The sequence below is a fragment of the Erythrolamprus reginae genome, chromosome 1, assembly GCF_031021105.1.
Source record: "Erythrolamprus reginae isolate rEryReg1 chromosome 1, rEryReg1.hap1, whole genome shotgun sequence".
NCBI lineage: Eukaryota > Metazoa > Chordata > Lepidosauria > Squamata > Dipsadidae > Erythrolamprus > Erythrolamprus reginae.
This window is the reverse complement of record NC_091950.1, coordinates 125899258-126021153: the sequence shown is the minus strand read 5'-3', so window position 1 is coordinate 126021153 and position 121896 is coordinate 125899258. Positions and strand designations below refer to the sequence as shown.

General features: G+C 42.5%; 2 protein-coding genes and 1 long non-coding RNA gene across 3 annotated transcripts; 1 reads left to right on the top strand and 2 right to left on the bottom strand.

Moving 5' to 3' along the window:
• Window positions 1-5965: 5965 nt before the first annotated feature.
• LOC139173944 (uncharacterized) lies at window positions 5966-53092 on the bottom strand. The gene is made up of 11 exons (XM_070763910.1): window positions 52875-53092; window positions 46486-46836; window positions 32007-32333; window positions 30696-30800; window positions 29335-29760; window positions 16889-17197; window positions 15117-15431; window positions 12006-12317; window positions 9642-9937; window positions 7922-7971; window positions 5966-6846 (listed from the first exon to the last, which is right to left on the bottom strand). The coding sequence occupies exons 1-11, from the start codon at window positions 53011-53013 to the stop codon at window positions 6816-6818; spliced, it is 2661 nt and encodes an 886-aa protein (XP_070620011.1). The 5' UTR covers window positions 53014-53092; the 3' UTR covers window positions 5966-6815.
• Window positions 53093-59397: 6305 nt separating this feature from the next.
• LOC139173941 (uncharacterized) lies at window positions 59398-63184 on the top strand. Its single transcript, XR_011560275.1, has 2 exons — window positions 59398-60249; window positions 60990-63184. It is a non-coding gene; the product is annotated as an uncharacterized lncRNA (long non-coding RNA).
• NUCB2 (nucleobindin 2) lies at window positions 61858-113801 on the bottom strand. The gene is made up of 13 exons (XM_070763896.1): window positions 113526-113801; window positions 88089-88229; window positions 83955-84062; window positions 82978-83104; window positions 81101-81204; window positions 76255-76440; window positions 73723-73813; window positions 73290-73348; window positions 71973-72065; window positions 69220-69309; window positions 67523-67693; window positions 65538-65619; window positions 61858-63521 (listed from the first exon to the last, which is right to left on the bottom strand). The coding sequence occupies exons 1-13, from the start codon at window positions 113547-113549 to the stop codon at window positions 63397-63399; spliced, it is 1401 nt and encodes a 466-aa protein (XP_070619997.1). The 5' UTR covers window positions 113550-113801; the 3' UTR covers window positions 61858-63396.
• Between the last annotated feature and the right edge of the window lie 8095 nt (window positions 113802-121896).

The following is a 121896-nucleotide window of genomic DNA, read 5'->3' as shown; positions in this document are numbered from 1 at the left end:
ATAGAAATCTAACACCTAAAACAGTGCCAAGAAGATGATCAGGCGTATCCACTTGGACAGAACTAATCTATCTGGAGTGTAGGAGGCGCTATCTAGACCAGCATTCTTTCTTAGTGACAGCACCATCCGCTGATTCAGTTTTGCCTGGAGAAAGATCGTTACATCTGGCACAGCATATCCATTAATGTTGAAATCAGCCTTCCCCAACCTAAAATCATTCAGGCCGATTGGATCACTTCTCTCATCACTCCACACCAGTCTGAGCACATTGAATTGTTGGGATAGCAGTTTGACATATCCAGAGAGCGTCATGGAATGGAGAAGGAGGCATGGTTGAAACTTCCTGTCTCCTTTACTAGGTAGGCATCAACTTAATAAGAGCTTCGGCGGTGCAGTGGTTAGCGTGCAGTACTGCAGGCTACTTCTGCTGACCACCAGCTGCCAGCAGTTTGGCAGAATCTCAGTAGCCTCAAGGTTGACTCAGCCTTCCATCCTTCCAAGGTCAGTAAAATTGGGACCCAGATTGTTCGGGGCAATATGCTGACTCTGTAAACTGCTTAGAAAGGGCTGTAAAGCACTGTGAAGCGATATATAAGTCTAAATGCTATTGCTATTGCTATTCCTTCTGGGCTGAATAAGGCTGAGCCTGAAACATGTAAGTACCTGGTTTGTCATGCAGGAATCCAGAAACCCTCCCATATTTGGAAGTTCAGCACAGCTGATATCCCCTAATAGGGAGGCCTGACAGGCTGTTAAGATAACAACTTGTATGCTTGGAACTGAATACAAAGGTGGGAGAGGGATCTCACACAATAGCATCTCTGTTGTTCTCACTTGTTAGTTATTGTGTGTGAGTTTCTGGCTGAGCTCCGAGGCAGAGAATTGCAGTGGGCACTCTTGTCTTCTAATGCATTTTTGGGGGAGATCTTTATGAAGGGGGTAATCTCTCACCATGGCCAACTTGATCATTGGACAACTCCTGAAAGAACCTGCAGGGATGTGTGAACCATAAGAACCAAACACGGTGCCTCCTTTACTAGGTAGGTATTGAGACCATCACAACATGATCCAAAGGCCCTCTGCATCAAGTTAGGTGACACAATTCCAGCCATGTGAGAAACAGATGAACGTTTGTGAGGGAAGAAGAATTGACTAAAACGTTAACACAAATAAAAGGTGAGATGCAGAGTTTGTTTGCCTTGGTTAAAGTAAGTTTCCTTGCTTATGTTTTCCTTCTGTTAAAGGTACACATATTAGAAGGCCACAGGCTAGACAGTCCCTTGGTGCTTCATGGATTGCAAATGCAAAGAATCCAGAGTTGGTGTAATAGGAGCAGAGTTGCTCAAAGCAGTGGAGTGAGTAAACACTTTGGCATGTCCTCAAGACATGGCCTCTAGTCAGAGGAGCCCTCACCACACAGGGGGCATTCCAGCAGCTGTTTCTTGATGGACTTCTGAGTCACGTCATAACTAAGTGGGAATAAACAAGCACACACTCCTCAATAAGGAGGTTGAGGAAAATAACCCTAAACTCCTGCCTCCTTTGTTAAATGTTTAAATTTAAACTTGACTCAACTTCATTAAACATTAAACAGATTTATTTTCGGTAGCAAAGCAAAAATAATTTCTCCTCAGAAATCACCACATGGATATTTTACATAATTGGATTCCCAGTCTGTTACCTTCCATTCTGGATTTTTTTTCCTCATTATGAAATATTGCAGCAATAATTCATGTTACCTGTTGCTCACCTTGCTCCTACTAGAAAAGCTCAACTGCTTTCCTTCAGCCTTGAAAGAGAGAAGCAATCAGAGAAACAAAGAAGGTGTTCTATCTAGGCAAGCCACTGACCAGAATAAAACTCACACCCAAACTGCAACCCAAACTTAAAAGGTTTGCCATCACTGTCCTATGCTGTTTGAAGCTTATAATTCAAGAAAACATCTTTAGAAAAGAGAAAGTCAAAATACCAGGTTTATTGGGTGCTGAAGTCACCCATTGCTCTAACCCAGTGTTTCCCAACCTTGGCAACTTGAAGATATTTGGACTTCAACTCCCAGAATTCCCCAGCCAGCGAATGCTGGCTGGGGAATTCTGGGAGTTGAAGTCCAAATATCTTCAAGTTGCCAAGGTTGGGAAACACTGCTCTAACCAGTGGGTTATTTTAACCACGGTTTCTTGAGCAAGCCACAGTGCAGGGGTGGGTTCTAACCTGCCTTGCCGCCGGTTTGCTTCCTCTCACACTGCGGGGTTGCATTGCATGTGTGTGCATGCACAATACCAAAATTTCTTTAAAAATTAAAAAATATATATTTGAAAACAAGATGGCAGTGCATGAGCAGTGCCGGAAGCTCAGTTTCTGCACATGCACAGAAAGAAAAAAAAATCAGAAAAAAATCCCCTCCCCCCAAAAAAGATGGCGACATCAACAGACTGGCACTGACAGAACTGATTCTGTGATGTCACTATGACTTCACCAGTAGTTTGCTACAAGTTCTATGGAACCGGTGCAATCTAGGAGGAACCCACCTCGGCCACAGTGACATCCTGAAGAAAGACATCCTGAAGAAGGACTGAACTAACACCGGTTTCTTTAAATTAAATCCATGGATTAAATACAGTATATCCCATTTCTGAGGCAGTGTATTCTGAGGCATTTTGATTAATGAGAAGACAACTCTGCAAATTTGAAATGTGTTTAGACATTACTGTGCAGTCACTGTGCAGCAAATGATGCTGTGTACTATTTTTGATTATGTGACAAGAAGGGGTTATATAATACAAAATTATAGGTTCTGTCCCAGAATGTGGCTAATAAAAGATAGAATATCAAATTCAGTTTGTGGCTCTTCAATTTAATGAGCAATAACTTCAGAAGCATAGATTTCTTACATGTACAAACAGTTCCTAGCAGGGTGTTCTTTCTATGTGTGGAGGGTTTTTTCGGCAATTTTTTTTAAAAAAATTCTCCAATCACAATACAAAGTAAAATACCAACAACATCAAATTGCTTCACAATAGTTCAGTTTTAAGAATACAGTCTACAGATCCAGTGCTACCTCCTTTACTTTTGACATCTGGACAAAAAAATAGCTGCTCAACTTTCTTATATTGTACTAATATGCTATCAGCTAATACACCTTTTAAACTGTTTCACATTTTTTATTCATCTTAGATTAATTAGGCTGTAATAATTCAAATTTCTCTATAACTCCTCAATATCAATTTTCATGTATAGTTATTAACCTTTTTTAGAGGTAATTGCCCAGAAAATCTCTAAAGAACCCCCCCCTCAAATACCTTCCAGTTATTTCCTTCAAGGGGAAAAAAGCCGAATAATATCTCAAAATATTGCCAAATTAACCAAATTACTAAACCTAATTAAAAATAATTCCTTTATAAAGGAATTATGAAAGGAAAAAGTAAAAGAAAAAAATTTAAGGTAAGGAAAAAAGAATTTTTTAAAAATGGGAAAATTGTGAAAAAATAGAGAAAACCCAAATAGTGAGGAAAAGAAAAGAAGACCCTTTGACATTATAATTTTTTGTAGTCAAAACCAATTGAAAATTAAATTTATTATTATTATTATTATTATTATTATTATTATTATTATTATTGTTATTATTGTTATTATTGTTATTATTATTATTAATTGGATTTGTATGCCGCCCCTCTCCACAGACTCGGGGCAGCTAACAACAATGATTTATTTTATTTATTTATTGGATTTTGATAAAAAAAAAAACGTAACAATCCAATTTAATAAAACAACAAAAAACCCTTATTATAAAAACCTGTTGAATTATCATCTTTACCTCATTGCCTCTTTATATCATTACATCTTTTTATACATTTTTAATTCTTATAAGAAACCATATTGTAACATCCTTAAAACTTTTTCCTTAAAATTGCTGTTATATATTGTCAGACATATTTCACCCCATAGTTCTTTTTCTAAATTTAACTCCAAACATAATTTCAAACTATCTCTGATGTAAAAGAAAACAATATATAAAAATTTATTCTCTTATCCTCTTATGTAAGCATATTTCTGCAAGATACCTTTGTTCCCCACCTAAATATATATCACTACATCCTTATAACATAATTAATATATTTATAAATCCTTTACATCCTTATATCATTACTTCATTTCATATATTTTAAATTCTTAATTTAATTTCTGTACGTAATAGTAATTTATCATCCTTTCAATTTTTTTTCTTTAAGTCTTTCTGCTGTTATTTTGTGCTCCAATCTGTTTTTTTATAGAGGGAAAAAAGAACACTATGTAAAGTTTTATTCTCTTGCCAAATTATGTAACCACGTCTCTGCAAAGTTCCTTCGCAAAGTTCCTCTGTTCCAAAACAATGCTGATATCATTCTTGAAGGGAAAGTACATAACAATGAAAGCCGATCCTTCCAAACCCGAAACCATGTGTTGTGTTCTTTTACAAATACAAATCTCAAGTCTCGATGTAATGTCTCCTCAGATCCAGAAGATGGCAGACCATACACGAAGCTTACCTCTCTTCCTTAAGTACAAAGGGAAATAGTTTCGAGAAACAAAGAAGAAACATAATCCAAATAATATCCGAATAGAGCCCAGATTCAAGTGTGATATTTTAAGCCTCTAAAACTCTTCGAAAAAGAAGAGAAAATATATCGGGCAATTATGCTAAAATTTCCACGCTTCCTCTATATGCCTCCATAATGAGCAGTTGCTGCGATCTCATTTCCGGCGTTCTGTTTCCGTTTGTAAAAAATATTCAAAATATCCTTTTCAAATGTCTTAGCGCTCCAACCTCTCCAGCACAATGCTTATAGTTTTCTTCTCTTCCCAGATATTATTGCTCTTCTTCAATCTCCTGCGTTGCATTGTCTCCCGTGGCTGGTGTTGGCACAGGCATGGCAGCCTCGCACCACCACCGGCGTGAAACCAGGTTGGTTCAGCTGGTGGGGATTTGCCGACCCCCTAGCAGGCACCCGATAGCATCCCCTTTGCCACCTACCCTTTGGGGAGGATCGGGCCTGGTTCAGCAGAACCGAGACCCCCGGACGGTGGGGATTCAGAGCTGCCCTCAAGAGGGCGAGGGCAGCTCCATGTTGCTGCGGCCATTGACCCCACCCCTCTCCTCTATGTGTGTTTTTTAAGTAAGATGGCTGGATCGGCAAGGCTGGGATGGATGCTTGATAAAAAGCATCTGCTATTCCTGTTCTAATTAGATAATTTGCAGAATTTTGATTAGCTTTATATGTTGGTGTTCTGCTTTGGCAGCCTCTGCTGTCTTCACCACAGATGAAGGGACTTGATGTAGACCATTGAACTAGTCTCTCTCTTCCATCTTCTCCGAGTCTTAATGCCGCCCGGTGTCGGGTCAGTGCTTAGGGCTCAGTATCCTGGACAGCACCCCAGAAATCAAGGAGCTGGTTAAAGTTTTCATGGAGATTCAGGTTAATGTGCGGGTTCCAAGTAACACCCCCAATGAAAGAAGACTCCAAAGTTAGAAATTCCTCCATTTTATTAGAGATGTCATATTGGCACATCTGGGAAACCCTGAATCTGAAAGCTTCCAGGTTTTCCCCACCCAAAAGCCCAAGTCCCTTCCCCTGCACCCAAATGTCCATCACATAGTCCAATCAAGGCACCATCCCAACTGGAGATGCCTCATAGTCATGCCACTCCAGGTGCAGGCCAAATGTCCTTGGCTCTCAGGGACAGGAATGTTGTTATGGCTAGATATCCCCACAACTCCATGCACTCCCCCTCCCAGTTTCCCACAGCATTAAGTGTGGCAGCCCTGAAGTTCCAAAGAAAAAGATGGCCTCTAGGACTGACACTTGACTGGTACTTCCTATTGAAAATCTTGCACTGTATTACAGGAGTTTACAATTTTAATTAAATGAACTGTACTTGAAACAAGTATAAAACTGCCCATTAAAAAAGAATGGAGGACAAAAGTGGCAATTTTTAAATAAATGTATAAATTTAATGTTTTAATTTTTTTATTAAAAGTACAAATATAATTACTTTTCAAATTTTTTCAAAATTTTAAATTGATAGCATCCTGTAAACAAAACATATTAATATCTTTTCAAATGGTTTGAAAAATGGTATATACAAAAAAGTATAATAATCAATTAAAAATTAAAAAAACTTAAAAGGAGCTATTTCAATAAAATGTCTCTGGTTTTACTAGAATACAAACGTACATGAAATTTGTAGGGCTACCAAACTTTTTACTACCTCACTGTGGGCGTGGCTTATGCAGGATGCCCTGCATTTTCTTTCAACATCTTTCAGTGCAAATTGGGTGCTCTGGAGTGGAGCTCCATTTTCGCTACTCCACTGAGTCCTCCCCCCCCGGTCCAAGCAGTAGCCCACACCTCATCGAAATGGGATTAAGAGTAAAAGGAATGTAAACTGTGATTGTCCAATACTGCTCCATCCAGCAAAGTTCATCCTGCGGAGGGGATGGACTACTACCTCTTTAAACTTCTATTATTTTAAAGGTAATAAAAGCATTTATTTTTGCTGGGAACAATTATATATCCCCACTTGGAAGACATAATCCAACCAGGTAAACATGGATCTAGTATACAGTTGGCTACACTTACAGTACTGAAGACTTTATCCATTTCCTGTGATCCAGCAGGTTCAAATTCTTCACAATATAACTACATTAGCCCAGTCCAAGGATTTTGCACAGCTGAAGTCTAACTCAAAGTGAATTCAAAACATTTTATCCAACAGATGGTTGCAATGGCCTTTGTAGATGTTTGTAGGTTCTTCCTTCTCCAGGGAAGATTGAACTATTAGAGATAAGTCAGGTGGCTGGACAGCTCACTGCAGATGCAATAACAGTGGGAAAATAATTGTGTTTTGCTCCTCTTCTTGCCACAAACTAATGCTTCAAAGAATTCCTATCTTGGCTCAACCACACAGCTGAGGTCTCTGAAATCAACTCTAGCCATTGGACTCACTGCTTCTGCTCTGGGGTAGCAGCTGTGGCTATATTGAAAGCCCAGGTGGTACCTTTCCAGAAAAGGAATTCTCTGTGCCAAACCAAGTCTAAAATCAATTAATCCATCCATCTATCCATCTATCCATCTATCCATCTATCCATCTATCCATCTATCCATCTATCCATCTATCCATCTATCCATCTATCCATCTATCCATCTATCTATCTATCTATCTATCTATCTATCTATCTATCTATCTATCTAGAGAACCGGAGCCACAACAGAGAAGGCCCTTCCCCCCGGTCCTGCCAGCCAGCATTGTTGGCTGATGGGACCCAGAGAAAGCCAACTCTGTGTGATCTAATCGGTCACTGGGATATGTAAGGCAGAAAACGGTTCCATAAATAATCTGGTCCTAAGACATGTAGAGCTTTATAACCAGTGCCTTAAATTGCATTCAGAGACTGATCGGAAGCCAGTGCAGCTCGTGGAGTGCTGGACTGATATAGGAATATCTGGATAACCCCATAATGGCTCAGGTGGCTGCATGCTGGACTAAATGAAGGCTCTGAACATTCTTCAAGGGTAGACCCAAGAAGAGCGTGTTGCAGTAGTCAAGCCTACAATTAATGAGGGCATGAGTGACTGTGAGAAGAGACTCCGTATCCAAATAGGGCCACAACTGGCACCCCTGGCGAACCTGTGCAAAAGTCCAGCTAGCCACAGCTGAGAGATGTCCATCAATTTGCTAGGAAAAATGAACTTGATTTACTATAAATTCCCGCTCCCAGATTATTTTTTGCTCTGCCTACAAAGACCATCTTCCCCCTTGTCTGGATCATATTTTTTCTTACTGTCAAGGATAAATCTGAGTCCCAAATTAACACAGATTATAACCAATAAGATAATTTATGCACATATCTGTATTTTACTTGTATTCAAAGTTTAATACTCACCTTGTAAGAGTACGTAATGGTAATGGCTCATCGTGATAGTGTTGGATTTCCTTAAGTTCAAAGAAATTTTGGAATTGGAAGAGAAAGAACAATCAAGTCAACTCATTTAAGCTTTGGAACATATTTTAAGTCATATCACAATAATCTACCAGTAAGTATAGTAAATCAGTCAACCACTCTCAATTGTCTTTCAGAAAGAGCATTCCATGTTGTTGTAGGATCAAGAACCATGGAAGGAATATTTATTTAAAAAAATAAATTGCTGTTTGATATATTCAACATTTAACTGCAAAAGGAAAAGAATGGTGTACTTAAGCTTCCTATTAGGATTTTTATATTTCTTAATAACCACAGTTGTGGGTGACAATAAAATCCAGTGACTGTTTTTGTTAAAATAATAGCATATTGTGCCACAAATTCTCCTTTTCAACCTGTGTGCAGTGTCATAATTAACATATAAAAAGGGCAAGACTTATATCATGTTAATGGGATGTTTTCATCAGATGGATTCAGCATTGGGTTGCTACCGGAACAGTAAAGGACACCGCACCAATGGCAAAAGTTGAGCTGCATGCGCAGCTTTGCTTCTCCTGTGCGCATGTATCCCAGCGAGATTTTGAGATGTTCGCAATTTTTCGCTTCTGCACAATGCATGGAAGCAAAAAAAATAATTTCACCAAAATGTCTCTCTTGCGCATGTCCCAACACAAGATTTTGCTTCCTGCGCATGCACAGAAGCAAAATCTCGCTGGGACATGTGCGTGCACACACAGAAGTGAAGCTTCATGTGCAGTGCACCGGTAGCAGCAGTAATGGGAATCTGCCCCTGTATGGATTGGTTTGAGCATCATTGCAGATGCCACTGCTTCTGAGTAGAATCCATTCTAGCAAGCATACTAAGAATCTTCTGATTGTTAGAAATTAACATGGTACAAACATTTATGGACTAGAGACACTTCACCAACAATTTTTCATTATCTTCAGTCTGTCAGTCTATTACATTGATGGTGAACCGGTGGCATGTGTGCCACAGGTAGCATGCGGAGCCATATCGGAGAGTACACAAGGTGTTGCCCTAGCTCAGCTCCAGCATACATGCATGTGCTAGCCAGTTGATTTTCGGCCTTGGGGAAGGCTGTTTCGCCCTCCGGAGTGCAAAAAACAGTCCAACAGGCAAACCAGAAGTTCGGAAAAGTTTTTCGCACTGTGGGGCTTCAGAAAGTTTCCCTGAAATCTGTTTCTCCGAACTGCCTGTTTGCCCATTTTTCACCATTCCAGGCTTCATCCTTTTGGCACATGAACCAAAAAAGTTTGCAATCACTGGTCTATGCCATTCCACTTCCTGCCCACCCCTTACTATGCCCCTACGAGTCCCCCAAAACCCTCTCAGAGGTCTGCCAATTCAATTATATTTATTAAATTAACACTGATGTGGGTCACAGATATCAACAGCCTATATAAACAGATATAGCAAAAGACTTGCTTTCACTCAATAATGTTAATGATGGAGTGACTAATAAGCACTACAGAGCCCTTTTCTTTATACAGCTAACACTGCTTACATTACAGTTTTCTCTTTCCATTGTTATTATTTAGTGAGAATTTTGGGTTTATTACAACAATTGGGAGACAACTGACTATTCAGTTTTTGGAAAATAGTCACTGGTCTGGATACTACTCCAATAAATAGACTATTTATGTATGAATCCAACCAACCTACCTTTTCATTTAGTGTTAAGCTTTTTTCTTCAATACATGTTGAATGTTTAACTTCACATTGTATTGTCTTCACAGGGCCCAGTGTTTTTGGATCTAATTGTACTTTACTAACAAAGTACCATAAGTGATCTTCTCCAATCTCAATATTCTTGGGATTGATATTTTCAGATATTTGTCTCCAGTCGTGATACCATCTGACTTGTATATCACAAGGGGCAAATTGTGATATGGAAATTTCAAGGAGGATATGCTGATGATCTGTAGTTGCCTTTATTTCAGACAAAACAGGCCCTTTGCCTAAATGAGAAGGAAAAATAATGGAGCAGATATGACAATGTAAATAATATGTTTCCAGGACTTGGCTTAATATGATTAATGAAAGAACAATTTTTAATATAAGAAAACACTTTAAGGGTTGATCCTCTGGAATCTTGCATGATGGAATGATTGCATATGAACTTGGCATAAGTCCAACTGCACAATTTTTACCAACCATAAAGTGAAGACACTTTCTACACCATTTGTAACAAAACCCAAAGAATGGAAATCATGTCTGCAGCCTTCTCTATGACTGACTGTTTAAGCTGGACATAGCAAACATTTTGTTGTTGTGTTTCCAGCACTTGCTTGAAATTCAGTAACAGCATTACATACAATAGTATAGGCATCTGCAGTGGAAGGAGAATGTAGGTTTGTATTGGGATGTGCAATTTGAGTTAGAAAGGACAAGGGTTGTGTTGTGTCGTCATGTTTCATTATTTGGGTGCCATTGCGGTTGGAAATGGTTGTCTATCATCTTACTAATAAGTAAGATAACCGTATCCCATAAATATTTTTCCACATGTGATAAAAAGCCAGGGGATCCAGGTGGCATGGTCAAAGAAAATGAGACGAATTCACAGAGTGATGTTGAGCATCTCTGTTTCCAGAGATGTCACATCTGGGCCACTGTGGACATCTAGAAACTAGCCTTCATCAACAAACATATCCCAGCCATAAAAACTGACACCAGATCCAGAACAACACAGGACACCACCACCAATCACCCTTGCCAGACCTAAACCCACACCCACCCTACAGACAAAATACAACCACCACCCAGAAGTCAAACCCCAGCAGCGCCTCCAACTGCTGCACCCCCCCCTCTGACACACACACACAAAGCAAACTGACACATACCATAAGCACATGACTAGACCACAAACTTGCAGCCAAACCAAAACCACGATGTTACACCACAGACATAAAAAAACAGCTGACTAGTCTGCAGGCTCCAACTGCCACAACTACTCAGAATGTCACACCTAATCCGCAAACTTCAACTAACCTGCATACATCAATTGCATCAATTACTCAAGGTGTTACCACACCAACTAACCAGGAAGTTTCAACATAGCATTCAGCAGCTGAGCCAGCACGCCACACCCACCCACCAATATTTATAGAGGGATGGCAGCTCAGATCACACTTTGTTCGCCCGAGCACAAAGCTGAAAACATCAGCCTGAAGATGACGAGTGGGACCTTGTCGAAACGTCACCAGGAATCTCTGAAACATACACGGGAAGAAACCCAAATATGCCAAGACCTACCTACAGACAGACAGACAGACAAGATAGATAGTTAGATAGATAGACAGACAGACAGAGATAGACAGACAGACAGACAGACAGACAGACAGACAGACATAGATATATGCCGCTCACTTCAAAATGGACTCAGAGTGGTTAACAGCAGAAATAAATACCACAGCAATAAAAAAAGTTAAAATCTAATAATAAATCAACACTACAATAAAAACAGTAATGTCATAAAAAACCATACATACTTGCAATCAACCTTATTCCAGACCTGCTGCAAAAGCCGGGTCTTAGTGCGGATCTCTGGGGGCAGTTGATTCCAAAGGGCCAGAGCTGCCACAGAGAAGCTCCTCTCCAAGGCCCCGCCAATCGACATTGTTTTGAGGACGGGACCTAGAGAAGGCCCCCTCTGTGAGCCCTTATTGACCACAGCAAGGTATGAGGGAGGAGGCAGTCCCATAAATAGTCTGGCCCTGAGCCATTTAGGACTTTAAAGGTAATAACCAACACCTTGAATTGCGTTCGGAGACCAACTGGAAACCAATGTAGCTCGTGTAAAATTGGAGTAATACAGGCATAACTTGGTACACACGTTATTGTACGCGCTGCTGCATTTTGCACCAGATGAAGACTCTGAACACTTTTCAAGGGTAACTTATAAGAAATGAGGCTGTGCCACACTCCTCACCTGTTAAAATTCTATTCCTTTTAATAAAGCCTAAAAAACATAAAAGCTTCACCAATGAACATCAGAAAAAAACTATTTTTTAAAAAAATGGTACATACCTGGAAGTTTTAGATACACTTCTCTTATAATAGGTTTTGTCAAACTTTCATGGTGCACCTTGAAACAAATGGCCTTATCACAAACTGAAGCAGTAGCTTTAAATTCAAATATAGAAGTTAATTTGTAACAATCTTTATAGATCATGTCTAAATCCTCTGTGATTGCACCATTCAGTTTTGAATTATCTCCCAGGAACCACTGAGTACCAATTTCTTTAGAATTGAAATATGTGACATCACAAGTTAAAGTTACCCATTCTCCATAATCTGCATCACTTGGTTCAATAACAATATTTGAAAGTTTGGGAAAATCTATAAATGTGACAAAACAGAGAAATCAACATTAGACAAGGAATCACTGTTAAATGCAAACAATACCCTAATATACAGAGCATCAAATGTGATAAGAATAATTGTTAACATTATATTTTTACCGCAACAAAGAAGGAATCATCATTCAACCAGAACTTGTGCTGTTATAAATGATTAACAACACTATTTCCCATAGAACAGTGCTAATACATGAAACCAGCTCTCAACTGATTTAGGCAAATAGCAATTATTTCTGTTTCCCTGCTTTTGGTGTACATATGTTGGTCATGCAGTAAGATATCAGTGCTTCTCACTATTTGGTATGTTTCCACCCATTAATAGATGGCATGTTATTGTATATTGATATGAACTTAGAAGTTAAATATGTGTAACAATACCATAAAGTTTGTTTATCTATTTATCATCTATTTGATCTATCTATCTATCTATCTATCTATCTATCTATCTATCTATCTATCTATCTATCTATCTATCTGTCATCTTTCCTTCCTTCCTTCCTTCCTTCCTTCCTTCCTTCCTTCCTTCCATCCTTCCTTGCTTGCTTGCTTGCTTGCTTGCTACAGCTGTGGTAGTACAGAAATTAGACTGCAGTACTGCAAGCTACTTCTGTTGCCAGTAGTTTGGCAGTTCAAATCTCACCAGGCTCAAAATTGACTCAGCCTTCCATCTTTACGAGATCAGTAAAATGAGGACCCAGATTGTTGGGGGCAATATGCTGACTCTGTAAATCACTTAAGAGAGGGCTATAAAGCACTGTAAAGCAGTATAACTGTCCACGTGCTATTGCTATTGCTCTCTGTCATCTATCTATCTTGACAACTGGTTCCTATTTATGACAGTTGCAGAATCCCAGTGTGATGTGATCAGTTTTTGTGACCTTTTGACAAGTAAAGTTAATGGGAAATCCAGATTTAACAATCAGGTTACTACCTTAACAACTGTCTATGGAGATTCACAGTCATCTAGGTCATGGTTGGTCATATTACGCTGCCTTGGGGTATACCACTGTTAACAGGAATGGGATTAGATAGGGTGCTCCCTATTTTAACCACTTGTCATCTGTTTGACAGGAACACAGTAATCCAGTCATATAGGGGTCCAAAGATGCCACAGGATTTCAGTTTCAGAAGTAGTTTATCATGAACTACTGAGTCGAAGGCTTTACAGAAGTCTATATAAATTGCATCTATGGTTTTGTCCTGGTCAGGTTTTGAGGTCCATATGTTTTTGCAGTGTAGTAGTTGTAGATTGCAGGATAATTTTTTCCTGAAACTGAATTGCTTGTTTGAAAGTAGGTTGTTGTTTCTAGGTGGAGGGTAATGGATTGGTTTATGATTGATTCCATGACTTTGCATGCGATGCAGCATAGAGATATTGGTCTGTAGTTTTCTACTAGACTGGGATCTCCCTTTTTGAAGATGGGGATGACCATGGCAAGTGACCATAAGTTTGGTAGGGAATTGGTCAGGTGGGGGTTGCAACTTACTTCTACTAGTGGTGCTGATGTGCATGCAGTTCTGGGTTACAGGCGTGCACACACACATCAGAGCGGGATTTGGCTTCTGAGCATGCACAGTTAGCAAATCTTGCGAGAAGACACATGGGCACATATGATTTCAGCAATTTTTTTGCTTCTGTGCAAATATTGCCAAAAATCACCAAAATCTCTCGTAGTCATGCATCCTCTCACAAAATTTTGCTTCCTGCGCATATACAGAAGCCAAATCTTGCTCCGATGCAAGTGCCCGCCCACCGGTCATCTGGAGCTGTGCGCGCAGCTCCATTTTTGCTACTGAAACTACACACACATGTCCAGGTAGGAACCCAATACTGGAACAGGTCCTATTAGATTTTTCAAAGATTATGCTTAGTGGTTCACCTATGGCTATGAAGAGCTTTTTTAGGAAGTATACACATAATGCATCAGGTCCGATTGACAGAGAAGGTTTTACGCTGCACAATGCTTTTTCAATGTTGTCTTCAGTGAAGTCTATTTGGGTTAAATCATCAGGGAATTTGGGGCATGAGCCGTTGCTGTTTACAAAGACTGAGCCAAAGAACATGTTGAAGAGGTTAACTTTGACTGTTTTATTGTAGCATTCTTTGTTGTTCAGTCTTTTTAATGAAGGGAAGGATCTCAAGTCCTTGAGTTTGTTATTTATGAAGTTGTAGAAGGCACGGTTGGATTTTGTGCACAGAAGATTTTGTTATACAAGTGGTTGTTGTACATTGGGGAAACAAAACAAACACTTCATAAACACATGGCACAACATAAGAGAACAAACACACCAGGACTAGATTCAGCAGTCCATCTGCATTTAAAAGACACAGGCCATTCATTTGAAGACAACATATTTTGGACAGAGAGGAACACTAGTTTGAAAGAAGACTTAAAAAGGCTATTTACTGAACAGCCCTCTCTCGACAGAGGGGGATGGATATGACATCATCTATCTCCTTTCTACAACAAAGTTATTTCAACAGTTCCAAGGCAGCTCCACACCTATTTGCACCAGTCAGGTGACTCTGATGATACAGATAAACCTCCAGGTGACCTTAACAATCCACTGTCTGCAAGGAGTATAAATCCATTTCCAAGCATCCTGTCAGAAGTGAAGAAGCTTCTTGAATGAAAAACAAAATGTGTTCAAAGAAAAACCAGAAAGCCCAGTTGCCTGTTGAAAAAAGTACCTTTTGGACAACCATGACCTGGATGACTGAGAATATCCATAGATACTACAAGGGACATAGATTATTTGAAACAATGATAGCAATCACCTTTCAGCAGGACTATATACCCATTCCGTAAAATTATGTTGCAATGATGTATTTCAACAAAGAAGTCCATTTCATGGTCTTCTGCACTGGGTGTAAAGGTTATTTCACTTGCCCTGGAGTACCACTTTGATACTCTGTCCAACTGCGGTGGCTCTGTTTTAATTGTAGCATCCGTGAGCTTTTCAAAGCCCTTTGTCCAACAAATGTCACACTCAGGTGGATGGTATTCTGTCAATAAGCATCTCAGTGTGAGGGGTTTCCCACACTCAGGTACAGGGGGCTTACATTCAATTTTGTAAATTTTGGGGGTCAGAACTGTAAGTAAAACACAACAGCAAATGACAGAGTTAGTATTCAATACAGAGATGTGAAGTCAAAGCACAAACTTCTCTTTCCACATAACTGTTTAGCTTACACAACTGTGTTAAAGTCATCATGCAAACACAATAAAGTGTCAAATGGATATAATCTGGTGAAAAAAATGAAATAGAAAATGGCCTCAATGATAAAATAATATCAGATGAAAATTTCTAATTTGGTGAGGAATTAGATTTTTGGTTATTTATGGAACATTGCAGAAAGAGGACATGTACACACTTTAAAAAAGGAGATCCTGTAATCTGCATATAGATGCAACTAATGTTATTAGCATATATTTGCCCATTTTGCACATCCAAATTCTAGCTATTTGGCAGTGGCAAATGAAGTAAAGTCACACCATAAGTCATAAAAAATAACCTGCTCAGTAATATCTCTTTCTGCTTCAGAAGAATATTGCATGAAAGAATTGAGTTGATTTCGGATACCAAAGTCAAACACTATCTTGAGAGAATGTATGTCTTTCCCTTCTATTACCAGGTTGGTCCTTGTGATAGCTCAGAATTCTGCTGTGGGTGTTTATAGCTTTCAGAAATCTAATATCTGCCCAATTGTATAGGGGGAAAGGAAGGAAGGAAGGAAGGAATTTTGTAACCTAAATATTGATAGATGTATTTTTTACACATATATTGTAAGAGGAGTCTTATTCTTAGATGTAGGGAATATTATTCTGAGAAAGAAAAATTTAATTGAATTCAAACCTTGTGGCAATGTAGGAAGAGAATAATTGAAAGACAGAGCAACAAGGTAAAATATAAGGGATTGAAGGGATTGTGACTATTAAAGTACAGCAGCAGTAAAAGTTTAGAAGTATCAGTTGCTAAAAGAGAGGAATTATATCAGGAACAGGATTATTTATTTATTTATTTTTGCAAAAAGGAGCAGCACTTTACTTGAACTACCCTATACCTTAGCCCAGTGATGGCAAACCTTGTTTTCCTCGGATGCCAAAAGAGCATGTGTGTGTGCTAGCGTGCATGCCCGAGTGCCCATACCCATAATTCAATGCGTGGGGCAAAAACAGCTTCCCCCAGCCCCCGGAGGTCCTTTGGAGACTGGAAACGCTCTGTTTCCCAACTTCTGGTGGACCTAGTAAACTCGGGTTTTGCCCTCCCATGCTCCAAAAAAACCCCACCCCCACCCCCTGGAGGCCCTTTGGAAGCCAAAAATGCCCTCCCAGAGCCTGTGTGAGCCAAAAATCAGCTAGCCGGGACATACATGCATGTTGGAGCTGAGCTAGGGCAATGGCTCACGTGCTAGCAGATATTGCTCCGTGTGCCATCTGTGGCACCCGTGCCATAGGTTCACCATCACTGCCTTAGCCCTTAAGAGTAAAAATATGCAATATACAATATAGGATAATAACAAAATTGTAGTTTTTATGCTCCACTTACCCACAGAATTCATCTGCCACGAAGATTCTTTGTATACCTGTGATCCTTCAAGCCTAGCTCTGCAGATGAACCTCTTTCCAGAATCTTTCACTTGAGGGCAATAGTTGATCTTGCTGATACAAGAGTAAAGCCCATCATCACCTTTTGTGGGTGAAGTTGAAAAGGAACTCTCTAGAATTCCATCGTCATTATTCCAACAGACTTCCAGAGTTTCCGGAAAATAAGAATGAAGTTGGCAACTAAGTGTGAGAAGTTCATTTGATCTTGGCACATTTGTGGAACAATGAATTTCATGAAGCACTAGTAAGGCTAGGAAGAAAACCAAAAAGGTTTCAGTTCAAGCAGCAAAAATGTGATGTGCAGAGATACGCCCAGATACTAGTAAAGAGCCTTCAAAGCCATTTCATGAGTCTTCCAAAGCTTTGATGACATCTCTTACTATTTTTCCTTGCCTGCTATTCCATAGCTGATTATTTACACAAGCAAGGTGTATGTTAGGACGCTGTCCATAACTGTTGGATTGGCAATATATTGACTGCAGATATTGCAGACTGCCACAAGAGGGAGCTAGAGATTATAGCTTATTTCTCTTAGTCACCCTCTCTGTTTTTCTTTGTCTGGCTACTCACTGTTAATGGCTATTCACTGTTTGTAGTTATGTATATCAGCTAAAATGTGTTTAGGCTTGATATCTTAGAAACATAGAAACATAGAAGACTGATGGTCCATCTAGTTTACTATTATACCCAGGGCTGCAATCAGGAATTTTGGGACCCCATACAGCCTAAGTGTCTGCCCCCCCCCCCCCCGCCATTTTAAAACTACTGCCCCCAAATACCGTGCAATGCCACCATGGCCACACACCCTGGGCAGGGCCTCCCCCGGCCCTCTGAGGTCAAACACAGCCCTGATGTGGCCCTCAATGAAATTGAGTTTGACACCCCTGGCCTAGAGGCTAAATCCTATGACCAAGGGCTAAGAGAACGAGTATGTTTAGCTCAACAAATAGAAAACTGAGGGGGAATATAATAGTAGTTTCCCAATCCTTAAAGGGCTGCCACAGAGCAGATGGCATCTATTTATTCTCCATGCCACCTGAAGGTAGTACAAGAAGCAATGGGCGGAACCTCACCAAGAGGAAATGCAATCTGGAAATAAGGAAAAACTTGGGACTGGGCGGCATATATATATCAATATATCAATATATCAATATATCAATATATCAATATGTCAATAAATAAATAAATAAATCCCTTCATTTTTATTAAAAGAAATTAATAATTAAAAAAAGCCAAAATCCATTACTATTAAAACTAAAACAACCAGCAAAACTATTAATAAAAACAGGTGAGGGCTGGGGGGTTTTTCTGTTATTATTTAAGTGCTTTTACCATATGTTTTAAATCAAGAGTCACCGCTCTCTTTCCTGTCATTCTCTGCCTCAATCATTTTCTCATTTCTCTTTTTTCTCCCCTTTATTCTATCATTTCTCTCTCTCTTCCTTCCTCTCATCTCTTTCTTTCTCTTTCTCTATCTTGCTTTCTTCCTCTCTCTCTCTTCCTTCCTCTCTCATCTCTTTCTTTCTTTCTTTCTTTCTCTTTCTCTTTCTCTATCTTGCTTTCTTCCTCTCTCACTCTCTTCCTTCCTCTCTCATCTCTCTTTCTTTCTTTCTTTCTCTTTCTCTATCTTGCTTTCTTAATTAAGCTGTTCCACCCCAGATGCCTGATGGATCCAGAGGGCTTTCAGAAGGCGCTTGGGATTATTCCAGATACATTCGTACACAGTTCGGCGGAGTCTCTGGCTGAAGCCTGGAACAAGGCTGCAGCGGAGGCTCTTGACCGAATTGCGCCGTTGCGACCTCTCCGCGGCACTAGACCCTGTAGAGCTCCATGGTTCAATGAGGAGCTCCGGGAGTTGAAACGCCAGAAGAGACGTCTAGAGAAGCGATGGAGGAAGAGTAAGTCCGAATCCGATCGAATACTTGTAAGAGCACATGTTAAGACTTACAAAGTGGTGCTCAAGGCGGCAAGATGCGCATATCATTCCGCCTTGATTGCATCAGCGGAATCCCGCCCGGCCGCTCTGTTTAGGGTGACCCGCTCCCTTCTTAATCAGGGGGGAGTTGGGGAGCCCTTGCAGAGTAGTGCCGAGGATTTTAACACGTTTTTTGCTGATAAAATCGCTCGGATCCGAGCGGACCTTGACTCTAATTGGAATACAGAGTCGACTGACAACGAGTCAGTTGAGGTGACTGGGGCACGTATTTGTCCACCTGTCTGGGAAGAGTTTGATCTGGTGACACCTGATGAAGTGGACAAGGCCATTGGAGCTGTGAGTTCCGCCACCTGTTTACTGGATCCGTGTCCCTCCTGGCTGGTTTCGGCCAGCAGGGAGGTGACACGGAGCTGGGTCCAGGAGATTGTCAACGCTTCTTTGGGGAGGGGGTCCTTCCCGGATCCCTACAAGGAGGCACTTGTGTGCCCCCTCCTCAAGAAGCCTTCCCTGGACCCAGCCATTCTCAATAACTATCGACCAGTCTCCAACCTTCCCTTTATGGGGAAGGTTGTTGAGAAGGTGGTGGCGCTCCAGCTCCAGCGGTCCTTGGAAGAAGCCGATTATCTAGGTCCTCAGCAGTCAGGATTCAGGCCCGGCTACAGCATGGAAACTGCTTTGGTCGCGCTGATGGATGATCTCTGGCGGGCCCGGGACAGGGGTTTATCCTCTGTCCTGGTGCTTCTTGACCTCTCAGCGGTTTTCGATACCATCGACCATGGCATCCTTCTGCGCCGGCTGGAGGGGTTGGGAGTGGGAGGCACTGTTCTTCAGTGGTTCTCTTCCTACCTCTCTGGTCGGTCGCAGTCAGTGTTAGTGGGGGGTCAGATGTCGACCTCTAGGTTACTGCCTTGTGGGGTGCCTCAGGGGTCGGTCCTCTCCCCCCTACTATTTAATATCTACATGAAACCGCTGGGTGAGATCATCCAAGGGCATGGGGTGAGGTATCATCAGTATGTAGATGATGCCCAGCTTTACATCTCCACCCCTTGTCCAGTCGGCGAAGCAGTGGAAGTGATGTGCCGGTGCCTGGAGGCTGTTGGGATCTGGATGGGTGTCAACAGACTCAAGCTCAACCCGGATAAGACGGAGTGGCTGTGGCTTTTGCCTCCCAAGGACAATTCCATCTGTCCGTCCATCACCCTGGGGGGGGAGTCACTAACCCCCTCAGACAGGGTTTGCAACTTGGGCGTCCTCCTCGATCCACAACTCACATTAGAGAAACATCTTTCAGCTGTGACAAGGGGGGCGTTTGCCCAGGTTCGCCTGGTGCACCAGTTGCGGCCCTATTTGGACCGGGAGTCACTGCTCACAGTCACTCATGCCCTCATCACCTCGAGGCTCAACTACTGTAATGCTCTCTACATGGGGCTACCTTTGAAAAGTGTTCGGAAACTTCAGATTGTGCAGAATGCAGCTGCGAGAGCTATCATGGGCTTTCCTAAATTTGCCCATGTCACACCAACACTCCGCAGTCTGCATTGGTTGCCGATCAGTTTCCGGTCACAATTCAAAGTGTTGGTTATGACCTATAAAGCCCTTCATGGCACTGGACCAGAATATCTCTGGGACCGCCTTCTGCCGCACGAATCCCAGCGACCAGTCAGGTCCCACAGAGTTGGCCTTCTCCGGGTCCCGTCAACTAAACAATGTCGTTTGGCGGGACCCAGGGGAAGAGCCTTCTCTGTGGTGGCCCCGACCCTTTGGAACCAACTCCCCCCAGATATCAGAGTTGCCCCCACCCTCCTAGCCTTTCGTAAGCTCCTTAAAACCCACCTCTGTCATCAGGCATGGGGGAATTGACATGTTCCCTCCCCCTAGGCTTATAAAATTTATGCATGGTACGCTAGTGTGTATGATTGGTTTTAATTTGTGGTGTTTTTTAAATTAATTTAAATATTGGATTTGTCTTATATTGTATTGCTATTGCTGTGAGCCGCCCTGAGTCTCCGGAGAGGGGCGGCATACAAATCTGATTAAACTTAAACTTAAACTTAAACTTTCTTCCTCTCTGGCTTTCTTCCTCTCTCTCACTCTCTTCCTTCCTCTCTCCTCTCTCACTCTTTCTTTCCCTCTCTCATTCTCTTTTCCTTCCTATCTTCTCTTTCTTTCTCTCTCCCTTTCTTTCCTTCTCTCTTCCACTTTTTTCTCTTTCTCTCTCTCTTTTCCTTCCTTCCCCTCTTCCCCTCCCTCTCTTTCTCCCTCTCTCCCTTTATATTTATCTCTTCCTTCCTTCCTCTCTCCCTCTTGTTCACTTTTCTCTCCCTTCCCTCCCTCCCTCCTTCTTTCCTCTCCTCTTTTCCTCCCTCTCTTTCCTTTCTCTCCACGTCTCCGGCTTTGCTGACCAGCAAAAGGCTCAAGCCAGGCTGCCAGCTGCCCAGGAAAGCCAGGAAGGTCCTCCTGCCCCCCCTCAGCCAAAAACACAACGGAGGTCTTCCGCCACCAGCTTGGCTTGAGCCTTGCATTGCTCCACCCCGCTTCACCTGTCATCCTGGACCTCCGTTGTGTTTTAAGGGGAGAGCGTCAGGAAAGCCCTGTGCCGGCCAGGAAAGCCGGGTTTGCTTTCCATGAAAGCAGTGCGCCTTTTAAACACGCTGCTTTCTTGCAACTCTTTCCTGTGGGGGGGGGGAGGAGGCCACTCCCCCCCCCCCGGAAAGAGGTGCAGGAAAGAAACCCGGCTTTCCTGGCTTTCCCGCCACTCTCCCCCAAAAACACAACGGATGATGACAGGCAGGACAATGCGGGGTGGAGCAACGCAAGGCTGAAGCAGGCAGGAAGAGGAGGAGAGGGAGCGGATCAGACGGGGGCAGCGCCTTCTACTGCCGGTGCCTCCCCGCCCCCGCCCCCCGCGGGCTGGCAGGGGGATGGGGACTGCATGCCCATGGAAAAGGGCATGTGGGGCAGTATTTTGGGGTGCGCGCGCGCTCACGCGCGCAGCCTACAGGGAACACTGCATCAAGTATAGCAGCAGATATGCCTATGGGGGTGGTGGAAAGCAAGGACGCCCAACTCATGCCGCGCGTGCCGGCCAGGGCCCGGATGAGGCGAACGCCCTGCCGCCCAAAAGCCTCGTTTCCAAATTCCAATTACCAACGCCGCGCCGCCGCCACCCCGAAGGGGCTCCTACCTTGCATGTTGAAATCACCCATAACCACAATATCTCCCTTGACTGCCATATGGGTAATTTCATCCACCATTTTGTTGTCATAGTCCTCAGGTTGCCCTGGAGGCCTATAGACCACCCCAATTCTAATGACAGAACCTTCTTTATTTTGCATGCTAATCCAGAGACTCTCCAGATCTTTACATGTATTTTGAATTAGTGTTGTTTTTAGACTTTCCTTAATATAAATGGCTACTCCAACTCCCCTTCTCTCTATTCTATCCTTCCTATACAATGTATATCCTGGTATGGATATTTCCCATTCATTAGAATCCTTAAACCATGTCTCAGTTATGGCAACCAGATCCAAATTATCTCTAGATATTATGGCCATTAACTCACAGAGCTTGTTGCTCAAGCTTCGAGCATTCGTGCACATTACCCGAAGAACATTATTTTCATTATATGTTTGTGCTGATTATGACAAAGACAACTGGTAAGAAAGACTATGTACTTGATAATATTTGGATTGTTATTCTGACTATTATGGATATGACTTTAGACAGTTTATAGGAATACAGTGATCCCTCTATTATCGCGAGGGTTCCGTTCCAAGACCCCTCGCGATAATCGCTTTTTCGGGATGTAGTGGTGCGGAAGTAAAAACACCATCTGCGCATGCGTGCCCCTTTTTCCATGGCCGCGCATGCGCAGATGGTGTTTTTACATCCGCAGCTGGGAAGTCCCAGCAGCTGAGGAGCTGCCTGCCTGCCCGCTTGTCTGCCGCTTGTCCGGCCGCCGCTTGTCCGGCCGCCGCTTTTCCGCCGCTTGTCCGCTTGTCCGGCCGCCGCTTTTCCGCCGCTTGGCCGCCGCTTTTCCGCTTGTCCAGCCGCCGCATTTCCGCCGCTTTTCAGCTTGTCCGGCCGCCGCTTTTCCGCCGCTTGGCTGCCGCTTTTCCGCTTGTCCGGCCGCCGCTTCTCCGCCGCTTGTCCGCTTGTCCGCCCGCCGCAGCTGATCTGCTCGGCAGCGCAGTAGCAGCGAGGAGCCGAAGATGGGGTTTCCCCGTTGCCCACGCCGGGGTGCCGCCCGCCGCTCAAGAGCAAGAGGGGGAGAGATAGAGAAAGAGAGAGAAGGAAAGAAAGAGATGAGAGAGGGAGGAAGAGAGTGTGAGAGAGGAAGAAGCAAGATAGAGAAAGAGAGAGAGAAAGAAAGATGAGAAAGGAAGGGAGTGACGTCATCGGGTGGAAAAATCGCGATACAGTGATCCCCTGCTCGTTGCGAGGGTTCCGTTCCAGGACCCCCCGCAACGAGCGGGTTTTCGCGAAGTAGCGCTGCGGAAGTAAAAACACCATCTGCGCATGTGCAGATGGTGTTTTAAACTTCCGCAGCGCTAGCGAGGAGCCGAAGATTGGGGGGCGGCGCGGCTCTTTTAAAACATCGCCGCCGACATGGGGGGCTCGCTAGCACCCCCCCGAACCCCCAACCCGGGTTTGGGGGGGTGCTAGCAAGCCCCCCATGTCGGCGGCGATGTTTTAAAAGAGCCGCTCCGCCCCCAATCTTCGGCTCCTCAGCGGCGAGCGAGCGAGCGAAGCCAAGCCGGCAGCAATGTCGCCGCCGCTGCAGCCAATGCAAGCTACGATCTTCCGGGCCAGCCAGGCTCAGTCACGGAAGGCAGCCGCTTGGCCCGGGATGCTGGGCCGAGAGGAGCCGGGCTTGATCCGCTGAGCCTGGTTGGCCCGGAAGATCGTAGCGCGCATTGGCTGCAGCGGCGGCGACATTGCTGCCGGCTTGGCTTCGCTTGCCGCGCCACCCCCCAATCTTCGGCTCCTCAGCGGCGAGCGAGCGAAGCCAAGCCGGCAGCAATGTCGCCGCCGCTGCAGCCAACGCGCGCTACGATCTTCCGGGCCAGCCAGGCTCAGCGGATCAAGCCCGGCTCCTCTCGGCCCAGCATCCCGGGCCAAGCGGCTGCCTTCCGTGACTGAGCCTGGCTGGCCCAGAAGATCGTAGCGCGCATTGGCTGCAGCGGCGGCGACATTGCTGCCGGCTTGGCTTCGCTCGCCGCTGCAGCCAACGCGCGCTACGATCTTCCGGGCCAGCCAGGCTCAGTCACGGAAGGCAGCTGCTTGGCCCGGGATGCTGGGCCGAAAGGAGCCGGGCTTGAAGATCGCAGCGCGCGTTGGCTGCGGTGGCGAGGGCTTGCGATGGAGGGTGGAGGAAGCGGCCATGGGAGGGCGAGCTGCCTCAGGGAGGAGGATTGGGCGGGGACCAGGTGGGGGCTGGAATTTCTCCGCCAGGGCGAAGGGCGGGCGAGCGGCGAAGGGCGGGCGAGCGGGTGCTGGGGATGGCTTCTCGCCCTCCCGCCAGCAAGAGGGGGAGCGAACGGCGTGGGCAGGCGAAGGGCGGGCGAGCGGCAGCGAGGAGTTTGCGTGGGCGGTGGGGAAACTCCTCGCTGATGCCAGCAAGAGGGGGAAGACCCAGGGAAGCCGCCCAGCAGCTGATCTCCCGGTTGCCATCTATGCATGCGTGCCCATAGAAAAAAAAAGGGCACGCATGCGTAGATGGTATTTTGACTTCCGGGTTGAAAAATCGCAAATTACCCTGTTCGCAATGGTCGGGGACGCAATAACCGGGGGATCACTGTATAGCGTTTCGCAAAGATCGAGATCGCGAAACTCGAGGGATCACTGAGTGATCCCCCGATCATTGCGAGGGTTCCGTTCCAGGACCCCTCGCAATGATCGGTTTTGCGCAAAGTAGCGCTGCGGAAGTAAAAACACCATCTGCGCATGCGCAGATGGTGTTTTTACTTCCCAGCAGCGAGGAGCCGAAGATTGGGGTTTCCCCCCCGCCCACGCAAACTCCTCGCTGCTACAGCGCCCGCCGCTCGCCCGCCCTTCGGCGGCCACCCGCCGTTCGCTTCGCTGCTCGCCCGGCCACCCGGGTTCGTTTGGCTTCGGGACATGCCGGCGGCGACGTTTTAAAACAGCCGCACGGCTTCCCAACTGAGTCCCGAAGTTCGCCTTTGACTTCGGGACTCAGTTGTGAAGCCGCGCGGCTGTTTTAAAACGCCGCCGCCGGCATGTCCCGAAGCCAAACGAACCCGGGTGGCCGGGCGAGCAGCGAGCGAACGGCGGGTGGCTGGGCGAAGGGCGGGGCGAACGGCGGGTGGCCGGGCGAAGGGCGGGGCGAGCGGCGAGCGGCGGGCGTGCCGGGCGAGCGGCGGGCGAATGGCGGGTGGCCGGGCGAAGGGCGGGCGAGCGGCGAACGGCGGGTGGCCAGGCGAAGGGCGGGCGAACGGGTGCTGGGGGGGCTTCGCCCTCCCGCCAGCAAGAGGGGGAAGACCCAGGGAAGCCGCCCACCAGCTGATCTGCCTGGCGCCATCTACGCATGCGTGCCCATAGAAAAAAAGGGTGCGCATGCGCACATGCGCAGATGGTGTTTTTACTTCTGGGTTCAAAAATCGCCATATAGCCATTTCGCAATGATCGGGCTCGCAATATCCGGGGGATCACTGTAAAGAGATTGCCTGGAATTTACTGTGTGCAAACTAAACTGAAAATCACCCACAATATTTTTCCAATAATCTTCAGTTGCTCAATGTTAGGAAATGTATCTGATCTGGATCTCTATCAGTATTCAGATCTGATACTAGTACCAGAGCGTCGTGGGATCTTGATTCTGTCCCTTTATTAATGTAATCCTTGTACTGCCTTACAAAGTAAGACCACACTTGAAATACTGCATCCAATTCTGGCCACTACAATACAAAAAAGATGTCGCGACTCTGGAAAGAGTTCAGAGAAGAGCAATAAAAATGATTAGGGGGCTGGAGGCCAAAACGTACAAAGCACACTTACAAGACTATGGCCCGTTGGACAGATATTGCCTACCCACACATTCTATCTGGCCCACCCACAGTAGTGGTTAAGCCCCGCCTCCATTCTGCCATTGCTGTTATCTTCCAGCTCATGGGGGTCTGCTCCCTGCTAAGATAAAGCTGAAAGGCACGGGTGGGCGGGTGAGGGACAGCTGATGAGGCGATGCTGGCAGTGCAATCATGTGATCCCTGGCTGCCCCAGATGCTGTTCTGTGGAGAGTTTGGGTGAAGATGTGGGCTGGGGGAGAGAGTGAGTGCCATCAGCTTCATCTTCCAGCCCACAGGGCTTGTAAAGCTCATCGCAGTGCCCGCAAATGACAGGAGAGGGAGACACACTCAATTATCCCTTTCTTTTCCTTGCCTTCCCCGAGCAGCGATGTCTGGGGCCCTGAGGGGGGAGCAGAGGCGTCAGGGCTGCTTCCCCCACCCAACCAAGCTGGATCTGGAAGAGTCCAAAGAGTTGCGGGCAAGCACCAGCTTCTGTGCCTGCCTGTTGTTCTTGCAGTGCCTTGCATAACACAGTGAAAGCTAGCATGCTTAACAATAAGGGAGACTGGATCCCCTCCTCCTTTGGGAGCTCTTTCCCTGCCACAAACATCCCTGGCAACTCTCTCTCTCTCTCTCTCTCTCTCTCCCCTCTTCCTCTCCCTCTCTCTCTGAGGCTGATAGAAGATCCGGTTATAGCTGCCCACCATTTCCCACCAGTCAGGCAGAGAGAGTAGAGGATAAAGTCTCTTCGGAGAGGGGCGGCATACAAATCTAATAAATTATTATTAATTATTATTATTATTATAAAGAGACAGATTCACCAAAGACGCTCATCCGTGTGTGTGTGTGTGTGTGTGTCGCTCTTTCTTGCTCACTCAGAAACCTTGTGTTCTTTTCACTACCCATTTTTCTTTCTTCCTTTTAGAAATCCAAGTTTGCTGAGGAATGAACAGCAGAGGCTTCCCATCTCCTCCTCCTCTTCCTCTCATGCACACACTCCCATTCAACAATCCCCAAGGCAAACATGCATGTCTTTTTGAGAGAGTGAGAACAGACACAGAGATTGGGGGGAGGAGACTGAGAGAAAGAAAGAAAGAGAGAAATGAAGAGGGAGAGAAGGATGAGGGGGAGAGAGGGAGAGAGGGAAATAGAGGGAGAGAAAAAAGAAAGAGATGGGAGGAAGGAAAGGGGGAAGGAGAGAGGGAGAGAGAAAAAGAAGAGAGAGATGAGAAGGAGTGTTTAAGGTTGCAGACACCTGAGCCAGGAGAAGGAACAATAAGAAGCAATAGAATCTTTGTCTTCAAGTCTTTAAAGAACAAATGGATTTGCTTCATGTTTCAGAACCGTGAGTTCATATTATGAGGAAGGGGTTTATATGAGGACTGTGCTAATCATAAAACCTTTTGGCTTTCAATAAAATAAAAGATGCCACTAAACTCCTTCTGAAAGAAGGTGATCAAGTCCAATTTTATGTAGATACACTGGATTTGCATACCGGCCACAGACTGGGTAAGCCGCGGCCAGAAAATTCAAGGGGCTGTCAAGCCACGCCTCCACAGGAAAAAAATTTAAAAAGGACAACACAGCCGCGTGCCTTCATCTTTTTACTTCACTGCACCATTTTTGTTCTGTTGTAAGTTTGTTACCATTACAGCCAATTCCTAATAAAACGAATCAGGCTACAACGTGTCTATTGCCTTATTCTGATCTAACAACTGGCAACGAGAGATGAGAACCAATGCACAAAGAACAATGGAAGCCTCATTGGTCGCAAAAGCCCCTGAATTCTTCGATCCAGAGAAGGGCAGCTGGCAAACGTATATGGAGAAATTTGATATATCCGGTCTTCAGAATGCCGAAAGCAATAGGCAAAGGGCCAACTTCTTAAATCACTGCGGCTCACACATCTATGATCTGGCATAGACATTAACAGATCCAGACCCAGTAAATTCTGTTTCATGGGCCACACTGAAAAACACGACATACAGATACAGCATCATGCCCTGGCACAAACTAAAAATATACAGGGGTGGACAAAAAAATGGCATCATAATGTTTGAACATGTTCAAATCAATCAAAACTTGACATATTTGAATTTTTAAAAAAATTCTGTTATTTGATATGTTTTTTAAAACTACCTTTTTTTTTTACAGAAATTTAAGGAAATTGGTTATAACCTTCTAGAAATGGCAGACCTCTCAGACCAAATGGTTGGTGCTCAAATGGCAGGCCTAGTGTAACACAAAATGTGCCCGAATGTTTGGCATTTCAAGAGGTAATGTCTCAAAAGTATTGGCTGCTTTTGAAAGAGAAGGGAAAACGTCCTCAGCTAAGCACAGGTCTGGTCGAAATTGTCTGAGAGAGACCGTCGGACTCTAAAGCGAATTGTTAGACTGCAGCTCCTAAAATCACTGCAGAGCTCAATAGACAAGTACAGAACCCAGTTTCCACAAAAACTGTTCGAAGGGAGCTTCACAAATCTGGATTCTACGGAAGAGCTGCAAGGTGTTTCCATTTTATTGTCCACCCCCTGTATATACCAAACTTAAAAAGAGAACAATTAGATCCTATTTCCACAATTATACGGGACTTCCAGGGAAATAGGATTCCAGTATTAGGGAGAGTGGGGTGCCAATAACTTTTAAGAATAAGGTATTAACGTTGTCATTGGTTGTGGTTGATGGGACTAGAAATACACTATTGGGGATGGAATGGAAGAGACCGTTGTATATAAGGGTAACGGGGCTCCATAAGATACAGGAAGTCAACAGTACCAACTTTAAGGAATTTCCAGACATTTTCGTTGCTGGGTTGGGAACGTACAAAGGGCCCCCAATATCTTAACCTAGACCCGACAATAACCCTACTGAGACTGAAACCCTACAGAGTGCCCCTGCCACTCCTCCCGAAGCTCGACGCCCAAGTAGACAAACTTATAGGCCAAGGAATCCTAGTTCCAGTAGATTATGTGCCCTGGGAGACCCCTATCATGACCCCCCTTAAGCCACATGGGTCAATAAGAGTGTGCGCCGACTACAAATCAACCTTGAATAGAGCACTCCAACACAATTGGAACTATCAATCCTAAGGGGAAATAGTGGTTATTCCCCCAGTCCTAAGAAAAAGAGTAATGGAAATTCTTCACAAGGGTCATCCAGGGATAGTGAGAATGAAAAGTCTAGCTAGAAGCCACTTGTGGTGGCCAGGATTGGACCCAGACATTGAACAGTGGGTAGCCACGTCACAATTAATATTCAATGCATGGATTGTAGTCAAAGGTATCTTCTGGGATCCTGGCTGGACCAAAATTAGCTAAGCCTCCTCTATTTCCATACAATTTGAAACAGAGCAGTTCTCATAAGAAAACCATGAAATAACTTTAAAATTTCAACATCATTTAGTATTCTGCCATTATCCACACTTACCTATGACTTTATATGATTTTCTTTTAGTACACAATCCATGCTGAAAGCCCTTATGTTTAACTTCTAATAAAAGTTCAAATTTTTTCAGCTTCTGTATATCTGGATTCATGCAGATTTTCCACTGGAAGTCATAAAAGTTCATTGGTTTTGATTTTAACACTGGATAAACTTTAAATATGTGCTCCATGTTCCCAAGGAGAGGAATATTTTCATCATCTTCCGTAGGTTCTTCAACTTCATTTGAAGAAGGGGAGCTGGCAGTTGAAGACCAAGAGGCTATTTTCTGTTTTGGATTCTGAAGTTCAGTTACTAAGAAGAGGTCTATTTGCAAAGGCTTGGGTCGAAAGTGTGAAATCAAGCAATGCAACTCTGTTTCTTCCAAATCCTTCAGTTCCTCACTTCCAACCATTTCCACAGATGGCGGATCTATGAAAAAAATAATGGAAAAAGAAACCCTGTTGTTTGAAATGTTGCATCAATTTTTTAGAATTATTCTTTCAACATTTTACAAAGCATTATTCTATTATTAAAAACAGTATGCATATCTATCCAGTGTATTTCACTGCTGTGTGCATTTCTTAGATTGGCAAACAAAAAATTCAGGGACACTTTGCCCTGCTCCAATAACTAAACCCTACTCTGGCTCATAAATGAGACAAAAGATGGGGAGAGAAGTTAAGAAATCTGATTGTTGGGTTCTCTGGCTTTATTTTCATTTTCACCAAGAACAGACATTCCTCCATCATTCTTTTTTAATACTGGACAGAGGGAGCAGAGTGAAGGTGAGTTCACACAAGTGGTCAGACCGGCAAGTTTACTCATCTGCCAAAATTTGCTCTGATTTTGTACTTGTGTTCTGTACAGGTGCTAGAGTCTTGTTCCAGCTAATAATTGGATTTCTTTTGGACAACAGTTTAATGCTGTTCTGGAAAAATGGTGTCTAAAAAGATTATATAGCAAATCTTGATTTAGTAATAGCCTTGTTTAGTGATCGTTCACAGTTACAATGCTGGTAAGAAAATAATTTTATAATCAGTTCTTGCATACATGACCTTCACAGATCTATAAAGTAAAAGGAAGGATAAAGTAAGATCATAAATGCCATTTTACTTAGTGAATGCTTCACTTAATGGCTGAGTTACCAGACCCAAATGTGATCACTAAACGATGACTACCTGTAATTTAATAAATGCAACATATTTAGTCTATTTTCCATTTTCCTCTATTGGTCTTTGCCTCTGTGTGGCTCTGAGAATTTTCCAATAATGATACTTTAAAATTAACTTTCACAAATGGAAATTTTGGCTGCAATTTTATAGACAAATAACAGTACTGATAAAGACATATTTAGAATGACTTACATTTCTTTAAAAAGTGAATGTACAGAAATGATCCAATTATAGGGAAAAAAATCAGAAGGAAACCTAAAACCAGCCCAATTATTAATCCAGTAGTTGAGTTCGGTTCTGTAGAAAGACAATAAGAAAAGAAATTATGTTGTTTCTGATAAACTCAAAATATTTATTGCTCTTGTTGCTTTTAATAAGCAAGCATTTTACATGTAATTACATAATAAGAAATAATGCTGAAACAGGGTAGACTGTCATAAGCAAAATACTAAGTCAGGGGTGTCAAACTTGAGGCCCAGGTGCTGGATTCGGGCCACGAGGTGCTTAAATCTGGCCTGCAGGGCTGCCTGGAAACAGTGAAGGACTGGATCACAGTGCCTCTGCAGGTAAAAATGGATGCCCCCCCTTGAGCAGCCCTCCTAAGCTCCATTTTCACTGACAGAGTTTTGCAGGAGGCTATTGCAACTGAAAAAGACGCCCAGGAGCCTGTTTTCACTAGCAGAGTGCTTGGGCCACCACACGCATCCCCAACATGAGTGATGTCAAGCTGGCCACGTCCATCTCAACCCCCCGAAGTCAAACACAACCATGATGTGGCCCCCAATGAAATCAAGTTTGTCACCCCTGCATTAAGTTATGAAAATAAATTATTGCACCATCTAATAGCACAATCTAGTTGAGTCTGGGGCATAATCTAATCTCATATTTCATCAGTAGATTTTAAAAGCAGGATCTTAAAATATGTCTAGAATTTATGAGATGTGGACCAGTTCTAGTCAGCCACCACAAGCCTATCAGTGCATACAATATATTTGGGGGTGGGGTTTGCCCCCAATAATATACTAAATAATAAATATTTCCTTACTCTGAAGCACAGATGCCATTTTATTGCCTATTAATGCTCTATGCTTTAAGTGTTATTTTGTGGAATGTTTTATCATCATGAACAATTTGAGGTCATGTAGAAAAATTGCCAAACCACCTTGGAAACCTGGTTTGGAATGGTGGCTCCAATGCACTTGACTTTATATTTCTATTTCTCGTCTATTACTTATCTCATTTTTTCATAAACACTTCCTTCTTAGATAAAATATTGTAGACATTTTCATAATTATTTGGTGAAGGGGCATATGATTCTACCTCAGACTGTAAATTTATAGGTAAACATTGTACACCACTGAGATCAACCCTGCTGAGAAGTCAATAGGATAATTTATTTAATATAATACTTTTAAGTACAGTTCGTCCTCAACCTACAACCACAATTGAGCCCAACATTTCATTGCAAAGCAAAAGAGGTGTTAAATTTTTCATAAAGAGTACCTGTTACTGTTAAAGTTACATTGGAGACTGGATATCTGGCAAATGACTTATGCTTCACAATACAACTATAGATGTTTCCTTGATCTTGTGAAGATGGTTGAAGTCTCAGTTTACTGGTGGTGTTGTAAGTGCCATCACCATTTCTCACAGAAGTTCCTGTACAAATATCCTCCTCAGGTATGCTTTTATCCAACATGTACTTAGAATGTTTTTGCCAAAGAATGACAATTGAATCAGGATAGAATTTATTCACTCTACATATCAGTGTCTTTACATTTCCTTTTTCAATCTCAAGTTCCTTGGGAAACAGTTGGACAGTTGGTTCAACTATATTGAATTTGAATAAAAATGGAATTAGTTATTGATTTTTCTACATATGTTGTATTTTATTTTGCCTTTCACCCTCCCAAACAGCATTTGCATTTAACATCCAATTCAAATAACAGTTAAAGGGAAAAGGAAAAAACACCACATATTTTCCAAAAACTATGGAAAAAGGAAGGAAGGAGGGAGGGAGGGAGGGAAGGAAGGAAGGAGGGAGGGAGGGAGGGAAGGAAGGAAGGAGAAAAGGCAAATTATGAATTAGTGTAGGAATGTGGTGTAAACAAGGTTGTTTTGAAAGGGTAGAATAATATGGACAGACATAGTGAATGGTTTGTTATAAATTAGTTTTAGACATATCTCTTTATTATTTTCATGCATTTACAATACTCTTTTGTGTATTATTCTCCCCCCCCCCCCCGTACTTTTCACAGTGTAACTTATTCCCAAGAACAGTATAATGGATATGTAGATATTAGAGACTGCTGGTGGAAAAGGCGAATTTTAAAAAAGTAGCAGCCTACAGGAAAAATACTGTAATGAGTATAGTGATCTTGAAGGACAGAGGGAAAAGCAATACAGTGATCCCCCGCTCTTTGCGAGGGTTCCGTTCCAGGACCCCCCGCAACGAGCGGGTTTTCGCGAAGTAGCGCTGCGGAAGTAAAAACACCATCTGCGCATGTGCAGAGGGTGTTTTTACTTCCGCAGCGCTAGCGAGGAGCCTAAGATTGGGGGCGGCGCGGGTGTTTTAAAACATCCCCGCCGACATGAGGGGCTCGCTAGCACACCCCCAAACCCGGGTTGGGGGTTCGGGGGTGTGCTAGCGAGCCTCCCATGTCGGCGGGGATGTTTTAAAACACCCGCGCGACTTTCCAATGAGTCCCGAAGACAAACGCGTTGTCTTCGGGACTCATTGGAAAGTCGCGCGGGTGTTTTAAAACATCCCCGCCGACATGGGAGGCTCGCTAGCACACCCCCGAGCCCCCAACCGGGTTTGGGGGGTGCTAGGAAGCTCCCATTGTTGGCGGAGACCTTTTAAAACACTCGCGCGGCTTCCAAACCGAGTCCTGAAGCCGCGCGAGTGTTTTAAAAGGTCTCCGCCAACAATGGGAGCTTCCTAGCACCCCCCAAACCCAGGTTGGGGGCTCGGGGGGGGGGTGCTAGGAAGCTCCCATTGTTGGCGGAGACCTTTTAAAACACTCGCGCGGCTTCCAAACCGAGTCCTGGAAGCCGCGCGAGTGTTTTAAAAGGTCTCCGCCGGGGGGGTGCTAGGAAGCTCCCATTGTTGGCGGAGACCTTTTAAAACACTCGCGCGGCTTCCAGGACTCGGTTTGGAAGCCGCGCGAGTGTTTTAAAAGGTCTCCGCCAACAATGGGAGCTTCCTAGCACCCCCCCCCCCGAGCCCCCAACCCGGGTTTGGGGGGTGCTAGGAAGCTCCCATTGTTGGCGGAGACCTTTTAAAACACTCGCGCGGCTTCAGGACTCGGTTTGGAAGCCGCGCGAGTGTTTTAAAAGGTCTCCGCCAACAATGGGAGCTTCCTAGCACCCCCCAAACCCGGGTTGGGGGCTCGGGGGTGTGCTAGCGAGCCTCCCATGTCGGCGGGAATGTTTTAAAACACCCGCGCGACTTTCCAATGAGTCCCGAAGACAACGCGTTTGTCTTCGGGACTCATTGGAAAGTCGCGCGGGTGTTTTAAAAGCGCTTGGCTTTAAAAGCGCTTGGCTTCAGGACTCGGTTTGGAAGCCGCGCGAGTGTTTTAAAAGGTCTCCGCCAACAATGGGAGCTTCCTAGCACCCCCCAAACCCGGGTTGGGGGCTCGGGGGGGGTGCTAGGAAGCTCCCCATGATGGCGGAGACCTGTTAAAACACTCGTGCGGCTTCCAAACCGAGTCCTGAAGCCAAGCGCAGAAGTTCGCCTTTGGCGCTTGGCTTCAGGACTCGGTTTGGAAGCCGCGCGAGTGTTTTAAAAGGTCTCCGCCAACAATGGGAGCTTCCTAGCACCCCCCAAACCCGGGTTGGGGGCTCGGGGGGGTGCTAGGAAGCTCCCATTGTTGGCGGAGACCTTTTAAAACAGTCGCGCGGCTTCCAAACCGAGTCCTGGAAGCCGCGCGAGTGTTTTAAAAGGTCTCCGCCAACAATGGGAGCTTCCTAGCACCCCCCAAACACGGGTTGGGGGCTCGGGGGGGTGCTAGGAAGCTCCCATTGTTGGCGGAGACCTTTTAAAACACTCGCGCGGCTTCCAGGACTCGGTTTGGAAGCCGCGCGAGTGTTTTAAAAGGTCTCCGCCAACAATGGGAGCTTCCTAGCACCCCCCCCCGAGCCCCCAACCCGGGTTTGGGGGGTGCTAGGAAGCTCCCATTGTTGGCGGAGACCTTTTAAAACACTCGCGCGGCTTCAGGACTCGGTTTGGAAGCCGCGCGAGTGTTTTAAAAGGTCTCCGCCAACAATGGGAGCTTCCTAGCACCCCCCAAACCCGGGTTGGGGGCTCGGGGGTGTGCTAGCGAGCCTCCCATGTCGGCGGGAATGTTTTAAAACACCCGCGCGACTTTCCAATGAGTCCCGAAGACAACGCGTTTGTCTTCGGGACTCATTGGAAAGTCGCGCGGGTGTTTTAAAAGCGCTTGGCTTTAAAAGCGCTTGGCTTCAGGACTCGGTTTGGAAGCCGCGCGAGTGTTTTAAAAGGTCTCCGCCAACAATGGGAGCTTCCTAGCACCCCCCAAACCCGGGTTGGGGGCTCGGGGGGGGTGCTAGGAAGCTCCCCATGATGGCGGAGACCTGTTAAAACACTCGTGCGGCTTCCAAACCGAGTCCTGAAGCCAAGCGCAGAAGTTCGCCTTTGGCGCTTGGCTTCAGGACTCGGTTTGGAAGCCGCGCGAGTGTTTTAAAAGGTCTCCGCCAACAATGGGAGCTTCCTAGCACCCCCCAAACCCGGGTTGGGGGCTCGGGGGGGTGCTAGGAAGCTCCCATTGTTGGCGGAGACCTTTTAAAACAGTCGCGCGGCTTCCAAACCGAGTCCTGGAAGCCGCGCGAGTGTTTTAAAAGGTCTCCGCCAACAATGGGAGCTTCCTAGCACCCCCCAAACACGGGTTGGGGGCTCGGGGGGGTGCTAGGAAGCTCCCATTGTTGGCGGAGACCTTTTAAAACACTCGCGCGGCTTCCAAACCGAGTCCTGAAGCCGCGCGAGTGTTTTAAAAGGTCTCCGCCAACAATGGGAGCTTCCTAGCACCCCCCAAACCCGGGTTGGGGGCTCGGGGGGGGTGCTAGGAAGCTCCCATTGTTGGCGGAGACCTTTTAAAACACTCGCGCGGCTTCCAAACCGAGTCCTGAAGCCAAGCGCAGAAGTTCGCCTTTGGCGCTTGGCTTCAGGACTCGGTTTGGAAGCCGCGCAAGTGTTTTAAAAGGTCTCCGCCAACAATGGGAGCTTCCTAGCACCCCCCAAACCCGGGTTGGGGGCTCGGGGGGGGGTGCTAGGAAGCTCCCATTGTTGGCGGAGACCTTTTAAAACACTCGCGCGGCTTCCAAACCGAGTCCTGGAAGCCGCGCGAGTGTTTTAAAAGGTCTCCGCCAACAATGGGAGCTTCCTAGCACCCCCCAAACCCGGGTTGGGGGCTCGGGGGGGGGGTGCTAGGAAGCTCCCATTGTTGGCGGAGACCTTTTAAAACACTCGCGCGGCTTCCAAACCGAGTCCTGAAGCCGCGCGAGTGTTTTAAAAGGTCTCCGCCAACAATGGGAGCTTCCTAGCACCCCCCAAACCCGGGTTGGGGGCTCGGGGGGGTGCTAGGAAGCTCCCATTGTTGGCGGAGACCTTTTAAAACACTCGCGCGGCTTCCAAACCGAGTCCTGAAGCCAAGCGCAGAGCGCTTGGCTTCAGGACTCGGTTTGGAAGCCGCGCGAGTGTTTTAAAAGGTCTCCGCCAACAATGGGAGCTTCCTAGCACCCCCCAAACCCGGGTTGGGGGCTCGGGGGGGGTGCTAGGAAGCTCCCCATGATGGCGGAGACCTGTTAAAACACTCGCGCGGCTTCCAAACCGAGTCCTGAAGCCAAGCGCAGAAGTTCGCCTTTGGCGCTTGGCTTCAGGACTCGGTTTGGAAGCCGCGCGAGTGTTTTAAAAGGTCTCCGCCAACAATGGGAGCTTCCTAGCACCCCCCAAACCCGGGTTGGGGGCTCGGGGGGGGTGCTAGGAAGCTCCCATTGTTGGCGGAGACCTTTTAAAACACTCGCGCAGCTTCCAAACCGAGTCCTGAAGCCAAGCGCAGAAGTTCGCCTTTGGCGCTTGGCTTCATGACTCGGTTTGGAAGCCGCGCAAGTGTTTTAACAGGTCTCCGCCATCATGGGGAGCTTCCTAGCACCCCCCCCCGAGCCCCCAACCCGGGTTTGGGGGGTGCTAGGAAGCTCCCATTGTTGGCGGAGACCTTTTAAAACACTCGCGCGGCTTCCAAACCGAGTCCTGAAGCCAAGCGCCAAAGGCGAACTTCTGCGCTTGGCTTCAGGACTCAGTTTGGAAGCCGCGCGAGTGTTTTAACAGGTCTCCGCCATCATGGGGAGCTTCCTAGCACCCCCCCCAGCCCTCAACCCGGGTTTGGGGGGTGCTAGGAAGCCCCCCATGCCGGCGGGAAGACCCAGGGAACGTTCCTTCGGCCGCCCAGCAGCTGATCTGCCGGAACGCAAACTCCACCATCTACGCATGCGTGCAGATGGTGTTACTTCCGGGTTGAAAACTCGCGATATAGCCGTTTCGCAATGATCGGGGTCGCGATACCCGGGGGATCACTGTAATCAGATAATGACGGCGCCGGACTTACCCGGCAGCAGGCTTTGCTGGAGGGACCGGGAGACACCGGACCCTCATGGCGGCCGCCATCTTGGATCCCGAGCGAAGTCTCGCGTGATGAGACTTCGCTCGGGATTTTTCGGGCCTGAAAAATTTTCGCCCGGACAGCAGCAACGAGCAGACACATGGCTGTCTGCTCTTGGAGCCCTTTCGGCAGCCGCATGGGCGGCCGCCGCTTTTGGAAGCCTCGTCGGAGGCTTGAGGAGGCTGCAGCTCGCTGGAGCAGCCCTTCCGAGGCCTGCGGTCTTCTCTTCTCAGGCTCGGCTGGAGTCCGGCGTGAGCCCCCCCACCGCGTGTTGCGGCCGCCATCTTGAGAGCCTCATCGGAGGCTCGTGGAGCGGTCCAGGGCTTCGGGTCCGGCGGGGAGGCTGGGCCTGTGCCGTTTTCGGCTGTTGGCCCCTCTATTTCGTCCGGGGGGGGATCGTTCCGGTCGCCCCCTCGGGAACGGGGGGATCGGGCGGAGGGCTCGCGTGTGCGCCTCCCCCCCCCATTCATGGCCCCTGTTCAGGGGGCAGTTAGGCCCTTGGCGGCAGCTTCTTGCTGCTGCGCTGCCTGTTTGGGCAGAGGCCATTTGCTGCCCTCTTTTGGGGCCTGGGCGGCCCCGGTTTCATTCATGTTAAAATAAGAACCATGGTGTAAAACAAAACATACATAATAATAATAATACTGATAATTATGGTTAATATTATTTAATTATTTATATAGAAACACGGAAGTCAGGAAAAGACCTATTGGTCCCTCTAGTCTGCCCTTATAATATTTACTGTATTTTATCTCAGGATGGATATATGTTTATCCCAGGCATGTTTAAATTCAGTTAGTGTGGATTTATATACCAAGTCTGCTGGAAGTTTGTTCCAAGGATCTACTACTCTTTCAGTAAAGTCGTAGTCAAACTTCAGTAAAACAGTTATAGTCAAATATTAATTATTTAAATATTTGGTAGCCCCACGGTAGCTGTGCCTAGGAAGGTGATGAGGCCCTCGGCCAGGGTAGCCAGGAAGGGCCCCCCCGGTGGGTCCTGCTGGGGGGGACTACGGTTGGTGGCCACCCGGTCCTAGTTTCTTGGGGGGTTTCGGGGGGGGCACCTGTAACCAGGTTTGGCCCCCCCGCCGGCTCCTACTGCGGGGGCACGGGCCCCTGGGGCAGCTTTTTGCTATGGCCTGGTGTGTCAGGGGCGGGGGGTTCGGACCCCACCAACGCAGGACGTAGTGCCTCCGCCCCTTTTGATGGCTTACCCGTCGGGGCCAGGGGTATTGGGTACGGGGGCCACCACAGTGTGGGACCCGTTCACTGCATGTCAGGGCTTTGCTGCAAAGGGGCTTGTTTTCGCCCCCTTTTGTAGGTACAGCCGTGAGTGCAGGAGGGCGATGTGCCCATGCCGCTTCGGTGTGCCCCTGCCCCTAAAAGGGGACGGTTAAGAGGGGAGGGGGTCCAGGGAACAAACCCCACCTACTGGGGGAAAATGGGCCCAGCCCAAGTATTTAAGCACGCTCGAGGGTTGGTTGAGGGACTACCACCCTCGCTCGAGAGCGGCTGCTCTCTTGCTAGGTTTCTCACAGGGATTCAGGATCCCTTACATGGGGGTTAGGCAAGCCTTCATGTCCAACAACCTCAGGTCGGTTGTGGGACACGAAGACATTGTTCGGTCCAAAGTAGCGAAGGAGGTGGCCGAGGGGAGGGTCCTGGGGCCCTTCCCGGAGCCGCCCTTCCCGAATTTTGGGGTGTCCCCATTAGGGGTGGTCCCCAAAAAAGGCGAGTGGTGAATTAGGTTGATTCACCACTTGTCTTTTCCTAAAAGGGAGTCAGTGAATGATTTCGTTCCTGACGGACTTTGTTCAGTCCGGCACGCATCCTTTGATGCAGCCGTGACTATGGTTAGGAAGTGTGGGATTGGAGCCCTTATGGGAAAATGCGACATTAAGTCGGCATTTCGGCTCCTCCCCATACACCCAGACGACTTTGAGCTGTTGGGCTTCCATTTTGAGGGAGGTTATTACGTGGACAGAGCTTTACCCATGGGTTGCTCTGTCTCGTGCTCTCTTTTCGAGAGTTTTAGCACCCTCTTGGAGTGGGCGCTCAGGAGGCGCAGTGGTCTGGGCTCGGTCGTTCACTACCTTGATGATTTCTTGGTGGCGGGGCCTGCGCATTCGGAGCAATGTTTTGCTCTAATGCGGGACTTCGAAGCCCTTTGTGCTCAGTTAGGGGTGCCTTTAGCCTCTGAGAAGACCGAAGGCCCCGCCACCAGGATTACCTTTCTGGGTATTGAATTGGATTCAGTGGAGCAATCTTCCAGATTGCCCTTAGAGAAGTTGCTTAAGATCAGAAGAAAGCTCGATGAGGTGCTGGGCTGCCGGAAGGTTACCCTACGGCAGCTTCAGAAATTGGCAGGCATTCTTAATTTTGCCTGTCGGGTGGTTGTTCCTGGTAGGGCTTTTTCCAGGAGGTTGTACGACGCGATGAAGGGGCTCCGTTTGCCCCATCATCGTACCCGCCTTTGTGCTGGGGTCAGGGCTGACCTCGGCGCGTGGCGGGATTTCTTGGTCAGGTTTAATGGTTTGTCTTTTGGAGGCACGAGCTTCTTTTGGAAGCCGAGTTGCAGCTCTCTTCTGATGCCGCGGGGACTTGTGGCTTCGGGGTAGTTTTAGGTGACCAGTGGTGCTGGTCGGCACGGCCTCCGGAATGGAGTGCCTCTTCGTTGGTTAAGGACCTTACGTTCTTAGAGCTCTTCCCCTTAGTAGTGGCCTTAGAGCTTTGGGGGGAGCAGTTTAGGGACAAGACCGTGCACTTTTGGTGTGACAACCTAGCAGTTGTCCATGTTGTGAACGCCCTGTCCTCTAAGAGTGACAGGGTCATGCGGCTTGTCCGCCATTTTGTGCACAGGTCCTTGTCCCTGAACACATTGTTTTTGGCTAGGCATGTCCCCGGGTTAGATAAAGGGGTTGCTGACGCCTTGTCCCGTGGTCAGTTGTCCTGGTTTCGGACCCTGGCCCCGTGGGCACGTGTGTCGCCACAGGTTTTTCCTGTCCCCCTTTGGAGCCTGGGTGGGCTCCTGGGCAGTGGAGAGTAGAGGCTGGCTGGGCTACGGCACCCTCGGGAGTGTCTGGCACTCTGGGGGGCTTAGCAGCAGGCAGGTGAAGAGTTTGGGGATTGCAGGCAGTATACGGGTTACCCCTATAGCTGGCCTGCCCCAGTTGTGTACCTGGCCATATTTGCGTCCAGCTTCGGCAGCGTGGCCTTTAAGTTAGGACTATTAGGTCCAGGTTGGCCGGCTTTGCCTTTTGTCTAAGGCGGAGGCGGGGTTTTTGATTTATGGTGACTTCCGCATTGTGACGGTGCGGGAAGGTTGGGCCAGGGCCTTATCGCAGGCCGTCAGGTCATTTTGTTCCTTCCATCTGATTACCTCGTTAGGTGGGTGCTAGTGTGTAGGGTTTGGCCAGGCCAAGTATGGATCCCGCCATTAGGGAACGCTCGTTCTCGAGAGGCGCTGCCACTGGTGCGGTAACGGCGTTCTCGATACGGAGGATTCGGGGAAGTCGACCGCTGGCGGTCAACGGCCTGTTTTAGGGTATGAACGACCTGTTGAGGGTCCGGGGTAAGATCTTAGGCCAGGTTCCCCTTTGGTCCCCTTCTATTCAACCCCGCCAGGACGCGACCGACGGGGTTGCTTTGGGTCATGAGCGCTCCGAGACCACTCAGCAACAAGGTACCGTTGGGGGTGGGGACCCTTCCGTCGTGGCGGCTGGGTCCTTGTCGTCTGGCGGGGGAGACGGGGTGTGCGGTGGGACGGGCGTTTCTACCGCTATTGCTGGGAGGGCGGCATCCCATTGCTGCGCCCAGGGGGGCCTGGGAGGGCGGCATCCCATTGCTGCGCCCAGGCGGTGCCGGGAGGGCGGCATCCCGTTGCTGCGCCCGGTTGGTCCTGGGAGGGCGGCATCCCATTGCTGCGCCCAGGTGGTCCAGGGAGGGCGGCATCCCATTGCTGCGCCCAGGCGGTGCTGGGAGGGCGGCATCCCATTGCTGCGCCCAGTTGGTCCTGGGAGGGCGGCATCCCATTGCTGCGCCCAGTTGGTCCTGGGAGGGCGGCATCCCATTGCTGCGCCCAGGTGGTGTTGGGAGGGCGGCATCCCATGGCTGCGCTCAGTTGGTGCTGGGAGGGCGGCATCCCATTCCTGTGCCCAGTCGGTGCCAGGGGCGGCATCCCATTGCTGCGCTCAGAGGTGTGCTGGGAGGGCGGCATCCCATTGCTGCGCCCAGTTGGTGCTGGGAGGGCGGCATCCCATTGCTGCGCCCAGTCAGTGCCAGGGGCGGCATCCCATTGCTGCGCTCAGAGGTGTGCTGGGAGGACGGCATCCCATTGCTGCGCCCAGTTGGTGCTGGGAGGGCGGCATCCCATTGCTGCGCCCAGTCGGTGCCAGGGGCGGCATCCCATTGCTGCGCCTGGATGTGTGCTGGGAGAGCGGCATCCCAGTGCTGCGCCCAGTTGGTGCTGGGAGGGCGGCATCATATTGCTGCGCCCAGTTGGTGCCGGGGGCGGCATTCCATTGCTGCGCCTGGGTGTGTGCTGGGAGGGTGGCATCCCATTGCTGCGCCCAGTTGGTGCTGGGAGGGCGGCATCCCATTGCTGCGCCCAGTCGGTGCCTGGGGCGGCATCCCATTGCTGCGCCTGGATGTGTGCTGGGAGGGCGGCATCCCATTGCTGTGCCCAGTTGGTGCTGGGAGGGCGGCATACCATTGCTGCGCCCAGGCGGTGCTGGGCGGGTGGCATCCCATGGCTACGCCCAGTTGTTCGGGGAGGGCGGCATCCCATTGCTGCGCCCCGGTCGCTGGTCTTGCTCTTTGGGCAAGGACCGGTACTGCTTGGGGGTCGGTTGGGGACCCGCCAGGCTTGCGGAAGCCTGCGGTGGCTTCACGCTGTGTGGCCCGCCATGTATGTGGTGCGGTCTTCGATCCCCTGGGGATCTTTGTGGGTCGCCATTTCCCTTAGGGCCATTCACCGGGTCAGGTGTAGAGGCAATAAGGCCCTGGGAAGGGTAGTCAGGGAATTTAGGTGGAGTTGTAGTGGCCCATCCCCTCATCACTGTAGATCGGCTGTGGCTTTACCGGGCCGATGGCGTTCACCTGTCAGAACAGGGGAACGCCATTTTCTTACAGGACCTGCAGCGGTCTCTGCGTGAGCTGGCGCAGCTAGAGGGGGGAGTCGGGGGGCCAAGATAGAGATCTGACCCCCCGCTCCGTGGCAGGTTAGGGGCGGAAAACTGGGGGGTGGTTTAGCAACCGCACGTTCTCCCTTGGGCATCTTTGGGGATGATTGACAGGTTCTCTGCAAGCTCATGGAGGGAGCGACTGCCTGAGCAGCTGGGGGGAACCTGTCTTTGGGTCCTGCACCTTTAAATTCCCGGATTGGGGTTAGTCGGTGGGACCCCTCTCATGCAAAGCATGGCAGGGTCGCAGGTGATGGAGTGGTCCCTCACCTGGACTTGCATCGAGATACGCCCATGAGTTGCCCAGGAAGTTTTTTGCCCTAACGTCATTTCCGCCCCGGAAGTATTTGTTTGACCCTGCAGGTCCAGTTCCGGGTCATAGTTGATTATGCTAATATATGCAAATTTAATGAATAAATTATGCAAATTTATGTTAATAAAAATGACCCATTTTAAATCCAGCTCTTGTGTCCGTGTCGTTACTCCGTCTCTCCAGCAATGACGGCGCCGGACTTACCCAGCAGCAGGCTTTGCTGGAGGGACCGGGAGACACCGGACCCTCATGGCGGCCGCCATCTTGGATCCCGAGCGAAGTCTCGCGTGATGAGACTTCGCTCGGGATTTTTTGGGCCTGAATGGCCCGGCTGCTGATTGGTCCAGGCGGGGCCTGCTTGCCCTATATAAGGGCGAGCAGGCCCGAGGCTCAGCCTTTTCGCCCGGACAGCAACAACGAGCAGACACCCGCCCGCCCTCCCTATTTTGCAGTGTGCTTAGGGGTCGCCCTTAGGGGGCCGAATGGGAATTTTTTGCAGTTCTGCCTCTTAGCCGGGCTGTTTTTTCGCCCATTCCACACTGGGGAGATGGATGTGCGGTTAGGGGGTGCTTGCATTTTATTAGGTTAATTGGCTTACCTTTGGTCATTTGGGTAGGCAGGTTAGGGGCGGAAAACTGGGGGGTGGTTTAGCAACCGCGCATTCTCCCTTGGGCATCTTTGGGGATGATTGACAGGTTCTCTGCAAGCTCATGGAGGGAGCGACTGCCTGAGCAGCTGGGGGGAACCTGTCTTTGGGTCCTGCACCTTTAAATTCCCGGATTGGGGTTAGTCGGTGGGACCCCCCTCATGCAAAGCATGGCAGGGTCGCAGGTGATGGAGTAGTCCCTCACCTGGACTTGCATCGAGATACGCCCATGAGTTGCCCAGGAATTTTTTTGCCCTAACGTCATTTCTGCCCCGGAAGTATTTGTTTGACCCTGCAGGTCCAGTTCCGGGTCATAGTTGATTATGCTAATATATGCAAATTTATGTTAATAAAAATGACCCATTTTAAATCCAGCTCTTGTGTCCTTGTCGTTACTCCGTCTCTCCAGCAAATGAGAGCCCAGGGCAAGAAAATGCTTTGTGAAAAGGCTCTGAACAGCCTCCTCTCACCCAATTCACATGAAGATTAAAGACAGAGGAAGGGGGGAAATTCAAAATCTGCAAGATCATGTTGTTAATAGTAAAAAAAAAAAAGTTGCTTTGGGCCTCAGTACCAATTTCTAAGTCTAGTCTAGGTTTTATACAGCTAACAAACAACCACATGATAACAGAGCAGAAGGAATGACTGTTTGATTCATTATCATCTCTAGGCTCTTTCCTATCCAAATTTAACTTAAAAATGTAAAAATAAATAAATTGCAAAGCCACAATGAAGCAGAATCACAAGCAACATTTGTATGCAGAATTTTTCTATTTTAAAATGTTAATTCCACATTCCTCCAGCTTTTGTTCAGGAGAAGTAGGTCCCTAGTGTTATGTTATTTCAGCCTGTTTTGCTATTTCATTGTTAAACTATTCAAACCTCACCACATATTTTTAATTGTGTTGTGTTTCATGTGCCATTATATCTAACTCTTCAAGTAGATAATAACAGAACAGTGATAGACAAAATCAACCAGCACCTAATGAAGATGGAAGAAAATATGCCTAAATGACCTTGAAACAGCTAATAAATATTATCAACAACAACAACAACAGCAGCAGCAGCAGCAACAGAGTTGGAAGGGACCTTGGAGGTCTTCTAGTCCAACCCCTTGCTTAGGCAGGAAACCATACACTACTTCAGACAGATGCTTATCCAACATCTTCTTAAAACTTAGTGTTAGAGCATTCACAACTTCTAGAGGCAAGTTGTTCCAAGCTGTTGTTCTAACTGTCAGGAAATTTCTCCTTAGTTCTAAATTCTCTCCATATTCCTTGTTATTATATCACTTTGATTCTTGCTGATCACCCAACCTTGCCAACAAGACAGCAGGTAACAAAGCCTCATCATGACTTGTACATCCCTTACACCTTTCAGCTTGAAGAAAAATTATTTTTAAACACCTGTAATGCTAAGAACAACCTATCTGTGCTGTCTCATTCTTTGGCTAAAGGCAATATCATGGAGGTATAACATAGAAAATACATTTGTTTAATTCAATGTAGGCATTGCCAGACTGCAACTAACTAGTTGCCCTAATGACAAGAGTTATCAAATCATCTTTATATTGTGGTTAAATAAAATGAGAAAAGTGAACAATATTGACTCTTGGCAATTGCTAGGAGAAATCTACAGTTTTCTTGGCAAGATTTCAGAAATGGCTTGTCAGTACCCCCTTCCTAGGGCTGAGAGTGACTGGTCCATCTAGCTTTGTGCCTAAAGCAGGATTAGAAGTTACAGTCTCCCGGTTTCTAGCCTGATGCTTTAACCATCACACAAGAGGGATTCTTGTGACAATATAGAAACATAGAAACATTAAAGATTGACGGCAGAAAAAGACCTCGTAGTCCATCTAGTCTGCCCTTACACTATTTCCTTAGGATGGATATTTGTTTATCCCAGGCATGTTTAAATTCAGTTACTGTGGATTTACCAACCACTTCTGATGGAAGTTTGTTCCATGTACAGTATCTGTTACTCTATCAGTAAGATATTTTCTCACATTGCTTCTGATCTTTTCCCCAACTAACCTCAGATTGTGCCCCCTTGTTCTTGTGTTCACTTTCCTATTAAAAACACTTCTCTCCTGAACCTTATTTAACCCTTTAACATATTTAAATGTTTCAATCATGTCCCCCCTTTACCTTCTGTCCTCCAGACTATATAGATTGAGTTCATTAAGTCTTTCCTGATAAGTTTTATGCTTAAGACCTTCCACCATTATTGTAGCCCGTCTTGGGACGCGTTCAATTTTATCAATATATTTTTGTAGGTGAGGTCTCCAGAACTGAACACAGCATTCCAAATGTGGTCTCACCAGCACTGTATACAGCGGGATCACAATCTCCCTCTTCCTGATTGTTATACCTCTAGCTATGCAGCCAAGCATTCTACTTGCTTTCTCTACTGCCTGACTGCACTGTTCACCCATTTTGAGACTGTCAGAAATCACTACCCTTAAATCCTTCTCTTCTGAAGTTTTGCTAACACAGAATTTCCAATACAATACTCAGACTGAGGATTCCTTTTCCCCAAGTGCATTATTTTACATTTGGAAACATTAAACTGCACTTTCCATTGCTTTGATCGCTTATCTAGTACAGCTAAATCATTTGCCATATTACAGACGCCTCCAGGAATATCAACCCTTTTGCACACTCTAGAGTCATCGGCAAATAGGCAAACCTTTCCTACCAAACCTTCCCCTATGTCACTCACAAACATATTAAAAAGAATAGGGCCCAGAACTGACTCTTGTGGCACACTGCTTGTAACCAGGCTCTACTCAGAACACTCGCCATTAACAACAACCCTCTGATATAAATGAAGAAATGGGGAAGGACTTTTTTTCTACCTCCCGCTTTTCAGGATTCCCCTTTCTTACAAGGAACTAATTGGAGGGGGCCTTTCTCATAATTAGGAAGAGATTTTATTTTTATTTCATTTATTTATTTTGTCAAGTAAATATTTGTAATATACATAGATATAGCACTGTTTATATACATAAGATGGATACTGATAAGAGGGAACAATTGGACAGGGACAGTAGACATGCTGGTGCACTTATGCACGCCCCATTTGGAATGCAATCTTAATACAGTTTAAGAATTCCAAAAGAACAAATTTGCTCTTTGAAAAGGTATACCACAAATGTCACTTACCAATTAGATCTAAAATGGTGGTTCCTTCAACTTTAACAGAAGAATCAATCACAACGCATATATATGTGCCCTCTTCATTAAGCTGTACTTGCGGAAGGAAAAGCGAGGCATTTCCATTTTTTAATTGAGTTGGATCCAATCTTGAACCACCTCTATTTGAAGAATGTTCTCCAGCAGCAACTGTATAAAGCTTTTCTATTTTATTCCCTTCAGATGTCTCCAAATACCAGATGAACATTGTTTTTTTGATATCCAGTTCTGGAGGTGGGTAGTCAGAAATTTGACACAGAAGTGTCACATTTGTGCCCATGACTGCTGTCTTATGAGTTGGCATGCTTACTTTCAAGGCTTCTTCGCAAAAAAAAAATGAAAAAAATTGTATTGCAGAATTATTATGATTAATTGTATCTTATCACCACCACCACCACCACCACCCCCAGTTCTCACATTTCACAGGAAGTATTGCGAAAGAGCAGTGGTGGAACGGCAAGAGGCAGAGAACAATGAGAGATCATATAAAGATTAAGCGAAAATTGACTACTTTTGGAGTAAACCACAATTTGGGAAGGAGTTGCACTCACTTGTTGTGAGCCGCCCCGAGTCTTCGGAGAGGGGCGGCATACAAATCCAAATAATAAATAAATAAATAAATAAATAAATAAATAATCCCGTTACACAGTCAAAATTGTAAATGCATAATTAGAAGCAAATTAATACAATGGCTAGTTGTTTTTCCTTACGTAATTATAGTTCATCTGTGGTCCAGCTAGAATGTTTCAATAAGGAGTCAATTGTCATCAATGCAGTATGACAATAAAAAACCACAAAAAACTCTAATCTGGAGCATCCATTTCTGGCTTAATAGAATTTTTGAACCCAGCCCCTGTGAAGAATCAGAGGGCAAGATGGAGCAGTTTACTAAATTTAAACCAATAATCAGCAGTTTGTAACATTTCATTTGCAGTCTGTAAATCTTATAATACTCATTAGACTAATTCTTCCCCTATATAGTATCCCTTGTCTGCTGTTGGGTCCACAGGGGAGAGCCTTCTCTGTGGTTGCCCCGACTCTCTGGAATCAGCTATCTCCTGAGATCTGCACAGCCCCCACCTTCTTGGCTTCTGGAAAGTCATAAAGACCTGGCTTTTCTTCTTTCTCTCCACCCCCCTACCCCCTGATATTTAAACTTCTATTTTTAATTCGTATGTTAATTTATCCATTTCAGTGCACACCATTATATTTTTGATTACCTCTTCTTCTTTCAGTATATCGTCATTTTTCCATGCTTCTGCGAAAGTTAACCTCACGGCTGTAGTTATGTGCAATATCAGGTATAATTGACTTTTTTCCAGCTTCTCCTATGCTATTCCCAATAGAGAAGGTTCTGTTTTTTCTATGTTCTTATCTAGCATCTCTTCTAACCACATATTGATTCTTTCCAGTATAATTTAACTTTTTCACAGCCCCACCTGATATGATAATACGAGCCCCATTCTTTCTTGCATTTACAACATTTTGTTGTATATTTTTTATCAGTTTTTGCCAATTGGATGGGTGCCACCTAAAACACATCTTGTACCTGTTCTCCTGGTAGGATGTCGCTAGGGTTCATTTTTTATTTCTGTCCCAGATTTGCTGCCATTCATTTAGATTAATATTATACCCAAGAAGAAAAGAACTACTTGAAAGGATGTAGAGACACTGTAAATGAATTGTTAATATTAGCTACACAAGAATGAATAGGTATTAATGAATATCATGAGAAATATAAACTGACCTGTCACATAACATCCACTGTTTTTAAATGTTTTTTTGTTTGTTATACGTATTTATAAATAAAAATTTTCTATTAAAAAAAAAGACCTGGCTTTTCTGACAGGCCTGGGCCATTGAAGGGGGGAATGGTTGCAATTATTTTAAATTTAAATGTTTTTATACTGACTCATGTTTGTTTTTGTTGTGAGCCCCTTGAGTCACTAGGGAGTTGGGCAACATATATATGTTAATTCTCTGCCTTACAAGGCCAAGGTTGCAAGTTCAAGCCACAGTGAGGGTATGGCTAGCTGATGAGGCCAAAATAAGGCCGAAATAGATCTATCCTAGTCTCCCTTAATTTTCAAATTCAGCAAAAACATGTGACACACACACACGTGCGTGTGTTATATATATAATATATATGTGTGAAATTTTATATATATATATATATATATATATATATATATATATATATATATATATATATATGGCTCTACACTACATCCTTCAACATCTTGAATCTCCAATGACCTACGCTAGGGTCCTCTTTGTGGACTTCAGTTCAGCATTCAATACCATCATACCGGACATTCTCTTAACCAAACTAAATCAGCTAGCGGTACCTGAACACACTTGTAAGTGGATCACAAGCTTCCTAACAGACAGGAAGCAGCAGGTGAAGCTAGGAAAAATCACATCAGATACATGTACAATTAGCACAGGTGTCCCCCAAGGCTGTGTACTCTCACCACTTCTCTTCTCTCTATACACTAATGACTGCATCTCAAACGATCCATCTGTTAAACTACTGAAGTTTGCAGATGATACAACAGTGATTAGACTCATTCGAGACAATGATGAATCTGCATACAGATGGGAAGTTGAACAACTATCCTTGTGGTGTGACCAGAACAATCTAGAACTGAACACACTCAAAACCGTAGAAATGGTGGTAGACTTTAGGAGAAACCCTTCCACCCTTCCACCTCTCACAATACTAGACAACACAGTATCAACAGTAGAGACCTTCAAATTTCTAGGTTCTATCATATCTCAAGATCTAAAATGGTCACCTAAAATCAAAAACATAATCAAAAAAGCACAACAAAGAATGTTCTTTCTGCGCCAGCTCAGGAAGCTCAAACTGCCCAAGGAGCTGCTGATACAGTTCTACAGAGGAATCATTGAGTCTGTCATCTGCACCTCTATAACTGTCTGGTTTGGTGCTGCAACCCAACAGGACCGACACAGACTTCGGAGGATAATCAGAACTGCAGAAAAAGCAATTGCTGCCAACCTGCCTTCCATTGAGGACCTGTATACTGCACGCGTCAAAAAGATAGCGGGGAAAATATTTACTGACCCCTCGCATCCTGGACACAAACTATTTCAACTCCTACCCTCAAAACGTCACTACAGAGCACTGCACACCAAGACAAGTAGACACAAACAGTCTTTTTCCGAATGCCATCACTCTACTAAACCAAGGTTCGACAAACCCAGGCGCCTGGTCGCCAGTGGCGCCTAGAAAATGTTGTCTGGCGCCTAGAAAATGTTGCCTGCTGTACTGTATGTCAGCGTTTCCCAACCGGTGTGCCGCCTGGGCAGGGCGCTGCGGTGCCTCTGACCTCTCCGCTCCTGCCCGATGCCGCGGTTTCTGGCGCTCTCCTGCTGGGTCCCAAAGAAGGCAGGCAGGAAGGAGAGCTCCATTCTTCGCGCCTTTTTCCCGCCTTCCTTCTTTGGGGCCCAGCAGGAGAGCGCCAGAAACCGCGGCATCGAGCAGGAACCGGGAGGTCGGAGGCACCGGCACGGCAGCGCCCGCCCAGCTGAAGGTTCCCTGTCGTCATCGGCAAGTGTCCTTTGGGGCCCGGCGGGAGGGCACTGGCAGTGGGAGGGGGGGGGGCCGCGGCTGCAGCGGCACAGGCAGTCGCGGGGAGATGGCGGGGGGAGCGGGGGGCGGCTAAAGCGGCCCCGGGCACCGTTCCCTGTACGCTTTTCCAGGGGCGCGCAGGGAGCCGCGGCCACCCGCCCGCCTACCGGATTTCCCTCCGCGCGGCTGGGGAGGTGGATTCGCCGCCCCCGCCAGCCCGATCTCCCTCCAGTGGCTGGTGACGTAGTTCTACCGCCCTCGCCAGCCTGATCTCCCTCCGTGGGGGGGTGGGGGGCGACGAACCGACGACCGGGGGCTGTCCGTCCGTGTTGGGTGGTGCAGGGCAGGCACAGGCAGCCCCAGGGGAGAACAAGGGAGGGAGAGAAAGGAAAGAGAGAGTAAGGGAGGGAGAGAAAATTGAATGAAGGAGGGAGAGAAAGAAAGAGTAAGAAGCAGAAAGGATAGAGAAAAAGGAAGAGAAAGGGAGGGGGAGAAAGGAAAGAGGGAGGAAGGGGGGGAGAGAAAATTGAATGAAGGAGGGAGAGAAAGAAAGAGTAAGAAGTAGAAAGGATAGAGAAAAAGGAAGAGAAAGGGAGGGAGAGAAAGGAAAGAGAGAGAAAGGGAGAGAAAGGGAGGGAGAGAAAATTGAATGAAGGAGGGAGAGAAAGAAAGAGTAAGAAGTAGAAAGGATAGAGATAAAGGAAGAGAAAGAGGGGGAGAAAGGAAAGAGGGAGGGAGGCGGGAGAGAAAATTGAATGAAGGAGGGAGAGAAAGAAAGAGTAAGAAGTAGAAAGGATAGAGAAAAAGGAAGAGAAAGGGAGGGAGAGAAAGGAAAGAGGGAGGAAGGGGGGGAGAGAAAATTGAATGAAGGAGGGAGAGAAAGAAAGAGTAAGAAGTAGAAAGGATAGAGAAAAAGGAAGAGAAAGGGAGGGAGAGAAAGGAAAGAGAGAGAAAGGGAGAGAAAGGGAGGGAGAGAAAATTGAATGAAGGAGGGAGAGAAAGAAAGAGTAAGAAGTAGAAAGGATAGAGAAAAAGGAAGAGAAAGGGAGGGGGAGAAAGGAAAGAGGGAGGAAGGGGGAGAGAAAGAAGATATGAAGGAGGGAGAAAAAGAAAGAGAGATAGGAAGGAAAGAGGGAGAGAAAGGAATGAGAGAGAAAGGGAGGGAGAGAAAGGGAATGAAAGAGGGAGAAGGGGTGAGAGATAGAAAGGATAGACAGAAAGGGAGAGAAAGGAAAGAGAGAAAGGGAGGGAGAGGAAGGAAAGAGATGAGAGAGGAAGGAGGAGACAGAAAGAGAGGAAGGAAGGAAGAGAGAAAGAAAGAGGGATGGAGAGAGAAAGGAAGGAAGAGAGAGAAAGAGGGAGGGAGAGAGAAATAGAGCGAAAGGGAGGAAGAGAGATGTCAGGTGGAGACTCGGCAAAAAACCAAGTTTGCTTAAAAAAAATTCTGGCTCCTAAATTTTTTGGCTGGCTCCTAGATTCTGAACAACTTTGTCGACCCCTGTACTAAACAAATAATTCCCTCAACACTGTCAGACTTGTTGCTTATATCCTAAGATTTGCTTATATCCTTGTTGCTTATATCCTAAGATTTTTATTAATATTGCTTCTTCATTGCTTATTTGACCCCTATGACAATCATTAAGTGTTGTACCACATGATTCTTGACAAATGTATATTTTATTTTATGTACGCTGAGAGCATCTGCACCAAGACAAATTCCTTGTGTGTCCAATCACACTTGGCCAATAAAAATTCTATTCTATTCTATATAATTTCTATATATAAATTATATATATAATTATATATATAAAGTTATATTTCTATAACTTCTATATATTATTTATTTATTTATTCATTTATTTGTTGAGTTGAGCTGAGCTGAGTTGAGTTGAAAGGGACCTTGAAGGTCATCAAGTCCAACCCCCTGCTTAAGCAGGAAATCCTACAGCATCCCAGCCAAACAACAGTCCAATCTCCTCTTGAAAATGTCCAAAGTTGGGGAGTTTAAATTTCTCTATAAAATTTTCTATAATGAATGAATGTGGCTTTTTGTCAGTACTAAAGGAAAGATCAAGATAATGCTTGCATTTTGAGGCTGGGTTTTGTTAAATGATGAATTTATTAGATTAGAATTATATTTAGATGAACATAACCACTGAGATTGTAAATCACGGTTTACTGTTCAGGGTTATCGGTAGACCAGGCTATTGTTAGTCTAAACAAGGAATTAATGCAGTATAAATTACAGCTGAATAAAAAATATACCTAGTTTACCTAGTAAGAGCGCTCGTTCCTGTGAGGAACGACTTAAGGAGTTTACCTTTGCTCTGGGCGAGAAACGCCGTTTGCAAAACGCGTCAGCGCTATATAGAGGGTCCTAGTTGGAAAATTTCTCCCCTCCGGAAACCGATCGATCTCTGACCTAAAGTTGTGTCCACCTGCCTTGGGAGGTCGGCCCCGTTCCTCCTCAAAGAGCCCCCAGATCCTCTGTACCCCGACGCCTCAGCAATTCTCACGCCAGACATCTTTCTATCGCATTTGCCCTTGAGGCGCCATCGCGTCGCCCGTCACTCAAAACAGCAGCGAGAACATAGCAAAGCATTTTCGCCCCCTTCGCTCTGCCACCTGCGTCCCGGCCACCTTGAATGTATATCAGGCGTATTATACTATATGCATATGTGTGTATGTGGTGTGTGAATATAATATATAACAAGCTGTATAACAGGCGCGGAGCTGCTTTTGAGCTCGGTTTTTGCTTCCTTACCTGCTGGTCCAGGAGCGGAGCTGAGACACGCCCAGAGGCTAAAGAAAAAGTAAAGTCTTCGAAGGGAGCTCGATTCCTGGAAATTTATGAGGAAACGTCGAGGCGGTTTTCTCAGCGGGAGATCAGAGTGAGTCGTCATTCTGATTTCTCATTCGGGACTATAGTTTTCAGATAATGGCGCTCAAAAGAGTAATCAGAACCGACCGTACGCAGCTCTTGAGATCTCTTGCTTGAACGACTAAATTTCTGTTTCTAACCTGCGAGGCAGCAAAATGATCTTTGTCCCGGAAACTTTCTGATCTTCCAATGATTTACAGTTGCTGAAAAATTGGATGTGCTGTCTGAACTTCAGACTCTGAAGGTAACATGCTCAGCCACCTGCTCAGTAAAGGAGGATTATTAGGATACACCCAGAAACTTTTAGTTGTCCTTTAAGTGGAAGACTGCTAACAGAGACTCCTACTGAATTAAAAAAACACCTTGCATTTAATTACATAATTAATTACATAATTGCATACATAAGTGCACCAGAGTGCCTACCATCCCGTCCTATAGTCTCTCCTATATCTCATATATCTTCTCTTCTATCTCTTCTATCCATCATCTATCTCTTTTATCTCTTATATTTTCTGCTATTCTCTCTAGTTATATTTTAATCCTATATTTCTCTTCTATACTCTCTTTGATACATTCTACTCGTATATATCCTCTATAACCTTCATTGTGTATGATTGTGCATTGGACAAAACAAAATAAATAAATAAATAAATTAGATAAGAAAACATTTAATACAGTACACTGAAAATTCCTGTCAGTGAAAACAAGTAATCGGTGTTAAACATATTGCCTTCAGAAATTGTGGATACGCCATCACTGCAGATTTGTAAGGAGAGATGAAACAGTCATTTATCCAGAACAGTATAGGACAGTGATGGCGAAGCACACATGCATGTGCAGGTCAAAAAGGGAACATGCATACAGGCTTTGCACATGCTCATTTGGGCTGCAACCCATAAGAGGAGCTGCCCAGGAGGCATGAGCACACCGGAAAACTGAACTTCCATTTTCAGTGAGCAGCAAGTCTTCCAGTTACTGCCGCACGTGAGCAAGGTGGCTAGCACGCATGCTCACGCTGGAAAACAGATCAGCTCTTCCAGTTTCCAGCACTGCCACACACAAAAAGGCCAGTTGATAATCGTGTGTGCATATGTGCTAGAAAGCCAGAAAAGGAATGGGCAACGCCACATGTTCCAGGCAATATGGCTTCATGTGCCACTTCAGGCAGGCGTGCCATAGGCTCACCATCACTGCTATAGGATCTCCTGCTTGAGCAGGGGGTTAGACTAGAAGGCCTCCAAGGTCCCTGCAACTATGTTATTCTATTACAGTAATCCCTCACTACTTCACGGTTCATCTTTCACGGATTCACTATTTCACGGGTTTTCAAAGTGGGCTTAAATCCATTGAAAATTTTAAATCCATTAAAAATTCATAAAATTCTTCTACAGTATTACTGTACTCTATCGAAGAAACTGGTAGGATATCACATGTAGTTCCAGCTGAGAAACATTATAGAATGACTGTTTAATGCAAAGGGTGGGTTTTAAAAGTCCAAATACTTGTTAAATACATTTTAAAAAATACCTTTCCTCTACTTAACGGAAATTCGTTTTTCACGGGTGGTCTTGGAATGCATCCCCAGTGAAAAATGAGGGATCACTGTATCTAAGCTCTATGTTTTAGTGCATCAAAAAAAATTTTTTTCAAAGGCAGAGGCATTTAGACTCTTGAACAATCTTCAAAGCTCAAAATCTATCCTTTCCATTATTCCTACCAAATTCCCTGAATGTAATAAATTTAGACACTATAATAAGTAGCAGCATTCAACATCAGAAGTACAATACTAATTGTCATCTTGTGGAACATCATCTCTTAGAAGCCTCATTTGTAAATTTTACTTTGCCATTATTTTGTGTGATGGTCAAAATACTTTTTTCAAATGGCCTTTGAGGAGGGGCCTAACACCTGATCAGAGTTTTATTGGAACATTTTATCCCCTGTATTTTGTCATGTTTTGTTTTGATTCTCTTGTAATCCATCATGAATTGTTCTGATTTGACAACACATACAAAATACTGTTTTGACAGGCCTGTTGTGTGTCTTTGTAACTGCTGAGGCCAAGGAATTCTAACAGTGCATTGTCTGTCTATTCTGTGGAGAATAGCCATCTTTTGTGCAGCAAATGATGCCAGGGATTATGGATTGGGGGGCGGGGAGGCAAACCCAAAATCAATTTTAAAACTGGGCCTTTTCTTCCAGCAGCACAGGCATGTTCTTCACCTGCTACATATGGGAGAAGGGATAATACCATAATATCTTTCTCTGAAGAGTTTCACTGTGAATCCATTCTTTATCCATAAACTATGTAGAATAAAAGCTGCAACCGAATGGAATAGTCCAGATTTGGCTCTCTTACAATAGAAGTTATTATTTTTATTATTATTATTTATTAGATTTGTATGCCGCCCCTCTCCGTAGACTCGGGGCGATTCACAGCAATGATAAAAACAATATACAATGACAAATCTAATAGTTAGAATCTAAAATAACAATAATACATTTTAAAAGTCTAAAAAACAAGAAACCCCAATATATAAAAAACATACATAGTCATATCATACACAAAAAACCCTACATAGGCAGGGGGAGATGTTTCAGTTCCCCCACGCTTGATGACAGAGGTGGGTTTTAAGGAGTTTACGAAAGGCAAGGAGGGTGGGGGCAGTTCTAATCTCTGGAGGGAGCCGCCACAGAGAAGGCTCTTCCTCTGGGTCCCACCAAACAACATTGTTTAGTTGACGGGACCCAGAAGAAACCAACTCTGTGGGACCTAACCGGTCGCTGGGATTTGTGCGGCAGAAGGCGGTCTCGTAGATAACCTGGTCCGGTGCCATAAAGGACTTTATAAGTGATGACCAACACTTTGAATTGTGACCAGAAACTGATCAGCAACCAATGCAGACTGTGGAGTGTTGGAGTAACATGAGCATATTTGGGAAAGCCCATGATTGCTCTCACAGCTGCATTCTGCACAATCTGAAGTTTCCGAACACTCTTTAAAGGTAGCCCCATGTAGAGAGAGTTACAGTAGTGGAGCCTCGAGGTGATGAGGGCATGAGTGACTGTGAGCAGTGAGTCCCGGTCCAAATAGGGCCATAACTGGTGCACCAGGTGAACCTGGGCAAACACCCCCCTCACCACAGTTGAAAGATGTTTCTCTAATGTGAGCTGTGGATTGAGGAGGATGCCCAAGTTGCGGACCCTCTCCGAGGGGGTCAATAATTCCCCCTCCAGGGTGATGGACGGACAGATGGAATTGTCCTTGGGAGGCAAAACCCACAGTCAATCCATCTTATCAGGGTTGAGTCTGAGTCTGTTGACACCCATCCAGGCCCCAACAGCCTCCAGACCCCAGCACATCACTTCCACTGCTTTGTTGACTGGACATGGGGTGGAGATGTAAAGCTGGGTATCATCAGCGATTTTATCAGCGAAAAACGTGTTAAAATCCTCGGCACTACTCTGCAAGGGCTCCCCAACTCCCCCCTGGTTAAGAAGGGAGCGGGTCACCCTAAACAGAACGGCTGTGTGAGATTCCGCTGATGCAATCAAGGTGGCATGGTACGCGCAACTTGCTACCTTGAGCGCCACTTTGTAAGTGTTAATATGAGCTCTTACAAGTGTTTGATCGGATTCAGACTTACTCTTCCTCCATCGCTTCTCTAGACGTCTCTTCTGGCGTTTCAGCTCCCGGAGCTCCTCGTTGAACCATGGTGCTCTATGGGGTCTAGTGCCGCGGAGAGCTCGGAACAGCGCAATCCGGTCAAGAGCCTCCGCTGCAGCCTTGTTCCAGGCCTCAGCAAGAGACTCTGCCGAATTGTGGATGAGTGTATCTGGAATAACCCCAAGCGCCCTCTGAAAGCCCTCTGGGTCCATCAGGTGCCTGGGGCGGAACTTTTTAATCAGTTCCGCCTTCCTGCGGGGAAGGATTAGAAGGAAGTTAAGGAAGTTAAGCCTCAGTAGAAAATGATCTGACCAAGGCAGCCCTTCTAAGCCCCTTAGTCTCAAATCATTACTCAATTGCTCAGAGAGGAATACCATGTCGGGTGCGTGCCCCCCCCTCATGAGTCGGACCCTGCACTACTTGAGTCAGGTCCATGGCTGTCATGGTGGCCATGAACTCCTGTGCTAGCCCAGAGGTTTCACCGAGCGACGGCAGGTTAAGGTCCCCCAAGACCATAAGTCTGGAGAACCCCACCGCCAACCCGGCCACCTCCTCGAGTAGCACAGGCAGGGCTGTTGACACGCAGCTGGGAGGCAGGTACGTGAGTAACAAGCCCACCTGAACCCCTAAGTCCAACTTCACCAGGAGGGACTCGCAACCCGCGATCTCTGGAGCAATGAGTCTACGCAGGCAAAGGCTCTCCCTGGCTATAATAGCCACTCCTCCCCCCCTTCCCTGGGGTCGAGGCTGATGCCATATCCGAAACCCGACTGGGCAAATTTCAGAGAGAGGAACTCACAAGCCAGGTCGGCCTCCTCATCCAGGATCAAATCCCGGATGAGGAGAGCTCTACTTTATTTATTTATTTATTATTTAGATTTGTATGCTGCCCCTCTCCGCAGACATTGGCATTGAGTAGCAAAAGCTTGAGCCCAGGGCCAGAATTACACTCATCACCAGTGCCTTGAGTTAAGCTCATGGAGCCGGGAGAAGTAACATCAGAAGTACTGGGAAGTACTATTTAATCATTTACTTTTCAAATTTATAATTGGTCCTGAGGGCTGCGAAACAGGTTTTCATTGAAGATATCCCTGTACTTTGCTCCATTGGAATTATGATGGCAGATGATAAGCACTGCCTACGTTCCTCCAAATGTAATGTTTTCAATTGAGGCCAAACAAATAAATCTTATTTCATCAGCCCAGGGAATTTTGTTTCTCACAATCTGAGTACCCTTCAGGTGTTGGGTTTTTTTACAGATTCCAAGGTGATTTTTGCTTCTGCACATGTGCAGCTGGGTTTTTCATACTATAGCATGTGGCGCAGTGATAGGATAGCAAAAATTTTACTATCACACTGTGGGCGTGGCTTATGCATTTTGTTTCAACATCTTTCAGTGCAATTTGGGTGCTCTGGGATGGAGCTCCATTTTTGCTACCCCACTGCGTTCCCCCCAGTCCGGACAGCAGCCCATCCCTGCCCATGCAGCATGTGAGGAAGCAAACCAGTGGCAAGGTAAGTTAGAAACACCCCCCCCCCCTTGGCAACTGTGCAGCTAGGAACTTTCAGTGCAAACAGAAATTGTACTGTACTTTATCCCAGATCCGCACCTTGCAATAATCCTGTCTCTGAGCTCTGCAGGTAGTTCCTTTGACCTCAGGGCTTTAGCTCTGCTACAATGTGCATTGTCAGCTGTCAGACCTTCTATAGAGAGGTGTGTGCCTTTCCAAATCATGTCCAATCAATTTACTACAGCTCAACTCCAATCAAGGTATAGAAACATGTCAGCAACATCAAAAGAAATGGAAGGCACTAGAGCTAAACTTCAAGTGTTGTTGCAAAGTCTGAATACTTATATCCAGGGGTGGGCTGCTGCCCAGACCCTGGGTGGGGGGAGAATTCAGTGGGATTGCGAAAATGGAGCCCCACCTCAGAGCACCCAATTTGCACTGAAAGATGTTGAAAGAAAATTCATAAGCCACGCCCGCAGTGTCGTAGTAAAAGTTTTGATAGCCCTTCATTGCTTGTACCAAAGTGATATTTCAGTTTTTTTCTTTTTAATACATTTACAGACATTTCTAAAATTCTGTTTTTACCTTGTCATTGGAGGTAGTGAGTGTAGATAAATGAGGAAAAAAATGAATCAACAACTGTAGAATCAGGCTGCAGCATAACAAAATTGACAAAAGCGAAGTGAGTCTGAATACTTTCTGAATGCACTGTATATGTTTTTAATTTCATCCAATGTTAAAAAAACCCCACTTAACAAGTATTACCATACAGTATGACAAAGGGAGGAGCTTTTGACATTTAAAAAATTCTATTGTGCTGAGTTAACAGGCCATGATTCTTAAAAGTCTATGATCTATATATTTATTTATTTATTTATTCATTTATTCATTCGTTCGTTCATTCATTCATTCATTCATTCAATTTTTATGCCGCCCTTCTCCTTAGACTCAGGGCGGCTTACAACATGTTAGCAATAGCACTTTTTAACAGAGCCAGCATATTGCCCCCCACAATCCGGGTCCTCATTTTACCCACCTTGGAAGGATGGAAGGCTGAGTCAACCTTGAGCGGGTGATGAGATTTGAACCGCTGACCTTCAGATCTACAGTCAGTTTCAGTGGCCTGCAGTACATCACTCTACCTGCTGTGCCACCCCGGCTCTATGCTTTTGAATTTATTTATTTTTCATTCCACAGCCACCAGGAAAAAAAGATAGAAGCAGTAACGAAGAGAAACTGAGTTTGAATTCAATTTAATCTGATTAAAAATTATACAAAGCACAAGTGGAACAACGTTCTTCGTACAAATATTGCACTTGAGAGCTTATGGATATGTACAACTTTGCCATTCTTTACATCCAAGGTATTTTTGTCCTGATAAGGTTCAAGATGAAGTTGTGCACGAAACCTGATAAGCCAACTACTTGCATGATAAATGGGCCACCATCAGAAATGTATCACATGAACACAACTTAATTTGAGAAGAAATGAATATAACTTATTTTATACTCCATTTGGAAAGTAAATGCCAGTGGCTCTCTTTCAATGGAAGGCAAATGGGATAGTGATTTCCACAGTTCCTCTTTTGCTCAGGTGATTGGATAGGTGATTTTGGGATGAGGAGATTGGAAGAGGTGATAATTTGGCAACCGCCAACTCTTCCTGTTCTATCTGTACCGTTTCCTCAAACCCTGTCTTATGTTTTTTGAACCGCAAAATTAGTGCTTGGCCTTATTTTTGGGGAGGTCTTATTATTTTGGGGCGCATGGAGCAAGACAGGGCTCCATGCCCTGTCTCAATTTCAGTTTCAGTGGCCTCTGCGGATGATCCTACTCCATTTCTCTTTGCAAATTTTACTTGGTATGGAGTAGGACATTTACAATAAGACATTGATAATCTGAACATTTTTGAAAGCGAACTGAAAAAGACAATAACTGGGATTGGAGCCAATTATCCACTATCCAATTCTTTGATTGTATTTATAACCTAAAACAAAGGGATAAATACCACGTAAAATAAAAGGGCAGCATTAATAGTCTTCGGAGAGGGGCGGCATACAAATCTAATAAATAGAAATACAGTGATCCCTCTATTATCGCGAGGGTTCCGTTCCAAGACCCCTCGCGATAATCGATTTTTCGCGATGTAGGGTTGCGGAAGTAAAAACACCATCTGCGCATGCGCGCCCTTTTTTTCTATGGCCGCGCATGCGTAGATGGTGGAGTTTGCGTTCCCCGCCGCCCACGCAAAGGGGAAACCCCGATTCGGCTCCTCGCTGCTGCTGCGCTACCGAGCAGATCAGCTGCTGGGCGGCCGAAGGAACCTTCCCTGGGTCTTCCCCCTCTTGCTGGCGGGCGGGCGAGCGGCGGGCATCAGCGAGGAGCCGGGGTTTCCCCTTTGTGTGGGCAGCCGGGAAGACCCAGGTTGGAGGTTCGGGGGGGTGCTGGGAAGCCCCCCAGGCCGGCTGCGACCTTTTAAAACAGCCGTGCCGCTTCCCAGCTGAGTCCTGAAGCCAAACGCCAAAGGCGAACTTCCGCGTTTGGCTTCAGGACTCAGCTGGGAAGCGGCGCGGCTGTTTTAAAAGGTCGCAGCCGGCCTAGGGGGCTTCCCAGCACCCCCCCGAACCCGGGTTGGGGGTTCGGGGGGGTGCTGGGAAGCCCCCCAGGCCGGCTGCGACCTTTTAAAACAGCCGCGCCGCTTCCCAGCTGACTCCCGAAGCCAAACGCGGAAGTGGTTTTTTTTTTTAATTGATTTTTTTTTAAAATCGCGATATAGCGTTTCGCGAAGATCGAGATCGCGAAACTCGAGGGATCACTGTAGAAAAATAGATAAATAATAGAGAATAAAAATGTACTGGAATGTAAATAAAAAAGAGAAGATAGCTTTTACCAGTAATATTTGTAACCCTCAAAAAAGGTTCACAATCTGTGTTCAAGATGCTGAACTCCAGAAAAAAAGAAAACTTTTCTGTGGAAGTTTCTATTGATTGGCTAGTTGGATCTACATTATAAGAAATAAATAAGAACTAAGCCATGAATACTATTTTGGGCTACAGCTACATAATCCAAATAAGAATTTATCATAAGAGTTCCCAGTGGTTCCTTCCATTGGGCTGCCCTATGCCATGCGATATGTCCTAGAACTACACAGAGCAAACAGGGAAGAATCCAGTTAGCTTAAAAGGGGAACAAACTCCATTTGCGAGCCTAACAACAGGCTGACTGCATGAAAAAAAAATTCCAATATTATCTTTCTAAATATAACAGGAAAGTTGTGAGAACTTAGTACTTTATAGAGCCTTTACGACTTTACATTCTACTTTTGGCACATTTTGCCATTGGTTCAATTACAGCCTTGGGTAGGTGATATTAAAGGAAAATACTGAACCAGGGTAGAGCCCACATACCCCAATTAATCCAAAAGAGAAAACTTGCACAGGGCGTTCAAATTATCTACTTGGGGAGTCCCGTGGTCTCCAAAATGGGAACACTCCTAGTTCTATGTCAGGGATCTGCAACCTTGGCAACTTTATGACTTGTGGACTTCAACTTCCAGAATGCCTCAGCCAAAGTACGCTGCCTGAGGAAGTCTGAAAGGTAAAGTCCACAAGTCATAAAGTTGGCAAGGTTGCAGATCCCTGTTTTATGTAATATGTAAAGCATGAAAGGATCGCTCTGGAAAGAACAGGTTTTTTTAATAGTTAAAATTCTTTTATTAAAAAAGAATTGAATCCTTTTGGAGATCATAATCAGTATTATGCAATCCTTGTTAATCAGTAACAAGGGACCCCTTTCCTTTTATTTTTCTGTTAAGGTAGGATTGTTCTTCATTTTGTTATATACAAAAACTGTGGGGGGGTTTAAAAAACAAACAAACACTGTCTATATAAATAATTGTACATTATGTCCCATTTCCTGGAAATAAAAATATAATTCTTATTATTGTGTTCTTATTTTTTAATCATCAGTCACAAAGAAATGTTACCCTCAGAAAATAATTTGGATGTTAAATCTTATTACGAATTGAGGAGAATTTAGACCAGCAAACATTTCTATTTACATCAACAGTACTTGCATCAAAATCAAAGTTAACATGATGGAGGAGAGGATTGAAAGAATAAATTAGATTTGACCTGTAAGGTTCTGGACATTTCTATTTGTCTTAAAATGATGGAGAATGTTTTTGCTTTTGTACTCCTAGCTAATAATGTAATTAAGTATTTCAATACAATTCAAAATGCAGTTTAGGACAAATATTGTTTTAAACACACTGATAGTTTTGAAATGTCTCTCTATGAAGAAGGAAGAAACAATGTTAATTTTAGACTTTGTTAATTCTAAAAATTATTTCAGAGCTTTCCTTTTGTACTTCATAAAGAGATAAATGCAACTGGCATGTTACAAAAGGGAGGAGAAGAAAAGTATCCTCTTTCCAGCCAAAACGCAGAGATGAATTGCATTTAGTTAGCAACAATAAAGATGGCTAAGTCAATGCACTTCAATGCACAGTATTTCAGTGTAAAGAATACATAGGCTTTTATAAAACACAAGATACATTCACTGTTTTCCATGGCTCCATGCTGCAATTACACTTCTTTTAAAAAGTAGAATTTATTTTTGAAATTGGATCATAGATGTTTCTTTTCAATGGATTTTGAAAACCAAGGAATTGTTACAACTCATTCATCCACAGACATAAAATTACAGTTCTAAGTTGTTGGCACTTTTGGGAATATACCATCAAGAACTAAAATAGAGGTGGCGGTATTGTCTTTTGTTTAGACCAGTTCTAAATTTCTCCGATTTCAAACCTGTTAGCAATGGAGAACATCAAGAAATTTAAGGGGTTTACTCATGTTAACTTCCTGCTTGACAATATCTCTGTAAATGATTTAACGGTGAAACAGGAAAAAGATCTTCAAAAGCACAAATGATAGGAAGCCAAATTATACCTGAGACAAAAAAAGAAGATTCTGCAGGGAAAAAGCTGGGTATCCTGTTGTCTACCTATGTGTAATGACAAAAACAGAATATCCACAACTTTAAGATCCTGTATTATATCATTTGTGCCTTTGAAGATCTACACACTGGATTTTAATCCTATATGAATCCCACATGTGAAATGAAACATAAAATTATCCTTCTTTTCACATTTCTTTTTAGTCTCTGATTATTTCACCCATCCACCCACTCTCCCCCAAAATATGTATAAACTGAGGCACAAGTGGTTAAGGATGAGACTGGACATGATCCGATCTAGCAGCTGCTTCTTGCACTGGTATATTTCCTGGCGCCAAAGGCTGATTGCCATCCGCTGGATGATTTTGCACATGGCCATCTAATTGTGACCCAGCTGTAACACACACAAAAAATGTTTTAATGTTAATTGGGTAAGCAATTGTTTCATAATACAAAGCTCCAAATCTCATTTCTCATTAAGTAATGTTTTGAAAACGTCCAAGCACAAACAGTATTTGCATAAGAGAACTGGAATATTTCATCTGCCAATCTGCCTTCCATTGAGGACCTGTATACTGCACGAGTCAAAAAGAGGGCGGGTAAAATATTTACTGACCCCTCACATCCTGGACACAAATTGTTTCAACTTCTACCCTCAAAACGTCGCTACAGAGCACTGCACACCAAGACAACTAGACACAAGAACAGTTTTTTCCCGAACGCCATCACTCTACTAAACAAATAATTCCCTCAACACTGTCAGACGTTTTACTAAATCTGCACTTCTATTTCTACTAGTTTTTTTCTCATCATTCCTATCATCCTTTTCCTCCCATTTAGGACTGAATGACTGTAACTTGCTGCTTGTATCCTAAGATTTTTATTAATATTTATTGTTTCTTCATTGCTTATTTGACCCCTTCTTTATTTCATTGTGTTGTACCACATGATTATTGACAAATGTATCTTTTTCTTTTATGTACATTGAAAGCATATGCACCAAGACAAATTCCTTGTGTGTCCAATCACACTTGGCCAATAAAAATTCTATTCTATTCTATTCTATTCTATTCTATAAAACATTGCACAAAATATATAATGCACATTGTTGTTTGATATATTCTGATATAATGGTAGACGTTTGAACATGATGCTCACTGCTAGGATGCAGTCATGTGACCTGGGGATGCTGAGAGATGGAACAGCTTGCTCTCCTTCCCAACGTGAGCTCCAAAACTTCCAGAAGGAGATTTATGCTAAAAGCTAACTAAGTGATTGAGGAGGAAGAACATGTAGGTTTTTGACAGGAAGCATGAGCAAGGCCTAGAGCAGTGGATCCCAAGGTGGGGCCCACGCTCCACAGGGGCGCAATTTGATTTTTAACGGGAGCAATCAGAGCCTTGTTTAAAACAAGTTAATGGCCTTTTAGGCTTCCTCCACGTGAGTTGGAGTTCACATTTTGAATAATAAGAATTATGTGTCACGGGGGGGGGGGTGTCAGGATTTTAGAGATGCTTAGGTGGAGCATGGCCAAAAAAAGGTTAGGATTCACTGGCCGAGAGGGATGTCAGGGGTGGAAAGCAAAGCACAAGGTGTGAGGGAGTCCCAGGGCAGAGCCTGCATTAGGGATTCCAGGGGGCTCTACTTAATGACCATATTGAGGAGGACAGGGAGTGGGGGGTGTTAAGTGAGGTGGTCACATGGGTGGTTCACTTAATGGTCATCATGATTTCTGACTGTAATGGACGGGTCCTACTACAGGTAGTCCTTAACTTACAACAGTTCATTTAGTGACTGTTCGAAGTTACAACAGCACTGCAAATAGTGACTTATGCCTGGGTTTCACACTTACAGCCATTGCAGCATCCCCATGGTCACAATTCAGATGCTTGACAACTGACTCATGTTTATGACGGTTGCAGGGTTCAGGAGTCGTATTGCGACCTTCCGAACAGCAAAGTCAATGGAGAACCCAGATTCACTTCGCAACCCTATTACTAATTCAACAACTGCAGTGACTCACTTAAAGAAATACAGCAGTAAAATAAAATGGGACAAAATTCACTTAACACATTTTTCACTTAACAACATACACTTGGGACTCAATTGTGGTCGTAAATTGAGGACTTCCTGCAGAGGTGGGCTACTGGAAATGGATCTCCACCCCAGAGCACCCAATTTGCACTGAAAGATGTTGAAAGAAAATGCAGGGCGTCCTGCATAAGCCACAGTGTGGTAGTAAAAATGTTGGTAGCCTTTCACTGACTATCTGTCTAATCATTGGTTGAGGACTACTGTATACTGTTGTGGTAAAGGAAAAACAGTCTATTTCTCCTGGTTTTTTTTACTAGGCTGCCAAATAAAAAGAAACCAATGGAAGAAAAACAGAGGAGGAAGACAGTTTACTTACGTGGATGAAATTTCAGTTCTCCATCTGGACCTGATGGCGGATGTCCTTGCTGTAACTTCTTCTGTTCCATTTGTTTAACAGCCTGTAAAACAATCGCAATAGCATTTAGTCTTATACAGTGGTACCTCGACATATGAGTTTAATTCGTGCCAGAGCCGAGCTCGTATGTCGATCAATTCGTATCTCGAACCAATGCATTTAGATTTGGCTTTTCGCGCCGAGATAACTGGAAAAAATGGAATTCTTGCACCACCTAGTGGACGCTCGGCTCGTATCCCGAATTTGAGCTTGGGTGTCGAACAGAAATTTTGCTCGTGTCTCAGCTCGTAACTTGGAATACTTGCATGTGGAGCAGCTCGTATCTAGAGGTACTACTGTATATCGCTTCATAGTGCTTTTACAGCCCTCTCTAAGTGGTTTACAGAATCAGCCTATTTCCCCAACAATCTGGGTTCTCATTTTACCCAGCTAAGAAGGATGGAAAGCTGAGTCAACCTTGAGTCAGTGGTGAGATTTGAACTGCTGAACTACAGCTAGCAGTTAGCTGAAGTCGCTTGCAGTGCTCCACTTTAACCACTGCATGTAGCACGATTGAGAACATTTAAACAAAGATCTCAAAATTTCCTGTAATAAACTGACATTTATCTTTCTGGTTTTTCTTGCCGTGCTTAGCCAGATTCTTCTCTTAAAAGGAGCCAGATTTTTTTTTGATGGACAAAGTGGGAACTTACAACTAAAACATGCCACAAACACACAAGGCAAAGCTACAAGGGGGCACCTTTTTCCTGAACTCGGTGTTCAAAAAACCAGCCACATTATTTAGGCAAATAAATCACAAAGTACCAGAACAGACAAAATAACAACATACTAAAATAATTAACCCTATGCTGTCTTTCCAGCACAGCTTGATAAGGATTCAGGTGGTTGTGAAAATAGGAACAGACAACTGCACATTCTTGAGTGAACTGGTTAACGGACAGAAAGCTGCTTTGTTCAGAGAAGGGGCACTAAACATGAGGGAAGTTCATGTCCTAACACAGAGGTCTTCAAACTTGGCAGCTTTAAGACTTGTGCACTTCAGCTTCTATAGCTGGCTGGAGAATTCTGGGAGTTGAAGTCTTAAAGTTGCCAAGTTTGGGGAACACTGTCCTAACATGTTAAAAGATTCTAAAAACAAAAGTAATCCAGTTATAGAAATTTCTATAATCTATCGAGCTTCTTTTTTAAATACATTTTGTTAAAGAAGACTCTGAGAATGTTGCTTTAGGTCAGAGGTGGGGAATGGTGGCCCCTTTATGACTTGTGGACTTCAACTCCCAGAATCCCTGAGCCAGCTGGCCTGGCTCAAGGATTCTGGGAGTTGAAGTCCACAAGTCATGAAGAGGCCATCGTTCCCCACCTCTGGTTTAGGTAAAGTTACGGACAAGGATCTGACATTCACTTTGCCAATCTAAGGGGGATGCTTGTCATTAGTGAGCCCGTCCCATGTAGACATTGCAGGTAATCCCCGACTTACAACAGTTCATTTAGCGATCGTTCAAAGTTACAATGGCACGGAAAAAAAGTGACTTATTTTTATCATGTTTTCACATGACCATTGCAGCCTCCCCATGGTCACATGCTCAAAATTTGGATATTTGGTAACTGGTTCATATTTATGAAGTTTGTAGTGTCCCGGAGTTGTGTGATCCCCTTTTGCGACCTTCTGATAAACGAAGTCAATGGGGAAGCCAGATTCATTTAACAACATGTGGCTAACTTGATAACTGCAGTGATTCACTTACCCACTGTGGCTAGAAATGTCATTAAATGGGGCAAATCTCACTTAACAAATTTCTCGCTTAGCAACAAAAATGTTGGGCTCAATTTTGATAGTAAGTCGAGGACTACCTGTTATAGGCCGTATACGTTGCAGCATCGTTGGGATGCTTTATTAAAAGCACAACGAATTAAGCTTCCAAATAAGAAAACTGCTCTAGTTGTACCATTTCAAGTTCTTGTTTCTGAGACTGAAGGAAGTCCTGTTGCCGCTGTAGTTCTTCCCTCTTTTTCTGAAGTTCTAATGCCTGCTTTTGCAATTCATCTTCTTGCTGGACAATGTGGCTTTCAAATTCCTTCAAATCATCTTCAGTAAAGACCTGCTGCTGATCCAGAGTCTCAAAAAGAACAAGAACAACAAGTTTTAACTCCTAAATAGAAATCTTAATGGGAAAAAAATCAGATTCCTCTATATCAGTATTGGTGCCCAAGATTTAAGATCTTTGATTATCATATTTTTGGAGTATAAGACGCACCCTTTTCCTCCCTAAAAGAGGCTGAAAATTTGGGTGTGTCTTATACTCTGAATGTAGCTTTTTCACAGCTTCCCCCCACTTAGCCCTAACTAGGTGCTAACGATCTTCTGGCTTCCTACTCCCTCCAAAGAAGGTTTTTTCCAGCCCTAAGTCTTCGCAGGTTTGTTTTCATTCCTACTCCCTCTGAAAAAGGCTTTTTAAAGTCCTAACGTGGTGCTAATGATCTTCCTGGCTTGCAGCATTTATTTTTATTCCTACTCCCCCCAAAGCAGTTTTTCCTGCCCTTTGCAGGCTTTGTTTTCATTTCTGCTCCCTCTGAAAAAGGTTTTTTAAGCCCGAACCAGGGGATAAAATAATGTGCTGAAGATGAACAGATTAAGGATGCTAGCCAGATGAATACCTGGTAAGTAGATTTCCCCCCCTATTTTCCTCCCTCAAAAGTAAAGTATGTCTTATACTCCGGTGAGACTTTTACTCCGGAAAATGTGGTACTTTTGGATAAGGAGAAATTGTGCTTTTAGAGCACTCTAAAATTTCTCCCAAGTAAAAGGCAAGGACACAATTTCTCAACATTGTCCTAACTGTTCCATCAGCTTCACATTTCCCTATTCCATGTAAACACCTGGAGGTAATTTGCCTTTGGAGTAAATTTAAAAACCAAATTACAATTAAACTCCTCCTTATTAAAGGGAGAAGAACTGAAGCCTACCACATCATAGAGCAAACCCCAACAGAGACCACCTGCCTTTAGAAGACCCTGTGTCTGAGCATCTTCTGAACTGCTTCTGAAACAGATTGCTCTTCCTCAAACAATAACAAAGATAAACTATGTCCACCTTTCTTGGCTTTTTTCCTTAGTTGAAGTTGAGTCCAAAAATTTATATTTGTTTTAAATGGATGGTTATTCACAGACTAAAGTTTTCATATCCTAATGATTTCCCTTGAGTTACTATCCATTAAGTAGAGTGGAAGCTCTTAAGGTATCTTTGTAACTATGGACTATTACTGTAAGGATAGAAATTTCCAGATACAGTAGCATTACAGCTGTATAATATTTTTAATCATAGTCAGCTTTGGGATAAAATTTATACATGTAGGAAAAGACAGGTAAAACAGTTATTCTCTTTTGCTTCCAACTTTAGTTATTCCTAAAATTCTATTGCCATAATATTCATGCTTATTTATTTTCATACAATGAAGTTGCTCCATAGAGAGAATTATGCACAGTGTCCTTAGACTCACTGTTCAGATTTTATTTTCATAATGTCATTAATGTTATATGCAGATAAATACAAAGGAAGAAATAGAGAGATGATTAAAAGTTCAAAACAGATGGGCTATTTGCTGATGACTACGATCAATCTTAAGTTCAAAGATGTCATTAATACCTCCCAGCTTTCTGGCTCCAAAAACTCTTTTTTCTGTGTTGCTCTCATGAACTCTTCCATGGTGAGTAACCGGTCTTTGTTGATGTCAACCTTTTAAAAGAGAAGCAAAATATACAGTATGTCACAGAAGTGAGGACACTGCCTTACATTTTGTAAATATTTAAGTTTATCTTTTAAAGTGACAACACTGAAGAAATGACACTTGGCTACAATGTAAAGTAGTGGGTATATAGCTTGTATAACAGTGTAAATGTGCTGGCCCCTCAAAATAACGCAACACACAGTCATTAATGTCTAAATTGCTGGCAACAAAAGTGAGTATACCCCTAAGTTATAATGTCCAAATGGGGCTCAAGTAGCCATTTTCCCTCCCTGGAGTCTTGTGACTCGTTAGTGGTACAAGGTCTCGGGTGTGAAGGGGGAGCAGGCACGTTAAATTTGGTGTCATCGCTCTCATTCTCTTATACTGGTCACTGGAAGTTCCCCATAGTACCTCATGGCAATGAACTCTGTGGATCTGAAAAAACAAATTGTTGCTCTACATAAAGATGGACTAGGCCAGTGATGGCAAATCTTTTTGTTGTTGCATGCCAAAAATGGCAACGTTCTGAAGTGGAAAGTGGGGTTGCGCAAAGCTTCTAACATCCACCCGGTTGGCGGGCCCCAGGGGAAGAGCCTTCTCTGTGGCGGCCCCGACTCTCTGGAACCAACTCCCCCCGGAGATTAGAACTGCCCCTACCCTCCTTGCCTTTCGTAAACTCCTTAAAACCCACCTTTGTCGTCAGGCATGGGGGAACTGAAATATCTCCCCTGGGCCCATACAATTTATGTATGGTATGCTTGTATGTATGTCTGTTTAATAATGGGTTTTTTAAAAAAAATTAACTGTAAATTTATTAGATTTGTTATAAATTGTTTTTTATTGTGAGCCGCCCCAAGTGTTGTGAGCTGCCCCGAGTCTATGGAGAGGGGCGGCATATAAATCTAATAATAAACATAAACATAAACATAAACCACCTCCGTGATTCGTCCTGGAGGAGAAGAAAAAGATTCCAGTGGCAACCTCTGAAGCTTTGATGAACTCTATACAGTAGGGCTGGAAGATAATGGTGGCCACACAAAATATTTAGGCCCCATTTGGACATTATCACTTAGGGCCATACTCACTTTTGTTGCCAGCAGTTTAGACATTAATGGCTATGTGTTATTTACGTCAGTTCTGTGACATACTGTAAATATACACAGTTTAGACTATATAATTTATTTGCAATTCTTAAAACAAAACTTCAGATCGTGAAGTTCGGAAACTTCAGATCGTGCAGAATGCAGCTGCGAGAGCAGTCATGGGCTTCCCAAGGTATGCCCATGTTACACCAACACTCCGCAGTCTGCATTGGTTGCCGATAAATTTCCAGTGACAATTCAAAGTGTTGGTTATGACCTATAAAGCCCTTCATGGCATCGGACCAGAATATCTCCAAGACCGCCTTCTGCCGCACGAATCCCAGCACCGAATAGGTCCCACAGAGTGGGCCTTCTCCAGGTCCCGTCAACTAAACAATGTCATTTGGCGGGCCCCAGAGGAAGAGCCTTCTCTGTGGCGGCCCCAACTCTCTGGAACCAGCTCCCCCCAGAGATTAGAACTGCCCCCACCCTCCTTGCCTTTCATAAACTCCTCAAAACCCACCTTTGTCGTCAGGCATGGGGGAATTGAAATATCTCCCCCGGGCCTATACAATTTATGTATGGTCTGATTAATAATGGGGTTTTTAAAATATTTTAAATTTAAAATTATTAGATTTGTTATGAACTGTTTTATTGTGTTGTGAGCTGCCCCGAGTCTACAGAGAGGGGCGGCATACAAATCTAATAAATAAATAAAATAAATAAAAATAAATAACTAAATAAATAAATAAATAAAATGGAAATGAGGTTGCGGAAAAATCATGATAGAAATTCCTGGCCAGTGCTACCCTGTTCAAGAAAATCCATATTTTGGTACACAATAAAATAAATTAGGATCATTTGCTCCGCATAAAACATAACGGGAATAGAGATAGGAATAATTGATACATGCCTAAGGAGCAAAACACAAATTAATCTCATCTCACTGGGTGCTGAAAATATTTCTATCCTGATGAGATATGTACAGTTTATCTGTAACATTTAAAATTCCATGTCACTCAAGTATCAATGGCTTGTGAGAATTTAATATTTTCTCATTATGTGGCCAAACATAACCAGATTGGAAATATCAAATTTGCATGATAATGGTGAACTTGATAGAAGTATCATTCATTCAGAAGCTGGTTTTTGCAATGACAATAAATTGGTCATTCTACAGGTTGAAGGAAAGGTAGAAGTTTTAATAATTGTATAGCATTAAATATGCTTACTGTAAAAATCTGTAAAGTTGTAAACACTATCCGGAATAACATTCTTATTGATTAAAAATAAGGTTGGGTTCATACAAGCATTCCCACCCCAAGGCAATCTCTTCATGAAAAATTACTTGTTGCACTATTTAAGTAGTTATCATTCAACAGCAAACTGTAAATAAAGCTATCCATATAAGGATGACTAGACATGTAATAATAAACTTACACTATATTGGGGTGAGGTCAAGAAAGCTCTAAATAGGCATTTTCAGAAATATGCTCTAGTTTGAGAAATATGCCCACTATTTAACATTTAGTTAAAACAGCAGAGGTTTGCTAATAGTTATTTGTAAAATGTATTCCCTGAAACCTTACCTCATTCATGACATGTTCTCTCATTCGTAGCCTCTCTTCTTCCATTTCAATCATATCATCCTCTTCATTTTTGGGGTCATAGACTTTCTCTAGCTAAGATTAAGATTAAGAAATTTGCTTTGAACAGGCCATCCAAATTTTATTATTTGGTTATGAAAATATGTTACTTTAATGCTATCTATTTATTAAACTTAAATCTCACTGCAAACAGAGAACTCTCAGCAATTTAACAAAGTATATGAAGTAGCAAAAGTTAAAATAGCCACAGTATCATAAACACCAAAAGCAACAAAATATGAAGATCGACAAAAAAAGATATTTATGAGATAAATGTTTTCTTTCTACATATCTAATAGCATATACTTATAACCAACAATCAGTTTTAGATTATCTTCCCTTGGGAGATATTCAGAAGTTATCTGCCTTAAATATGGCCTATGTTAAACTGTATAGCACAGTCAAACTTCAGCACCTAAAATGTTTTACAACATTTTGTATTATGTCATAAACTATTTTATCATAAAGCATTCATAAAATTTGCCAAATTTCAGTTCCACAGGAGTCATGGCTCCTGGATTTTGGACACATTCTATAATTTAGCCCATTATTGAGGTACCTTGATTCAAAAGTTTTTGCACTTCAGTTAAAGGGAATTTATTTTGGGGTTTTTAGTATTGACAGAGAGACTGAAACTTCAATGTTCAAGGTTATTAATTCATTAAGAAAGTGAGGAATTAACCTATCCATGCAAAAATGTATCAGTTATCTTTGAATATATATGCCTAGTTATAGGACATTGACATATGATACTTCTAGTCTCATCTTAATGAGTGCCAGATATTTGAATGTACTTCATATTAGTTGCTAAGCAATGTTTAAGAAAATTGTTCATAGTTTATAAAAGATGAAGTCCAAAATAATGGGAGATCCTGCTTAAATTAGGATATATCATTCTAATGATATTAAGTACTAGCATATGATATGAATTTATAAGCTCTTTTTTATTATTCAGTTAGTATCAGAAACAGTAGATGCTGATGACCACTTATGTTAAATATTTTCCTGACATTTACTATATTTGCTAATGTAATCCATTTTTTAATTGCTGCAATTGCCCCAAAGAATACCTACAGGAATAGTAGCACTATTGTGTTTTGTACAAGTTCATTAGAGTTTGAGTATGAGTATGATATATTTAATTAAGCTGTGGAAATTCAATTTCCATTCTAACATTCCCATTCAATAGTCATTACTTGCTCATGCACTGAGCCAAATGAAACCTCATGATTCTGAAATAATCTAGTTACACATATTTACCTCCTTAGTAAATAGAGCTTCTAATTCCTGTTCATCCAGAAAACCATCAGCATTGACATCTGTTTAAAAAAACAACATATAAATATATAATTAGAGGCACTATCACACCCATCCATAATTCTAGACCATAATCATTCCCACTTTAATACTTGTAGATGTTACCTCAAATCATATGATAAACTACTGGATTAGAAAAATTGAATGGAAACCCAACAGTGTGCATGCACACACACACACACACACGCACAAACACATAGAGTATACTGTTGTATTATATATACTGTTGTATTATATATGAAAAAAAGCATGCATCTATAGAGGTTTTCTGGAAAAGCACATGCTAAAATATATTTATTAACCTTGAAAAGTGCAACAGCATTGTCAATATCAAGTGATAATTCTGTTTTAATGATTTTTTAACTTTAAATCTTACCATGCAACTTGAAGAAAGTCTTTGGATCAAAATCATTGGGGTCTAAGCCATCTGCTTCCTCCCATACCTCTTTCAATTGGTCTTTACTTCCCTGAAATATGATAATGGACACCAGTTGTACAAATGATTTCACAGAAGCTTTTAACATAGAGTTAAAATCACAGTAGGTTACTCAAAGGACTTAAAAAATCTAGTTAATTTTCCCCTTCAAAAAACCATTTTTGTCTGACTTGTACCTTGCAAAGATTGTGACACCATTATTTCTCTGCCTTTTTAGCATACACTTATATAAAATTAGACTGACATAAAATCTTTTTTATATTCACTCTAAAAACAATTTCAATCCGTCACAATGCCCATGTGAGATGACTGATTGACATGACTGTGTCAAAGCGATGGGTAGAATGTAGTCACACTCTAGTCTCCACAAAAAAGTGGAAAATGTAAAATTATCTTCTGAAAAAGCCCAGAATCTTTCTATTATTTTAAAGGGTATCCTATTTAATTAAGAAATCATTGCATGGGAAGCATAGGAAATGGCATTTATATTTGTTTATAGTCTAAAAGCTTAATGAGATCAGTGACCAAAAATCAAGCTCAAAAACTATAATATTTTAGTGTGATAAACCCTGTCATGATATTGAAATAAATGAAGGAATAAATAAAAGATTTAGTATCCATTTAACTGACCCTTGTAATCTTGACTTTTTCAGCAAGAGTTCTCTATCAACATCTATCTATCTATCTATCTATCTATCTATCTATCTATCTATCTATCTATCTATCTATCTATCTACATGTATATATATATATATATATAAATAAGGAGCTGTGATGTTCCTTCAATACACCAGGGTGATTCGACACAAAAATATGTAACCCTTCCCTGGTGCAGAGCTGAAGGGATTGGATACTGTAGCCTAGAGGATAATTCTCTGCCTTACAAGGCAAAGGTTGCAGGTTCAAGTCCCAGTGGGTATGGCTAGCTGATGAGGCCAAAATAAGGCCGAAATAGATCTATCCTAGTCTCCCTTAATTTTCAAATTCAGCAAAAAAAAACATGTGACACATACAGATAGAATTGTCGGCTATCAATAAAATTAACTGCCTTGGAAATGGCCCTGGGTTGGGCTGAGAGGCAAGTAAGGAGCTGTGATGTTCCTTCAATACACCAGGGTGATTCAACACAAAAATATGTAACCCTTCCCTGGTGCAGAGCTGAAGGGATTGGATACTGTAGCCTAGAGGATAATTCTCTGCCTTACAAGGCAAAGGTTGCAGGTTCAAGTCCCAGTGGGTATGGCTAGCTGATGAGGCCAAAATAAGGCCGAAACAGATCTATCCTAGTCTCCCTTAATTTTCAAATTCAGCAAAAAAACACATGACATATATATATATATATATATATGTATGTATGTATGTATGTATGTATGTATGTATGTATGTATGTATGTATGTATATGTATATATATCAACTATCTATCTGTTTGTCTGTCTGTCTGTCTGTCTGTCTGTCGACTAAGCAATGTCATTCGGCGGGACCCAGGAGAAGAGCTTTCTCTGTGGCGGCCCCAACCCTATGGAACCAGCTCCCCCCAGATATCAGAGTTGCCCCCACCCTCCTTGCCTTTCGCAAGCTCCTTAAAACCCACCTCTGTCATCAGGCATGGGGGAATTGAAATTTCTCTTCCCCTTAGGCTTATAGAATTTATACATGGTATGCTTGTATGTATGAGTGGTTTTTTAAATTGGGGTTTTTTAGATTGTTTTTAATATTAGATTTGTTTACATTGTCTTTTTATATTGTTGTTAGCCGCCCCGAGTCTTCGGAGAGGGGCGGCATACAAATCTAATAAACAAACAAACCTATCTATCTATCTATCTATCTATCTATCTATCTATCTATCTATCTATCTTATTTATTAATTGGATTTGTATGGATTTGATTTCTATGCTGCCTCAGGGCAGCATAGAAATGGATAAAATTCTGATGAGGTTCATTATCCTGTGGTATAGCCATATTAGAGATTTTATTTGATGTGTTTCCCTTTCATCACCTTTTTAAAAAAATTTAATTTGTTTGCAATATATATAACTATATAATATGTAAATATATGAAATATATAATATTTTGTATAATATTTTAATTGTTATTCTATACCAGATTTCCCCAACCTTTCTGGATAGGTGGTTTGGAGCAGGGGTCAAGCATATGTGTGTGGGCAGGCAAATACCTTGATGTTTGCGGCCCTGCACAAGTGGGGCCTAAAGTGCCTCTGATGGGGCTGCACATGCTCATGACAAGGTTTGTGTGAGTGGGGCCACAAGTGTCCACAATGATACTCGTGCGAGTGGGGCTGTGTGCATGCACCGAGGCAGGGTAGTTATTAGCCTACGGCCCACAGATTGGTGACCTCTGTTCTACATACTCAGAGGGACTTTGTGTCAGATGAGTGGCCATATAAGTTTGATAAACAAAATAAATAAAAAATATACCCACCAATTCAGCGTGGATAAAAGCAGTGGACTTACGGGATGATTAACTTTGGGGTGATCACTGTGCTTTTTTTTCATTTCCTCGTATTTAACTTCTTCTTGGTGCCTCTTTTCTTCATCCAGTGTTTTTAAATATTCCCTCCTTTCATGTTCTTTCATCATCTCATACTTCTTAAACTCCTCGTGATGGGCTTTGTCATAATTTTCTAAGTCACGTGTAGCCTGCAAATAAGAAGAGTTAAAAATTAAAACAAAATATGTTTTTCCCCGTAGAGTGAGGATAAACATTGAGCATTAAGAAACTCCTGTTGACCAGCCCATCTTTTAGTTTTCCTCGGGATATATTCATAAATAATTCCTGAACAATGCATGCCACAACCATCTTCTTTGGCTTAACAAAAAATGAAGATATGAAGAAACTTAGAATGACTGTTTTATACTAAATATCTTCACTGCATCTAGACTTAGAGTAAATGTGAAGTAAAAAGGAATTTTTAGCCACACTATCTAAAATTACAGGTAGTCTTCATTTAGTGACTGCCTTGTTTAACAATCATTCAGAAACACAACTGTGATGAAAAAGTAAATTAATAACCAATCCTTACATTTACAATCTTCACAGATCTCTAAAGCAAACAAAGTTGAAGGAAGATCATAGGCAAAATTGCAGTTTCACTAAGTGATTGATGAGGTTATGTAATTGTGTAATGACACTTCTGCAAGCAAATACCTTTAGCCCGGAGAACAACAAGGGCTCCAGAATTCAATCAACCAATTCTAATTCTTTTACTCATCTAATGCTTTTAATTAGATTCTTTAATGAGCATTTTCTTTAATATTCTTCAGTGTCTTATGTAATTCATTTAATATTTTAAGAGAAAACAAAGAGCACTATTTCCTTATATCCTTGCTTCACTTATGAAAAAGGTACTACTGTATAGTGTTACAGGAATTCTCTTACCAACGATTATCACATAGTAAATGTTACTGACACTAGGGGGTGCTAAAAGCTCATTTTTTAAAAATGCTTCTGCCAGCCATCTCTAGAATATAGGAATAACAAAATTGACTTATTTTGAAGTATGTTTGTTAACAGTTACTGTCAAATCTAAATTGACTGGCCCTTGGACATTTATTTTATTGATTATATTTTTCTGATGCCCATCTTACTTGAAAGCAATTCTGGGTAGCTTGCGACATTAAATTGTAAAAGATAAATATTTTTTAAAGCAATAAAAATAAAATAGACAAATAATCTTAAAAGTAGAGAGGGACCATTTGGATTCATCATGCTTTGAAAGCAACCCCCCAAAACTGCAAAGATTACCACAAATTTGTTAACTATTCTGGTATAAGAAAGGGAATATTATTGGATATAGGCATAGATGCATTAGATATTTAATTAATTAGTTTTAGATTTTCGTCCAGTTTTTAAAATACAGCTACCAGCACATCACTCGAAGTATAGATTTTGACTCAAAGGAGTCTGTACATTTTGATTTGGATCATTTAAAAAAAAAAAAATGATCCAGTTTAGGTAGTGTTGAAGTTGTTACTCTCAAAACTAGAAGACTTTGAGTTCTGGTCCTAAATTAGGCATGGGAAGCCAAGTTGGTGACTTTGAGCCAGTCACTCTCTCTCAGCCCAACCCATCTTGCAGGGAAAATAGGCAGAAGAAGAAATATTAAATATGCTCACCGCTTTATATTACTTATAAAGTAATAATGGTGAGGGGGAGATCTAATATCACATAAATATGCGTGCAATCTGTGCCTCTCAACCATTCTTTTGAAGGTGTATGTTGTACATACTCCTGGTCAGGTGGAGGAGGATGAAAAAATTGAGGACTCTGATACAGATAGTGTTTATGAATTAGTGGGAGGCCCGGGGTTACAGGTAGTAGAACAGGTGGGAGGCCAGCCACAGGATGGGGCTACGAGTGCAGGATCTAGTGAGGAAGAATCAAACATTCGATGGGTAAATCCTAAATTCAGAAGGGTCCAAAAATGTAAAGAACAGGTGTTGGGAAGAAGATATTAAGGGGAGGAATGGGTTAAATACTGTAGTGATGTATTTGGTACGTCAGGGGGTCAGTGGGGAAGAAGGGTGGAGTTTCAACGTTGCAAAAGAGAAACATGGAAGGTTTACGTTCCGCTCCCAAGTAAGCAAAAGTATTCTGTGTTGATTAACAGTCAGTTCTGCTGTTTTAGAATCATGCGGGGAGGACATAAATCTTGTTAACTGGAGAAGTCTAGAAGGAATGCGAGGAATGCAATTAAGAAAGATAACGGGCTGAGAGAAATGTGCTAGCATGAAATGTATTTGGATACGCAAGAGAAGAGAATAAAATGGAGTTTCTTTGTTTATGAAATGCTGCGTTTAGTAAGAGTTATTTGTAATTGCTAAAGTTCTACCAGAAACCAGAACAGTGTACAATATAGGATCATGAATGGAAGTCCCAAATGTGTTTTTGCAAAGGTCAACTGGACTATGTTTTTCCTTGAAGATGTTTTGCTTCTCACTCAAGAAGCTTCGTCAGTTCTGACTGAATGGTGGAAGATGGAAGGATTTATATTCCTTGCATCAATCCTCCCATCCTCCACCATTTAAAAATTTCCCCTACCGGTTCTGTGGGCATGGCTTGGTGGGCATGGCAGGGGAAGGATACTACAAAATCCTTATTCACTCCCTACTCCTGGGGGAAGGATATTGCAAAACCTCCATTCCCACCCGACTATGGGGCCAGTCAGAGGTGGTATTTGCCAGTTCTCCAAACTACTCAAAATTTCTGCTACCGTTTCTCCAGAACCTGTTGAATTTCACACCTGCTCCAGAGGTGTGGACAAAAAGGGTTGTTTTCTTGCTGCTCAGCTGGGAAGAGATAGACATTATCTTCCTCCTTCTCTTCTGCAGCAGGGACTAGCAGCACAGCTTCCTTCATAGAAGTTCGCCCTCTCTTTATTTTTTATTTTTCTGTTCAGCATTTCCTGATACTCAAAGATTAACTAGGAAAGTTTTCTTGGGAAGGTTTTTCAGAAGTGGTTTGTCATTGCCTCCTTCCTGGGCCTGAGAGGTGACTGGGCCAAGATGCCCAAGGCAGGTATAGAACTTACAGTGTCCTGATTTCTAGTCTGATGCCTTAGCCATTACTCCAAATTGGCTCTACATATTATCTTTACACATTCATTTATTTCAGTTATACTTTTTATATCTGCAATTCATTTCCCTGATGGAAGCCCGAGAGAGAGAAAGAGATCTTTTTAGTTTTAGTTAAGTTTTAATTAATAAGTTAGTTAATTAATAAATGTAAGTGTTCATTAGAAACGAAACCAGAAATGTATCTGTTGGGAATAATCAGAGGACAGCATAGCAAAGAAGATTACTATTTAATAACTCACATACTAACGTCAGCAAGTGTTCGCACAAACTTGGAAACAAGAAAAAATATACCAAATGAAGAGATGGTGATTAGGAAAATGTTAGACTATGCTAAATTAAGTAAATTAACATATGAATTACAGAATAAACAAAATAAGGACTACTATACAGTTTGGGGGAAACTATATAATTGGATAGAAAAAAAAATAAAAAATTGAACTAATATTTAAGGGAAGGAAATGAACTAACAGAAACAGAATGGTAAAGTATTAAACATTAAGTAAATTCAATCTGTATGTATATAGGTATGTTTATATGCCTTGTTTTGTTGTTTGTTTGTTTGTATTATAATAAAAATTTAAATAATTTAATAAAAAAAATGTAATTGCTCATTTATCTGTGGAGTAGTGGTTCTCAACCTGGGGACAGGACCCTTTTGGGCTTTCACAAGGCTCACCTAAGACCATGGGTAAAGATTTCCCATGGTGTTAGGAACTAAAGCTTCTATTCTGGCTCCTTGGAACATATTTTTACAATCCGACCAATCAGGCGTTTACAGTGGGGGTGTCCCTCTGACCTTCCTGCCAATCAGCTTAAAGCTCTGTTGGGAGAATTGGTGCTAGACCTATGGCTGGGGATCACCACAACATAAAAAACTGTATTAAGGCATTAAAAAGGTTGAGAACCACTGTGTTAAACAAATATACTGCTCAAAAAAAATAAAGGGAACATTTAAACAACAGAATATAACTCCAAGTAAATCAAACTTCTGTGAAATCAAACTGTCCACTTAGGAAGCAACACTGAGTGACAATCAATTTTCTTTTGTTGTCAGCACATTCAACTTTGTACAGAACAAAGTATTCAATGAGAACATTTCATTCATTCAGATCTAGGAAGTGTTATTTGAGTGTTCCCTTTATTTTTTTGAGCAGTGTATATACTTAATTAAATGTTAAAGCTATTTAGGATCTGGCTGCATTGAAGAAGCTTTTCCTGACACCAATGAATGGTTTTTAAGTTGCAAATGAGATTTCTAACATTGCAAAATAAACTATACTATTATACGGAAAACTGAGTACATTTAAACTGATTTGAATACTAATGAAACAGACTATTAATCCGATACAACAATATTGGTTGGCTAATATAAAGTTACTTCCAAGTATAACAAAATGTGAGAAGGGATTAAATTGGCTCAGTTTAAAGACTTAGTAAAAATATAAAGCTGCTTATATTGGCTTGACAACAATTCATTCCAGGATGCCCTCACTACAAGGAACACAAGCTGATGAGCAAAGGGCAGTTGTTAAGAGTACAAATCTTGCCAAATATAACATTTATTATGGATCCAAATGGTGTTCCAAGTTAAGATTCCTGAGATAATTATGAAAGATATTTATAACTGACAAATTAAGAGACAAAATTTCAGACTTGTATAGGAAATTTTTAAAAAAGAGAGAGAGCAAACAAGCATTTGAGAAAATATTTGCTGGACACTTACAGTTTTGATTAGCATGTCCAAATCTTTAACTTCAAATGTGTGAGGGTTGTGATGGTTCAGATGCTCAAACTGTTTGAGAAGAGCTTGATGGTCTATGCCAGAATCTAAAAGCAACCCCCACAAAAAAAACAGAACCATGGTGACTACATTGATAGATGCAATACCACATGCACTGGATAGAATTCAAGAGCAAATCTTAAAAGCCAATTTATATTTTACGAAGGTATTCATAACCTATGGCATTAACGAAGTTTTAAATTAGATGAAAAATGCCCAGGTGATATGAAAGATATGTCTCAACAGGGTGTTGTTGTTGATATTGTTGTTACCAGGATGCTTAATAAACACAGAGTCTAGATATAAAAACTGACTAGCCCAGATCTTGAATTGTTTTCAGTCCTGGTGATAAGATGGTTTCCTCCATGGCATGTGAGGATAACAGGCCTGATCGGGACAGGCCAAACCCCTGTAATCTGAAGACAATTTCTCAGGTGGCTTAACGCCTGCTTATGTGGAGATTACAAAAATCTTCTTGACCTTAACCATAGGGACAAGGTGTACAGAGAATAAGAATATACGCCAGTCAGGAAAAGCTATCAATAAGAGATAGAAAAACCCTGTATAACTGGACTGCCATTGGAAGCTTGAGATAATGAATAAATTGAGGTTGCAAAGGACAGGGATTGGTTGTTTAAAGTAAAAAGAAGAAGAAAGGTCTAAAGTGTTCTTAAAACAAAGCTTTTCAAACTTTTGGGAGTTTAATCCGCATGTCTTAAAGTTGCCAAGTTTGGGGACCCCTCTCTTAAAGTATGACAACATTTTTAGAGAAGAATGTCTCTACTTTTGATACTGGTTGATATGCTATGTAATCCAAGCAAGATGTAGGTTTGCAGCTACAAGTTTAATTATTCAATTATCAAGTTGTTTTCCCATATATTTTTTTAAATACACCAAATAATTCTTACTAAGGCGCACCAACCATTTCCAAATCAGGAAATTATAATCCTAGCTCTCTCCAAAGAATAATGTCTTTTGGGAACTTCTGCATAAGATGAAGAAAATAGATTTTAAAGTAACAATATTTTATTGGTAATGTTGTTTATTATATCCTATTTGGGTATCAATTAAATTTAAACATTGATATAGAATTTTCAGAACTCCATTAAGGCAATATTAGTTGGGTATGAAGTGCTTTCTTCATATAACCCACTTCATTTTCATAATATTTGAGAAGTGACCTGTAGTGTAGTGATGCATTTTGGAATGGAATAGATTTAGTCAAAATAAGAGAAGGGAAAATAATTGTAAAATGGGTAATTGTGTAAACTCTAACTCTCCAACTTGGCTTCTAGTGTTGACATGTTTTTCTGATGTCAATATGGGAGGGGTTTGCCACTTTGGTCTTCAAACTCCCTATTCTAGGTTTGATTCTGTTTAATTTTTTGAAATCAGCCAAGGTCACTTAATTTCTACCATCTGCTGCAGAGAAGATTAGAACTGTTCCACAATTAAAGTTGTCAATACATATGATGAATTTTCATGATTTGAACATATGGATTATTATCTGAAATACTGCATTCCTCCTATACAGAGATTTACTTGAATGTCTTATTTAAAAAACAACACAAAGATACATGACAATGCCACATTGGGAACTGTGTATTTAAACTGTTTCAATTTTAAGCAATTCATTTTGCAGATGTTGTTTCTTCAGAATGAGCTTGTCATTCTCACCCCTAATTTCTGAGTTAGAACAAGAATAAGTAATGAGATAAAAAAACACAGGAACACATTTTTATGATTCAAACACAGCTGTAAACAAAGGAGAAAATTAAAACATTATTGCCAATTCATCCATTTCCCATTTGTCTGCTTACCTTGATATGCATCAATTTTGGCTTTGATTAACATTCTTAATCTTGCAACTTCCTGCCTTTTCAATTCATCCAGTTTTGTTCTCACCTTATGGCCAACTAAGTCTAGCTCTTTGCTTAACTTTCCACTCTGTCAACAGTAAAAAAGCATTGACATAAAAGTCATTATTTTTCTAGAGTGTAATTTTATTAGTTACCATGCTGTACTGCAGGCCACTGAAGCTGACTGTAGATCTGTAGGTAAGCAGTTCAAATCTCATCACCGGCTCAAGGTTGACTCAGCCTTCCATCCTTCCGAGGTGGGTAAAATGAGAACCCGGATTGTGGGGGCAATATGCTGGCTCTGTTAAAAAGTGCTATTGCTAACATGTTGTAAGCCGCCCTGAGTCTAAGGAGAAGGTCGGCATAAAAATCGAATGAATGAATGAATGAATGAATGAATGAATAAATAAATAAATAAATAAATAATGAACCAATCAATCAATAAATAAATAAATAAATTTAAGCTATGGATTGGGAAATAACTTGTGCTTATACATAATACTAAGTCATAAATCGTACTTTGCGGGTAAGAATTGCTGGATTCACATAATATATTTAATCAAATCCATAGACTGCATTTTGACTTTGCCATGTAAGAACCCAATTGCTATTTGTATCAGCGCAAGTTAGGTAATGTAGACATTGTCCGGAATTGCAATACTTAGGAAGATTTCAAGACAAATATTCCACAAGATGTACTGATATCACAAATTAATACAGGATCCAAAACAATTTCATTTTAATTTTCTATTAGTAAAAAGAGAATTCTAGGTTTTGGTTTTTAGGGTTGTTTTTCTAAAAGAAGCTACATATTTAGTATTGTTTCAGAGACATGCTTATAGCAAGTGCTTACATTCTCCCTCAGTAAAGACAGAGAAGGTAAACCCACAGATCTCATTATTTTCATTTTATTAAGATTTGCTAGTTATTATACTTACCTTTATTTCATCTATGTTTGCTGATTGGAGTTTTTCTCTGAAATGTGTGTCTGTCTCCAAAACGTCTATCACTTGCCTGAGATAGGCATCATAATACAATCCAGTGTCCTTTAAGATATACACATAATTACCATTAGCTTAATAAAGTAGAGACAGGGATGAAAAATATTTCTTTATCTATTAAAAAATATGTCATCTACAGATGCTGATTTTCCAACAACCAATTATAACAGTTTGTAATTCAGAAGGTGTAGCAAATTCACACAGCAAGAATTAATTTTAAACCCAGATACACATCCTACGAGTTCAGTTCAATATGAAACGTCAAGTTTTGGATTTCACTGGAACCTGGAAAGAAGAAAATATTTTTTCTCTTTTCTCTCTGAAATTATAAGGGAGACTTTCCCAAGCTAATGCTGACGTTTCTAGGTTTGAGGAACTGGTCTTGCAGTTCCAACATTAGATTGCCAGATTGCTTTGAATCTTTTAAAGCCTGCTTTCATTTAGAAGCAAGTCACGTCTGGCAAGTCCTATTCAATGGTTTAACTCTTTCTTAAAATGTTTCTGCCAACAGAAAGCAAAGGCCTGCTTTGTATGCCACCCCGAGTCTTTGGAGGAGGGCGGCATTTAAATCTAAATAATAATAATAATAATAATAATAATAATAATAATAATAATAATAACAACAACAACAACAACAACAACAACAATAACAATAATACTAATTGCTGTTGTTGTCCTAATCAGGCCAACTTTATTTAGGAAAATAATTACAGTCTCTTCCACTTTGCAGAGAGGTCTGTAAATTTAAACCAAACTTTGTATCCCCCCCCCCCTAGACTAAGCTAATCTCTCTGTAAAAGTTTCAGGACCAGAAGTCACATGGGAGGAATTTGACCAAAATCAAGGATCCTGTGGCTTCAATCAAAAAAAGACTACAACCTATCAAGCTCCACCATAAACTACAGATAGCCCTTGTTCTACATTCCTAATTGGAATCAGGGTTTCTGTCGCTAAGTGAAACAATCATTAGGTGAAATATCATGTGACTGTGCTGCTTTGCAGTTGTAGTTCTAGTAGTCTCAGTTGTGGACATTAGATAAGGACTTCATACTTCTCCTGCCCTCCATGAACTTCCACCTTCGTCCCTCCGCCTCCTCCCCAGCCAGGCCTGGAGAGAGGCTTTCAACATTTGAGGGTCTACCCCAGGAGTGAAATGCTCCCAGTTCGCTCATGTCTGTCAGTCATCGGAGAACTGGTCGCGAAGGGGGCATGAGGCTCCGCCCACCTGCCCAGACGCTGCCATTTGGGTTCTTTTACCCTCTGTGCATACACAAAGCGTTCTGTGCATGCGCAGAGAGTAAAAGAACCCAAATGGCAGCATCTAGGCAGGCGGGCGGAGCCTCACACTCCCTTTGCGACTGGCTCTCTCACAACTTAAATATGTTGTGAGCCGCCCCGAGTCCTCGGAAAGGAGTGGCATACAAATCCAATTAATAAATAAAAATAAATAAATAAACTGACAGGCACGAGCGGTCCAGCAGCATTTCACCCCAGTATGTCCCCCTGCCCTGCTTGCTTCCACTTCAATTCCCCACCATTTAATTTCCCTATCTAGGCTCCTTGAAAAGTATTCCTTCTACCCCTTAAGATGGGAAAAGCTCAAATTCTAGCATTTACAAATGTTCATCACTTAACATCCAAAGACCATTCAAAGTTAGGACCACACTGAACAAGTGTTAGTTCAAACCAGTCCTCAACGTTATGGCCATTGCAGTCACATGTTCAAAATTAGGGCATTTGGCAACTCACTTGCATTTACAACTGTGGGTTTCTGCTGCTAACATTCCCTCCTCTGCTCGTAATGCTCGCAGGAGCAAAAAGTGCAGGAGTGCTGCTTTGCATGCTGGGAAGCGTAGTTCAAACATAGCTCAGAACTTGGAGGCTCGTTCCCTGCTCAGCGTTTGCTCTGCTCGGTGGGAAAGGCGCCACTCAGAAAGAAAAGATGAAATAAAGCAAGGGGCTGTGGCGTGAGGAGCGTGCATGAAGTTTGCATTGAAGTGATTCCCATTTCCTGAGTCCAAACCTCATCTTTTAATAAGCTGCAGGAGAGTTTTAGTTTCGGGGCTATGCTGCATTGCGTTGAAAAGGGAATCTCTAATGTCTATAGAGATTTTCAGTCATCCAGGTTATGGTTGTCCCAATCAGTTGAAAAGAGGAGGGAGGGAGGGAGGGAGGGAGGGAGGGAGGGAGGGAGGGAGGGAGGGAGGGAGGAACTTTGGGAATTGCTGGTGGTTCTGATCCTTTGCATCTGTCTGCAGTCAGATATTTTCTAATTCATTTGGAAGATTTTATGCTTGTTCAAAAATGGCACTTGCTAGAGATCAGGAGGTTTTCTGTCAGGAAACAGGATTTTGCTTCATTCTGACATTTCTCTGATTAGCTCTCGTCCTGATAGCTTTATGCTACATCTGAGCCCAATCCATCAACATTTGTCAGAAACAAGGCAAGGCTCCATTTTAAATCTATACTGGGAGGGGAGACTCATAGAGTGAGAGCAACCTGCCTAGAACTGGGCCGCTAAGGGACATGGGTGTTTTGTAACAGTAAGGAGCATAATGAAATGCCCACAATTTGGCTTGCAAATTGAATTTTGCAGAGTCACCTCAGCTGACAGTCTAGTGACTGAGATCAGATAGCCTTCAAGGCCAAATCACATCTGGCCTAATTAAAATGAGATTGCGCTGACGCTGTTATCTAGTTGGATAATTAAAGGTCTGCAAGAAAACAAACTTCGGAGAGCACCATGGATTGCTCAGAGAAGAGAGAAAGATGCATCTTAATCATGTATTTATTTTAAACACCATTTAAAACAATGGTTCAAAACTTTATTTTTTGGATATTTGTTTCATTAACTGCAGTGAATTTTCAAAATTGAAACACGGATTTCAATATACTACAATATTACTAAATAAGCAAAATTGCTTTGTGATGCATTTCATATCTGAATTACATGCCTGAGAAAGACCAATGTTTGTAATGTTATCTGTCAGAGTGGGAGAGAGAGACAGATACAGAGAGAGGGAGAAATAGAGAGGGAGAGGGTGAGAGAGGTACAGACAGAGAGAGGGTGAGAGAGAAAGAGAGACATAGAGATACAAAAAGCGCGCGAGAGATGTAGAGAAGTGAGAGATTGAGAGGGAACAGGGGGAGAGAACCATAGAGAGATGCAGAGAGAGGGGGAGAGAAATATAGAAAGAGGGGGAAGATAAGGAGAGAGGGAGAGAGATATAGAGACAGAGGTGGAGAGAGAGGGGGACATAGAGAGAAGGGGCTAGAGAAAAAGGAGTTTTGTTGTTCCCAGTTCTCTGTCCTAATGACTGGTTGGGCAGGTGTGGCTGGGGGGGGTGTCATGTGACTGGGTGGCCACGCCCTCCAGGTTTTGTGACTCCTGGTGGTTTTTTTTTCTATGGGAAACTGGTCCAAATGGCTCTTTGAATGTTTAAGTTTCCCAACCCCTGGCCTAGGATAGTGATAGCAAATCTTTTTGGCTCAGGTGTAAAAAGGGTGCACACACGTACGATAGCATGTGCGCATGTGCCCACACTAATACAATGGCCTCCCCACATACATGTGCACACACACACACACACGCAGACCCCCCCCCCCCTGTGCACAACCGCCGCGCTGCCTCTCACGCGTGTGTACAGGTCTCAGTGAAGTTTCCGGACTTCCAGTAGGCCCACTGGGCTGTTTTTTGCTCTCCCCATGATTCAGGAAAGCCTCCAGAATTGGGGCCATTTTTTTTGCTCTCACCCGGATTCAGGAAAGCCTGGGGACAGCGAAAAATGGCCAAAAAGAAGGCTGAAAATCAGCTGGATAGACATGGCTTTGCGTACCACCTGTGGCCTAGGACAATACTTTAAACCCCACTTTACATTTATTTAATTTTTTTGCCTCATCTTTCTTTGGCTCTCATATTCCCAGAGCCCAATAGAGAAATATCTAGATGCAGCTAATCTGTATGCCACAGAGGATCTAAACACCAGGAATGTATTACATTCTAATAGTCTTAAACATTGCATTGGTAGAAAAGCTACTATTAAGAAAACCACATCTAATTAAACGACTCACCGGATTATCTACTTTTGCGCTGTCTTTTTCTTCCTCTTGTACTTTTGTCTTGTCCACATCTATCGGCACTGCATCCAGTATAATTACAACACAGGTCAGCAGCAAAACACATTGTTGTAATAAAGTAGTTCTCCATCTTATCTGAAATAAAATAAGATATCACTCTGAGCAATTTCCAGTTGCACTATATTTTTCCCTGCTTTTCTCAGTGCCAATATGTGACTCTGCCATAATATCCAGCATTGGTCTTTTCTCCGCCAATCTCTATAAGGACCTTACAACACACACATCACACTGAAACTGACTCTAATGTATAGTACACCTCTGCAAAACTAGCCTGCTTCCCACCCACACATCTTATTTATTATAACAGCCAGCATACTTTTAATTTATTCACACCAGACCACAGCTATATATACTTATTTTCTTCTCCCCATTTTCAATTTACAGTCAATTAATTAATTTTTATTATGGTCACAGACCAGTATTACAAATAAAAACATTAAAAGCAACAACAACAGTAATAAACATGAAAAATAAATAGCAAAGAAAATAATATATTTCGATTAGTGGAGGATTACCAGTGCGCAGTTAAGAGTCTGCCTAATTTTGCATACAGCATAACAGAATTTGGCCACATTCAGAGAAATTACTTTGTACTGATCTGATAGCAGCTATTGTATGTTAAAAAAAAGATAAGTATTTCCTGGATATTATAGTAGCTAAGGTGTTATAAACTGAGTCCATGAGTCCTTGTAGAAGATGAAATATAGCAGGAGGCGAGCTGTAGTTTCAATGGTCCTTGTCCACAAGGGCATAGTTTCAGCTGGAATGATACAGGTAGTCCTCAACTTACAATAGTTCATTTAGTGACTGTTCAAAGTTACAAGTAGCACTGAAAATAGGAAAGTGAACACAAGAACAAGGGGACACAATCTGAAGTTAGTTGGGGAAAATATCAAAAGCAACATGAGAAAATATTATTTTACTGAAAAAGTAGTAGATCCTTGGAACAAACTTCCAGCAGACGTGGTTGGTAAATCCACAGTAACTGAATTTAAACATGCCTGGGATAAACATAGATCCATCCTAAGATAAAATACAGAAAATAGTATAAGGACAGACTAGATGGACCATGAGGTATTTTTCTGCCATCAGTCTTCTATGTTTCTATGAAAAATGTGACTTAGTGACCCTTTTTCATAGTTACAATTTTTGCAGCACCCCATGATCATGTGATCAAAATTCACATCTGGTTGAAAACTGGTTCATATTTATGAACGTTGCTGTGGCCCAAGGTCATGTGATAATTTTTTGCAACCTTCTGACAAGCAGAGTCAATAGGAAGCCAGATTCACTTAACAACCAGGTTGCTAAATTATCAACTGCAGGGATTCACTTAACAACGGTGGGAAGGAAAATCATAAAATGGAGCAAAACTCACTGAACAAATGATTAAGTTAAAAAAATAAATTTTGAGCTCAGTTGTGGTTGTAAATCAAGGATTTTTGTGTGTGTGTGAGAAAGCCCTGAACCATATCAATTCAAAATTATCTACTATAAGCAGATAACTATAATTTTATATCCATGACAGCTAAATTGCTACATGGTTTTGACTATGCAGTATTAACCAATGTACAAAAATGTAAATCCATGAACCTGTTTTGACTTTGGCTAGATCTGCCTCCTTCCTTAGGATAACATTTGGGACGTAGTGCGCTATCTTAAATATAGTTCTTAAGGATATGGACTGCATCCTTACCAGAGGAATAAGCACCAAAGAGCAGTTGTGCAACAGCCTGAGCTGAATATAACTTCACTCTTGCTATAATATACAGTACTGTGGTCCTCTGGAAAAATAGAAAGAATGAGCTGCTTCCGCTCTTTTTTGGGCATTTGGGATAACATAGTTTTAATGTGCACTGTGTTTTATGGAGCTATGAAAAATTATGCCTAAATATTTAAAGGATTTAACTTGTCTGATGTTCTGGCCATTTATGTTACAGGTCTTTCTGCAAAGATTATGGTCTTAATTTTACTACTAGAGATTTCAAAGGCCTCTTCACAGCAATAACAAGCCAGATTCATATTCAAAGCTCTTCTAAGTCCAACTTACATTTGTGATAAAAAGTATTTTGTCAACTATATATAACTGGGATGCTGATCAGACTAAGGATGCTAGCCAGATAGGAAGACTAGCTCCTGCATTTCCAAAGGCAGAAATGCAGAATGGGACCCAATCCCTGCTGGTTTTGGGGTATTCAGATGAAAGGAGGAGTATCCTGTGTAGGCTTTTAACAAAGAAATACAAAAAGTTAACTCTGCTACCATCATAGTAATCATCTGGATTGCTGCAGCCCAGATGTGGTAAGTCTAAAACAAGCAAGGCAGAAAAAAAAGATTCACTCCCAAGGCATGGTCAGTTTAGTAACTATCTCTACTCCAATTTACTCTCCTGTTATAGTTAAAAGTTTAGAATTGGACGGAAACAATTAAAATGGGTGAAGAAGAAAGAAAACAGTGAAGTCAGAAGAAGACAACCAAAGTGTCACCTGGTTAACAGGTCACGAATTCTCCTTTAGACAAAACCATCTAGCAATTTAGCTGTCATGGATATAAAATTATGGGCACCTCGAAAAAATAAATAAAATTGGAAAAGTCTTCTGTGCCAAGATGATTTCAAAATCAGATGGAAAGGGGCAAATATGTTAACACTTTCTCTTTCTTTCTTCTCTCTCTTCCTCTCTCATTCCCTTACTCCCCCCCCCATACCCACGGTGCATGTGTGTGTGGAAGTGGAGCCTCACAAAACCCAGAATGGATGGAGCTCCAAAGTTCATCTAATGCAAAGGCCTCTTAAATTCACATTGTCTACTCAATGGAAAGAGCCATAACATAGCATAATTATAGCAACATCTCTCTGTTCTTCTTCCCAGCAGTTAAGTATTGAGAAATACAGTGTTCTGCCTGTGACACTTACTAGTGGTAATGTATAACTACCATGACTATTAGCCAGTAAGATGTCAACATTAAGAACAAAGTTCAATTTTCTCATTTGGCAATGAAAGTAACTAATCATTTGCCCTCCTACAACTTCCGCTGTAAAATAAAGATAGTGAATTGTGTAACAAAATGGAAGTGCGGGGTGGCCAAGGCAGAGAAAATAGAATATATGATTTCAGTCATAACTTGCAAGTATTTCACACATTAAAAAAAACGGGAAATATTTAAAAATGGGATAGCAAAAGAAGAAAAGGTAGACCTTAGTCAAACCTTCCTTAAAAATCATACAACTGGATCGTTGCAGCTGTAGTATCTTATGTCAGATGTAAACATTATTTCCAATGAAGTCATAATGCACATGTAGAGTGTTCTCTCATAGCCTGGTTTCAAAGCACCTTTAAAGATAAATACCAGTAGTTCAGCTGAATCTTGGAAGTGGACGATAAGCCACAAAGTCATGTAAGAATCTGAAAATTGTGCACTAGGAACTTTTTAAAAAGCTCTTTAAAGGCAGGCAGATCAAGAGGTGGCCAGAGCATGGTATCTCTGGCTACGTTCTCTATAAGCAAGAATGGGCTTGATCAGACATACCAGACAGCTGAGTTACTAACAATGCTGGCAAGACTTGTTCAAGAAACATCTCTTTAATTGCACATGTTATCGTTTAAGCGAAACAGAATCCCCAAAAAGAACAATTTCAAATGTACTATCCATTAACCAATTCTATCATTTAAACTGGATTTCAACTATTGGTCTTTATCTTCTTGTTACTTCCTTCATGCAGAAGCTCAACTCATCCGTAATTTAACGTGTGGCACACTGAAACATCTGCAGAGAAATCTATCACCATCTTCTACAGCTCACCTGCCAAATATGAATAGCATCACTGTAGCACATTCCTTCCGATTCCCATCCCAGAAAGGATATCCAGAAAGACATCATATGAAATGGTGCTCAAGTTTAAATCAGGCAAAGAAAAGTAAGCCAGAAGCATACTGTCTACCTGTATTTTGATATAAGGCTATGTCATTGGTGGAGTAGAATAAATTATTAAAATAGGGGACTTCCGGCTCAGCCTTCAGCAACATTGGAGCTAGGACCGCGAGCTCTGATTAACTGTTTATTATTATTATTATTATTATTATTATTATTATTATTATTATTATTATTATTAATTAGATTTATATGCCGCCCCTCTCCGGAGACTCGGAGCAGCTCACAACAATAAAACAGTACAAATCCAATAGTAAAAGCAGTTTAAAACCCTTAATATAAAAAGCAATCTTACATCTCATACAAACCATATATAAGTTTGTTATCTCACTTCTTATGGGCAGTAAACACATTTGGCTGTTTCCCTAACTATAGCAGGCCCATCTATCTATCTATCTATCTATCTATCTATCTATCTATCTATCTATCTATCTATCTATCTATTTTATTTTTATGCCGCCCTTCTCCTTAGACTCAGGGCGGCTTACAACATGTTAGCAATAGCACTTTTTAACAGAGCCAGCCTATTGCCCCCATAGAAACATAGAAGACTGACGGCAGAAAAAGACCCCATGGTCCATCTAGTCTGCCCTTTTACTATTTCCTGTATTTTATCTTACAATGGATATATGTTTATCCCAGGCATGTTTAAATTCGGTTACTGTGGATTTACCAACCACGTCTGCTGGAAGTTTGTTCCAAGGATCTACTACTCTTTCAGTAAAATAATACTTTCTCATGTTGCCTTTGATCTTTCCCCCAACTAACTTCAGATTGTGTCCCCTTGTTCTTGTGTTCACTTTCCTGTTAAAAACACTTCCCTCCTGAACCCTATTTAACCCTTTAACATATTTAAATGTTTCGATCATGTCCCCCCTTTTCCTTCTGTCTTCCAGACTATACAGATTGAGTTCATTAAGTCTTTCCTGATACGTTTTATACTTCAGACCTTCCACCATTCTTGTAGCCCGTCTTTGGACCCGTTCAATTTTGTCAATATCTTTTTGTAGGTGAGGTCTCCAGAACTGGACACAGTACTCCAAATGTGGTCTCACCAGCGCTCTATATAAGGGGATCACAATCTCCCTCTTCCTGCTTGTTATACCTCTAGCTATGCAGCCAAGCATCCTACTTGCCTTTCCTACTGCCCGACCACACTGCTCACCCATTTTGAGACTGTCAGAAATCACTACCCCTAAATCCTTCTCTTCTGAAGTTTTTGCTAACACAGAACTGCCAATGCAATACTCAGATTTAGGATTCCTTTTCCCCAAGTGCATTATTTTACATTTGGAAACATTAAACTGCAGTTTCCATTGCTTTGACCATTTATCTAGTAACGCTAAATCATTTACCATATTACAGACCCCTCCAGGAATATCAACCCTATTGCACACTTTAGAGTCATTGGCAAATAGGCAAACCTTCCCTACCAAACCTTCCCCTATGTCACTCACAAACATATTAAAAAGAATAGAACCCAGAACAGACCCTTGTGGCACACCACTTGTAACCTGTCTCTGCTCAGAATACTCGCCATTAACAATAACTCTCTGATGTCTATGCTTCAGCCAGCTTGAAATCCACTGAACTATCCAGGGATTAAGTCCAATCTTCACTAATTTATCTATCAGCTCTTTATGTGGAACCGTATCAAAGGCTTTGCTGAAGTCCAGATAGGCAATATCCACGGCACCACCTTGATCCAACACCTTTGTGACATAGTCAAAGAACTCTATGAGTCCCCACAATCCGGGTCCTCATTTTACCCACCTCAGAAGGATGGAAGGCTGAGTCAACCTTGAGCTGGTGATGAGATTTGAACCGCTGACCTGCAGATCTACAGTCAGCTTCAGTGGCCTACAGTACAGCACTCTACCTGCTGCGCCACTCCGGCTCTGTTGAGGACAAAGTGAAGAGATGCGCAATCCCAACTATTGCGCCATGGTGGCGCAGTGGTTAGAGTGCAGTACTGCAGGCTACTTCTGCTGACTGCCGACTGACTGCAATTTGGCAATTCAAATCTCACCAGGCTCAAGGCTTAATCCTAATCCACCTTTCTGAGGCGCATAAAATAAGGATGAAATATTGGGAGCAATATGCTGACTCTGTAAACTGCTTAGAGAGGGCTGTAAAGCACTCTGAAACAGTATATAAGTGCAAGTGTTATTGCTGTTGCTAAGGTAATCTTATAGGCCAGTGATGGCAAACCTATGGCACGGGTGCCACAGGTAGCACGCAGAGCCATATCTGCTGGCACATAAGGTGTTGCCCTCGCTCAGCTCCAATGTGCATGTGTATGCCGACCAGCTGATTTGTGACTTGCACAGAGGCTCTGGGAGGGCGTTTTTGGCTTCCTGAAAGTCGCCAGGGGGATGGGGGAGGGTGTTTTTACCCTCTCCCGACTCCAGAGAAGCCTTTTGGGCCTGAGGAGGGCAAAACACAAGCCCACTGGGCAGTAATGGGCAGCCAAAATCTTTACTGACACACTGTGGGTGTGGCTTATTTTGTGGGTGTGGCTTAATTGTCATGTGACTGAGTAGGAGTGTCTTGCTGGCCATGTGACCAGGTGGGAGTGGCTTGAACAATCATCATCGTTCAAGTGAACTGTTAAGTCTTCGCCTTACAACCTTACCAGTGTCGCTCACTGGGGGTGACAATTTACTTCATGTTTTGCGCGCTCTCCTTCCTGGGTTGCCCCCCTCACCTTAGGCTGGGTAGTTAAGCGAATGGGTACTGCCAGAAGCATAAATGCTGTCAGCGCCACTTCCACCCACATCTTCTGCTTGCACCTCAGGTGGGAGGTGGCCGCGTGTGGCTGGAGAGGAGCTGGGCAAAAGAGAGGGAAGCTCGTCCGAAGCCAGTAGGAAGTAGAGAAGAAAAAAGCAGGGAGCGCAGATGCAGCAGCAGGGGAAAAAAGGAGAGCTGCACCAAGACCAGTAATCTAGAAAGTGACAGCTGCCGATCAGCTGGAGCTGCACACACATCTTCATTTCCGCTGGTGGAACTGTGTTCCACCCCGTCCTCCCTGCTGTCCACCCCTGCTACTGGGCCCACCAGACTTTGGGAAACAATCCGTTTCCGGCCTCCAGAGAGCCTCCAGTGGGGGGGAGGGAAAATATGGGTGTGGGCAGTCATGCATGCACAATATCGCATGTGTATGTTCTTTTGGCACCCGAGGGAAAAAACGTTCACCATCACTGTAATAGGCTATCCTTGGTTAAGGACTACTCATTCAGCAGCCAATCCTGAACCAGTAGTACAGTGATCCCTCGATTTTCGCTGGGGATGCGTTCCAAGACCACCTGTGAAAAATAAATTTCCGTGAAGTAGAGGAAAGATAATTTTTAATGTATTTAACAAGTATTTGGACTTTGATAACCCACCCTTTGCATTAAACAGTCATTCTATAATGTTTCTCAGCTGGAACTACATGCGATATCCTACCAGTTTCTTTAATAGAGTACAGTAGGACTGTAGAAGAATTTTATGAATTTTCAATGGATTTAATGGATTTAAGCCCCCTTTGAAAACCCGTGAAATAGCGAACCAGCGAAAGATGAACCGTGAAGTAGCGAGGGATTCCTGTACAGTGATCCCTCGATTAGCGCGGGGGTTACGTTCCAAGACCTCCCGCGCTAATCGATTTTCCGTGTTATAGTGGTGCGGAAGTAAAAACACCATCTGCGCATGCGCGCCCTTTTTTTCCCATGGCCGCACATGCGCAGATGGTGGAGTTTGCGTGTGGGCATCGGGGAAGACCCAGGGAAGGTTCCTTTGGCCGCCCAACAGCTGATCTGCTCCGCAGCGCGGAAGCAGCAAGGAGCCGAAGATGGAGTTTCCCCGTTGCCCAGGCAAAGGGGAAACCCGTTCTTCGGCTCCTCGCTGCTGCCGCGCTGCGGAGCAGATCAGCTGTTGGGCAGCCAAAGGAACCTTCCCTGGGTCTTCCTGCTGCCCAGGCAAAGGGGAAACCCCAAGAGAGCCAAAAGAGCACCGGGCCGGTTGGTTCCCAACCAAAAGAGTTTACCCAGGCTCCCCATCTTCAAGAGAGGCACGACGGCTAGCCAGGATCCACGCAGGGGAGAAAAGGCGCGCGCTCCCAGCCGCTGCGCCCCGCTTGGAGAGCAGCGGCGAGCAGAGCACAGAAGACGACGAGGCTTTCGAGGGCTCCAAGGCGGGCGGCGGCGCATCCTTCGAGCACGCCGGCAGCGACCCCAAGCTGAAGGCGGCCACCACACACACACACGCCGCCGCCATCCACCCCGCCGGGTTCCCCGCTTGCTACCTCTTCGCCTTCTCCCGCCTCCGAGGCCGACCAGCCCAAGCCGCAACAGACACACACACACATACACGCACTCCCTCTCTCGCGCTCACACAGACGCACTCAGACAGAAAAGAAAAAAAAATCCCCAAAAGAGAGGGACAAGAGGCAGGCACAAAGCGGGGGCACAAGGGGAGCTGCCCGGCAGAGGTTGCTTTTTTTCTTCTCGTGGGCAAGTGGAGGGGGGGGGAGAGAAGGAAAGAGAGAGAAGGAAAGAAAGAGATGAGAGAGGGAGGAAGAGAGTGTGAGAGAGGAAGAAAGAGAGAGAGAAATGATAGAAAAAAGGGGAGAAAAAAAGAGAAATGAGAAAATGATTGAAGCAGAGAATGACAGGAAAGAAAGAGAAAGAGACAGAGAAGTGACTCTTGGTGATGACGTATGACATCATCGGGTGGGAAAAACCGTGGTATAGCAAAAAAACCGTGGAGTATTTTTTAATTCATATTTTTTGAAAAACCGTGTTGTAGCGTTTCGCACTAATCGAGACCGTGCTAATCGAGGGATCACTGTACTTATAATCAGTCCTCAAAGTTCCAAGCCTTCTAGCATCCTCAAGGATCTGTGATTGCAATCTGGGTCCCATCATGTTCACCCAAGCACCATGATGCATAGGCGGGGGTTCCTGCTCCTACTGGTCTCAGCGCACTGCGTGTGCATCTTCAGGTCTCTGGTGTGCATGTGCGTCCCAGTGAGGTTTTCCTTCTGCGCATGCGCGGGAAGCAAAATCTCACGAGGGGACATGAGTGTGCACGAGATTTCAGTGATTTTTCTTTTGCTTCCGCGCATGCACAGAAGCAAAAAAAAAAAATCACCAAAATTTTATTTTATTTTATTTTATTTTATTTTATTTTATTTTATTTTATTTATTTTATTTATTTTATTTATTTTATTTATTTTATTTATTTTATTTATTTTATTTATTTTATTTATTTTATTTATTTTATTTATTTTATTTATTTTATTTATTTTATTTATTTTATTTATTTTATTTATTTTATTTATTTTATTTATTTTATTTATTTTATTTATTTTATTTATTTTATTTATTTTATTTATTTTATTTTATTTATTTGCCGCCCCTCTCCGAAGACTCGCACATGTGTCCCCTCACGAGATTTTGCTTTCTGTGCATGCGCAGAAGCAAAATCTCACCGGGACACGCACGCGTGCATGCCAGAGACATGAAGCTGCACATGCAGCTCCAGTTTTACTACTGGTGCGGTGTCCTCATCTGTACCGGTAGGAACCCAATAATGATGGTACACTTTTGTACGCTTAGCAGCAATCACCCTTGGCTCCACCACATTGTGCTACGTCTCAATGGCCACAAGTATACCATCATGTACTTGACATCAGTTATTCCCAGCCCAGCTGCACTCACATACACTGCAATCTCCACTCTCACACCCTTGCAATCCAGCAGCCCCCACCCTGATGTGTCCCACTAGCCACTCATTCACATTCCCCCACTCATCAGCAGCCACTCCCAATCCTACTGTAGTCACACTATGCCAGCCATGCCATACACCTTCATACCTTGGCAGCAACCACTCACCTACCCACCAGCCTGCTTGTGAGCTACCTGGAAATTGACTGTCAGCTTCCTCACAGAGTTTGTGGAAAGCTGGCAGGAATTTCGAGGAGGTCTTCGCTGTGTAACAGAAATGGGGAATGCTGGGATTGCCATCTCTAAACAATGGGATTGTCTAAACCAGTGTTTCCCAACCTTGGCAACTTGAAGATATTTGGACTTCAACTCCCAGAATTCCCCAGCCAACAAATGCTGGCTGGGGAATTCTGGGAGTTGAAGTCCAGATATCTTCAAGTTGCCAAGGTTGGGAAACACTGGTTTAGACAATGGGATCATCTAACATTGTTCTTTATAATCACATAGTTTAGCAAGTAGAAATCCCAATCGCCATCATAATTTAAGTAGTACCCTGTACTTGCTAGTTTATCAAGATCCACATTTCTCTCAGAGATCAAAATTCATTTATACAAGGGACTTTTCTATCATGGCTCCAAACCAGCCTAAACCAAATCAAGGTCATTTTTAAAAGAATCAAAAAGCCTCTAATTTAGCAATGACATAATGTAAATTCATTGAACGACACAAAAAAACTGTGAAATGCCGCCAGGCATGGGGGAATTGAGATCCTCTTTCCCCCTAGGCCTTTACAATTCTATGCATGGTATGTATGTATGTATGTTTGGTTTTTATATTAATTGATTTTTAATCATCAATACCAAATTACTATTGTACACTGTTTTATTGTCGCTGTTAGCCGCCCCGAGTCTCTGGAGAGGGGCGGCATACAAATCCAATAAATAAATAAATAAAATAAATAAATAATTAAAAATACAATAGACTCATTGAAGACCAGTACATTCCCTATTTTAAAACGTTCTGCCAATTATATTGGGGCCAACTAAGGCATTATTTGACATTTGCAACCAGGGACTAATCAGACATACCTCCAATAAGTCCTTGACAAAACAAATAAATAAAATAAAATAAAAATCTCAGGGACCCCCTTCTGCTGCACGAATCCCAGCGACCAGTTAGATCCCACAGAGTGGGCCTTCTCTGGGTCCCGTCGACCAAACAATGTCGTTTGGCGGGACCCAGGGGAATAGCCTTCTCTGTGGCGGCCCCGGCCCTTTGGAACCAACTCCCCCCCAGAGATTAGAATTGCCCCCACCCTCCTCGCCTTTCGTAAACTTCTTAAAACCCACCTCTGCCGTCAGGCATGGGGGAACTGAGATATTCTTTCCCCCTAGGCCTTTACAATTTATGCATGGTATGTCTGTATGTATGTTTGGTTTTTATAATAAGGGTTTTTTAAGTTATTTTAGTATTGGATTGGATTGTTACATGCTGTTTTTATCATTGTTGTTAGCCACCCCGAGTCTACAGAGAGGGGCGGCATACAAATCCAATAAATAAGTAAGTAAGTAAGTAAGTAAGTAAACAAAAATTAATTAATTAATATGTCTGTATGTATGTTTGGTTTTTATAATAAGGGTTTTTTAAGTTATTTTAGTATTGGATTGGATTGTTACATGCTGTTTTTATCATTGTTGTTAGCCACCCCGAGTCTACAGAGAGGGGCGGCATACAAATCCAATAAATAAGTAAGTAAGTAAGTAAGTAAGTAAGTAAGTAAGTAAGTAAGTAAACAAAAATTAATTAATTAATTAATTAATAAAATAAAATAAAATGATCTCAGGAGTCAAACCCTGTGGAATGCAATGCACAGACGATCTGAAAAAGTGCTTAGGATAGAACCTAAAACAAAAACTGGGTGAAGCAGAAAGACCCTAGATACATAGAACAGTATTTATTTCCCTTAATGCAGAATGAATTACATGTACCTAACACAATTTCTTCTGCAATAGTCAATGACATTTAATCAATGCATTCTTTTTTTTCCCAAAGCAAAATGACTGATCTATATTGCTTCTTGGCAAAATGAACAGAGTTGCTGGCTTCCAGGGAAGGACAAAGCTGCTATATTTTTGGCAGTTGTGATGAAGATGGAATTTTTGTTTAATACAGTTTGGCAGCCAAGGTTGAGAAAAAGTACACCTGAAAAGTTAAAGGTGCAAAAGTTTGCAGATGCAGCTTTTCTCAGCTATACTTACACAACTATTAGAGCTACAAAACATATATCACAGTAATCATTTGCTGAAACACAGCCAGTTTATAGCTTAGTATTAAGCAAACTGGCTGAAATGCCAATTTTCACTGTTTAAGTAAAAAAAAAAAATAAACATTATTAAAAAGTAATTGCTGAGAAAGCCTACTTCAACAAGGTAAGCAGTTAAAAGGGGAATATTTATACATTTATTTGATTAGATCTTTGCCCAGCTCAAGGCAGCTTACATACTTAATGCCCCTGTCTCCTATTTCCTCCAAAAAACCCTGTGAGGTGGGCTGGGCTGAGAGAAAATGACTGGTCAGAATCACCCAGCCAGCTCAAATACTCTAGCCCAGCACCTTAACCACTACACCAAAGAGACTCTCTGTTTGGGAAATCACTGAAGGGCTGGATCTATTTCTAGACTGATAAGCCAACTGAAAGTCAAAGTAAGAAAACTTTGATTACTAAAAACCCACAATTCATCATTTAATTTAAAGGCATGAATTTGGCTCCATCCTTACTCTCCCACAATGTTGCTTGTTTTGTTTGGTCTCTTTTTTCCCCTCTTGCCAACCTATCAAGTTAGACTCTCAACAAGGTAATGGAGGACCATTTAAGATCCACTAAACCTGGGAAGAGTGCAAAACACAGCACAATGGGCAAGCCAGAAGTTCTGGTTTGCCCATTGTGTTGTTTTTTTTGTACTTCGGGGCTTCAGGAAGCTTCCCTGAATCCTCTGGAGTGCAAAAAACAGCACATTGGGCAAACCGGAAGTGTATTTTCCGAATTTCCGTTTCGCCTGTTTGCCCGTTGTTTTCATGTCCCAGGCTTTAGTAAGGCCTGTGCGCTTGCGTGGGGATGAGGGGGTTTCACATATGTGTGTGGGGAGAAAAGGGATGTGGGCACATGCACATACCCACACACACCCTTTTGACATGCGAACTGAAAAAGGTTCGCCATCAATGGGCTAGACCAGGGGTAGGCAAAGTTGGCTCTTCTATGACATGTGGACTTCAACTCCCAGAATTCCTGAGCCAATTATGATAGCTCAGGAATTCTGGGAGTTGAAGTCCACAAGTCATAGAAGAGCCAACTTTGCCTACCCCTGGGCTAGACTAAGAAGTTGAAAAAATATTCTGGAATAAAATTAAATAGTTAGCTGTTAAATCTAGAAAAGTTTTATATTATTTTATTTATTTATTTTATTTATTATTTGGATTTGTATGCCGCCCCTCTCCGAAGACTCGGGGCGGCTCACAACAAGTGTAAAACAAATCATAAATAATTCAATTAATTAAAATATTTAAAGATTTAAAAAACCCCATATACTAACAGACACACACACACACAGGCATACCATGTATAAATTAAATGTGCCCAGGGGGAGATGTTTAGTTCCCCCATGCCTGACGGCAAAGGTGGGTTTTGAGGAGTTTACGGAAGGCAGGAAGAGTAGGGGCAGTTCTGATCTCCGGGGGGAGTTGGTTCCAGAGAGTCGGTGCCGCCACAGAGAAGGCTCTCCCCCTGGGGACCGCCAACCGACATCGTTTAGTTGACGGGACCCGGAGGAGGCCCACTCTGTGGGACCTAATCGGTCGCTGGGATTCGTGCGGCAGAAGGCGGTCTCGGAGATATTCTGGTCCGATGCCATGAAGGGCTTTAAAGGTCATAACCAACACTTTGAATTGTGACCGGAAACTGATTGGCAGCCAATGCAGACTGTGGAGTGATGGTGAAACATGGGCATACCTGGGTAAGCCCATGACTGCTCTCGCAGCTGCATTCTGCACGATCTGAAGTTTCCGAACACTTTTCAAAGGTAGCCCCATGTAGAGAGCATTACAGTAGTCGAACCTCGAGGTGATGAGGGCATGAGTGACTGTGAGCAATGAGTCCCGGTCCAGATAGGGCCGCAACTGGTGCACCAGGCGAACCTGGGCAAACGCCCCCCTCGCCACAGCTGAGAGATGGTTTTCTAATGTGAGCTGTGGATCGAGGAGGACGCCCAAGTTGCGGACCCTCTCTGAGGGGGTCAGTAATTCCCCCCCCCCAGAGTAATGGACGGACAGATGGGATTGTCCTTGGGAGGCAGAACCCACAGCCACTCCGTCTTATCCGGGTTGAGTTTGAGTCTGTTGACACCTATCCAGGCCCCAACAGCCTCCAGGCACCGGCACATCACTTCCACCGCTTCGTTGACTGGGCATGGGGTGGAGATGTAAAGCTGGGTATCATCGGCATATTGATGATACCTCACCCCATGTCCTTGGATGATCTCACCCAGCAGTTTCATGTAGATGTTAAATAGCAAGGGGGAGAGGACCGACCCCTGAGGCACTCCACAAGGGAGAGACCTCGGAGCCGACCTCTGACCCCCCACTAACACCGACTGCGACCGGCCAGAGAGGTAGGAGGAGAACCACTGAAGCACAGTGCCTCCCACCCCCAACCCCTCCAACCGGTGCAGAAGGATACCATGGTCGATGGTATCGAAAGCCGCTGAGAGATCGAGGAGCACCAGGACAGAGGATAAACCCCTGTCCCGGGCCCGCCAGAGATCATCCATCAACGCGACCAAAGCGGTTTCCGTGCTGTAACCGGGCCTGAAACCCGACTGCTGGGGACCTAGATAATCGGCTATCGATTATCCTATTCACACAGAATCAATCCCTTGGTTTGATGGTTTTCAAAATTGACAACTTTAAGACTTGTGGACTTCAACTCCCTGAATTCTCCAGCCAGCAAAGTTGGCTGGAGAATTCTGGGAGTTGAAGTTCACAAGACTTAAAGTTGCCAAATTTGGACACGCCTGCCTTGGACATTGCTATATAATAAACCATTATTATAATGACCTAATAAAAAATGTATGGGTAAAAAATGAATGTATTTAATTGAAAAAAGATTTATAAATAATAATTGATCAATGTCCTTTTTTATGCTCAGTGGCAATAGTCCACACACACAAGACAATATGGACAAGTAATCCTTGACTTATAACCACAACTGAGTTCAAAATTTCTTTGCTAAGAAAGTTGTCAAGTGAGTTTTGCTCCATTTCATGACTTTTCTTGTCACAGTTGTTAAGTGAATCACTGCAACTGTTAAGTTAGTAACACGGTTGTTAAGTAAAACTGGTTTCCCTATTGACTTTGCTTGTCAGAAGATTATGACCCCACGTGACCATGGGTATGTTATGATGGTTGCAAATATGAAAAATGGGCGTAAGTCACTTTTTCAATGTCGGAACTTGGAATAGTAACTAAATGAATGATTGTAAATCGAGGACGACCTGTATTCCACTTAAGACTGGAAGAATACTTTCACCACAGTAGGAATGAACTACAAACCAATTAACCAATTTTAGTTTCTTAGTGACAAACAAAGAATCTTTCTATGAATCATAGAATCTTTCAAGGGATGAAATAGTGTACTGTATAGAATCTTTCAGATGGCTAAAACATTAGACTCTTGCAAAATGTTGTAACCAACAATTCTAATATAATTGTAGATGGTATAATTTACCATGCAGTTTTATAAGTTTGAATCAAAAATACCATTCAAAGTTCAGAAAGAAGCCATAATTAAAGAAGCTGACATCTCATGATTATGAACAGATTCAACCACTTGTCACTGTTATCATATCTAATTAAAGAATTTCAAAACACAAAAGCTGATGAAAAGACTTGATGTTTATGACCAGAACTGCATAATAAACCCCAGAAATTTATCTTATTTACCACCCAAACTGTCAGGCAACTATGGATACCTCAATGTTTTTGAATCTGATTTTATGAATCCCATCTCAAAATTCCAGGTTACCAGATTTTGTAGAAAAGAATACTTTCCATTCATTATCTCTATAAAAATAATTCTAATTATCACATATGTTAACTCATTGTATGCTAAGTTGTCCAACAAAGTTGAATTAAAATCTTTAAAAGTAACACCTTCGCTGGCGCTAGAACGTTTCTGATCAACGTGTTTGTATGTAGTAACAATTACTTCTCTTTATCTGATTTGATTCTAGGACTGCCCAAATGCCATGTGACTCACAGAGTTGGCACTAAGCTCACTCTCATAGTGCAAAATACATGCACAATACAACGTGTCAATGTCTTTTAGCCAACTCACAGCTTGCTTAGCTCTTATCCTTAAAAGGGGCTGTTTGGAGATACAGTGGTACCTCTACTTAATAACTTAATTCGTTCTGTGACAAGGTTCTTAAGTAGAAACATTCTTAAGTAGAAGCAATTTTTTCTCATAGGAATCAATGTAAAAGCAAATAATGCGTGCAAACCCATTAGGAAATACAGTGATCTCTCGATTATCGCGAGGGTTCCGTTCCAAGACCCCTCGCGATAATTGATTTTTCGCGATGTAGGGTTGCGGAAGTAAAAACACCATCTACGCATGCGCACCCTTTTTTCCATGGCCGCGCATGCGCAGATGGTGGAGTTTGCATGGGCGGCGGATCTGCTCGCTGCTGCTGCGGCCGCCCAGCAGCTGATCTGCTCGGCGGCAGCAGCGAGGAGCCGAATCGGGCTTTCCCCTTTGCGTGGGTGGCGGGGAAACCCCGATCTTCGTCTGCTCGCTGCTGCTGCGGCCGCCCAGCAGCTGATCTGCTCAGCGGCAGCTGCAGCGAGCAGACGAAGATCGGGGTTTCCCCGCCGCCCACGCAAAGGGGAAACCCCGGCTCCTCGCTGATGCCCCCACTCGCCCGCCTGCTCGCCCGCCGCCCACCCGCCACCCGCCGCCCGCCAGCAAGAGGGGGAGAGATAGAGAAAGAGAGAGAAGGAAAGAAAGAGATGAGAGAGGGAGGAAGAGAGTGTGAGAGAGGAAGAAGCAAGATAGAGAAAGAGAGAGAGAAAGAAAGATGAGAAAGGAAGGAAGAGAGTGACGTCATCGGGTGGAAAAATCGCGATATAGCGTTTCGTGAAGATCGAGATCGCGAAAATCGAGGGATCACTGTAAATAAAAGCTCGGAATTTGGGTGGGAGGAGGAGGAGAAAGAAGAGGAGGAGGACAGTCGCTGCTAAAGGAAGAAGGTGAGGTGAGGGGAATAAAAAAAATCCAAAACTTTAAGACTTAAAAAAAAATAGAGGGACTCTGAGGCGGTGAGGAGGAGCACGCGCCTCCCATATACCCGGTGCAAGGCTGCCTCCCATACACTGCGCCAGAGAAAGAAACACAGGGGGAATGGCAGGAAACTGTCCGGGCCTTCGTGCCATTCTCAAATTTCCTGGGAAATTTTTCCAGGCTCGGGTTCTTAAGTAGAAAATGGTTCTTAAGAAGAGGCAAAAAAATCTTGAACACTCGGTTCTTATCTAGAAAAGTTCTTAACTAGAAGCGTTCTGAAGTGGAGGTACCACTGTATATTGATGGCATTTTGCATTAATATTCTCCATAGATTGGATGCTTTTGCAATGTTCTATCAGGATTTACCTAACTTTCATGTACCTACTAGGAAAATACATAATGGGCTTCATTAAATATAGCATTTATAGCCAATCACAATACCAATGAAATCTGTTCAGATTCAACAGGAAAAAAATACAAAGTGATGTACTGTAAACCAAAAATTCTTCCAATAAAATGCTTGCAAAACAAAATGAAAATAAAAGAATGAAAGCATCATCAAATAGCACTATGAATATTTTTTCTAAACAATTCCAGAAGAGAAAACAATGTAACTCTGCCCTTCACCTTCAATTCCAATTAAGACCAGTTAAAAGAGGAAAGAACTTTTTTACAACCCTTTAAAGTAAGCCTACTCGCTAAAAAAGACATTGATAACACACTCAGAAAACAAACCCCACAATAGGCAGAGTCTCTAGATCAGTTCAAAGGGTTTGAAAAGAATTATTTTTGCAAGAAATAGCAGCTTTTGAAGTTCTTCAGAGGTTCAGCATCATTTCCCCTTAACAAGACCAAACGTTCTTACGACACCAAATGTGTTAACCAGCTGACAAATGCAAATGCCACATCTAACAACTGGTTATTGCTCACTACAATGTAAGATTGCATCAAACACAAATGTAGATTCCAAATTACGGAATTTGACAGTTTCAATTTAGTTTGCATGATCAATTCCCATTTCAAGCATTATAACAAAACTGGAACAGCAATAATCAGAACAGGGGAAGAGCCTTCTCTGTGGCGGCCCCACCTCTCTGGAACCAGCTCTCCCCGGAGATTAGAACTGCCCCCACCCTCCTTGCCTTTCGTAAACTCCTTAAAACCCACCTTTGCTGCCAGGCATGGGGGAATTGAGATGTCTCCCCCGGGCCTATACAATGTATGTATGGTATGTTTGTGTGTATGTCTGCTTAATAATGGGGTTTTAAAAATGTTTTTAAATTATTCGATTTGTCATGAATTGTATTATTGCTGTTGTGAGCCACCCAGAGTCTACGGAGAGGGGCGGCATGCAAAATAAATAAGTAAGTAAGTAAGTAAGTAAGTAAGTAAGTAAGTAAGTAAGTAAGTAAGTAAGTAAGTAAGTAAACAAGCAAGCAAGCAAACAAGCAAACAAACAAACAAACAAACAAACAAACAATGATAATCAGATTTCAGTCCTATGAAAATGCACTGAGGGAACTAGGAATGTTTAGCTTTTTGAAGAGAAAATTGAAGGAGAATAGGAGAGCATTCTACTGTAGAGTGTAAGATACAGAATAATGATACCGATAAGAGTCCAATTGAATATTAGAAAAACTTTCTAGACAGGAGCTGTTCAATGATACTGATTAAATCAATTACATGTATGCAAATAAATTATGCTGCTCTCCTTGGTTGGATAATTCAAGCAGACATCAACAACTCTTTGTGGGGGATATTTAAATTTGGATTCCTTGATTAAGCAGAGGATTGGCTTTATGTACAAGTATTTTATTTCTCAAGATCGGATTAGATTATATTCATAAGTATAAACATGATTTGGATACAAGAAATGAATATAAAAGGGAACATTAGGACAGGGACGGTAAGCACACTGGTACGCTTACACACGTCGCCTACAGACCTTTTAGTAATGGGGTGAGGTCAACAGTAGACAGTCTAAGGTTAAAATTTTGGGCGGTTGAGGATGAGACCAGAGAGTCAGATCCATTCCAGGCATCGATTACTGTGTGTAATGAAATTGTATTTTCTGCAATTGAATTTGGAGCAGTTCACTTTAAGTTTGTATCTATTGTGTGCTCGTGTATTGTTGTGGTTGAAGCTGAAGTAGTTATTGACAGGTAGAACATTGTAGCAGATAATTTTATGAACTATGCTTTGGTCCTACCAATGGCGGCATAGTTCTAAGTTCTCTAAGCCCAGAATTTCAAGACTGGTGGCATAAGGTATTCTGTTGCAAGCAGAGGAGCGGAGGACTCTTCTCATGAAGTATCTCTGGATACGCTCAATTGTATTAATGTCCAATATGCAGTGCGGGTTCCAGACTGATGAGCTGTACTGGAGAATTGGTCTAGCGAATGTTTTGTATGCTCTGGTTCTGATTATTTTGCCAATGTGTAAGACAGAGCAGTTGTTGGTTGAGATTTGGAGTTGCCAATTGTTTGACACAAAGTCAAGGTCTTTTTGAAGGGTAGCAGCATTGTTGTTGGTGTTAAACAGTTTTACATCGTTGACAAGGAGAACGCAGTTGCTAATATGATAGCAAAGGTCATTTATGTAAAGTATAAATTTTATAAAGTATAAAAAGGCTTTGATTGTCATAACGGCCCCATTCCAATTCTGTTTTTTTAATCAGACTTATCAAGTAGGAATTGTTTTGTGTATTTGTCATTTGTTGTTGTTGTTGTTTATTGTGAAGTCGTGTCCCACCCATTGCGATCCCATGGACAGTGTTCCCCCAGGCCCTCCTGTCCTCTACCAACTCCTGGCGTCCATTTAAGCTCATGACTACTGCTTCAGTGACTCCATCCATTAACCTCATTCTCTGTCATCCCTTTATTCTTTTCCCCTCAATTGTTCTGAGCATTATGATCTTCTCCAGTGAGTCCTTCCTTCTCATTAGGGCCAAAGTATTTGAGTTTCATCTTCAGGATCTGGCTTCTAAGGAGCAGTCAGGGTAGATGTCATTAGATGGCATCTAATGTTCAGCAGCCTTCTTTTTTTGGATTTTATAGTTTGTATAAGTGTTTTATCCTACCTGAAGTGGAATATTTGGAGGCTATAGAATTTTGCTGAAATTCTGCTTACTGAATATTTGCCCCTCTCAATTCTAAACTCAAGTCATTAAATCCATGCCACTTTTATATCTCAAATTAGTGGTTGTATTGCTGACTAATAAGACAAGCACTAATTTTCAATATTAAATATAGGAATAGCAGATGTTTGAAAATTGATTGATATAAAGCACACGCAATGATTTTTTCCTCCTTCATGGAAGATTTTAATACGTGTGGTACAGTAGCTACAGTACAGCTGTGCAGTGCTTTGGATATAGAAACATAGAACTCTGACGGCAGAAAAAGACCTCATGATCCATCTAGTCTGCCCTTATACTATTTTCTGTATTTTATCTTAGGCTAGATATATGTTTATCCCAGGCATGTTTAAATTCAGTTACTGTGGATTTATCTACCACGTCTGCTGGAAGTTTGTTCCAAGGATCTACTACTCTTTTAGTAAAATAATATTTTCTCATGTTGTTTTTGATCTTTCCCCCAACTAACTTCAGATTGTGTCCCCTTGTTCTTGTGTTCACTTTCCTATTAAAAACACTTCCCTCCTGGTCCTTATTTAACCCTTTAACATATTTAGCTATTTCAATCATGTCCCCCCTTTTCCTTCTGTCCTCCAGACTATACAGATTGAGTTCATTAAGTCTTTCCTGATACGTTTTATGCTTAAGACCTTCCACCATTCTTGTAGCCCGTCTTTGGACCCGTTCAATTTTGTCAATATCTTTTTGTAGGTGAGGTCTCCAGAACTGAACACAGTATTCCAAATGTGGTCTCACCAGCACTCTATATAGCGGGATCATAATCTCCCTCTTCCTGCTTGTTATACCTCTAGCTACATATAAAGGGTAAAGGGGGCTCCAGAGCTTTTGGGGTTTATGTATCTCCTCTCAAAATGCAGCATGCAGCTGCCCTGCAAAGCTTCACTGAAATTCTTTGAAAATATATGTTTGATTGAAGGAGCTGCTAATGTGTCTTGCCTGTGTGCCTGCCTGGAACTTCCCAGCCAGAAGTTCTCATATCTTGAAAGTTGCTGAGGCTGAGAAATATTGGTTTAAAACATCTTTTCCCCTTTTAGTTCAAAGCACTGTCCACTCTAACAGGTTCTGCTAATTTGATTGCAAAACAGAAATATTTCTAAGAAGTGGGTGGTTTCTGCTATGTGGATTAACAGATGCATACAAAAAGAAACAGCTAAAAATCCATCCTTATCCCCATTGTGTTTAGCCTCAACAGTAACCTGGAAACATCGCTTCCTGTTAAAGCCTCAATAGAATCATCATATTAAGTTTTATATCTAACCTTTTCACTAAAATGCCAGAAATGGTTAATAATAATAAAGAATACAGATAAAGTGAATCTACTATTAAATATAACAATTATAAAGACAAAAGGGAGATAACAATTATTGCTGAACAATTATTGATATTTTTTGTAATATAGATGTTGGATATACAGTGGTCCCCCGATAATTGCGAGGGTTCCGTTCCAGGACCCCTCGCAATGATCGGTTTTTCGCGAAGTAGCACTGCGGAAGTAAAAACACCATCTGCGCATGCGCAGATGGTGTTTTTACTTCCGCCGCAGCAGCGAGGAGCCGAAGATTGGGGTTTCCCCACCGCCCACGCAAACTCCTCGCTGCCACTCGCCCGCCCTTCGCCCGCCCACGCCGTTCGCTCGCGCCGCTTCCCAGCTGAGTCCTGAAGCCAATTCGCTTCAGGACTCAGCTGGGAAGCGGCGCGAGCGAACGGCGTGGGCGGGCGAAGGGCGGGCGAGCGGCGGGCGCACGGGCAGGCAGGCGGCGGACAAGCCGTTCGCTCGCGCCGCTCGCTCGCGCCGCTCGCTCGCGCCGCTTCCCAGCTGAGTCCTGAAGCCAATTCGCTTCAGGACTCAGCTGGGAAGCGGCGCGAGCGAATGGCGTGGGCGGGCGAAGGGCGGGCGAGCGGGCAGGCAGGCGGCGGACAAGCGGCGGGCGGACAAGACAAGCGGCGGGCGCGGCAGCAGCGAGGAGTTTGCGTGGGCGGTGGGGAAACTCCTCACTGATGCCCGCCGCTCGCCCTCCCGCCAGCAAGAGGGGGAAGACCCAGGGAAGCCGCCCAGCATCTGATCTGCCCGGCGCCATCTACGCATGCGTGGCCATAGAAAAAAAAGGCGCGCATGCGCAGATGGTGTTTTGACTTCCGGGTTGAAAAATCGCCATATAGCCGTTCGCAATGATCGGGATCGCGATACCCGGGGGATCACTGTAGTGGTACCTCTACTTAAGAATGCCTTTACTTAAGAACTTTTATAGATAAGAACCGGGTGATCAAGATTTTTTCCCCTTCTTCTTAAGAACCATTTTCTACTTAAGAACCCAAGCCAGGAAACATTTTCCAGGAAATTTGAGAACAGCACGAAGACCCGGCCAGTTTCCTGCCATTCCCCCTTTAATCCTGGCCATCTGGGCTGCCAGAGGAGCCTTTTGGTGGCGCTTCAGGAGGCTTTGGCAGTCCAGAGCGAACGAAACATTTTCCTTTCTCTGGGCACTTGGACAGGGAATAAACCTCTGCCAGCACCCAGAGAAAAGAAACGTTCCCTTTCTCTGGGCAGCCGAGGAGTCACCACTGCGAAGGAAAGGCATCGGCTACAAAGGGAGCGAGCAAGAGGAGAAGGGAGCCCTTCAGCATGGGAAGGAAGAGGCAGCAGGTAGCAGTAGCAGCAGCAGCAGCCAGTGTATGGGAGGCAGCCTTGCGCCAGATGTATTGGAGGCACATGCTCCTCCTTGCTGCCTCAGAGTCCCTCTTTTTTTTTTTAAGTCTTAAAGTTTTAGATTTTTTTGATTCCTCTCACCTCACCTTCCTTCGGCAGCGACTTTCCTCCTCCTCTTCTTCTTCCTCCTCCTCCCACCCAAATTCCGAGCTTTTATTTCTTTCCTACTGGGTTTGCACACATTATTTGCTTTTACATTGAATCCTATGGAAAAAATTGCTTCCACTTAAGAATGTTTCTACTTAAGAACCTGGTCACGGAACAAATTAAGTTCTTAAGTAGAGGTACCACTGTATTTGCATTCTCAAAATATTTCACCTAGTGCTTCTTCCTTCTGCTTTAAAAATACCACCTAACAAAATGTTGCAATTCTCATGGAATACAAAACCCCGGTAAAACGGTTAGTTACTATTTCAACACTAAACAGACAAAGTGTGGTTTGTGGTTGTACGTATTGCCTCAATCTTAACAGTAATTTGACATTATTTTGAATATTAATAATATAAAAACCATACATATATAAATGGCCCTTATCTTAAAAACAGTTCTCAATCTACTTCTAAGCTGTTGAAATGAAATGGTGCGGTTATATTTTCAAGAAATACTTTAAAAGAACAATTGGTCCTAAATTAGTCAGTAAGCTTGTTGAGGGCTGATTTCAGTTCTAATTTAATATCATGCACTATATGGTTTATTTATATAGCATCCCCAATTTTATACTATTATAACAGAACTCTACAGATTTAAAAAGGCGTCCCCTGATAATAAGCCCAACTGGGCTTTTGAGTGCATGGCAATAAGGCGAAGCACTTATTTAAGGGTTCAAAAATATACGTCAGGGTCTTATTTTCAGGAAAATACAGTACTGTAATAATGTTCTTAAATTATAGATACTTCCCAGTTTAAGTTCTTAATTATAACATCACTCTAATGGCTTATCTCATTATCAAAGGAAGAATGTTCGGGATTCTTGCATAATGCAAGTAGATGTTTTGAATGCTTCTAATAACATATGTTAAGGTGTTTTAATATATTTTTATTTTAAATAAGCCCAATAGCCAGGGGGAAAGACTAGCATGAAAGCATGAATCATCAAATGAAGAAAGATAAAAAATTCCATGCACAAAAGGGGGGGAAAACACTAAATTTCTTCTCAGATATACTTTCAATAATAATTTTCAACTTTCTATTAAAATATTGCTAATACCGGTATTGGACTTTATTGCTAATGTGGACTTTATTTTAATTGGGCATCAGTATTTATTGTGAGCCAAGCTATAGAAGTTAATTTGTTATGAAGCAATATATTTCAAATGCAAATAGATCTAATAATCTGTTTAATGCAAATTTCTATACTTCATCCTAAACTGTTCTGCATTTCATATACATTTTAATAATCAAACAAAGCTGATAGATCATTTGCCATTTTACTACAAAAAAGCTACTCATGTCTCCTTCTCAATCTTTTATAAGACAGTGCTTACAAAATGTGATGTATCTTAACTTATAATAACAGTTAACTCAGTGTATATAAATTACTGCCTTTTCATATATTGTTACATATTGCAGGACCATAATTAGAGAAATGTCAGCTTAGTAGTACTGTACTGTAATTGATTGTTTTCTTAAGACTACCATCATATGAGTGTTCTGAATATAAATGACCATGCCTAAAACAATGATAAATGATAAATATATTTGTATGGGATCATACTACAAGCTGATATGACAAACGTTTCATCATCCAATAATGATACAGGACTGTAATACTAGAAGCTTACAGGATTACTCATCAGACTGTGCTTAAATGCCATTTCCCACAATCCCATTAATTCCAGTTTGAAACTTGTCTTTAACAACAGCTTTCCTAATCTTTGGAAAACTAGAGTCTGAAATATGGGATGGGGAAGCGTAACCACCACAAGGTAACTTCAACATTTTGGTTCCCCTACTTTAATGAGTGGATACCACATTGTGCTGTTCAAGTGCTTTTGCCCCCACTCAAGATAGCATTGTTTGTTTGTTTGTTTAATTTATGTTTGTTTGTTTCTTAAATTCAACTCCACTTGAATTCTGGGCAGCTTACAATTATACAAACCTTTGCCTTTTCAGTTTGTACCTTTGGCTGACTTTAAATCATCATCCACTCTTTGTAAATCGGGAATGCTTTCATCCCAAAGGAACGAAGGGCATTCGAGAAACTTTTACTTCCTGACATTCCTGCTGTCATCCAATTGGGCAACTCTGAATCCATATGCTAAAGACAGAAATCCGAGAGGCTTATTCTTTTTTGGACCGGTTCTGCTTCACCCACCCTGCAACCTTCTCTTGCCCGGCGGGGTCTGTCAAGTTTTCCAACTTCCCGCGGAGAAATGCACACCGCCACCCTTCTATACCCTTTGACAATGCATGCAATGGTGAAACAGAACCCCCAGCATCGTTGGCGAAGGAAGAAACTTGGGGTAACCCAAGCTGATCTCCCATTGCTCGGCTCTGACTGCCCTCGCTGCTCCGGCATTAAGAGGCAAAACCTTACTTGCTTCCTCCGGCAAGGATCCATTACAGCTCTAGAGGTGGAGATCCCGGTGATCCCGGTCCAGGTGATCCTGAGCAGGTTGCTTTCTCTCGACGGGGACCCTCGAGCCGGAACAGCAAGATATACCGGCGTTGGGGTTTGCTTCGTGCACTCCCCCTCTTCCTTTCTCCCTCCCTCCTTCCCCCTCCCTCCTTCCCTTTGCCCGATATACCCCCCGCCCCCGAAGCTGCTCTCTAGACAAACCTAGTCCCCGTTCCCATGGTGACAGGTACCGCCTCTTGCAGCGCGCGGATTGGCGGAGGCGATCCCCTTTCTGGGAATCGCGTAGGGCTACGATTGGGCTACCTCGAGGCAATCAATTTCGGTTGCGCCACCAGAAATTTAAAAGCTGCGAAGGTGCGTTGCAGCGAAGGAAGGTACGTGGCGCTAATAAGAGCGGGGCGGTGCTTGATGTGTGTGTGTGTTTTTAAACCTGATTGACGCGCTGCTTCGAGAAGGGGGAGCTACGGAATGCGGAGAAGCCAATGGGACAAGCCTAACCGGGATGTGCGTATGTGTGTTTTCGGAATCTGAAAGGGAAAGCTTACGGAGGGTTCTTTTCCTTTGACCATCGGTTGATGATTTCCCTTTGCTTGTTTTATTTGGGGTGGAGGGGCAGCCTGCTGTCAAATGCACTATCTTTCAGCATCTGGAATATATACCATAGAAACAACATCACTAATTGGAATAAAGGCTCCAATCTTTACCACTGGAACGAAGATACAGTATCAGGGTTATCATTGTCTGGACTGCAGAAATCCGGTCGACCACTGAACGGAAGAAGGAAACCCGATGTAGGAATCTGGTTTTTTTTTTTAGCTCAGGTATGCTAGTGCTGCAATACATCAGCTTCGTGGAACTCCGCAGAATCTTTTTTATACTTACTGTGCATCAGGGAAACGATGGTAGTAAAAATAGAGATTCAAGATTACTTGGTCCATCTAGTAGTAAAAATAGAGATTCAAGATTATATGGTCCATCTAGTTTTAAATTATATTTTTAATAATTGGATTTGTACACTGTTTATGTTGTTGTGAGCCGCCCTGAGTCTTTGGAGAGGGGCGGCATACAAATCTAATAAATTATTATTATTATTATTATTATTATTATTATTATTAAAATTATGGTTATTGTTCTTTTATTTTTCAAAAGTATTTAACAAATATCCATGTAATAGAATGTGTACATAGTTAGAACCATCATACAGATTTCCTCTACATTCGACCAGTTTTCTTTTTAAATGTCTTTATTTTGTATTGTATGTTGTGCGTGTATTTAAATAAAATTTATTTTAAAAAAAATTTTTTTTAAAAAGAAACGATGGTAGTAGCTAACACATTTACTAGTTATCTGGTAAGTTGTGGAGTTTTAATTCCCAAGTAAAGTTCCTGGGGAGTTGAAAGCACCAAGCAAATATGCATGGATCCAAGTGAATTATATTTGATAAAGCTGTAACAAGGGTCTTCTGTTTTTGCTACAAATGCCCTCAAACAACTTCTGGCGATTTTAGGTTCTTGGTAAGGACTTGTTAGGTGGACAAAGGTGCCAAAGCCAGTGTGAACCATCTGGCTGACTGTAACCAACTATAATAACGATATGCATTTAGTTTTATTTTATAGGGTTGGCTGTTGAGGATGGCCTAGGGGTAGATGAAGTTGGCTTTTTTTATATGTGGACTTCAACTACCAGAATTCCTGAACTGGCATGATTGGCTCAGGAATTCTGGGAGTTGAAGTCCACAAGTCATAGAAGAGCCCATTTTGCCTACCCCTAGCCAATTAAAATTTGTTTTATAGTATGTATGTATCTACCTACCTACCTACCTATTTATCTATCTGAAGAAGGGGGTGAGGTTTTGTTTAATTCTGTTGAGCCTTCAGGCGGAATTTTGTTAGCTCTAAATTTCTCTGCAGATAATCATGTCCCACAGAGGACTGGAGGGTTCATTGTCAATCAAATTCTTAACCCCTCACATCCCACACAATTTTATTTATTTATTTTATTCGACTTCTATGCTGCCCAATCCGAAAGGACTCAGGGCGGCTTACAAAATAATATAATAAATACAAAAAGATACAAGCAATTAAAAGAAGTTGAATATAATATCTAAAATTAAACCCTATAATAAAGCCCATTTGTATAAAAAACAATCATAATTATCACCCTTTTGAGCTCTTGTCTCTTGGAGGGAGATAATGAAATTCCTACAGTCTCTGGAACAGAAGACAGAATTATATATTAAACACAATTTAAACATAATAAAAATAACGTGATGGACCATGAGGTCTTTTTCTGCGGTCAGTCTTCTATGTTTCTATGTTTCTATAATGTAACGTTTTGTGTAACTGGAAAAAATAAAATTATAAATTGTCAATTTCCTGGCTCTTCATAGACAACCAAAGAAGTAATATTAATATAACTACCATATTTTCCCCAAAACAAGATCCTGTCTCATATATTTTTTGAATTCTGAAATAAGCACTTGGCCTTATTGCCATGCATTCAAAAGCTTGATTGGGCTTATTATGAGGGGATGTCTTATTTTGGGGGAAAATGGTATTTCTTTCTACACAATGTGTTTCATAAATATATTAGTATGTTGGTTGATTCTTTAGACAAGATATAATGAAATTATTGAAAAAAATACTATGTTGCTGGGAAAGCATTCTTTTTCATGACTATGTTTTAGTCATTTTAGACTGTACTTTAGTCACAGTAAAAAAAGGAACTACATATACGTTGCCTTCTGAGGGAAAGTTATGCATGAACCTTATAAAGACAAGGTTCCATATAAGGAATTAATCCACTTTGAGATTTATATAATATTCGAATGATAACTTAAGCATATAGGTTGAATTTACACAATTAAAATGTGATTGGCTTATTTTACTTTAAGTTGTATATGAAAACATTCACTATATGATTTATTTATTAAATGGTAATACTATTAATTATATCTGGGTGGAATCAAGAATTTCCGGTCGGAACTCTTTTTCTCTTACAGCAGCACGATTGAAATAATTATAAATTGTGACATCAGAGGAAAATGAAATGCACGGGTTATAAACTAGTGTCAACAATTTCTTACCACTCTGGGCTACCACATCTTTGAAGAAATAATATACATATATTAAGATCCTTATTCTGCAATAAATGTTATCCCATCCATATAATATGTGACCTTTGTGGGAAGCCCCATAAAGAATTAAAATATTTTGGGAAATATTAAAAAGGTAGAATATCATATTTCCCTAAAGGAAAAATGGAGAAATATATTTTTAGAGGCAGAAAGCAGACCCCAGTGCAGAGGCCAGCACTTAAGGAGATAAAGAGCTTATTAAAAGAGGAAGCTAAATATCTAGCTAAATATGTTAATAAACAAAGCAAATACTACCAGCAGAAGCTCATTCAAAACAAGATACTGTACAGTATTTCAAAACTTCTTGCAGAAAAATTTGACAACTAACAAAAGCAGAATGTTAGGATTAATACAGCAGCCCCTGTATTAAGCAGGGTTAATACAGCAGCCCCTGTATTAATACAGCAGCCCCAAGATCCACCAGAGGACGAAAGCCATTAGCCACAATAGGAATTGCCCAGGCCCTTTCAAAACACAAGTCCCTTCATTACACAGCTCCAACCCCAGCAACATTTCAGGACTGGTATAAAAAATCCTGGCACTCATCTAGCTAATTGTTCAGCTGACCCAAAATGGCACACTATCTTTGTGTGTGGTTCTGTTCTTCAATAAACCTTTTCTCCAATCAGCCTCCATGTTGTTTCCAGCATCTTTCTCCCAGCTTGGAATTGAACCAGATGGATTTTCCTTCCAATACCTTAATACTAATTTCTCCCGGTATTATTATTACAAGGAAGGAAATAACCTATTGTCAATAATCTTTGTAAAATAGTCTTTCCAGTTGTTTTGTAGCCAGTTACAGGAAATCGTGATTGATTTTCCGGTGAGAGTAAAAAATTTGGAACCTGTGCCAGGTATTTTCCCTTTCTCAAGGAGGAAATCAAATTTGGCAAAAACTGTACCACATATCTGTTGCTAAGAAATCTGCTGTTTGTTCCTGAAAATTAGGCTTATTTTAGAAGGTGTCCAGACACCGTATTTCCTCAGCATATTTTCCATAGGAAAAAGATCAGTGATATTCACAGACTATCAATGTCATTGGTTTACTTTGAATTTCTGTCATTGGTTTACTTAGAAAAAGTAACTGGAGTAAGGAAAAAAAGCAGGACAAAGGTGTGGTAACACCCCCACCCCCACTTCCCAAAATAGTAAGTCTGAGACCTTCACCTTTCATCCCATCAGCTCAGCCAGGTTGCTAGAGATGGAATTTTCAGAAAACAAAATCAGTGCATTGTTATATTTAACTACACAAAAAGGCAGACAGCTCAATTTAGACATAGGTTTTCTGAAGGACATATATGTAAGAGTCTCAGAATTATAGCAACTTCCAATAGCTCTCAAATGTGACATTAAACTATTTAGAACACAAAGATTTTTTAGCAATGATAAGTGTCAGGGAAAGAAATGTGGCTTCAATTCCATGGATTCTTGCTTCATTTCGACAGGCATCAATCAATATGAAAATATTTTCACAGGGAAAATAAATGTTTAAATATTGAATACAAATACATCCCAGAATATGAAGTTATACATGTCCTAATGAGATATCTTAACTAGTTAGAAAATTATACAGTGATTACCAATTCCCTTCCCAATATATTTAGCAGTTATTTGAAAATAGCTACCGTATTTTTCAGAGTATAAGGTGCACCTTTTTCCACCCTAAAAACCTGAAAATTTGGGTGTGTCTTATACTCTATATGTAGCTTTTTGCAAAGCTTTTTTTTCAGCCCTAACTAGGTGCTAACGATCTTCCTAGCTCTTACCTTGCAGGCTCTTTCATTGTTACTCTCTGCCAAGAATTTCCAAGCCCTAAGTCTTTGTAGGTTTTTTTCATATCTCTACTTGCTCCGAATAAGTTTATTTCCAGCCCTAACCAGTTTGCAAGCTTTCACTGTTACTCTCTCTGAAAAAGGGTTTTTTTAAAGTCCTAAACAGGGCATAAAATAATGTGCTGAAGCTGACCAGACTAAGGACACTAGCCAGATGAATATCTGGTAAGCAGATATTTTTCCCTATTTTCCTCCCCCAAGCTAAGGTGTGTCTTATACTTCAGTGTGTCTTATACTCTGAAAAATATGGTATATATCGTATCTATAACAATTAGCATGCTTAAGAATTGGCAAATAAATATTGCTCAAATATCTAATGTGATTATAAAAAATGTATATTAGTTTTGTATTGTATATCAATTGTTTACTGAAATGTTCAATATAACAACCAGTGATACTTCTTATTCAATCTACAGGACTGATTGCATCCCTCCCCACCACAAATATAAAAAATATATATAGTACATAATGTATAGCCTTATGTATAAACATATTTCTTTCTTTAACATTCCAGATAGAAAGATCTGATTATTTTTAAGGGATAGGTATATTTTACATTCATGTCTCTTCCACATTGACTAAAGGACTAGAAATACAGTAGTCCCTCACCTATCGCTGGTGTTACGTTCCAGACCTGGCCGCGATAGGTGAAATCCGCGATGGGGAATTTATCGACTGATAGTACTTATTTAAGTATTTATATTGTAATTGTTTGGTAAGTTTTCAGTGTTTTAAGTGTTTATAAACCCTTCCCACACAGTATTTATTTTAGATACAGTATTTAAATACAGTATTTATAATTTTAGATTTTTAATTTTTTTTTTTGAAAAACCTGCCGATCGAGTTCGGCGGGCTGTTTAAATCTGCCGATCGACTTCCTCAGAAACGCGCAATGAAGTGAAGCTGCAGTAGGTGAAGCGCGGTATAGCGAGGGACTACAGTAGTGTTTAACCCAATAATGCCAAATAAACAATACACAATTCGTAGCAGTTCTGAGTAATAATGCATACAGTGGGAATTGCCCATATCATTCTGACTGACATTATACAAATATGCAATTCTCTAAAAATAAAAAAGGTAAAATATGTTTCAGAGCTCTCTATCTTTCAATATACATATAGTTTATTTAATGCACACATATAACACAGTTAACAAATACACAGTAGTTTGGAAATTATCAAACATCCAGGTTATGGTTGTCCCAAAGATCCTTTGGTAAAAGGCATCTGGACTTTCTTGGGTTTTTTCTTTGAAAATGTTTTAGCTTCTCATCCTGAAGTGAAGTAGCTTCTTGCATGAGAAGCAAAATGTTTTCAAAGGGGGAAAAAACCCCAAGAAAGTCCATTTGCCTTTTGGAAAAAGCACTTTTGGGATTTGCTATCTTACTCACAAAGAATGATATACAGAGACAAACGCATGCTCTTTATTTCTGTATTTTTTATTTTTTCATTTTCATATGCAATATACCATCTTATCTCACCAAATATTTATGGGAGCCACAACAAAAATAACAAAGTTGTGAGACTGGCAGAAAACGAAGAGCAACAGGCAAGGTCATGAATTACACAGCATCCAGTATCAATGGAATCTTTAAAAAAAATTGTGCTAATATTGCTGTACAAGTCTGCTCAAAAATATATGCTTATGGGACTTTGTCTATTTTAATTTATATTTGGATGTTTATGCTTTCAGTCATTTTTCTGATGGCAGAGAATAGTGTACACAAATATTTTTGTGAATAGGGTTTGTCCTCTTGGTCTGACATTGGCCTCCTTCATGTCCATGCTGTTTTTAAATAAATGTTGCTCTGTCAACCCCACCCATTTTAATCCTCAGAATATCCACTGGGAATCTAATCTCAAGAAACAGGAATCCTAAATGGAAAGAGTCATTTCCAAAGTCAATACCCACCAGGGAAGGTGAGCCTGTCAGGCCCTATTCTTAAAGAACCGTAGAATACAGTAATAGAATTTTGTGTGAAACAAATGCTTTAAGGAAACCTCCACTAAATCAGACTTTGTTTAAAAGCAGTACATTAATGTATGAATATTGTCAAGGATAAAAATGATCTCACTAACCAAACATGACCCAGCACAGAGAATAAATTCTTCAAGGTTTAAATAACTGAATGCACAATTGTCCTGAGGATGGGAAATCATTTTTAAAATGAGAACACAGAGTACTAATACAATATCAATAAACAACTTCAGAGATTTGATGGATGTTGAAAATTGTTGTTGCAGAAAGAACTTCAGATTCTTAGCTGACCTTTTCATTTTCTAAAAATTATGACTATAAAAATATATGCAGAGAGGGGCGGCATACAAATCTAAATAAACATAAACATATTTATTAAAAAAATTAAATATAGAATAAAAAATAAAGTCTACATGTTCAAACCATATACTGTAGATCAGTATTTATTACACACAATGGGCAAGCTTCAATGAGCTAGAAGTGATGATAGCCATTCCATCAATCAATATTTTAGGTAGTAAATTGATACAGATAGCATGATCCTTCATGAACTTGTGTAGTCCCCTTTGAAAACCATCCAAACTGATTCCTATTTTATAACAACTATTGGTAGAAAATCCCAGAGTTTATTTGCTATGTAACAAAAACTGCTTCTTCGATTTGGTCTAAATCTCCCTCTTAGTTTCAATTAATGACTGTGAGTTCTAATACCATGAGAGGAGAAAAAAAATCCTCTTTCTTTTCCTGATGTCTGTATTACATATGTGTTGATAATACAGTACCTCTACTATGTTTCATCTATCCCAGGGGTAGGCAAAGTTGGCTCTTCTATGACATGTGGACTTCAACTCCCAGAATTCCTGAGCTAGTATAATTGGCTCAGGAGTTCTGGGTATTGAAATCCACAAGTTATAGAAAAGCCAACTTTGCCTATCCCTCACCTATCCTAATTTTAAAAAGGCCCACCTATTGTAGAAGAGTGGCACCACCCACTAATAATTCAACACTTAGACTTTTTCTAGATCTGTATGGATATCCTTCTTACAGTACTTTGACCAGAACTTTAAACCCCAGCCTATACATAACCTTCCCATGGATTTATATATATTTAAGGAGATTATTATAGTGGTAGTATTATTGTATTTTATTTATAATGCTGAAAGTGGGAGTTATAGTTTTATAGCAACTGCAACCATAGCTGATTTAGTCAACAAGCGGTCCACATCTCTTTTCTAATCATTCACCACCACCATTCAGAGCCTATTAACACTAAAGTTTGGATTTGTTCTATCAGTGTGCATTACTTTGCATTTATAAAATAATGAGAGATGGATATTAAATACTGTAGCTCACTCTTGGTTCTTAAACCTTTTTCTTCAATATG

Bases quoted from the DNA above. Each gene is read 5' to 3' on its own strand.
- LOC139173944 (XM_070763910.1), bottom strand. From the start codon at position 53,013: ATGACGACTCACTCTGATCTCCCGCTGAGAAAACCGCCTCGACGTTTC. The intron at 29,761-30,695 runs GTAAGTCATTCT...TTTTTTTCATAG, and splicing joins CATTCACTTTTTAAAGAAAT to ATCCGCCATCTGTGGAAATG. The intron at 17,198-29,334 runs GTAAGTGTGGAT...TTTTCTTCCTAG, and splicing joins AAAATCATATAAAGTCATAG to CCTTACTAGTGCTTCATGAA.
- NUCB2 (XM_070763896.1), bottom strand. From the start codon at position 113,549: ATGGATCCTTGCCGGAGGAAGCAA. The intron at 73,349-73,722 runs GTAAGATTTAAA...TTTTTTAAACAG, and splicing joins GACTTTCTTCAAGTTGCATG to ATGTCAATGCTGATGGTTTT. The intron at 67,694-69,219 runs GTATTAATGACA...GTTCTTTTTGAG, and splicing joins TGGAGCCAGAAAGCTGGGAG to ACTCTGGATCAGCAGCAGGT.